Raw genomic sequence first — 144,179 nt, 5'->3', positions numbered from 1 at the left:
GTTGGTCAACACTTATTTCGGTTAAACAGGTGTCTTGTTTGCGTGTAAAGTTTCGTTTCTATCTCTGACTGAGATCCCTCTGATTGAGGTTTGTAGATAGTCATAAAAATAGCCTATAGGTGTATTCCCCCCCCCCCCCTTACACCTATTCGAGACCCCCCGGACCTAACAATATTATCTCCTCATATTCAAATGTTATGAATATATGATATATATTGTATATTGAAATAGCCTTTAAATGATTTAATAGGCAATAGATATATCAATTATACGAGTGTTCTCTACTGGGGACAATTCAAAAGGAACTTCAAGGTTAAGCGTGCTTGACTTAGAGCACAACTAAGAAGGGTGATGACCCACTGGGAAGTTCGCCTAAGGTATGAAATATTGTATAAATACGAAAATATTAGTGGAGATAAATAAATAGATAAATAAATAAATAAAATAAATAATTATATAATTAAAATAATTATTTAATTACCGACGGCAATATGCCGCCGGTAATTAGCGGCGGCACGAGCCCGCCGGTAATCTCCCAACATCGACGACCATCGGTGTGGTGGTGATCACCGGCGGCATCTCTACCGCCGCTGATTACCGGCGGTAATGTGCCGCCGGTAATCAGCGGCGACGAGAACCGCCGGTAAATGATCGGGAAACCACCTGAGTTTCCCGAGAAAATATACCGGCGGTAGGGCCGCCGCCAATCTCCGGCGGCTGAGCTTCGCCGCCGGCAATCTCATCTCCGACGAGATGATTACTGGCGGCAGAGTGCCGCCGGTAATGGAATCGCCGGCGGCTGCCCCTTTTGTACCGGCGGGAATTGCCGCCGGTAATCAGCTATTTTTTTGTAGTGAATAAAGTACCCGACAAAAGCTACTAATTAGTTACGGTTGAAGGAGGCGGCTGAAAGGGAAACCATGATGGACATTCAACGTACGTGAGGATAGCATTTTTACTGTTTTACCCTTCGACGTATTTCTCTTATAAATAATCAATCAATTGTGTTGTTAATTGATTTCATAAGCTTAAAGTTGCATTTTTCTTTAAGAAGGGAGAAAGCGCCTTTGCGGAAGGACTGATTTGTAAACTCGTGAAGGCGGAGGGATTTAAGTGCAAAGAAGAAGAGTTGTTAGATCTTTAGATCTTGGCCGTTGATCATGATCGAACGGTGGTGTTTTAATCTGATGGAGAGTTAGTTATAACTATCTATCGGAGGTCATCTTCTTCGCATGAGTGAGAATCCAGTCGCAGAGCTAAATTTTGAAGCTCAGTTTTTCGTTCGTGTATTCCAAGTTTGTTGTAAACGAGCGATTGATGGTGTGTGTTTTTTTTCCCTTGTAATTTCTCAGTTGGTGAATCAATAATATAGCTCCGTGTTCTTGGTCCCGTGGATGTAGGGTTTCAACCCGAACCACGTAATTTGTTGGTGTTGATTATTTTTCTCGTCGTTTTCTTTACAAGCGCCGTCTGTGGGAAGGGAAGATCCACAACAGACACAGGAATGTCGATGCCACGGATCGAGACCAAAAAATTCACGAGGAAAAATGATTTTAGTTTATGGCGCATAAAGATGCGCGCATTGCTTACACAGCAAGGTTTGGCGGCGGCTCTAAGACAGGATGATGAATCTTCGTCATCGGCTGCAAAGGATTCCGATTCAAAGGAGAAGATCGCGGCAGCTGCGGAGGCAGAACTCAAGAAAGTGGAGATGCGTGAGAGAACCCATAGCTTGATTATTCTATACCTTGGTGATAAGGTTTTGAGGAGGTGGCTAGGGAGAAATCTGTAGCGGCAGTCTGGGCAAAATTGGAGGCGATATATATGACAAAATCGCTTGCGAATCAGTTATTCTTGAAGCAGAGACTGTACTCCTACAGAATTTTGGATGGAAAATCCATTGATGATCAACTAGAGGCATTCAATAAGATCATTAATGATCTTGAGAATGTTGATGTGCGAATAGGAGATGAGGATCAAGCTATTATCCTGCTCAATGCTCTCCCAAGTTCATATGATCAACTCAAGGATGCGATGTTGTATGAGAGAGAAAGTGACATCACTGTGGAGGAGGTTCAATCTGCTTTGAAATCCAAGGAATTGCAGAAGGCATCATCAACATCATCTCACAAGAAAGAAGGTGTTGGTGAAGGTTTGACTGTAAAACAAAAGGGTGGAAAAACCAAGAAACCCAAGAAGGATTTCAAGAAGGGAAAACAAGAAAAGGGAAATAAGAACTCAAATGATGATGTTCAAACTTGGTATCACTGCAAGAAACCAGGCCATTGAAAAAGAGACTGCGATATTTAGAAAAGAAGCCAAAAACAGTCTAATGCTACTGGAAAGCAAGAGCCCAAATAGCAAGAGCAGTGTGACATTGCAGAGGCTTTAAATGTGATGCAAGATGATTTAGATGACCAATGGATACTAGATTCAGACTGCTCTTTCCACATGTGTCCAGTTCAAAGTTGGTTTACTGAGTTACATTATCAAAAAGAAGGGACAGTGGTTCTTGGAAATAATCAAACCTGTGAGATCAAAGGGAATGGGAGCATCGGGTTCAGATTACATGATGGCACCATCAGAACTTTAGTGGAAGTAAGATACATTCCCAGTTAAAAAAGGAATTTAATATCCATTGGATCTCTACAAACGAAGGGGTATGAATGGAGATCTGTAAAAGGTGGAATTGTTGTCACCAAAGACAACAAGGTTATTCTAAAGGGGATAAGGAGGAACGGGTTATATTATTTGGAAGCAAAAGCCATCAACAAAGAAAGATGAGTCAATCTTATGGAACAAAAGATTGGCTCATGTTGGGGAAAAGGGGCTCAATCAGTTCCTGCAACAGAATAAGATCAGCAATTCAATCCCATTCAAGGTGGACATGTGTGAGCAATGCATTTTAAGCAAAAGCAAGAGACTCCCATTTGAAACAAGTAAACATACATCTAAAGCTCCTCTAGATTATGTTTATTCTGATTTGTGGGGACCAACACAAACTGAGAGTCTTGGAAAGGGGAGATATTATATGTCTATAATGGATGATTTCTCAAGAAAATTATGGATTTTTATCTTGAAAGATAAAACTGAGGCTTTTGAGAAATTTAAGCTGTGGTGTAATGAGGTGGATACTGAAAAGGCAACCAAGGTAAAGTGTTTGAGGACTGATAATGGCTTGGAATTTGTGTCAAAAGAGTTCAATGATTTCTGCTCAAGCAAAGGAATTAAGAGACACAAGACAGTCCCAGGCACTCCACAACAAAATGGGGTTGTTGAGAGGATGAACAGGACTATCCTAGAAAGGATAAGATGTATGTTGTTTGATTTAGGGTTGCCCAAGAGATTTTGGGCAGAAGCTGCTGTTACTGCAGCCTATTTGATCAACAAATCTCCTTCATCTGCAATTGATTTCAAAATCCCAGATGAGCTGTGGTATGGTACCACATCCAACTATTCACACTTAAAAACTTTTGGGTGCAGAGCATATATACATGTCAAACAAGAAAAACTTGAACCAAGAGCCTTAAGATGTGTAATGTTGGGCTACCCTAAAGGTGTTAAGGGGTATAAGTTGTGGTGCACTGAACCTGGAATGGGGAGGGTGTATATCAGCAGAGATGTAGTTTTTGATGAAGCTCTCATGCCATATAAAGAAAGATCTGATTCAGAGAATGCAAGAAGGCAGAATGAAAGTGAAAATGATCTGATTCCTTTGGATGAGTCACTTGATAAAAACTCTGCAGATATTGAATCAGGTGGAGTTACTGAAGTCTCTCAACAAGTTACAGATAATGAAAATGTTGAGAGCAACTCTGATAATCTGGGATCATATCAACTAGCAAGGGATCGAGTAAGGAGATAGATCAATCCACCTCAGAGATACAATCAAGCTGAAATGATATATTTTGCCCTCAGCATTGCAGAGGAGCTGGAATATCAGGAGCCCAAGTCTTATGCAGAGGCCATGAGAGGACCAGAAAGAGAGCAGTGACTCTTAGCCATGAAGGAGGAGATGAATTCTCTTGAAAAAAATGGTACCTGGATACTAGTTTCAAAGCCATTGAACAAGAAACTAGTAAGTTGCAAATGGATTTTCAAGAAAAAAGTTGAGGTTATTGGGAAAGAGCAGACCAGGTATAAAGCAAGATTGGTGGCAAGAGGCTTTACTCAAAAGGAGGGAATTGATTATAATGAAGTTTTCTCAGCCGTGGTTAAGCATACTTCCATTAGAGTGATGCTGTCAGTTGTAGCCCAATTTGACATGGAGCTTCAACAGATGGATGTTAAAACCGCCTTCCTACATGGAGAATTAGAAGAAAAAATTCATATGGTTCAGCCAGAAGGGTTTATACATCCAGAAACAAGCAATAAGGTGTGTTTACTTCAGAAAAGTTTGTATGGCCTTAAACAAAGTTCAAGGCAATGGTACAAAAGATTTGATGAGCACATGGAATCAATGGGATTTGTAAAATCTGCATATGATAGCTATGTTTATTTGAAGAAAAGAAATGGAGTTACTGTATATTTGCTACTATATGTAGATGATATGGTAATAGCTAGCAAAGATAAGGCTGAAATAAAAATCATCAAAGATGGTTTGAATCAAGAGTTTGAGATGAAAGATCTTGGTACAGCAAAAAGGATTCTTGGAATGGATATTTTGAGAGACAGGAAAGTTGGAAAATTGTGGCTATGTCAAAAGGATTACATATTGAAAATGTTAAAAAAATTCAATATGCATGAGTCAAAGCCTGTTACAGTGCCCCTAGCTGTTCATCTTAAACTCTCAGATAACCAGAAGCCAAATATTGATGCAGAGAGACACCAAATGGGGAAAATACCTTACTCAAATTTGGTGGGAAGCTTGATGTATACAATGGTTTGCACTAGGCCAGATATTGCACAAGCAGTGAGTGTAATGAGTAGGTATATGGTGGATCCTGGGAGAGAGCATTGGGAAGCTCTCAAGAAAGTGCTGAGATATCTAAAAGGCAGTGCAGACAGAGCTGACTCTGATGGGATATACTGACTCTGATTATGCTGCTAATTTAGATAACAGGAGATCTCAGTCTGGTTACATCTTCACTCTATTGGGATCAGCTGTTAGTTGGAAGTCCTCACTACAATATGTAGTTGCATTATCAACCACTGAAGCAGCGTACATGACTGCAACAGAAGCTGTCAAAGAAGCTATGTGGCTTAAAGGTTTAGTACATGATTTTGGCATTGAGGAAGGTTCTGTAACTTCGAAGTGTGATAGCCAAAGTGCTTTGTATCTCATGAAACACCAAACATTTCATGAAAGATCAAAACACATTGACATCAGAATGCATTTCATAAGAGATGTGGCTGAAAAAGGATTGGTGAAGATGGAGAAAGTTGGAACAGAAGATAATGCAACTGATGCATTAACCAAGGCTCTACCTGTTGCAAAATTTGAGCATTGTCTTAAGTTAGTGAATATGCTGTTTAAAGTCTGATACAAGAAGTAAAGTGTTTCGGAGGGAGAACTGGAACTATTTGTTGCTGCCGATTATTGGCTTAGAAATCAGGTGGAGATTTGTTGTTAATTGATTTCATAAGCTTAAAGTCGCATTTTTCTTTAAGAAGGGAGAAAGCGCCTTTGCAGAAGGACTGATTTGTAAACTCGTGGAGGCGGACGAATTTAAGTGCAAAGAAGAAGAGTTGTTAGATCTTTAGATCTTGGCCGTTGATCATGATCGAACGGTGGTGTTTTAATTTGATGGAGAGTTAGTTATAATTATCTATCGGAGGTCATCTTCTTCGCATGAGTGAGAATCCAGTCGCAGAGCCAAATTTTGAAGCTTAGTTTTTCGTTCGTGTATTCCAAGTTTGTTGTAAACGAGCGATTGATGGTGTGTGTTTTTCCCTTGTAATTTCTCAGTTGGTGAATCAATAATATAGCTCTGTCGTTTCCAGATCAAGAAACCACGCAGCAAACAAAAAACAAGAGCTGAAACAAGCTCAAGAACTCTCAAGTTCCAACACTCAACCTCACACGCTTGTAGAGAAGAAATCAAAATACAAAACTTAAAGTAAAGAACTCAAGATTTACGTGGTTCGGCAATGTGCCTACATCCACGGACGATCAACCACAAATTCACTAGAAACCAGAGCAAGAAGCTACAAGATTACAACGAAGAAGAAGAAGAGAATCGCAGCTCTCAAGCCTATATTCAAGACTACTGCACTCAGATCTCTATCACTCTTTTCTGTAACTAATCACACAAACTTCTAACCCCTTCTACAAGGTTTACAAAGAGTATTTATACACTCCAAAAGATAAAGAGATCAGCTCATAAACTGATGAAGAAAACCTCCCGCTGCAGATGTGATTCTGTTAGTTTGTTACAAACTAACTCTGAAAACAGCTGCACTTAAGTCCTCCTACTTTCCTTATTTGCAAACTGACCCCTTCACATAAGGCAATTGTCATTCACTCCCTTAACAATTCTCCACCTTGAATGAGCAAGTGACTTCATCGTTGATCATCAACCAACACAACTACTTTACTGAGACAGATTGCTCTCAGCTTGAGAGCATACTCGGATTAGATCAAGGCAATACTTGAACATGCATTTAGGCAGAGCCTTGGTAAGCATATCTGCTGCATTATGCTCAGTACTCACATTCACAACCTTTACATTTCCTTTCTCCACAACATCTCTAACAAAATGCATCCTAACATCTATATGCTTCGAGCGTTCATGGAAAACTTGATGCTTCACAAGATGAATGGCACTTTGACTATCACAGAAAATACTTACTGAGCTCTGAGAGATCCCTAACTCTTGTATCATCCCTTTAAGCCAAATGCCCTCTTTCACAGCCTCAGTAACAGCCATGTATTCTGCCTCAGTTGTTGATAGAGCAACAACAGACTGAAGCATTGATTTCCAGCTGACTGCAGATTTGAATAGAGTAAATACATACCCCGTTTGAGACTTCCTGGTGTCAATGCTTGCAGCGTAATCTGAATCCACAAATCCACACAGAGCTTCTTCCTTACTAAGATCACACTGTTTAAACATGATCCCAACATCTAGAGTACCTTTAAGATATCTCAGTATGTACTTCAGTGCTTCCCAGTGAGCAGCTCCAGGATTTGCCATAAACCTGCTTGCCACACTTATTGAATGAGCTAAATCTGGTCTAGTGCAGACCATTGAATACATAATGCTTCCTACTAGATTTGAGTATGGTACTTTTTCCATCTCCAACTTTTCTCTTTCACTTTCAGGCCTTTGTTTATCCTCCAGTTTGATGTGCTGTGGAAGTGGAACTCCAATAGCTTTAGCTTCATGCATCCTGAACTTCTTAAGCACCTTACTGATATAATCAGTTTGTATGAGTATCAGCTCCTTCTTGCTTCTGTTTCTCTTAATATCCATGCCCAAGATTCTCCTAGCTTCACCCAAGTCTTTCATGTTAAATTCAGAGTTAAGAGCTCTCTTAACTTCACATATTTCCTTCAATGACTTGCTAGCAATTAGCATGTCATCCACATAAAGCAGTAGATACACATAACCTCCCAACTTTGACTCTTTCAAGTAAACACACCTATCATGCAGAGATCTTCTGAATCCAATACTGTACATGAAATCATCAAACCTTTTATTCCACTGTCTAGGACTCTGCTTGAGACAATATAGAGATCTCTGCAATAAACAGACTTGAGCTTCTTTTCCTTCAACTTCAAAACCTTCTGGTTGATCCATGTAGATAGTTTCTATCAGTTCTCCATTAAGAAAGGTTGTCTTTACATCCAACTAATGTAACTCCAAGTCAAATTGAGTTGTTAAGGCTAGTATCAACCTTATTGAACTGTGCTTGACAACAGGTGAGAAGATCTCATTGAAATCCACTCCTTCCCTCTGAGTAAAGCCCTTTGCTACTAATCTGGCCTTATACCTTACTGTTTCAACTCCATTAGTGACCTCAATCTTTCTCTTAAACACCCACTTGCACCCTACAGACCTCTGGGACTTAGGCTTTGGAACAAGCTTCCATGTCTTGTTCTTGATGAGTGACTGATATTCTTCATTCATAGCTTCAATCCAAAACTTGGATTCTTTACAAGTTACTGCTTCCTTGTAGTTCTTAGGCTCTTGATAGGTAATCTTTTCAGCCACTGTGAGTGCAAAAGATATCTGCTCAGCTTGAGCAAATCTTGCAGGGGGTTTGATACTCCTTCTGACTCTATCTCTAGCAAGCTGATATTGATCCAAGCTTTCTTCATCATTTTCTGATATCTCTGCTTCCTGATTTGTATCAGCTTCTAGCTTCATTTCCACCTGTTCAGGTGGACTCTTGAACCCTTCCTCAGACTTTGAATCCTCCACCTCAAAACCTGTATCAGAAGTTCCCCTTTTGAATGGCATAACATCTTCTTTAAAGACAACATCTCTACTGACCAAAGCTTTTCCTTTGCCTGGTTCAATGCACCACAATTTATATCCCTTCACTCCAGATGGATATCCAATCATAACACATTTGAGAGCCCGAGGCTCCAACTTATCTTGTCTGACATGCATATAGGCTAGACACCCAAACCTCCTTAAATTTGAGTAGTCTGCTGGTCTTCCTCTCCACATTTCCTCTGGAGTTTTAAACTCAATTGCTGAGGAGGGACACCTGTTTATGAGATAAGCAGCAGTAGAAACTGCTTCTCCCCAGAACCTAGCATGCATTCCTGAACTGAACAGCATACTCCTTACTCTTTCAAGAAGAGTCCTGTTCATTCTCTCTACTACCCCATTTTGTTGAGGATTCCCAGGAACTGATCTGTGCCTTTTTATGCCTTTAGCTTTGCAGAATTCTTGGAATCTTTCATTTATGAACTCCAATCCATTATCAGTTCTTAAGCATTTAAGCTTAGAACCTTTTTCTTTTTCTACTTCACTGCACCACTCAACAAACTTATCAAAGGCATCTGTTTTATTTTTAATAACATAGACCCATACCTTTCTAGAGTAGTCATCCACTAAAGACATAAAATAACTTCCTCCACCCACAGTGGTGGTTTTTGAGGGACCCCACAAGTCACAGTGAACATACTGCAAAGGATAAGTAGAAGTATGCTTTCCTACATGATATACTAGTTTTTTGCTTTTACTTAACATGCATGCTTCACAATCATTCAGTTTTTCATCATGCTGTACAGACAAGATTCCTTGTTTCTTTAATTCCATTAAGCCTTTTTCACTAACATGACCAAGCCTATCATGCCATAACATAATATCAGACTTAGAGACATTCTCAGTTTCACCAGTAATTGTACATGCTATAAGATGATATAGGCTATGCTTTTTAACTCCCTTCATGATTAATTTGGACCCTTTAAGAACATGCAGACTCTCCTTAGCAGATTTAAATTCATATCCTTTAGTTTGCAATAAGCCAAGAGAGATCAAGTTTCTTTTAAGGGATGGAATGTACCTCACATCAGTCAACAGTCTGATTGTTCCATCATGGAGTTTCAACTTAATTGATCCTATTCCTTTCACTGGACATACCTCATCATTGCCAAGAATGACAGATCCTTGATCTTCTTCCTGCAAAACATGAAACCAAGATTTAGTTGGACACATATGAAAGGAGCAGCCTGAATCAAGAATCCACTCATTTCCTATTTTTGAAGAAATGATATTTAAAGCTTCTGCTTCCTGATATTGCTCTGCAATATCTGCAGAATCTGCAGTGGAGTTCTTTTGAGCCTGCTTCTTCTTCCAGCTGAAGCAGTCCTTTCTGATGTGGCCTGGCTTCTGACAGAAATGACACTTCCTGGTCTCCTTTGTGTCATCTTCCTTTCCCTTTGATGGTTGTCCAGTCTTCTGCTTATCTTTCCAAGGCTTCTTGGACTTAGCTTTTGAGAATTTTCCTTTCACATTGAGGCTTTCACTTGGTGTTTCTTGTTTTGAATCAGCAGCCTTCTGCAATTCCTTCGACTTGATAGCATTCACCACCTCTTCCAAAGTGATGGAAGTTTCTCTCCCATAAACCATGGCATCCTTGAGATTGTCATATGATTTTGGCAAAGCATTCAGGAGCAGAATAGCTTTGTCTTCATCTACTAGACTGACTTCAATATCAGAAAGGTCATCAATGGCCTTATTGAAATCATCTAGTTGATCCAATATTGGCTTATCATCGGTTATCTTATATGAATACAGCCTCCTTTTCATATAGAGTCTATTTGCCAAAGATTTGGTCATGTATAGATTCTCAAGTTTATCCCAAACACCTGCTGCAGAATCTTCCTTAGCCACCTCTCTCAACACTTTGTCTCCAAGGCAAAGTATGATGGCACTGTGAGCTTTCTGCATTATTTCAAGTTGTTTATCTTTATCTTCTTCCTTGATCGCCTTCTTTGGATCCAGGGCTCCAAGCAGTCCTTGCTGAGTCAGGATTGCTCTCATCTTTAGTTTCCACAAGGCAAAATCGTTCTTGCCTGTGAACTTCTCTGTTTCAAACTTTGCAGTGGCCATCTCCAATCGATCTTCTTGAGAATCGATGTCTGGTGTATTGAATCTACTTCTCCGGTGATTGATCGTGTTCTTCGCTGTGCCTAGCGGTTCCCACAGACGGCGCCACTTGTCGTTTCCAGATCAAGAAACCACGCAGCAAACAAAAAACAAGAGCTGAAACAAGCTCAAGAACTCTCAAGTTCCAACACTCAACCTCACACGCTTGTAGAGAAGAAATCAAAATACAAAACTTAAAGTAAAGAACTCAAGATTTACGTGGTTCGGCAATGTGCCTACATCCACGGACGATCAACCACAAATTCACTAGAAACCAGAGCAAGAAGCTACAAGATTACAACGAAGAAGAAGAAGAGAATCGCAGCTCTCAAGCCTATATTCAAGACTACTGCACTCAGATCTCTATCACTCTTTTCTGTAACTAATCACACAAACTTCTAACCCCTTCTACAAGGTTTACAAAGAGTATTTATACACTCCAAAAGATAAAGAGATCAGCTCATAAACTGATGAAGAAAACCTCCCGCTGCAGATGTGATTCTGTTAGTTTGTTACAAACTAACTCTGAAAACAGCTGCACTTAAGTCCTCCTACTTTCCTTATTTGCAAACTGACCCCTTCACATAAGGCAATTGTCATTCACTCCCTTAACAAGCTCCGTGTTCTTGGTGCTGTGGATGTAGGATTTCAACCCGAACCACGTAATTAATTGGTGTTGATTGTTTTTCTCGTCGTTTTCTTTACAAATTGTATTTGTAAAGGTTACGCTATCTGAAATATCAAAACTAGCAATATTTTATTTGTAGTGTTCATCAAGATTCTGGTGTTATCTTCATTTACTCGAGTGATTTAGCTACTCAGGTTTATCCTTAAGTTATTTTAATTTATTTTATTGTGAATGTTTAATCCGTCTTCACCATAAACACATTTCATTTTTAATATTATGATTATTTTGTCCTCATTGATTCGGATCAGTCTGATGACTTGATCAAATTAGATTTATCCTATAGATTAATCATTAACACTATATATTTACTAATTACGATTTTATGCATTAATTAGTTTTAAGTATGTCAAATATATATTTTATATAATTTAATTTTATAAGGGGATTATGAATTTTAAATATGTGTTGGAGCCCACCCAAGATTTTATTAAACTTTGATAACTTTGTGAGTTATATAAATTCTTAAAGTGTTCAATCGTAATTGAGTAAAAGTAGCTTCATTTAATAATACGCTGCTTAATTTACCCCTCCTACTATCTAAGACCACCCAAAATTATTAAAGGTTAATTTAATTATAAATTTTTGGACTTTAAGAAAATTCTCCTTTTATATATCAACTTTAAAAATTTTAATTATTAATTTTTTCTCATGTTACGTATTCATCTATAATTTAATTTATAACTTTAAGAAAAATCTCCTTTCATACATCAACTTTATTTAAAAAATAATAATTATTAATTTTTACATATTCATCCATTTTCACTGTCAAACTTTGGACATAAAACGACTTTGTTTTAATCCAACTATACAACACGACGTCAGTTCTATTATTTCACATGGTCATATTTATGTCATGCAAGCATATTCATATAAAGCGAGTACATTTATGCCATGTCATAACGACAAAAAATGGGAGAATATACAAAATAAGAAAAAACTAATAGTTAAATAATTTTAATAAAAAATTTAAAATTCATATGAAAAATAAAATTTTATTAAAAATTAAATAATTTATATGCGATTCACTCAATTATAAAATATGAATTATAAACTTGGCAGTGATGTTTTTCCACTTTATGTGGTGATGTATTATTGTTATATTATATTGTTTGGTGTTGAGGTCCCACACGCAGAGCGTTCTCGTTTACGTGCGGTTCGCCTGCGCGCGGTGATATTTTCCCATAATTGAGTGGTGTTGAGGTCCCGCCTGCGTGCCGATTGCATAATTGATTGTATTCAGATACCTCTTGTAACTTCAAAAAAAAAAGTAGTATAAATTTAGCTTCTTTTTTAATTTTACTTAATTTTCGAAACAAAATACTCTAACTAGGCAAGTTCAAACAATACAAAAACTTAGTTGCTCCCTCCGTCCCGCGAATCTTGGGTCAATTCTTTTTGGCATGAGAATTAAGAAAATACTCCCTTTCATCCACTAATTCAAGGCCTACTTGCCTTTTTGGTCCGTCCACCAATTAATTTAAGGCCTATCTATTTTTAGTAAGTATTTATTCATATTTTAATCACAAAAGTACACTTTCTTCACTCAATTCATGCATGTATTTTTTGCTTTGACTTTAATAAAATGTGGATCCATTTCTTCACTCAACTAATAAAAATACATTTTTTCTTAAAACTAGTGTTTCATCTCCTAAACCTTGAATTAGTGGGCGGAGGGAGTAGTATTTAGCGAATGAGATTCAGTATACCATATTTTATGTCCAACTTCGTGTCCCACTTTCAATTTTACTTATTTTCTTATATATTTTTTCTTCAAATTCAATTTTATATGCTTTAGTTAAATTTTGTGATTATTAACTAGGGTTTATTTCATCAAATTAGGGTATATAATTATTTTTTATTATTTAATTTCAATTTTATTAGCTAATAATTGATTGATACACTCAAAGTCATGGTATATATTTTTTAAAAAATTTATTTTTTTGAAATAAAATTTAAGTATAATCCATAGTATTATAATAAATTTTATTTTATAAAAAATATTTTTAAAATAATAAATATAAGAATGAGATATATTGATACACATAAAATTGTGAGACACTGAATCTCATCCCAATATTTAGTGTGTTAAGTGTGGTAGGTGAAAAAAATGAAAATGTGAATAAAGATTTTTTTTTTGTCATATAAGGAAATGACTCAAGATGGGACATCCGAAAAAGGAAAGTGATTCAAGATTCGTGGGACGGAGGGAGTATTTGAAAACAAAAAATTAAAACAATACAATTATTAACCAAATAATAGTTTTTCAATAGTTCAGGTCTCGAATTAACATTAAATTTCACCAAAAAAATTAACATTAAATTTTCTTTGATTAATTAGCTGAAAACGTATCTTTCAATCCTCCATACATATATCCAATAAAATCCATTTTCTTACATAAAGTACGTTGAATATGTGAAGCACAAAGATGTGGGAAGATTTGTCCCCCAAATTGCTGCAGCGTCGTCAAAGGAAAGATGTTGAAAGGAAAAGGGAAAGGTCAATTTGGTGTTATACACGCACATCAATAAAGTTGAGAACAAGATCTTTCTTTAGGAATAATTCACCGTGTACCATACTAATGTAACTTATAGAATAAAAAAGGACACAACAAGAAATCTAAGTAAACAAACGAATAAATGGTAATCATAACTTCATAAATAGTAAGAGTTTGTGACTAACTTGTTAGTAAACAAAAGAATAAATGGTAATCATAACTTCAGGTTATTTAGACCATTGGTTCTTATCCCTAATTTTTTATCCGTTTGTTATTTCCATGTCAACTAAAATCCTAAGTTACTAGAGCATTCATATCGACTGACTCAATGAGTTGACTCGAATCAATCAAACTTATGAGTTAATCAATGCAAGAAGACGTGACTCGAGTTCTGACTCAATGGAACGAGCTCGACTCATTGATCACACAATTATATGACATGTAACTTACTAGTGCCTAACTAAAAAAATTGAAAATAGGTTGCTATGGTACACAACGATTCTTTCAGCTTTTTTTATATATATTTTTTCCTTTTTTCTTCTATAAGTCCTACACAATTTTCACACCAAAATTAATTTTATCTTCTTCATTCTCTTTCAACTTTCTCTAAATGTCTCTTAAATTTTCCAACAATCCCAATTACCTTTCTCTAAGTTGGTGCAGTGATCTTTCGGGCCATATTATCAATCGGACCTCTCGGCGGTGAACTTGGGCAAGGATACACAAGAAGGACATGGTTGGGCAGAGCCACAACCGCGGCCGACATCAAACAACAAGAAAATAACAAGTTTTCGATAATAAATAAATATACAGTCAAATATTAAACCATTAAACATGCAAAATCCTCACAACTAAGCATCAACGCAAATTAATCTCCCGCCAGACTGCGTGTATAGGTGAGATAGGTAAGGTCAGGGCTGATTTAGGAGCGAGTCGCGGATCTGGGCCGAATAATTCAAAATAATTATTGTTGTGATGAAATTAATAATCGACATGAAGAAAAGTAATATTTTTGAAATATTACCTTTCTTTATATCATTAATTACTTTTTGTTACAATAATAATTACTTGACCAAAACAAGTACATTATCGTCGTGGCCTTCGATTCACGCATGCGCTCGCCGCTGCTCTGCTAGTCAAGACTGGTTGAAAAGTATGAGTTATTCGAAGTAATTATTATTTTGATGAAAATTAATAATCGACATGAAGAAAAGTACTCTCTCCATCCCACTTGAGACGTCTTGTTTCTTTTCGGCAAAATATTATTTAGGAGCAAGTTAATTACAATATTAAGTGGTGTTGTGTAAAGTTAAAAATAGTGTGGGCCCAATAAAAAAGCATTTAATAAAGTTGGAAGTTAACTTTGCTTACAATCAGTAAGTTAATTACATACTTACTAGCCCTAATTTTTCCAAAAAATGAAACAAGACATTTGAAGTGGGACAACCTAAAAAGGAAAACAAGACACTTCAAGTGGGACGAATGGAGTAATATTTTTAAAACATTACCTTTCTTTATATCAATAATTAGTTTTTCTTATAACAATAATTACTTTTATGGTTAGCCCATAAAAGCAACACACGACCCAACCCATATTTTCTATACACTTGAGGTCTCACAGAAGACCAACTCAAGCATCAAATATGACACACTAAGAGGCAAAAATACATATTTTTCACTAGAGAACCCTAAGATAGCCAAAGATTTTCGTTATCTATTGCATGAGCTAAAAGTTAAGATCTGTTTCATAGGAAATGATCCGCAAGACGGTGCTACAGTTTGAGTTCAGTCTCCCACTTAAGATTTAACAGGTGAGTTATATTTGCGAAGTAAGTTTGAGTTAGTAAGCCCCCACTGTTTCAATGTTAAAGTAAATGAATTTTATTTATGAATGCATGCAAAAATTTTGCTCTTGGTTATTACATATTGAGCAGTCAGTTTCGCTCGAAAGAGTCGGGTTTGCCCGAAAGAGACAATTGACTCTAACTCTGACAAGGGATCAGGGCAGTGTATACAAGTGAAAGTCTAGGTGTGGTTGACTCGGATGGATCGCCCATGCCTAGCACCATGCAGGTAACACAAAAAACAGATAAAATACGTGTATTTCAAGAGCCCGGACTCACAGTTAAAGTATTTTTTTGATTTATAGTAATTGTTTTCATAAAGTGTTGCTATATTTTTTTTGAGGGGACATGGATTTCATTAAGAGAAAGTTCTTTAAAACAAATTTTAAACAAAAGGGCATTAACTTCACTGAGGGCATTAGTACTCACCTCAAATTTTTAACTTTTTTTCAAATTGATGAGGAGCCGGGTGTAGTGGAGGGCAAGTGATGGTGTTGATCAGAAGCGCTACGAGCAGGTCAAGGTCGTCCTTGACAAAAGAGTATTCTTGAATGGACTCATGTCTTCTGGCTGAGTTCACGGTTAGTTTCCCCCAGTTCAATTCAGTTATTTTAAATGCCCTATGTGTCACTTAAGAAATAAATTTTATTTTGTTGCATACATTGAACTATTTAGTTGCTCTCGAGCACTCAACTTCTTTTTATTTAAGTATCTAGATATGACCAGAGTCTTCATACTCCGTGTCAAATCGAATTTTCTTTGAACAATCGATCTGAATTTTAGGTTAATTATTTTCGCTAATTAACCTAGTTTATATTAACAAAATTAACGAGTTAATTATTTTCGCTAATTACCCTAGTTTAATAAAAAGTTGAGTATTTACTCAAAGATAAAAATACCCCAGTCCTCGTGTCAGCCCCCACTTACGGCGGGTCGTCACAATTGTTGATTTTTTTTTAACTAAAAAAAAATCAAGATATACTTCATTGATATTGTCTTTGTCTCACTCTAATAGGCTCATTTCTTTTGAGTACGGAGATTAAGATATTTACTTTTTTAAGTATTTTTTTGTTTTACTCAAAATGAAAAATGAGCCAATTCTAATGAGACATCCCAAAATGGAAAACGAGCAGGAGTACTAAATTAGAATTTATTCATTCCATTTAAGATTCATGAACTCTTAATTAGAATTTAATAATTATATTCGACCGATTATTTTTTTAAGCTCTAATTAAGATTAATTTGTCAAACCTCACATCAAATTTAAAAAATTTGATTAATAAAAATAAAATTAATAAATAAATGTAGTGGGGCCGGGCTGCATAGTTATGATGCGCATGCAAGAGTCTTGCACAAGACCACCACACACGGGAATACATCTTACATCTTACTTACAATTTACAAAAGCACCGAAACCTGATTGCATGAAAATTCTGTGACCTCTCCGTTTCCCTACAAAACTAGGTTTCATTAAATTAGGTTACAACACAAATCCTAATCCAAAACAGACTCCAACCCTCATGCACCTCTATAATTAATACTATCATCAACAACTACGAAATCTTGTTTGAAGAATGAAGATGTGGTTGTCTGAAGACAAATCCAAGCAGAAGCTCCGGAAGATAGAAGTGCCGAGAGGGTGTTTTCCGGTGGATGTGGTTGGGGACGCGGAGGCGAAAAGGGTCAGATACGTCGTCTCAATCGAATTGCTCAACACCGGGTGGTGCTTCGCGAGGTTGTTGGATGAGTACGAGGACGAAATCAGGATGTATGTGTTGGAAATCCTTGACATCATCTAATGATACGCAGCGGAAAAAACAATCAAGGAAAGGATCTAGATTTACAATTGATTCGTGTGTAGAGATTACAAACACACAACAGTTAGAATAACTTACTTGTTGTGTAGCAAACAATCCTGTAGCAATTCTTCTAGCAATCTTGCAGTTGAATCCACTACTATGGTATCCACGCATATTGCAGATTCGATGCAGGAACAATTCCCGATGCACAATTCAATCATCGAAAGCTAGGAAATCTCCGATTGAATTCTATAGTGCTCTAAGTGTTTTCTCTCTTGTGATTTTACGTATCTCACCTGTGTTCATCTCATAGACAAAAGAAATATATTCCTATTCTTATAGGAATAAGACACGCCTGTAAACCCTAGGTTAAACAGGCCGGGCTTTTCTTTTGTCTCCAATTAATTAATCCAATAGTCAAACTATTTACTAATTAATTAAAGCTTATTAGAATATATCAAATATATCCTAATCTATTCCATATATCTTTCAATCTCCCACTTAGACTAGCATTAGATTAAACACCAAGCACTATCTTCGCACCCTTAAGCGATCAACAATACACATAAAGTGTGACCCAATAGGCCTCCATTATCGTCGATAATCAAATTAAAGTCTACACAAAACTCCTAGACTGCGTTGTGTAGCGAACTCGATATATGAAGAACGTTTACGTGGATTATGTAAACAAAACCTTTATGCGAAGATATAGTAACATCCTTTCATTCACGAACCACTCGATATAGCCTAGAATTTGCCATTGTGTCTTTCTAATAGCTCTATCAATTTATCTCATCTTTATTAAATGACTCATATCGATCATGTTCAACCTTTTAAAGTTCGAACATATCAACTGCACTGGCCAGTGACTTAATGGTCAAGTAATATAGAGAAACTGAGTGTTCTTCTCAAAACGTTAATCGAGGAATGAATCTTATCTTGGCACAACTACCACCTTCCCTTATATCCCGATATACCCAACACAAGCCGTATCTACCCCTTTGGTTGGAGTGCAATACTTGGTAAAAGTATATCATTCAATAAGTAAGATAAGTATTGCCCTCAAGTCAAAGGACTGTCACAATCTCCACACACCAATAATCATAGACACCAAAACAAATGATACATTGGTAGGGTATGCCAATACTCTCTAAAGTATCCATGCATCTATCACGAGTATCTAATATCTCATAGTCGTGAGAACAACTGCATTATCTAAGAATGTGATACAGATCACATGCCAACTTATAACATATCATCAATATCCCAATCTTGATGATCCTTAGTTGGGGTTCTTTAAGAGTTATACTCTATTGCTAATCTCCCACTAAATTAGCAACCGTATTAACTCATGGGAACATTTAATTGAATGAAAACAAATAATCAAAGTAATCAATCAAATAAATGCATAATGCCATTAGTGACACCAAATGTCATAAATGTGATAAAGTAATAAGTCTCAACACAGATTATTTCTAGACATATTACTTTTACTCCCACTGACTAAAGCCAATCTCGAAGATATCCAATGCCTAAACACTCAAAGTGTTTGTTATGATTCATAATGCATAACAATCGGTCAAAAGGATTAGCTATGTCCTCTTATGTGGGAACTTGCTCTAACATAATCTCTTGTTTCTAATATCTCTTAAATCTACCAACGATGCTAAGCACACAAACTACACCTTGTGTAGTGAAAATCATGACATTCATGACCATCCTATTGCCCTAGCGTTAGGATCATCCTTTGTGAATTAAATCTCATTGTCATTAGAAGGACAATCCTTTCTTGACAAATAGATGACATATTCCATCGGTAGATGTCGTTTCGAACTTCTTCATGGAGTATCGCCTTAGCACCTTGTCTATGTAAGTGGATTTTGATAGCCTAACAATCTATTAACTCAAAACTCAATAGATCTGGATCCCAAGGATAGAATAGGCTTTACTCAAATCCTTCACCTTGAAGGAAATTAACAACTAGTCTTTCATGGATTGCATCATGAGTACAATAATTTTCATTTTCAATATGTCATACATAAATGATGATGAAAATTGTGTTCTCATTCTTGTGTTTCCTATAAACACCATACTTTCTTTGCTTTTGACCAAAATCAAATGATTTGATTTCTTTGTCAAAACATTTGTTCCATATTCTAGAAGCTTGTTTTAGTTCATAACAACAAGTAAAATCTCAATGGACTTGACTTTTGCAATTGGCGAAAATATTTCATCATAATCAATGCTCTCGCACTGATTATAATCTTTTGCCACTAACCTTGCCTTGCAGGTTTGCACATTATCATTAGCATCAATTAGGTATTACCCCAAATGATATCTTATTTATGGTCTAACCGGTCCATTCAGATTTTATGGCTTCTTGCCACTTCTAAGAATATATGACTATCATAGTTTTGCATAAATTCTAAGATCATTACCAGTTTCAAATTCTTTCTCGTATTGATCATAGACCAATAGATTAATTCTTTGACTGGTTTACGTTCTCTAGAACTTATACGACGTTGCATTTGTGCAGACTCTTCGTTATTCTGAACTTGAGAAAGTTGATCCGCTATATCATGATGAAGAATCTTCGACATCCAATGTCATATCTCCCCCTGTATTGAAGAATCTTGCATTTCAGCAAAATCTTCAATACTAGTCTTATTGGATGTAGATGACGCTTTAAGTAGTGCATCAATACCAATGAGATCATGAACAGCTCCCACTAAATCCTTGTTTAGACCATCTAACAAGTTTTTCTTCCTCCATGTTGACTTTGTGGCTCTCAAATCTTATTAAGATCTAAGTCATAACGATCTTGTTCCCTATAGACCAAGTCTTTTCAAGAAACATCGCAATCCTAAAACTGAGAACTTATATTTTCCAAGAAAATAATAGTATTCTCGTGTTTTCTTGGGATATCCCACAAAGTAACACTTCTCACTTTTGATTCCAACTAATCAGTGAGCATTTTCTCTACATATGTAGTGTAACCCAAGGTTCACATATGTGTAAAACTATGCTTCTTTCAATACCACATTCATATGATATTTACTCAACTAATTCAAGTGGAACTTAGTTCAGAATATAAGTAATAATAAACAAGGCATGGTCCCAAAGATACACCAGAAGTTTAGAGAAGCTCATTATGGATCAAACCATATCTAATGAAGTTCGATTTCTCATTTTGGATGTCAAACTCAAATGAGGTATCCCTAGAGGAGTCCATTGTGGATGGATTCCATATGACTTCAAGCAATCGACGAACACATGATGGCTTAAGTATTTCTTTCTCGATCTAATCTTAGAGATTAAATACTTCTCCAAGTTTTTTCTTGACTTCTAACTTAAACTCCATAGATTTCTCAAAGTTTCTGATTTGTGTTTCATAAGATACACATTTCCATACCTTAAGAAATTGTCTGTGAAAGTTGTGAAGTACGAAAATCCACTTTGTGCTTGAGTTGAAAACGGTCCACATATCACTATGTGAATCAACTCAAGTACTTCTTTAGCTTGTATTCTTGTCCTAGAAAGTGGCTCGTTGGTCATTTTAACCTTGAGATGTGATTTCACAAGCACTATAAGACTTTACGTCAAAAAGTGTGAGATAGTCTAACTTTCTCGATCTTGTTATTCATTTCTCATTAAGTGACCAAGCCTACATGCCAAAGTTAAGTCGGACTATTCGCATTGCTTGTGATAGTTTATTTTACACACTGAGGATATTTTTTTCGCATTGAGCAAATATAAAGTATTCTCAAGTGAAATATTTTCATCTCCATTAAGCAAAGTAGAATAAGTTCTATAAGCAAAATGGAAAGAAAAACTTCAATGTCTAACACGAGAATGGAAATTATATTCCTCGTAATTCCAAGAACAAAATAACAATCTAACATGTCCACAAACCCAAAGATAGATTAAATCCATAAGACCTTATGCATTTAGCAGCAACTATTGCTCAAAACAAATGCGTAAGTCAAATTTCCTTGGTCCCACTCTCCTGTTTTAGTTAGACAACACACATTTTAACAAATGTGTGAACTATAACTCGTATCTAATACACAGGAGCATGAGTTGTTAGTAGACATGTTCACCTCAATGATAAACATACCAAATCCTACTATCAAAACATCCAATGTTTTGAACATCAAGCAGTATCCCTTCCAATGCCCTTCATTTTATCTTTGGGTAACTTCTGCTTCTTATGGTTTCCACCTTAGGATGCAAAATTTAGTTCTTTTGATCCTTCTTCTACCTTTCCTTTCATTTTGGGTTAGAATTGGCAGAAGTATTAATCATAAGAACTTATTTGTCCTTAGTGGAAGACGATTCAAAATCGTTCTTAACATGTCATGAAACTCATGGCAGTGTCACTGTCCTATTGTTCATTTTGAATTCACTTATGAAGTTCACAAATGAGACAGATCATTACTGCAAGATTAAGTTGATTGAGACAAATATCGGATAGTCTCGTTCCAATCGTGGCCAACCTCTCAATTAACTCAATCTTTTCAAGACATCCATAGAGACCTTGTCTACTCCATGTAGATTAATCCTGAAGAGATCCATGAGTATCTTATACTTTATGGTCTTGGCTTCTAAAGCATTAACACTCTTCAGGTACATCAACATCTCAATCGAAACATGTGATCATGTTGTTTATGCAGTTCCAAACTCATAGACACAATCATAACATATTTAGCAGAAGTTACATCATCCATATGTTTCTTGTAACTTTCAATGTCAAACATTTTGAAAGTTTCTAAAGTCACATTCAGGATGATGTGGATTGATTTCTCTAAGACATAATCAATCCTGTCTAGCCTTAGCACCAAACGCAACTTGCGCAGTCAATCCAGAAAGTTTGACCTAGTCAATTTACCGTATCCAACAAACATAACAAAACAGTTGCAGATAAAACAGAGATAAAAGAAAGCAGTAAAAAAGAATCAAATCAAATAAGATCACATTTATTTTACTAATCAAACAAGGCATTTTTGTTTTGATTAGCTCCTACTAATTTTAACATATCTTATGCCCCCAACATAAAATACGGATTTATAATCAATATAAATCTTAGTGGTCCAAGATCCATGTCAATATTATGTAGCATCTACTTTGCTGATGACTACAATAATATCACTTAGTAGGCCTCTAAGTCAATTGCAACAACAATTTTGCAACTATTGGTTGATTAATCCAATTAATCTGCGTCCTTAAATCATTCTTGGTCGCTTTGCGTTCCAAAATAATTTAAGCAAGTCAACCCCATCACACGGTGCCAACCTATGAATGAGCCTTGGCCTTATCAATTTAGAGCATAAAATTTTATGTAAATACCCTTGGACGAAAAGGTTAGGGAACTCAAACAATTATGATGGACGACGCGTTTTGTGCTTACACAAAGACTTATATTTAGTGGGGATTTAGCATGTGATATTAATTTCTTATATTTAATATCCAATATTAAATAGCAAAACAATCCGCCTACCCAGGCATACGAAATGCGGACCACACGTATTGGGTGCTGCCTACCCATACATAGTAACGCGGACTACATATAGAGGGCGCCGCCTACCCAAGCATAAAAGCGGTCTCTCACTACTATAGTTAAAAAATAATAAGCATAAAATCAAATAGCAAGCTATCACAAAACAACATAGAATCTCTACGAATAAAATTTCTTAATCCAATTAAATTTTATTCTCCAATTAAAATATGGGTTAATCAGTTTGTATTAATTCCAAATTAATACAACATTATTATTTCAAAATAATAATTTCATATATTAATTCAAAATTAATATAAAAACTCATCAAATATTATTATTTCAAAAATAATAACAATCTATGAATTAAATCCAGTTAATGAATTAGTCAATTTATATAAATTCCAAATTATTATAAATATAGATTCAATATTATTATTTAAAATAATAATACTAAATCAAGATTCATTAATCTAATTAATAAATAGATTAATCATATTAATTCTAAATTAATATTATTAATATTATTATTTCAAAAATAATAATAAACAAGATTTATTAATCTAATTAATAAATTCCATTCTGAAATTGGGATTAATATTATTAATTCTAAATTAATAACATTTTTTTTTTAGTTTCAGCCCAACTATGGGGCCTTTAATAGAATTAAAAAACCAGGTCCAGCCCATTAAAATTGCAGCCCAGCAGTAGCTGCCCAACGAAGCCTAGCTAGGGCTTGCAAAGGATTTGCAGCAGCCGCTGCTTCTGGTTTCTCAGCCCGCCGCGGACACTCGAAGCTGCGACGCCGACGACGATCATCTCCATCTCAAGCCACCATGGCTCCGGTGACCAAGTCACGCCGGAACAAAGCTTCATCGTCGCGGTTCAAGACCACAAATGTCTTGTCGATGGAGAAATGTTCGCCGCATCTGCAACAACTTTCGGTGGTGCAGTCTCGCTCCCAGTGGCGGTATCGACGGTGGTGGGCTATCTGGCGCAGCACACAGGCATGCTCCGACTGCGCCACTGCACGGAAAACACCTGCGCATAGGAGGAGCTTGCAGCCGGCCACTCAGAGCGACCACAGATTATGCCACCGCCTAGCGGTGGTTGACGGTTGTGGTTTTCCGGCAATGATTTGAACCAGTTCGTTAAAACCATGTTGCCCAGCAAAATTTTAAAGACTAAATTCAACTCCACAACGTTTAATCCCAAATTCAAGATTCAAAACCAAGTTTCGAAATATGAAGAACATGTTGCCCAGCTACACAAGATCCCGTTTCAAAAATCTCAATTCGAAAACTGTCCAAGACAATTTCAAAAATAGATTTGGAGGATCAAATTTTAATTAACCCATGATTAATTAGAACATAATACTCCCTCCGTTCGCGAATTAAAGCCCCATTTGCCTCTAAATATTTGTCCGCGAATTAAAGCCCCATTTGCCTTTTTGTACCATTTTACCCTCCCTCTTTATTTAAAATTACTACCATTTGCCATTAATTATCTCATCTTATTTATTTAAAATCTAACATGATTTTTCGGTAGTTTCAAAACAACCACAAATTTGGGCCAATTTTCCTTGAAACAATGTCTGGGCCATTTTATGTTCTAGATTTTCGTGGTTCTTCATTTTGTTGATGTAGAGTATTAGATGAAACCCTACCTCTCTCTCTCGTCTTCACGAATCTATGAATCTCTTTGCACTCGAAATGCCTCGATTTAGCGATTCAGACACGGTTGTGCCAGAAACCGAATTCCCGACCTTCGATCTCTCTGAATTGGAGTCGCCGATGCCGGAATCCGAAGCGGCGACTTCGATCCTATGAATCTGCATCGTTCCTACCGGAATCTGAAGCGGCGGGCTTCCATCTCTCTGAATCGGAGTTGTTCTTGCCGGAATTCGAAGTGGCGGGGTTTGAAATCTCTGAATCGTAGCCCAGGCCACCATTGAAGCCCGGAATCCGTCTGCGAAGAAAGGAGTTGGGGCTCATGTCCTTGGGGGTGTATCCTTGGGGGCTCTGCATTTCTTTAGGGTTCTAATTTATGTATTGTTTGTCTGCTTCTAGTTGTTTTGTGAAGTGGGTATTCACTGAATTTTCAAAGCATGTGTTTTTTCTTACCTTTACCTCTCTCTCTCAACTGATCTTGGATGTAGTGTTCTTAGTTTTTTTTTTTTTGATGAAAATTGTTCACTTGGGGGGGGGGGTGGGCGTATGAATCTTGGATTTGTGGGATTTGATTTTTTTCACTGAATTTTCTTATTGTTCGAACAAAAATTGGGGGTGAGGCATAGGCATGGATTTTTTCACTTGGGGGGGTTTTTGGATTTGTCATTACTTCTATTCCCCTATTTGTATCAATAGTGACATTTGTTGCTTCATGAATTTAACAAGCATTTTGCCTGAGATGTGAAGACGGTGGCAGGAGGGAGAGAGCGAGAGATCAATGAGAAGAGAGAGTGAGGGCGAGGAAAAGAAGCATAAATCAATAAAGCAAAAGTATCTTTTAATTGTAGATTAGTAAAAGTAATTCATATCTTAATCACTACCCTTTTACTTCACCTACAACACCTTTTTCAGCTTTCTTAAACTCCGTGCCCAACTCCAAATGGCGCTTTAATTCGCGGACGGAGGGAGTATCAATTATAAATCGAGCTCCGGGCTCTGATACCACTGTTGGAAATCCTTGACATCATCTAATGATACGCAGCGGAAAAAACAGTCAAGGAAAGGATCTAGATTTACAATATTTACAATTGATTCGTGTGTAGAGATTACAAACACACAACAGTTAGAATAACTTACTTGTTGTGTAGCAAACAATCCTGTAGCAATTCTTCTAGCAATCCTGCAGTTGAATCCACTACTATGGTATCCACGCATATTGCAGATTCGATGCAGGAACAATTCCCGATGCACAATTCAATCATCGAAAGCTAGGAAATCTCCGATTGAATTCTATAGTGCTCTAAGTGTTTTCTCTCTTGTGATTTTACGTATCTCACCTGTGTTCATCTCATAGACAAAAGAAATATATTCATATTCTTATAGGAATAAGACACGCCTGTAAACCCTAGGTTAAACAGGCCGGGCTTTTCTTTTGTCTCCAATTAATTAATCCAATAGTCAAACTATTTACTAATTAATTAAAGCTTATTAGAATATATCAAATATATCCTAATCTAGTCCATATATATTTCAGTATGCGAGTGGGCCGATAACGGTGCCTTGCTCTGTTAGGAGCTTCGAAGAAGCCCTTTATCAAGATCGACTTAATTCAAGATTATCTATCAAGAATCGACAAGAAACCAGAAATGCAAGACATAGATTTACTACTTTGTTAATTTCTTGGCTGGTAGATGTAACGTACATAAAATTAAGGGTTCTTTTTTTTGGGTAAACAAAATTAAGGGTCTTCCTTTTGTATCTTGGAAGCTGGAAGATTCTTTATCAAGAATGTACATGGAATATCTATACTTTTTAGGGGGAATATTTATACTAATACGTGTTAATTATATGTTAAACCACAGGTGAGTTATTCTGAAATTATATTATAGTCCGAAACGGTTAAACCACAGGCATATCTTTACAGAGTCAGAGGATTTTTTAGGACAATAACTTATGTTGATTTGGAAATTAGGATAAAAATTTTCGAATTTGTAAAAATAGGACACTAATTTTTTTAGAGTAAAATAGGACACTAATTAATAAGCGTCGTAAAAATAGGATATTTCTGGACCGATAATTGGCCGAGAATTGTCCTGCGGGTGCAACACTTATTAATTAGTGTCCTATTTTACTCTAAAAAAATTAGTATCCTATTTTTACAAGTCCGAAAATTTTTGTCCTAATTTCCAAATCAACCTAAGTTATTGTCCTAAAAAATCCTCGAACTCTATCTTTACATGTATATATAGGATATAGTGGAGTTTGAACGTGTTATCCTTCATCTCAGATATACACACTTTACCATTAAACCGTACGAAAGGGACAATTTATGAATAACTTTGATTAATTTAGGATGAAAGGAAGGCAAAATCAACAACAAGATGTGGGCAATAGACCTCGGTTTTGTGATTTATCGAAAGGTTTATATAGGGCGACAAGTTAGGAGGTTTAATTAAACCTTAATTGTGATCACTAAAGCCAATTGTATTAAAATAAAGTTTTAATACAATTGAACTCTTCTTCAGCAATCAGGAATCTCCAGCAAGGGCTGGACAGGAAGCAGCTTTAGCTGAGGTTGGACAGAAACTGAACTCTTCTTCAGACTCTCCTACCGCATCCAATCCCTTTGCTGTGTTGGTTTCTCTAGAGTTGCAAGATGAACAGAGACAAGTTGGTGATGATGACATGGACAAGCCGCCTTCTGATGGAGGCCGTGTTTCAGATGCTTGCATCTCTCAGGACAGTCAGGGTAGAGAGGATATGGAGCAGCCTGGGTCAGATGACGAAAAGAGCCAAATAGAGGTAGTTGAGCAGGAACACGAGAGGACTTCTGCACCTCTGGTTGTTCAGCCGCTTGCTGTTAAGCCTGACAACAACGCTGTGCTAACTTTGCCTGGGACGACAGGACCCATTTCTCGTAGCCGAGGGCGTCCGAAAGGGGCTATCACCAAGAAGGGGAGAGTTTCTGATTCTTCTATCAAGCACCGGCTCCGTCGTATAATAAAAAATGGCATGTATTCGGATTTCCAAAACTCAGCAGGCCGTGATTCTTTGCCTGTGGAGTTCCTGAATAAAGTGAAGTATGCTCAGTCTGGAGGACCGATTCTGCAAACCTCTGTGATCAACTCCTCTAACTCTACCGATGCAGCCCATGCTATGTCGGTTGTGGCCTCTTCAAAAAAGAAGAAAAAATGGGGCGATATGTTGGACGATGAAGATGACGAAGTTTTAAACGAGGAAGACCCTCTTAAAATGTTCTCTTAGTCTTGGTTTCTTTTTTGGTTACCCGGGGTTTCTTGCGGGTGCTTCTACTTGTTTCCTTTTGTCTCTGGTCTCTCTTTTTTTTTTTTTTTTTTTTCAGCAGTATTAAAATAAAGTTTGAATAATCTGGATATTGATATTTATTACTTACAATGATTTGTTTGGTTGGCGCAACATTGCTATTAATGTTGTTTTCTTCTTCGATCCGCTTGAAAAGCTTGAAGCTGGAACTTTTGCATACTTTTTTACTTGAGAACTTGAGAGAAGAGACGAGAGGTCAAGATATGTGGAGTTGAAGCAATCACGAGTGAGACTCTGCAATTGTTTTACGATTTTAGCTTGTGGAATGATTTGTTCTACCTTAGTTTATAACTTTGTTAGTTTATATGTGTGTCTTGTAACCTTTGTCTTGGAGAAAAAGTAAACAAATGATGAATTTCTGAACTATTAACTAATCTAAACCTATTTTTCATTTTCATGTTCTCGGGTTTATTCTTTGCTTAATTGATTGATCACCTATTTTGCATGATTTATGCATTGATTTGATATCATGAGATCATTATTGATCCTTGAATACGAACATGTAACATACTTTTCAATATTAGCTCAGAGGACTTGAATAGTATTAGAGCTTTAATCTTAAAATCTGTGAGGAGTTGCATGTGGTCTTGTATGTAATCTATGGTTTGTTCGTTGCAAAGTAGGCTTAGACTTTATTGTGAATGTCTTAGGACGAATCGAATACGAGAATGATTAATCAATATGAATTTGTTTTATTTCCTGAATATGCTGAAATTGAAGCTCTAGGATATTTCATTCTCCTTTTTTGTTAGAGTGTTTATTTCATTTCATTTGTATGCTTTAGTATTGAAACCAACTCAAATTTTCATTAGTCTAGATAGAAAATTTTTGTGCACAATAATAGTCATTGTTGTTCTTAGTATGTGTGAAATACGACTTTAGTTGTTATAATCAATTACACCCGTATATCTCGTTTTATAGAATTCGGTAAAAACATAGACTCAACTTTTTTTAAAGTAAAAAGCTTTAAAACTAAAAATATATAAATTATTTGCGTGTATTAACCTAATGATAGTATGGTTAATGCTCAAGGCTAGGGGTCTTAGATTCGAGTCTATCTTTCATGGCATAGTTTTTACATTTATTTATTTACTTGTTAATTTATGTAAAAGAAAACAAAAAGAATATAAATTGGGGACATTTTGTAACTGACACAACTTTTTCCAAAATTGAGACGAGACGGATTTGAATTTTGCAGAGTCGCAATGGAAGCGCCTCCGTGAAAATGGCGGTGCATATTGGAATATCTAGCATAAGTGAAGAAAATCTCACGTGCCTAGTTTGTTAGCAAAATAGTTAGAGTTACCGGCGTTAGTTTAGTAGCAGTAGTTATCATTGTATTTGGTTTATAAATACAGCTACGTACATTCACTCTTGTAAATCAGTTTTTCATCATTCAATAAACAATGAGTTTTTCAGATTTTATATGAGCCTAGCTTATCTAATATGGCATCTAGAGCTTCTTTTTGAGGATCACACTCAATTTTTGCATTCTTAGTGAGTAGAATTGCAGCATCTCTCTTCTGAGTTGTGATTTCTCATCTTCTCTCCCGATCCTATCTGCTATGGCTATGGCCACTAATCTCAATCAAGCTTCCGCTCAATCTTCCTCTCTTCCAAATCTTCATCCTCTATTTCTTCGCTTAGATCGCACCAATTATGCGTTCTGGAGGATTCAAATTTTAAGCACGATTCGTGCCCACGGCTTAGAAGATCTCATCTCACCAACCGCTGCTCCACTGCTCAGCTCACTCCACGCACACCGCCTCGATCCAATCCGAAATACATGAATTGGATTTGCAAGGATCAATTCTTAGTTAGTTGGATGCTCTTCTCCATTGGTGAAACAATGCTTGGTCACGTAGTTTGGTGCAACTCTGCATCGGCAATCTGACATACTCTTGAACAGCTGTTCCAGTCACAATTCGTGCTCGAGTTCTTCAATTGAAGAAAATGTTGCACTCACAGAAAAAAGGATCTCATAGCATTGATGATTATTTTCTACGCATGCGTAGTTTTGCAGATTAATTGAGTGTTGCAGGTCATCCAATACCAGATGATGAACTAGGCGATTCAATTCTCAATGGCTGTGGACATGAGTTTGAGGCCATTGTAATCAATCTCATGCATCGATCTGATACTCCTTCCCTTCAGGAAATGCAATATGCATTGCAATCTCATGAAATCAGACTTCAGCAGACTTCTTATATGGTGGATCCTATGGCTAACTATGTGCAAAGAGGTCATGGCATCAGAGGTCGAGGCATGGTTGGCCGAACCTTCAAACCTTCTGGTAAATCACCTATAGTCAGTCAATTGTGCAGTAAGGCTGGTCATGTTGCTTTAAAATGTTTTAAAAGGTTTGATATTAATTTCACTGGTGCAGATACCTCAACCACGACTCCACAAGCTTATGTTACAGATTTGAATCAGCTTCCAAAATATGACTTTGATGAGGAAGAAGGTCTTTGGTATGTGGACAGTGGTGCCACCAATCATATCACCAATGATATGGCAAATCTCCAGCTTCACACACCATACATTGGGGTAGAAACTCTTACTGTTGTCAATGGTAAGTCTATTCCTATAGCATTTGTTGGTACAAACTTCATTCAAACCCCTACTTCTCAACCCTCTCTTCTTCTCAACAATATTCTATTTATGCCTTAAATAACCAAAAATCTTATCACTATATCTCAGTTTACTAAAGATAATGATGTCTTGTTTGAATTCCATGACACTTGCTGCCTTGTGAAGGACAAGAAGAGCCATCAAACACTGCTGAAAGGAACACTTCATAAAAGACTCTATCATATTGACTTGTCTCAGTTTCATTCTAGAACAGGTTCAAAAATTCCATCTGTTGTACCACCTGCCTTTGTTTCTTCCAGTACTTCTCCATCTCCATGTACTGCATCTACTTTACATATCAATAAAATGAATTTGTGGCACAAATGTTTAGGTCATCCAAATCTTCCTGTGTTAAAATCTGTTCTTAAAGGACTAAATGTATCAGTATCTGGATCTGCTCTTAACTTTTGCAATGCTTGCTGTATAGGGAAATTACATCAAAAACCACACCTCACTCAACCACTTAAAACCTCACAACCTTTTCAATTAATCCACTCTGATATTTGGGGGCCAGCCTACACTTCATCTACTCAAGGTTTCAAATACTACATTCACTTTATAGACTATAGAAGATATACATGGATATATCCTCTCACCCTAAAATCTGAAACTACCTTTATTTTCCAACAGTTCTTTCAAATGATAAAATGTCAGTATTCTACATCTATTATGGCTTTTCAATCAGACCGGGGTAGGGAGTATAGACCATTAGTTAACTACTTTAAGAAACTTGGGGTTCATTTTCAACATCCATGTCCTCATAATCACAATCAAAATGGAAAGGCAGAGCGAAAACATCAACATATAGTTGATTTAGGGTTAACATTGCTTAGTCAAACTTTTCTTCCCCTTCAATACTGGTGGTATGCATTTGAAACTGCTACATATATTATAAATCGACTTCCCTCTGCCATAATCACACACAAATCTCCATTTCAACTTCTGTTTAATAGAACTCCAGACTTATCTCTGCTGCATATATTTGGATGCTCATGTTACCCTTATCTCAGGCCTTATAACAATCATAAGCTCCAGTTTAGATCATCTAAATGTATTTTTCTAGGATATAGCACTCATCACAAAGGTTATAAAATGCGTAGGCACTAATGGTAGGCTCTATATTGCTGATACAATTAAGTTCACAGAGGAAGAATTTCCCTATCCTACACTCTTTCCTCTATCCACTTTCCAAAATGCTTCTACTGCTAGTCCAACTCAGGTTCCAGGTCCCTCTCTCACTCATATTTCAGCAACTCCAATCACTACAGTCAGTGAAACTTCTCCTCTTCCTTCTCCACTACATGACTCCAGCCTCTTTGATTCACCAACAACCTCCACTCCCAACAGTTCATATCCTAACTCTTCTCCACCTGCACTGGCTCAAGATGGTACTTCTTCTCCTGATCTCAGCCCTCAGTCATCCTCTCCCTCATCTCCATCCTCAGAATCTCTCCCTACTACTTCACATCCCATGGTCACTAGGTCTAAAAATGGAATATTCAAACCCAAATGCTACTTGGCAGTCTTAGACAGTCCACCCACATCTAAAACTATACCTGGCTTACCACTGTCTCTGGAAGAGGCTCTGTCTCATGATGGATGGTTTGAAGCTATGTCCAAAGAGTTTGATGCCATCATGGGTAAGGGTACTTGGGTGTTAACCCCTCTAGATCCGAGTCAAAAAGTTATTAGCAACAAATGGATATTTCGAGTTAAGCTCAATCCAGATTATACTCTTGATAAGCTAAAGGCTCGATTAGTTGCTCGAGGTTTTGAGCAAATGGCAGGGGTAGACTTTATGGAAACATTCAGTCCAGTAGTGAAAGCATCCAGAATCAGACTCATGTTTTCACTTGCTGCTACAAAGGGTTGGCCTATCCAACAAATAGATTTTTAAATGAAAAGTTATCAGACACCATTTATATTGCACAGCCGGTTGGTTTTGAAGATCCACAAAATCCACATTATGTCTGCAAACTTAAGAAAGCTATATATGGTCTCAAGCAAGCCCCTCGGGCTTGGTATGGAACACTCACAACAGAAATCTGCAATTTAGGCTTCACCAAGTCTAACTCAGACTTCTCTTTATTCTTCAAAAAGTCAGGGTCTGCTCTTACTCTTATTCTAGTTTATGTGGATGATATTCTTATTACAGGTGATAACTCTGATTTGGTGTCTTCGGTCATTAACCATCTGCATCACAAGTTTTCAGTCAAAAATCTGGATAGAGTTAATTACTTTCTGGGTATTGAAGTGGTACATAAAGATCAGTCTTATTACTTGTACCAACACAAGTACATTCATGAACTCCTCATCAAAACCAAAATGCTGGATAGCAAGCCATGTTCTACACTGATGACACCTGCTACAAAACTCTCAAAGGCAGAAGGAATACCATTTGAAGATCCAACTCTATACAGAAGCACAATTGGGGCGTTGCAATATCTTACTGTTACTCGCCCTGACATTGTCTATGTCGTCAACAAACTAAGCCAATTTTTGACCTCTCATACCACTCTGCATTGGAATGCGTGCAAAAGGTTACTCAGGTATCTCAAAGGCTCAGCTTCACTGCGCTTATCATTTAACCCTTCTTCTAGTTCTCAAATCATAGGTTACTCGGATGCAGATTGGGCGAGTTGTCTGGATGATCACCGTTCTATCGGCGGTCACTACATCTTTTTAGGTTCAAACCTTATTACATGGTCTGCCAAAAAGCAGGATGTCGTCTCCCGAAGCAGCACAGAATCCGAATACAGAAGCATGGCTTGTGCCACCACTGATATAGTCTGGTTACATGGCCTTTGCACTGAACTTGGTATTTCTTTGACATCCTCCCAGCAACTGTGGTGTGACAATATTAGTGCTCTTGCTCTAGCTGAAAATCCTGTGTTTCACGCCCGCACAAAGCATATAGAAGTTGATATTCATTACATTAGGGAAAAGATCAATGATAGCACTCTTATTGTTGGCTATGTTCCATCTGAAGACCAGATTGCAGACACTTTTACAAAGCCGCTTGCTGATACAAGGTTTTCTCTTCTGCGAACTAGGCTCAATTTGGTGGATTTTTCCCCTGGCTAGGATTCAGCAGGGGTGTATTGGAATATCTAGCATAAGTGAAGAAAATCTCACGTGCCTCACGTGCCGAGTTTGTTAGCAAAATAATTAGAGTTACCGGTGTTAGTTTATCAGCAGTTATCATTGTATTTGGTTTATAAATACAACTACATTCACTCTTGTAAATAAGTTTTTCATATATCATTCAATAAACCATGAGTTTTTCAAATTTTATATGAGCTTAGCTTATCTAATAGTGCAGCTACGTCATCGGCTGCTCAGTCCCAATTTCCCATCTCGAAAGGCCACCATTTTCTATCTCACTTGGCGCCTCCGTTTCCCAGAAGACTAACCCCTAACCTCTAAAAACTGGAGGCGGCCTCTGAAGCTTGGCTCGAACATCGAAAATCAAGGTGGTGGATTTCGTGAAGAGCAGCAACCGCCCCAAGGACTGAATTCGCCATAGTCTTCGCTTAATAACTCCTTGGTTCGCAAAAAGAAGCCAGGTTTTGAATTTATGTGTTCTTTCTTAGTTTGTATTTGTGATTTGGGATGGAATGTTAATTCAGTAATAGTTAGAGACACAAACTAAAATTAATCATATAACTATGATATCATTTGGTTGACAAGATACATATAGTATCAGAATTGATAATGAGGCTAAATATATAAGACAAAGAAGATAATAGTATTGAACTCCACCTACTCACAATTCATAGACACCCCATTTCTTTCCCACAAGCATACCAATGTCAAACTCAACTTGTCCAACATAATTCTCAATTTCTCATTTTGTATAATCATATATACACCGTATAGCATCTACAAATCTATTCAGTCTCAGGTAAAATTTCTCATGTAAATTTTATACTCTTGCTCCTTTTTTTTTTTACAAGTTCTTGCAAATTCCATGGGCCATGGCAACATTGGGAGTGGAAATTAAGTTTTGTACATATACAAGGAAATAATGAGGAAAATTTCACTAATCCTCTGCATTTGAGTCCTATCTATATCGGATTTGAACGTGTCACGGATAATTTCAATGTTTAATATTTTTTTAGAAAAGGCCTTCAAAGGTAGCACCTTAATTGTAAGTTGGACGATCTAGTTTTGAGATATGCACTAAATTTCGACGATAGATATAAAGAATACATATTTGATTCCTTTGATTGTTTTGGCGTTGCTTCTTGCTAAAATCCGTTACCTTTTTGTGTTTTAGAAACTTCAGCGTTGCTACTATCTATAATTCTATATTACTTAGTGATTCAATCTTTTTTTCCCCAATACTCACTCTTGGAGAGGTTTGGTTGCAGGTAATTAAGCTTTACATAATTCTTAGTATTGGCCTCGACTATACTTTGTTAGTGATTGTGTGGTGTCTATTTTATTACAATAATATTGTCGAATAAATTGAGAATTAGAAAGGAGAAATGTGACCATGCACAAAATTATGTGTCTAATATAATCAGAAACAAGTTATTTGCAGCTTATTTAGAAGTTACTATCATGTAACAAAATTATTTTGTATCTTGCTGGTGGACGTCGTATACCATCAAATAATTCCTGCAATTCTACCAAGAATTAAATGAGTATAGTAATAAGCAGGGTCCAACCACAGAAAACGGGTATATTGCAATCAATTTCCTAAAGATTAAATTGGTGTAACCACCACGCTTTAAATTGAGAGATAATAGTAATCAACTACGAAAGCAAATAAATTAACAAAAATTGCAAATAGAAATTAATCAAAGAAAAGTAACTCGACTCGAATAAATCCATACTAATTTAATAACTCCATTCATCGACACAAAGATAAATTAATCCCTATTAACCAACCAGTTATAGGATACCGTGAACGCAACGGACGTACCCTAATTCCTACTTACTGTGTCGATAGACAGCTGGAGACGCTAGACCTGCCTATTCCCCTTATTAAAATATAACCTAGCTGGAGACCCTAGACCTAAATTTAATATTCTAATAGCATTAAGATGAAGGAAGCCGATTTAGACAAATTACCCAAGAACGCAAGTAATAATTCATCTACCAATTTATCCCTACTACGAACGTGGTAGCTTTATTACTAATCAGCCCTATTCCAACAATTACGGATTGGAGGAACCAATTGGCTTTCATACAATTAAACCTAAGTTGGTCAGACTTAAATAAAATCAGAATTGTCGTTAAACACAAGGAATAAATCGAAATTAATAGGAATCAATTATATGAACAATTAGGTCTCACAAATATTAAATCAATACTTCATTATTTTCGCCGAATTAAGAAATTAGCTATTCATAATTAAACTAGAAACAATCAAATAAAATAAGATGAACATCAAACTAAGTAAATAAATTGAAATTAAAATTAAATAAGTCACCACAAATTCAAGAGCAAAAGTATCGCCAGCCAAGAATTGGTGATCCAAGCCACCAACTCCAAAAGCAAAAGTAAAACAAAATAAACGCTTAGTCTAGGGAATTAAAACGTGTGTTTCCAACTAACTAAACCCCTAATATATACTCCCTTCGTCCGTCAAAAGTGGACCACTTTGGCTGAGCACGGGATTTAATAAAATTAGTGATAATTTTGATGTAGTGGAGAATGGTCCTACCACTTTATGAGATGTGTGGTTGAAATTGAATTTGGGGTGATTTTTTTGTAAATAAAGAGTGTTTGTAAGGATAAAAGATTAAAGTGGATGGTTGGACCATTTCTGTATAAGGAAAGTGGTATACTCTTTGCGGATGCCCGATATAGTAAAAATGATTCACTTTTGGCGGACGGAGAGAGTATAATACTCCTAAGTTGGCGGCTAGGTAGAGAAAAACAAAATTTAAGCGATTAAATCCCTAAGTGGTCGTCCACTTAATGGGCTGATCGGCCTCCAACAAATAAGCCCAAAATAAATAAAAACAAGAGTTTAAGGCTTAATTAAATCTAAAACAAATAACTCCAAGCCCAATCTCTAATTATCTTCAAAATTCCACGATCACTTCATCAAATCTCGTCTTTCTCAATCTCTCGGCATTTGCCACCTTCCATTCACGAACCATGCCAATCCTGCACCAAAATACCAACAAACTTGGGCAATATCAAATAAAACACACGGTAAACAACACAAATCTAGACATCTAAATCACTTGCAAATTGGTTTGTTGATTGTGTAGATGGTCACTAGAAAAGTGACACTGTATCTATTTTTCTCTTGAATGATTGACTAATCATTTTCTCTTTCTGATTTTTCTTGGAAGAGCAAAGTGGTGACAATGTTAATTTGCGCATATTTTAGAGTTGTTTATGTCAAAGTTGGTGGAGCAAACAGCTGATAATGCACTCAAAAACGCGAATAGCATAAAGGATTTTGAGCTCAGCTTAAGAACTCTGCGGTAAAGTTTGAAGTCATTGAATGCTAAGGCATCTGATGTTGAGGAGGAAATCAAGAACGCAGAGCTCTCAGGTCGAAAGAAAAGGAAACGAGAAGTTGAGGAATGGTTGGGAGAAGTAAAATCCATTGAAAAAGAAGTTGTTGAGTTGGGGAGTCAAGTAGAATCACAAGGATTTATTATGAGATTGATGGATGGAGGAAAAATGGCAAAACTAAATGATCAAGTTTGCAAGCTTGTTGAGCAAAGTAGGAATTTCGGCCAACTTGTACTTGACGTTTGTGGAAGCAGGGGAGAGTCAATGTTGACAAATGGGATGGTTGGCAAAGTATTTCATGAGAATTTGAAAAGACTTGTGGAACTTTTGGAGAGCAGACAAGTTTCGAGCATTGGTGTTTATGGTATGGGTGGTGTGGGCAAAACAACACTGGCAAAGCACATTAACAACCGACTGCTGAAACAATCTGAAACACGCGTGATTTGGGTTAGAGTCTCTCAAGAATTTACTGTGGCGGGTTTACAAGACAAGATAGCAATGTAGACATAAGAGCAATGAGGCTGCATAGTGCTTTATCTCTGATGAAGGATTCAATACTCATATTAGATGATGTGTGGGAAGATATTTATATGTTGAAGGTGGGATGTTCTTTTCAGTTGATTGTTGTAGGCTGATTATGACAACTTGATCCTTAGAGGTGTGTCGTCAAATGCGTTGTCAGAAAATAATTCGAGTGGAGGAACTAGGCGAGGATGAGGCGTGGAGGTTGTTCAATGAAACACTGAGAAATGAGATAAAACTAGCTGCTCAAGTGGAAAAAATTGCAAAATCTGTGGTAAAACTGTGTCATGGTCTGCCCCTAGGAATTATTACCGTGACCGGAAGCATGAGGGGTGAGAAGAACTTAAAGAACATGTCGTGGGGCAAGAAGATGGCATGGGAAACAACAATGAGGTTTATAAAGTATTGAAATATAGTTTTGATCGGTTAAAGAGGAATCATGATAGTGATCAGCAAAATGTGTTCAATATTTTTCAGCTTTGTTTCCTTTATTGCTCGTTATACCCTGAAGAATACGAAATACGTAGAGAGCATTTGGTTAGGAAATCATCTCGGAGGGGCTGGTGGATCATAGAAAGAGTAGAAGATTCCATACTGGATAAATTAGTGAATGTGTGCTTATTGGAAAGCTGTGTTAATTATGATGGTGACGAATGCGTGAAGATGCATGATCTTGTAAGAGGTATGGCATTGAAGATCGGGATGGTACGATCTGGGGACTACTCTTTGAAGGAAATCCCCGACGAAGAAGAATAGGAGATGGAATTTCTCCCAATTGTCCTAACCTCTCAACATTGCTCTTATGGGGAAACCAATTGGATTTTATCTCGAATTCATTCTTTTGTAAAATGCAAGGGCTACACACTCTTGATTTGTGCAGAACTCATATAACAAAGCTGCCAAACTCCATTTGTGATATCTCCTTGAGAAATGTTACAAGCTTGAAAATGTGCCATATTTGGGAAAGCTGAAGGCGCTGAGGGAGTTGAACCTCTCGAATACAAATATGAAGCAAGTGCCTCAAGGAATTTCTCAATCTCAAATTCCTCTCAGTGGAAGCAGACAGATTGGAGATGCTACCAAGAGGACTCTTGCTCAAACTCGAGCATCTTCAGCGTGTGGAATTTCCGTTTCATATACAAGTACCCAAGGAAGAAATCAAGAATCTGAAACAGCTGGAGGAGTTCAGTGGAGCAATGAAAAATGTGAATGATTTTAACTGTGTTTTATTAGAAGTCGGGTGCATCATACTTGCTACCGGATATATACAAGTAGGACTGCACGGTACTCTAATGTTGGTGGAGCGTTTCTTCCCTGTTTCTCGCTACATAACGGAACAAGATTTGGGGATGGTACAATTATGTCAATGAGTTGAGCTTGTGTGAGTGCAACCTCAAAGATGAGAAAGTATTGGGGCAAGGGGTAGTACACCTAACAATAAGGGAATGTGAGGGTTTGAGCATCTGCCTTCTAGATGATTTTCCACAAATAAATAATCCAAGATCCCTCAAGAGGTTGACAATTTCAAGATGTGAAGGATGTTAGAATATTAGTTTATTAGTTTAATATCATGTATTACTTAAAGGTGTAGAGAAGACTTTCAGTACATAGTTTTTGAATACAATGGTTTGGTCATTCACTTTTCTCCTCAAAATCTCAAGCTAACATGGTATCAGAGCGAGAAACTTTCAGCCGGAATTGGATCTCACCTCCTACGCAGTGAGAAGCGCCACCGTCCGACGACCCGACGGCCGAAAAATCGGCCGTGGAAGCCGCGCGTGTAGCCCACACGCGCCTCCGAGTTCCAGCGACGCCGTCGCCTTCCGCCGGCGCGTGACGGCGCGTCCGGAACTGGACGGAGCTCCGGTCGACGCCATTCGACTCGTCTCGTCCTTCTCCTTCGATTTATGTACCTGTTTGTGGAATTCCGGATCCGACAGAATATTTGGTATTTTCTTGAAAATTGCTTCGATATTTGATTTTGTTGGTTGGTGATTGGCATTGTTGTTGGTGATCTTGCTTGGTGTTTTGTTGAAGATTTGTTGGTTTTGGGATTGTCTGTTCTTATTTGGTTTTGAAACTTGTTTGGTGGTGTTATTTGCTACTTGTTTCATCATTATGACTTCCGAAAGAGACGACTCGCTTCAGTCTATTAATGTTCGTTTGAATGGAAAAAATTATTCTTATTGGAGTTATGTCATGAAGAATTTTTTGATGATCATTTATTGATGATCATACTCGATATTGTTGGGTTTATCTTATGAAACATCGTTCTGATTTTCTAGGAATTTATCAAGCTTTTCGTGCTCTGGTTGGCAAACTCTCAATGCTCGTCGCAGCGACATCTTGAGTTTGAGGGAGGGTGTTAGAATATTAGTTTATTAGTTTAATATCATGTATTACTTAAAGGTGTAGAGAAGACTTTCAGTACATAGTTTTTGAATACAATGGTTTGGTCATTCACTTTTCTCCTCAATCGGTTTACAATGTGTGCCAGACACATAACCCCATAATTTTTTACCTCTCAAAAAATTCTTCATGACATAATTCCAATAAGAATAATTTTTTCCATTCAAACGAACATTAATAGACTGAAGCGAGTCGTCTCTTTCGGAAGTCATAATGATGAAACAAGTAGCAAATAACACCACCAAACAAGTTTCAAAACCAAATAAGAACAGACAATCCCAAAACCAACAAATCTTCAACAAAACACCAAGCAAGATCACCAACAACAATGCCAATCACCAACCAACAAAATGGTGTGGCAGAAAGAAAGCATCGTCACATTGTTGAAACAGCCCGCTCTCTACTTTTGTCTGCCTCTGTTCCCAATGAGTTTTGGGGAGAGGCTACTCTTACCTCTGTTTACTTGATAAATAGGATCCCATACTGCAAAAGAAGTTTGGGAACACTTGGGGAAACTTTACACTCAGTCTAATTTTGCAAGACAATATCAATTGGAAATGGATATTCGTTCTCTCAATCAGAGGGACATGAGTATTCAGGAATTCTATACTTCCATGTCAGATTTGTGGGATCAGTTGGCTCTCACTGAGTCTATACAACTTAAGGCTTTTGCTCCCTACATTGCTCGGAGAGAAGAACAACGCTTGGTTCAATTTTTGATGGCTCTTCGTGATGATTTTGAGGGCTTGCGTGGCAACATTCTACATCGCAATCCCCTGCCCTCTGTGGATTCTGTTGTTAGTGAACTTCTTGCTGAGGAAATTCGACATAAGTCAGGAACAGTTAAAGGCACCAATCCAGCACTCACTCAATCTGTATTGGCTGCTCACTCTCGTCCTCAACAAAGAAGCCATGGAAGACCTCCGAGCTATTATCAGAATAAGAATCCAATCTCTGATACGAGCATTTGCAACTACTGCAAGCAACCTGGTCATTGGAAGGCTCAGTGCCCTGAATTGGCAAACAAGTCACACACTACAGCTGGTCGTCCTCCTCCTACTTTTGGCCAGAATCAATCTTATAGACATCCCAAACCTCCTCACACTGCTGCTGCCACATCTGAATCTACACAGATAGATTCTGGAAATGATCTCTTTGAGAAGTTTCAAAAGTTCATCAACTCTCAACCTCATGCTATGACTGCTGCAGCAGGTTTGTCGACCTCAGGTTCCACAGGTACATCTTCTTCTTCTGCTTGGGTTTTAGATTCTGGAGCTACCAACCATATGTCTCCCAATGCAGATACTTTTGCTTCCATTAGTCCATCACATTCCATATCTGTTGCCACAGCTGATGGAACTCATATATCATCTTCTGGAATTGGTCATGTTATCTCACATAATATTTCTCTTCCACATGTTTATCATATTCCTAAACTTGCCTTGAATTTAGCCTCTGTTAGTAAAATTTGTGATAAATATTCTGCTGCTGTCACATTTCTTCCTGATTCTTGTCATATTCAGGATCTACATTCTCGGAGGGAGATTGGGACAGGCCATAGGCAGGGCGGACTATACATTTTGGATCATCTTCGACCCCCAGGAGTTGCTGCCTCTAGTATTGACTTGTCCAATTTTCATTTGAATTCGTCATCTTCTAGTTTTTATTTATGGCATTCTCGTCTTGGACATGTTTCTTCTTCTCGTTTAAACTATATGGCTAATAATGGATCCTTAGGGTCCATCAAGAGTCATGATATATCTTCTTGTAGTGGTTGTAAACTTGCAAAATTTATTGATGATCATACTTATTGATGATATAGACTTACAAAAGGGGGGTCAAGATATTATGTCTCATTTATTGATGATCATACTCGATATTGTTGGGTTTATCTTATGAAACATCGTTCTGATTTTCTAGGAATTTATCAAGCTTTTCGTGCTCTGGTTGGCAAACTCTCAATGCTCGTCATAATATTCTAACAAAGGAGTGGAGTGGATTCTGAGTAATGAGCAAGGATCAGCAATATATCATATCTCAAAGACTCTTGAAAGAATTGAGGTGGAGGAGTTGGAGGATTTGAAAGGGGTGATCAAGAGAGGGGTAATAGGAGCTGTGTTTTCCTCTCTTAGATGGCTAAGGATTGTGAATTGTAATAAGATGAGGAAGCTTGGGTTACATCAAGCTCCTAACCTTAAAGAAATTAGTATTCGGGGTTGTGGAGAAATAGAAGAGATATTCGAGGATGAAGGAAGAAGTTTGGAAACACTCCACAAATTTAAGAGGCTATTGTTACATGATCTGCCGCGACTGAAGAGCGTATGCAAGGCAACGATAACGTGCAACGCTATCAAAGAAATCCACATAAAAGAGTGCCCAAGATTGACGAAGAAACTGCCTGTGCATTTGGATGATCCTCCACCACCCACCCTAAAGCAGATATTTGTAGAGAGAGAATGGTGGGAGTCATTGGAGTGGGACAATCCCAACCTCCCTCAACTCCTGCGACCTTTGGTTAGGTTCAGATGAAGTGAGTGTAGTCGTTTCAATGTAAGAATAATGCACATTACTTCATTTTTAGGATTAGTTAACTTTGTGTTTCTTCCATTTTCTACATTAGTTACTTCATTAACTTTTTTTTCCCACATCTGAAAAGAACGAAAAAAAAAACTACTTCTTCCTTGCTCTTCTCAATTTACTTCCAACAACATCAACACAATGTATTTAAGATCATGGACGTCTAAATACACAAACTTTATGCTCATTTTGATTTTTTTTTTCACGAACTTTGACTCATTTTTTTTTTCCACGAACTTTGAGAATTGTCAAAAAATAAACGAACTTTGGCTCATTTTATTTTTTTTCCACAGAATATATTGTTATAAAAAAATGATTCAAATATTTCTTTTATAATTAACTAGCTAGCTTAATTAATTTAATTAATGATAAATGACAATTATTCAGAGTGACACAATTTTTTTTTAAATATATTTTGTAATCAAAACGATATTGTTTTGAAAAAAAATTAAATAAAAGATTTATTTGGATAATTTTTTATAATAATATATTTTATGGGAAAGAATAAAATGAGCCAAAATTGTGTATCTTTTGATAATTCTCAAAGTTCGCAAAAAAAATAGGGTTAAGTATCAAATTCCCCCTATCGATGGCGTCCCTATCGCGTACAGGACCTTATATTCAGGATAAGCGTTGTTTGCTACCTTAACGTGGCAAAATCGAACCAATTTTCCCCCCGCGTGTTAAAACGCCGTTAGAAAAATTATTTTTTTCTTAATTTGTAATTAAGATGGCCCCCATATCTCCTTCTCTCTCTCAGTTCCGGCAGGGGGCATTTTCTATCGGTCATTCTCTTCTCCCCGACGAGCAGCTCGACACAGCTCAGTCACCGCCGCTGCTCCATCGCCTCGGCGAGAAGTGCCGCCACCAGTCACCTTCTTCTCCCCGACTCGACCCCAGACGCTTCGTGAAGTCTCCTTCCTTGGTGACGGCAAGACGTCGTCGCCTCCCTCTCTCATTTCGGCGACTGCAGTGGCCAGCGGAGTCAGCCATTGTCCAAAGCCCCATCTCTCTCTCTTTCTCTCCTCTGGCTTCGACGGACAGCAGTAGCTAGGCGCCGGTGGCGCCGCCGTGCACTAACCTCCATTGAAGCCAGATGAGAGAGAGAGGGGAGGGAGGGGGTGCGGTATGGTGGCTCCTCCCGCTACTGCCAGGTCAAGGACACAGAGGAGAGAGAAGACGGTGTGAGATAGGGAGGCAGGGGCTAGGACATGGCGGTCGGCGGTAGCTTGGAGCTACTGTCCGACCGAACGAAGGGAGAGGGAGACCAGGGCGAGAGGCGGAGATACCCTTCGTTGCTGCTCGCTGGAATTGAGAGATGAGGTGACGGCTAGTTGCGCGGCGGCCTTCTCCGCCGCAGAATGTGAATCGTTGCCAGAAAACACAACGATAGGGGTCTTGACTATAGGGTCCTTTATGATTAAAAAAAAAAAAAAAAAAATTCTAACGGCGTTTTAACGGTGTTAAAACACGGGCGGAGGGGGGGAGAGCAATTCGTTCGATTTTGCCACGTTGAGATAATAAACAACGCTTATCCTGACTATATGGTCCTATATGCGATAGGGACGTCATCGATAGGGGGAATTTGGTACTAATTCAAGGATGTTTTTTTATAGCTATATATTAACACTTAGGCTGCGTTTACTTTGATGGATAAATTTATCCATGGAAAATGATGGATAACAAAAAATTATGCCTTGAAATGTCTATTTTCTTTTCTAATATTTGACACAAAAGAGATGTTCACAATTTTTCCTTCCTTATTTTCACTTCAATAATGAATAATATTATCATTGAGAGATAATATTATCCACCATTGAAGTGAAAATAAGGAAGAAAAAATTGTGAACATCTCTTTTGTGTCAAATATTGGAAAAGAAAATAGACATTTCAAGGTATAATTTTTTGTTATCCATCATTTTCCATGCATAAATTTATGCATCAAAGTAAATGCACCCTTAGTTAAAAAGCAGTTTAATGGAGTATGTAAAGTTGATGGACATGCTCAAATTTTTTGCATCATACTAGAATCTAGTGTTTCACAATTTTGTGTGTATCATCGTGTTCCACTATTATATCTATTATTTTAATGATATTAAATAAAATTTACTCCCTCCGTCCACCAATTAAAGTCCCATTTAAGGGCGGGCACGAAGACTAAGAAAGCTGAAAAATGTGTTGTGGGTGAAATATAAGGGTAGTTGACTAAAGTGATAAAGTAGTTGATCTAAGTGTTAAAGGTGTTGTGTGGTGGGTCCACTAGTGATAAAGTGTAATAATATAGAATATAAAAATGATAAAGTTGTTGTAAGGTGGATCCATTAGTGGCAAATGGTAGTAAATATAGGAAAAGAAGAAGAGTAAAAGAGTACAAAAAGCACAATAGGACTTTAATTGGTGGACAAAAATTTAAGTGCAAGGAGGGTTTTAATTCGTGGACGAAGGGAGTATTATAATATTATGAATCATACTAAAGTTTTATTTGCAAAAATTCAAATTTAGCAAAATTATATACCACCCATAACTTTAGATTTATCAGTCCAATAATAATAATCAAGAGTGAAATTAAATGTTAAAAATAATTATACCCTAATAAAATGAAATGGATTCTAGTTAATACTTATAAAATTAAATTTAAAACATATAAAATTAAAATTAAAGAAAATAATATATAGAAAATAATGAAAACTGAAAGTAGGGCACTGAATGTTCATGAAAGATAGAAAGATAGATAAATAAATAAATAATTTTGTTAAAAATTCATATAAAATCATAAATCTTGATCAATGTTAATATTTTTAATAATTTTATTTAGGCTTACTAAATATCGTATATAAATTAACTGAAGATTTTATGATCATTTTAGACAAAAATATGTAATTATATATTTCATTAAATAAATATGTAAGTGAATATTGTATATACGCTCTGAAAAATATTTTATGATTGTTTTAGACAAAAATATGTAATTACATGTTTCATTAAATATACCGATGACTAAATTATTAAAATATGCTTTTATAAAAGACGAAAAATAAGGAAAAACACCTAAAAAACCCTGGAGCGCACAACAGAGCAAACTCAGGGCCGAGCCTCATTAAAACCTTGCCATGGAAAACCCAAAGGGAAAAACCATCGCAAGGAAAAAGAGTACTCATCTAAGAAGCAAAACAACCAAAACGAGAACGCAGCGAGGAAAAACTTCGGGAACTCCGGCCTAACCATTGCCCCTAAGATCATCCGAACCCCGCTAACCCCAAAGAAACAACAACGAAAGAAGCATCCAACGAAGCTCAAGACAACAAACCTCCTGAGCAAGGAAAAAGAATAGAAACGCTCATCGCCAACTCTACCATGACAGTTCAACTGGCGACCAAAAAAGCTCAACATCGAAGGCAAAAAGCAGCCAACACGGAGACCCCAACAGAACGCAAACAACATGACTCCAGAGTTAAGCGCACCCAGAATCTAAAAAAAGCCATGGCGCGCTCCAACCTCAAACACCGAAACACTCACGGCCAAAAGGTGTCGCCGCACCAGCAGCAGCGAACACACCCGCCAACAGTTTGTCCAAAAACCGGAGCAAGCAGCCACACAAAAGAGAGATAAAAACTTACAGCGAACATGGTTATACACCGCTAAATCTCGTACCACAGCGTCACGAATAAGATCAACCCCATAATTCCACCAACCTTTCGGCGTGTGGGGGCTAGCCATAATATCTGCTGGGACATTTGTCATGAACCTAATTAATTTAGGGGGCAAAGAAGTAGAAAAAGCGGGACGGGAAATAGAGGAAGTCGCCGGAAACGGCGATGAAGAAGGTTGGGAATTTGGTACGGCGGTGAAGGAGGCTGGAAATTTGGGGAAGGAAGACGAAAGCTTAACTGTTGGTGGGAATGGAGCTGAGTTTGAGATAGGTCTGGGCAGGGAGGTCGATGGCCCAAAGGCCAAATGTGGCTGAGGAGGCCCACGGCCCAGAAAGAGTTTTGGGAGGCACTTGGTTTCTTTGGTGCTATCCTTTTATCTTTTATTATAGTTGGTGTATTTGTTTTGTTTAGCTTTTTAATATTGGGTCCACTTTCCTTAGTTTGGGGAGCATATATATTGTACGTGCATGGGTTGAGAAAACCCTAAGAAATGAATTATCTTTCATCTTCTATCTTACCTTTTTCCTCCTATCTTCTTTAATATCTATCAACACACAATCTCCTTCATTTTGTATTGAAAATCCCAGAAAAATTACAAGTAATAGTACAGGCTATTACATTGGTATATCAGAGCCTAGGTTCTGTTGCTTTCATAAGCAAAGATCCTAGTGGAAATGGCAGATGGCACACGCGTTAAGGAGCTGCAGGATTCACATAAGAAATTGGAGCAGCAGCTGATTGCTGAATCCAAAAGCAGATCAGCATTAGAAAATCAAATCAATGAGCAATTCAAGGTTTTGGATCAGAAAATTGACACAAAATATGATCAGTTAGCAAAATCCATGGGGGAGCTTAAATCGCTCATGATGGGGTTTAACAACAACAAGGAACCTATGGGATCATCTCTGTTGGGACCATCCCCATTCACATCCAGGAAAGAGGGTAGCTCAAATTCTAGACCTACTCCTTTCACTCTTGGGTCCAAATTCTGGATATAATAATCATAGAGTTGATTTTCCTAAATTTGATGGCACTAACCCAAGAGCTTGGATTATTAAATGCAATACCTATTTCAAACTCTCTGCTGCTATGAGTAATGAAAACATCGTGTAGTTAGCTGTGCACAATTTTGAGGGCAAGGCACTGAGTTGGATACAAAATATTGGCTGTGAAAATTTGTTTAACATTGGTTGGCAGCAGTTCATGGAGGAAATAGCTCTTAAATTTGATGATTTGAATGAAGGAAAAATGGTTATAGAGTTCAAAAATCTCAAACAATCAGGCAGCTATGATGAGTATGTGGAGAAGTTTGAAGAACTTAGGGCCTGTTTGTTACTCAGCAATAGCATGAATTATTCCGAGGAATATTTTGTGGCAAGTTTCATCAGTGGTCTTTCTGAGGAGATGCAGGGATTTATGTTATTATTTAAGCCTAAGACACTGCATGAGGCTGTTGAGACAGGGAAGCAGCAGCTACTTACCTTGGAGGCCCTGTCTAAGAGGGTTAGGCCACCTTCCAAACCCTTTTCAGGTCAGAGTAACAACTATAAAAGGCCTGATGATGCCCTGCTGCATAAGTCAAATACTCCCAGCAATCCCAAAACCTCTATCGAACTTCTGACTAGTGCTGAAATGGCTGCCAGAAAAGAGAAGGGATTGTGTTACAATTGTGATGAGAAATATGTGTTTGGTCATAAATGCAAGCACAAGGTCTTGTATATGACTATGGATGATGAGCAAGAGCTGGCTCATCTCCAACAGACAGATGAGGAAGTAGAGTTAACTTATGAGAATGATGGGCAACTGGATGAGGTCCACATGACAATGGAGTCACTGTTGGGTCATCATAACTCTACTACAATGAGGGTTATAGGTGAGTTTGAAGGAAGATAACTGAGGATCCTCTTAGACACTGGGAGCACCCTCAGCTTCTTAAGGGGAGGTGTAGCAAAAGAGTTAAATGTTCCTCTTGAGAAAGATAAACCAATCTTGGTCAAGGGTGCTACTGGACATAAATTGATAAGTCACTGGAGGGCTCATGACTTTACATGGACAATTCAAGGCCATAAGTTCACATTCTCACCCAGAATATTGAAAAATGAGGGGTATGACATGATCTTAGGGAGTGACTGGTTGAAATATTCCACCCCTATTAGCTTGGACTATGAGAATATGACTTTTACTGTTTATACTGGGGGAAAAAAGGTCAAGCTGAGAGCAATTACTAACCAAACACAATTTCAAATGCTTTCTGTTCATAACTTATTTCACCTAATACACCACAACTTAGGTGAAGTGGCAGAGATGTACCTGATTCAGCACCAAACCAGTGAGCTCACGACCCCAGATAGTTCAGCTATCTCTGAGTTGTTGGAGGAGTACAAGGATGTGTTTGAGGAGCCTCAGGGTTTGCCACCTATCAGAGGAACCGAGCATCAGATTGTGCTTAAGGCTGGGAGTGAGCCTAAACACCAATATCCTTACAGAACCACACACAAGAACAAGGATGAAATAGAAAAAATTGTGAAAGAATTGTTAGAGGCAGGCATAATTCAGTACAGCAGGAGCCCATTTGCATCTCCAGCTATTCTAGTTAAAAAGAAGGATGGCTCGTGGCGCATGTGCATAGATTACAGGTATCTAAACTCCTTCACAGTCAAGCATGACTATCCTATTCCCTTAATTGATGAACTACTGGATGAGCTACATGGTGCATGTTATTTTTCAAAATTGGATTTGAGGTCAGGGTATTTCCAAATACTTATGAAAGAAGAAGACAGGTATCTAACTGCTTTCAGAACTCACCATAGGCACTTTGAGTTCTTGGTGATGCCCTTTGGGGTCTGCAATGCTCCTGCTACCTTGCAATCTTTGATGAATCAGGTCTTCCAACAATATCTGAGGAACAGTGTGTTAGTATTTTTTGATGATATCTTGGTTTATAGTAAAAGCTGGAATGATCATTTGGTCCATTTGAGAGCAGTATTAGAGGTTTTGAGAACTAACACCCTCTTTGCTAAAATGAGTAAATGTCAGTTTGGAGTGCAAAACATTGAGTATTTGGGGCATATCATTTCAAGGGAAGGAGGCTACTGATCCTCAAAAGGTATCCTGAATGGCCTACTCCTAAGAATGTTAAGCAGTTGAGAGGCTTCTTAGGGTTAACGGGTTATTCTAGGAAGTTTGTCAGGAATTATGGGCTGATCAGCCGACCCCTCACTAAGTTATTAAAGAAAGACAATTTCAAGTGGGGTGAAGAGACCAATAAAGCTTTTGAAGAACTTAAAATTGCTATGGTGTCTGCTCCAGTTTTGGCATTACCCGATTTTACCCAACCTTTCATTCTAGAGACTGATGCTAGTGGAATTGGGGTGGGAGCTGTATTAATGCAGGGCAATAAACCTATAGCATTTCTGAGTAAAGCCCTCTGTCCTAAGAATCAACTCTTATCAGTTTATGAAAGGTAGTTCTTGGCATTTATTATAGCAGTGCAAAGGTGGAGATCTTACTCACAGGGGCATAAGTTCTTCATTAGGACTGATCAACAGGCTCTTAAGCATTTTTTGGACCAGAAAATTATGAATCCTGTACAACAGAAGTGGATAACAAAGCTGTTAGGGTTGGATTATGAAATTCAGTACAAAAAGGGGGTTGAGAACAAGGCAGCCTATGCCCTATCTAGATACCCTCTAGTTGATGTGGAATGTCAGTCCCTTACTACAGTTACACCATTGTGGATGCAAAGGGTGGGTGAAGCATAGCTATAATGGTGATGCTTACTTCTCCCAGGTGCTACTTTATAAGCCTATTGACCCAGCTTCTTATGCTGAGTACACTGTGGTCTCAGGAATTATACAATACAAGGGAAGAGTGGTTGTGGGTTCTGGTGATGGTTTAAGGCAGACTATTCTGGCAGAGGTACACAATACACCGTTTGGGGGGCATTCTGGAGTCTGGGGTACTTATGTCAGACTCAAGTCCTTTTTCTTCTGGCCGCACATGAAGAAAGATGTGGAAGAGCTGGTGCAACAGTGTGATATTTGTCAAAGAAATAAGTCTGAGCATGTTCCCTACCCAGGGTTATTACAGCCACTCCCTATACCAGACAAATATTGGACTCATATTACCATGGACTTTATCGAGGGTCTTCCTAAGTCTTTGGGAAAGGATGTTATCATGGTGCTAATTGACAGACTCAGCAAATATGCACATTTTCTGGCCTTATCTCATCCTTTTACTGCTCAAACCGTGGCCAAGCTATTCTTGGATAATGTCTATAAGCTCCATGCACTACAAAAAAACGCATAAATAGCGATGAAAAATAGCGACGGCGGCGTCGCCGCCGAAAATTACCGACGGCACGGTGGCGGCAAAAACGGCGACCCGCCTTTTGCCTATTACCGGCGCATTACCGACGGCAAAATAGCCGCCGCTAATTAGCGGCGGTTTCGCCGTCGCTAATTTAAATATATATTAATTTAAATATATATTATTTATTACCGACGGCAATTGCCGTCGCTATTTACCGATGGCATCCGGCCGCCGCAAATCACCACCGCCGGTGAGATCCGGCCGCCGTCCAGTGGAAATTACCGACGGCGGTGGCGTCGCCGCTAATTACCGACGGCAAATGTAAATTACCAAGGGCAAATGCCGTCGGTAATTAAATTTTTTTTTTTACCTTTTTTTATTTTTTTTATTTGTTTTTCATTTATCATCTAATAAGTTGGTCAAAGATAATAATACAAAAATATTAAAATTAAATATATATTGAAATACAAGTGAAAATTTAAACATTGATTATTACTAATCTAAGATTATTACTAAGAATTCAAGTTTTTTAGTAAGAAACTTATAATTATAACTTAAGAGTGTTAATTTGATTAGTGATTCACTCATCAATCATCACTAATCTAATATTATTACTAACAATTCAAGATTCTTAGTAAGAATCTTATTGTTGGGAACCTTGTGGAATATCCTAATCCTTGTCTTGATGATACCAAAATTCATAGGTCGTAATTGTAATAGACTAGAATTGTTTTGAACTCAAGTGTTAGAGTTCGTTTCTAGTTTAGTATGCGGTTCTGAAGACTGAAGACTGAAGGACGAAGGACTGAAGACTGAAGACTGAAGGACGAAGGACTGAAGACTGGAGACTGAAGATACCAACTGAAGTATCAGTTGAAGAATCAGTTTGGAACTGATTACTTAATGCGTGCCATAGACTGATACTAAAGTCAAGTATCGGTTGAACATTCTTCCTCGGACTGATCTTCCAACGTTCAAAGGAAGCCACGTACTCACAAGAGTACAGCCGCATTAAATGCAGAGATCTGAGGATCTTATCTCTGTAGAGGTCATTCCTATTTAGTGGTCACTTTATCAGAGACGTCACATCTCCTGTCCCTCAAGAGAGCCGTTTCCACCAGACAAGGAACCTCGAAGATTGAAGCCTCAGCCCAAATTCGAATTGCTCTCCAACGGAAGAGATCTTGAGGACGTTCTACGCCAACGGATCTATTCAAGAGTTCTCCTACAAATAGCGCTCGAGGATCACTTCAACCTTCACCGATTCAACAACATAAGCTGAAGCTCTGCCGAAATTGCTACTCAGTCTAAAGCTTAACCTCCCCAAAGCTTGAATCGAAGAAGAGAATTCCAAAGCCAAAATCAGTCACTGCTGATTACATACATTCTCTTAGACCTTAGGAAAACTTCTGTTTACCCAGAAGCCAAGGTCAAACTTGCTACAAAGAACTTGTTCTTTGCAGTATAGTTGGCACTCGTTCAAACCTTCTTTCCAAAAGAAAGATTTGAGTGTTTTGAGTGATTCGGAGTTCAGGAGGGTTTTCTGACTCTGAGAGTCTTAGCGCGGGTTGTGCTAAGCAAGAGAAATCCGACACGAGTGAAGTGTAGGTACTGAAGAAGGGTTTTCTTCAGTGGTACGGTTGTGTGCACCCGACAAGCACAGGGTTTGGTTTGCAGTGCACCTATTAAGCACTTACGGAGTGGATTGTTGGTCTGATCAACCGACCGTAGAAGTAGGAAAGGGTTTGTCCGAACCACGTACAAGTCTCTGTGTTGTTTACAGCTTTCAGTTTTACATTCCTACTTGTGTTGTTTCAATTGATAAACTGAATACTGATTAACGGCAAAGAGAAACCTAAGACCGACAACATGCTCAACCGAGGCTATTGCGAAACTAAGTTTAATTTCCGCTGCGTATGATATCAGTCTGACTGATCTATCCTTTGATAGTCAGGAAGAGTGTTATTATCTCTATTTTAGCAAACTCGACTGAAGCCCATAAGTGCATCAGTTAAGTTCCAGTGACTTAACTGATAACTCCTTACTAAAGAGCTTTCAGTATCAGTCGTCAACCCTGTTTGGTCAAAACTGTTTTCAGTCAACAGGTGTCTTTGTTTGCATGTAAAGTTTCGTTTAGATCTCTATCTTGAGATCCCTCTGATTGAGGAATTTGTAAAAATAGCCCATAGGTGTATTCCCCCCCTATACACCTATTCGAGACCCCTGGGACCTAACAATTGGTATCAGAGCAGGTTGTTCGCAAGAACATTCTGTATCTGATTAGGTTCTAACTGAACTAGATCCTAATGGGGGTATTTTGTTTTTGATCAAAATCTTTTCTCTAAGCTTCCTCTTTAGAGTGCTTGCTCCGTGTTCTCTTCTTGTTTTCTGTGTGCTTCTCCTTGCCTTCCCTCAAATGTACAGGAACAAGAAAGACTCCTCCAGCGACTATGTCCACACATACTTTCGAGGAGTCAACGGACTAGAGATTGGGACGTTGGATTCTGACCAAGACGACAGATTCATCTTTCCAGAAGAAAATTAGAGTCTAACCCACTCTCAATCAGAAGGAACGAGCAGATATGATCAAACTCGGCTAGAGTATCAACACCTAAGAATGAGATTTGAAAATCTCCTTAGGGAGCACAGACAGATCATCAGAGAGATCGATCATGTGCAAGATGCTCGAAGGTTCGTCATGCGTTACTTCATTTCAGATGAAGACGAAGCTGACAGAAGAGATGTTCAAGAGCGCAGACTGATCAACAGACTGAGACTGCTTCAGTCTAAAAAATAAGAACTTCTGCTACGTTTCGAGGAAACAGAGACAGAATTCAAAAGGACGTCAGAAGTCTTTGAAGAAGTGATTCATGAAGAAACACTTCAGTTCAGAAAAATGATGAAACGAGAAAGGAACGTGCAGCAACAGTCGACAGATTAGTAACCGAAGGAGAACCAGTCATACATTCCAGGGAGAACTTGCACTTCAGTCAACAACTAATCTAGTGATAGTCACTGTGTAAGCTTCTCTCAACACACTCACTTGTACTTATGATTGATTCTCTCTATCTTTTTCGACTGAAATGTGTTTAATCTGACGTGTCATTGTATTTACACTTTAATTCCTTTTAATTGACACGTGTAAACTTCGTTCAAAAATGGGTGACACACGATCACACGATCCCGCCCTTTTTACTAACAAGCGGATTGATCCACGTGCCACGTCTCTATTTGCACGGATTTCAAAAGTTTATTGAAACCGCCTTGAGCACGATCTTTCACATTCTCTACAAAAACGTTTCATCTTCGCAAAAGGATTTACTCAATCTCAGAGAAATCTTTTGTGCAAAAACTCTTTGAGTGTGCTATCTCTTCCTGGTATCTCTTCAAGGCTAACAGTTAAAATCCACAGTTCAATCTCTGTGAGAACCAATTTACAGATTTTTGCAAAAATCTTCTTCACTTCAAATTCCACATGGCAAAATAAGCATCTCAACAAGTTGTATGTTACGAATCCATTGTAACATCTGAGGGACTCCAGAATCTTGCCGAGTTCAACAAGATTAATGAAATCTTGGAACGCCATGGATGGACGAAGTTCATTCAATGCTCAACGGAGTTTCTTCTCGACAAGTCGACCATCAGAGAATTCTATGACAACATCAAGATTGATGAGTCAACTGGTGATCTCAGAATAGAAATCACTGTTTTCACCGATGAGAACTTCTCAGGTTCCACGAAGGTCTCCATCAACATCTCACAAGCTGCAAGGGAAGTGTTCAACCTCCCAACTGATGGACCCGCACCATTCTTCACCGGTGACGAAGCCACAAATCTCATGAGAGATGCGCTGATGAGTAATGCTCCTGCCGACCTCAACATCACAAATATTTTGAGCATATCAAGAATACATCCTCATCTCAGACCAATCGCCAAAATGATCAAGAAATGCTGGTTTGGCACTCTTGGATCTCCTGGTCATCTCTCGAGACCACACAAACTGGTGCTGATTGCCCTGATCCAGAAAGGCCCATTCAACTAGGAGAAGGCCTATCCTCAAATCCTTGCTGAAGAAAGGAAGGAATCTCACTCCACCAAGCATCTTCGTCAGGGAACCAGAGTTTCATCATTGATTCTTCACAGTGTGAAATAAACTCGTTGCTTCTAGAAGAACACCACCCAAGTGTCTTCCACCATTTATCTGTTCGAAGGACAGAAAAGCTCAAATAAAGAGAACGTCAGTCTGACAGCTGAAACCCTTTTATCCACTACGGAGCCTCGCTACAAAACTCGAGGCTCAATCAAAAGAAGCCGTGACAGTTCACCATCTCCAGTCAAGATCTTTCTTGACAATCCTCAAGTCTTCCAAAGCGGATCCTGAAGAAGCTACACAAAAAGCTTCAGAAGAAGTGCGGATTCCAAGCACTGAAACATCTCAGCAACAGTCTCCCACTGCTCCTCCACAAGATGAAGGAAATCTACAGCCGAATGAGACACGAGCAACTGACAACAGAGGAACTGATACAGAAGAACCTCCTCTCAGAGGATTCTTCCACTTCTGCCTAGAAGGATTCAACAAGAAAGCGAAGTTTAATAAGCCTGCTGACATCAATGCTGCATCCTCATCCTCTAACAATCAAACTGCTATTCTCATAGACTTTGTGATACAACTGGCCCAACATTGTGTCACAACCACCTTTCCCTCAATCATTGCAACCCTGAATCCCGTTGAGTTCCAGGATCTTGTCGACTACTTCTTCTTCATCTTTGTCAAAACCTTGCCCAAATCTCAATACAAGGAGATTGATGAAGTTCTCACTGAAGAGGAACTGGAAGCCTTAGAGAACAGCGTCTTTGAAAAATTCAAAGTCACTAATCTCTGGGATACTACCTGATTTCCAGAGGTCTTCTCAAGGAAGATGATGCTGAGGACACTGAAGTCCACCGTGAGTCTCCACCGCGTCAGACTGCTCCCGCCGATGCAAGAGGTGAAGAAACAGCTGCTGAAGATCAAACACCTGCAAGACCTCTCAACGATGAGGAAACTCAAATGCTTTATTAAAGACTGATCATTCAAGATGAATCAACTTATGAGTTGAATGTCAAAATGGCTATTCTTGAATCAACAGTCATGCATCTTCAACAGCAACTGGAAATGCAGAATAAGTACAGCGGTGTTCCTGAGTCCGATGACAAAGACAAACGAGAAGAAGACAATAAAGGAAAAGGGAAAATGACTGAAGAATCAAAAGGAAGTCCTCCAAGGAAACCAAGCAAGAAGCTCCGCATAAACTAAGGACAAGGGAAGATCCAGGAATGTCATCTGAACAGAAAATTCTCATTTTGTAAATGATGTTCTTAGGTTGTCTTTGTTCATTCTGTCTTGCTTTGTTCTTCTACACCTTCATGCAACTTTGTCTTTAAATGAATTCGAAACTGATTTACTTGTGCTATTCTTGCTCAATTGTTGTTCCTTGTGCCTAAATGTTTAAGTTGATAATGATTTATCCAATTTAGGGGGAACTCTGGTTGAGTATCATCAGTTTTTTACTGTTTTCCTAACTGATTGTTGGGAACTTGTGTTTATCAGTTTATATATCCTTGACTGATAAAGAAAATTAGGACTTGTGTAGCATAATGATTAACTGGCGACTTTGTATTAGGTTTCAGACTTTTAATTTCTGAACACCTCTTCTTGGGCATTTCTTTTCAAATCATTGCATGCATTGTACGCCGCCTATTTTCAGCAAGAGATCATGTCTAATATTCCATATCAGTTTAGATCTCTTATTTTAAGGTATTCCTCTGACGGGCATTAATTACGGACGTCAAAATTCATTAAACCTGACTTGGCGCGCAGATTTCAAACTGCCCACGTCTTTTCAATTGCCCTAGGAAATTGTTCATCTTCCACGATCACACTTCCTTCATTACACTCACTCCTCCATCATCCATTACTTTTGCACTCTCTCTAATTCCAAAATCCACAGCACTCTACTGTGAGATTACTCTCTGCAAAATTTCTCTTCTTCACAGATTTCAAACTTGAAATGGCCAAGACTAACATCAAGAAGAACGACAACAAGAAGGAGGCTCTGATCGAGAAAGAAGTCAGATACGAACAGTCCGTGCACAAGGACTCCTTCGAGAAGAAGCCTGAATACGCGAAAGTTTTGACAATTCTCAACCAGCACGGTGAAGGGTTGTATACTGAAAGCAAGACTTTATGCTTGTATACATTGATTCATTTGTTCACTGTGATTCTTCTATCTGAAATATTGTTATTGCATAATCCTATTATAGTCCAATTTATCTCATACTATAGATTATATGGTGTGTTGTAGATCACAGAAGATCATATAATTGGAAAAAGTTGAGATATAAATTGAGTTCACAATCGAGGCAACTATGGACGAGTTGCTGGTTTAGATTGTAGCATAAATGGACAAATAGTTTGTCTTGGCTATTTATTTATGCTAGTACCTTCGTGTATTGAACAGGATCACAATGAGATGAATTCTTATATTCTGACTAATTAAGAATCAAGATCTCGGTGACTTAAATAGTCTTAACCTTAGTTGGATTAATCGGTGTGAATAATAGATTGACTATTGCTTTGATTTATCATGGGTGAGAGTTCTCTTGAAGCTCAATATACTCGATACTTTGGGTGATACCAATTATTATTTGACATGCGATTATATTGCAATAAGGATCCGTGTCCTGCTAATAACAGGATGATAATATCCTCTTGAGGAACTTAATAAGTTTATCGTATTAAACCCTGCAGGTGGAATTAGTTCCGATACGATAATAAGTTTAAGTGGTAGCACACGAGATGTTGTTTATAATCAAACGACTAATTAATTAATTAATTGATCGTCAGAGGAATTAATTAATTAATGGATATTGGATATCTTAAACACGGGGATTAATTAAGTCTAATACTAGCCCCGACTCACCTAAAGAATAAAGAGGTAATTCAGTATTAATTTTCTAGTGGAATAAATTAATACTTGTGTCTCGATTTTATTCTGGGCTGAATAAGAAAATTGAGCACTGGGAGGCCAAACTTTATTCAAGCTAGTAGATCCCCGCTTAGCCCAATAAAGGCTTCACTCCATATGGGGCGTCCATCCATCTCTTTCTCACTTAAGCCTTTGGGCTTTGTTTTAGTTTAATTAGATGATGGGCTTATTATTTAGGGTTTTAATACCCAGTATAAATAATAGGTACGGCCCTAATTCTAATTACTTGTGACATTACGTGAGATAAAAAAGAGAGAAATCTGTGAGAGCACAGAAAGTGAGAAGCGGCGCGTTTCCCTAGGAAAATGAGAGGACTTGAAGATCGTTGCCACCCAACGTCAAGTCTTGCCGTGGGAACAAGTTGGAAGATCAACACTGGAGTCGATCATTGCCGGATTTGCAAGTAAGATTCTATCCTCTTGCTATAGGCACATGGTTTTGTATGTATTCGTTTGATATCCGAAATGGATCACGGGCACGTGAATCATATGTCAAAATATGGTTCCTTCACACGGATGGACCAAATTCGTCACCAGTGAAGCGAAATACCGACTGGATGATCTAGTCAGAGAATTCTATAAGAATCTCAAATTCAACAACTCCGGAGAGCTCATCTCGAAAATCAGCGTCTACACCGCGACAGATTGTGTTGAAGAGACTCTCAACGTCTCTAAGATTGTCAGAAAACTGTTCAAACTCCCAAACAGTAGAACTTCTTTCTCCAGTCTGACTGAGGAGGAAGCTAACAAGACTCTCAAGTCTGCTCTGAAGGATGAATCTGAATCGACGGAAAGCCAAGTCACACTTTCCCACCTTCATCCTGAGTATGCCATGCTGGGCAAGATCATCCAGAAATGCTGGATAGGTGCAACCGGAACCCCCGACAAAGCTTCTCAACCCAGAAGAATGTTATGGCAGCTCTTTTGAAGAACGAATCCTTCAACTGGGAAGAAGCTTATCTGAAGCTTCTCTACAACGAAGCTCACAACACAAGGCCTGCGACAATGGTTCGACAAGGGAACAGGGTTTCCCAGATTATCATCCGAGGAACAAAGAAGTATAGCTTTGTGCAATGGCCAAAGATGATTGATTTCACAGACAGTCTTCGTCTCTTTAAACCTGCAAAAAGAGAACCCAAACCTTCTCCGAAGACGAAGGTAATCAATATCTCCTCCCCACAATCATCTGGATCTGACGCCCCTGAATCCCCTCCATCAAATCCTCCTGCTCACATGAATGTGCCCTGCCGATCCCGTTCCACCCTCCCTCAAAAATCCTCCAGAAAGCCCATCTCACCAAAATCCAAAGGCAAAGCTGTCTTGGAAATTACCCCTGAACCAGTCTCTACTGGTCTTTCAGAGAAAATTCCAGAAGTCGTTGAACTACAATCAGAAGCTCAACGAGATGCTACAAATCACCTTCAACGTCTCCTTGGTGATTTTGATACATCACGAGAAGTCTATCAGAATCTACACAGACTTCTTACGTATACGTTTCTGAAGACAACACCCTATCCTCGGATCAACAGTCTTCACAGCAATCAAGCCGAAGACTCATTCGAAATGGAAGAGGCATCCTTGATCAGCCTCTTTCAAATTGAGAAAGTTTGGGATGTAATTTATGGCTTTGACAGATTTGCCATGAATTATCTGAATTCTTTCAACCAGTCAAGATATCCCAATGATGATGCTGGCACTTCGAAGGCATCTGAAGAGCCCTTCATCTTTGAACAAGTAGCTGATTTACTCAGCTCATCACCACATTGCCAGGATCCCCAAGAAGCTCCAGCATACGACTCTGCTCCACCGGCGAAATCTGCAGCTGATCCTGCCGCTTCTGAACAACTGATGACTGATCCGATCAGTCAGTTGAAATTGGTCTCAACTCCTCCATCAACCTCAGTTGAAGACAATCAACCCGGTGTCATTGAAATAGATGCACCTCTCTGCTCTTCGCCCACAGCAGAACTGAAATCAGCTGACAATGCTGATCCCTCATCCTCTGAAGGACGAGTCGAGGACATCACCAAGTCTCCTCAGCTTTCATCACCACCCCTCTTGAACACTGATGAGCCTACACTATTCGAAGGCATTTCTATCAGTCAAGAGCGAACGAGTTCTCAGCTCCCTGCTGAAGAAGAAGTTGAATGCCCTGCACTTCTGAGCAACGCCAAGGCATCCACTTCAAAAGCTCCCGTTAATGCTCAACAAGCACAGATCTCTTCTGCTAATCCAGATATTCTGATAGAACACGTTGAGCTTCCTCTCCCAACAGGACCTGTTCTATTCGATTCAGACAAAGACACTGATGAGCTCCTTACACTCTGGAAACACAATCGACCGCGCAAGAATCAGTTTCTGATTCCCGAAGATGTAGAAGATCCGATCGCTATCCAGCTCGAGCACATCTCCAATCAACAGCATGAAATCGAGTCACTTCATCATGAACTCGAACGTCAGAACATCTACGGAGAAAAGTTTATAAGGAAACTCAAAGAAATTCAGCAAGAGGCAACGAACGACATGATTCATCATGCCAATCTGATACATAAGCTCAAAATCGACTTGCTAAATGAGGAGATTGCTCTTATCAATTTCAAGAAGGAAATGATTGATCCAGACGAACGTCTTCCCAAAATCAAGAAGGACCACAATGACTTGTGTAACCTCTTTCTTGAAACAGAGATCAAGACGAAGACGCAACTTCATGAGTTCAAAACTCGGGTTGACAAATTGGAACTCGAATTTTTGCAAACGTTCATGCCTTCAACTGAAGTCAGACTGCTTGTTGCAGAAACAATGCACCCTATCCTGACTCGCCTTGCAGCAGTTGAACAGCAACTCCAACGTCCTCAAGAGTCCCCTGACTCTGCCCTTCTTCTGAAGATGTTTAATGATCTTCAAGAGCTGAAAAGCCGACTCCTTCCCGATGATGCCAAAAATGGGGAAGAGGATATGAAGAAGCAGCGCGACCGAAGGGAAGAGGATTGGATTCCTCCATCCTTGAAGAAGGACTTTGACTTTGCCAAGGCTGATGATCTGATCTCAAAGCTTGCTCCTACTACTGCCTCAGTTGATCTAAACAAAAAAAGAGCCAAAGAAAGCTCATCAAATGAGCCAAAGGTCAAGAAGACGAAACTCGATTTCGCATCAAGCCTGCTGGAAGGTCAAAGGCTCCAGCACTACTTCAGTAAAGGACTGATGGTATCATACTTGGACAAGTTTGAGCGTCAAGACAAATGGATACCATCTGAGTTAAATGACTGGTGGGAGAAGACAAAGGAATGCTACACCAAGTGGATGGTTTTCGTCAACATCCAAGGTGATAGAGACTACCGAAATGATGCCTGGAAATATATCCTGTTGCAGCAGCCAGAACGAGATTTGGTCTTAAAAATGCAAGAAGCTCAAAGAAGACTCGAAACGGGCATTCCTGATCCTATGAAGAAGATTGTGGCTCCACCAAGGATCAAGAATGGAGTCAACAGAGACAAAATCAAGATAGAGTTCAGAGCCATCTGCAAGATCTGGAATATGAATCCAGACTCCCATGCAGCCAAAGAAATCAGGGAAGCAGTCTTCAAGTTGTATAATCAGAAACCTTGAGTCTTTTGGTTGTCTTCTGTCTTTCAGTGTTGTTCTTTTCTGTTCAAAATTGTAACTTAGATTGATGTATTATCAGTCTTTCATTAATGAAAAGAACTTCTTTTTTATCTCAACCTGAAGACAATGACTCTTTGTCCAGGCTCTGATTATGTTTTTCTGTCTTCTCCTGTTCTGTTTTAGAACTGTTTCGTTCTTAACTCTAAGTACAAGTTTTTAGGTTCTATTGTTAAGGGGGAACTGTTTTCACCCCAGTTTTAGAACTTGTGCTGTGAGTTCAGTCTTTTTTTGTTGTATAGAACTGCTGTATGGTTTTGGCATCATCAAAAAGGGGAAAATTATTGGGAACCTTGTGGAATATCCTAATCCCTATTTTGATGACACTAAAATTCATAGGTCGTAATTGTAATAGACTAGAATTGTTTTGAACTCAAGTGTTAGAGTTCGTTTCTAGTTTAGTATGCGGTTCTGAAAACTGAAGACTGAAGATACCAACTGAAGTATCAGTTGAAGAATCAGTTTGGAACTGATTACTTAATGCGTGCCACAGACTGATACTAAAGTCAAGTATCAGTTGAACATTCTTCCTCGGACTGATCTTCCAACGTTCAAAGGAAGCCACGTACTCACAAGAGTACAGCCGCATTAAATGTAGAGATCTCAGGATCTTATCTCTGCAGAGGTCATTCCTATTTGGTGGTCACTTTATCAAAGACGTCACATCTCCTGTCCCTCAAGAGAGCCGTTTCCACCAGACAAGGAACCTCGAAGATTGAAGCCTCAGCCCAAATTTGAATTGCTCTCCAACGGAAGAGATCTTGAGGACGTTCTACGCCAACGGATCTATTCAAGAGTTCTCCTACAAATAGCGCTCGAGGATCACTTCAACCTTCACCGATTCAACAACATAAGCTGAAGCTCTGCCGAAATTGCTACTCAGCCTAAAGCTTAACCTCCCCAAAGCTTGAATCGAAGAAGAGAATTCCAAAGCCAAAATCAGTCACTGCTGATTACATACATTCTCTTAGACCTTAGGAAAACCTCTGTTTACCCAGAAGCCAAGGTCAAACTTGCTACAAAGAACTTGTTCTTTGCAGTATAGTTGGCACTCGTTCAAACCTTCTTTCCAAAAGAAAGATTTGAGTGTTTTGAGTGATTCGGAGTTCAGGAGGGTTTTCTGACTCTGAGAGTCTTAGCGCGGGTTGTGCTAAGCAAGAGAAATCCGACACGAGTGAAGTGTGGGTACTGAAGAAGGGTTTTCTTCAGTGGTACGGTTGTGTGCACCCGGCAAGTACACGGTTTGGTTTGCAGTGCACCTGTTAAGCACTTGCGGAGTGGATTGTTGGTCTGATCAATCGACCGTGGATGTAGGAAAGGGTTTTTCCGAACCACGTAAAAGTCTCTGTGTTGTTTACAGCTTTCAGTTTTACATTCCTACTTGTGTTGTTTCAATTGATAAACTGAATACTGATTAACGGCAAAGAGAAACCTAAGACCAACAACGTGCTCAACCGAGGCTATTGCGAAACTAAGTTTAATTTCCGCTGCGTATGATATCAGTTTGACTGATCTATCATTTGATAGTCAGGAAGAGTGTTATCATCTCTGTTTTAGCAAACTCGACTGAAGCCCATAAGTGCATCAGTTAAGTTCCAGTGACTTAACTGATAACTCCTTACTGAAGAGCATTCAGTATCAGTCGTCAACCCTGTTTGGTCAAAACTGTTTTCAGTCAACAGGTGTCTTTGTTTGCATGTAAAGCTTCGTTTAGATCTCTATCTTAAGATCCCTTTGATTGAGGAATTTGTAAAAATATCCCATAGGTGTATTCTCCCCCCCCCCATACACCTATTCGAGACCCTCGGGACCTAACACTTATAATTATAACGTAAGAATGTTAATTTGATTAGTGATTCACTCATCAATGATCACTAATCTAATATTATTACTAAGAATTCAAGATTCTTAGTAAGAATCCTATAATTATAAAATAATAATGTTAATTTGATTAGTGATTCACTCATCAATCATCACTAATCTAATATTATTACTAAGAATTCAATATTCTTAGTAAGAATCTTATAATTATAACGTAAGAATGTTAATTTGATTAGTGATTCACTCATCAATCATCACTAATATAATATTATTACTAAGAATTCAAGATTCATATTAATAATATTGTAAGGGTTAAAGTACATATTCACCCCTGAAGTCGACACCCCTAGAGCATTGGGCTCCCCAGACTCGGTCGTGGCGCGTTGACCTCCCTGAACTCTCGGAAAAAGGGTGCAAATACACCCCTGAACTCTCGAAAAAAGGGTGCAAATAAACCCCTCCGTAAAATAACGGAGGGGTGTATTTGCACCCTTTTTCCGAGAGTTCAGGGAGGTCAACGCGCCACGACCGAGTCTGGGGAGCCCAATGCTCTAGCGGTGTCGACTTCAGGGGTGAATATGTACTTTAACACATATTGTAATTATAACTTAAGAATGTTAATTTGATTAGTGATTCACTCATCAATCATCACTAATCTAATATTATTACTAAGAATTCAAGATTCTTAGTAAGAATCTTATAATTATAACTTAATAATGTTAATTTTATTAGTGATTCACTCATCAATCATCACTAATCTAATATTATTACTAAGAATTTAAGATTCTTAGTAACAAACTTATAATTATAACTTAAGAATGTTAATTTGATTAGTGATTCACTCATCACTCATCACTAATATAATATTTTTACTAAGAATTGAAGATTCTTATTAATAATCTTATAATTATAACGTAAGAATGTTAATTTGATTAGTGATTCACTTATCAACCATTACTAATCTAATATTATTACTAAGAATTGAAGATTTTTAGTAAGAAACTTATAATTATAACTTAAGAATGTTAATTTGATTAGTGATTCACTCATCACTTATCACTCATCACTAATCTAAGATAATATTCCTAGTAAGAATTCAACATTCTTACTAGATTGATAAAATACTTATGGTGTATAAACTAGATTGATAAAATAAAATAAAAAAATAAATAAATAAATTATTGAAAATTAATAATAAATTAATAAATAAATATTTTTCCGACATAAAAATAGATAACGGAAACGAGCCAAATCCGTAATTAACAACATTTTTTGTATATCATCTCGACATATTCTAAGGTTATGAATATATATGATATTGTATATTGAAGTAGACTGTAAATGAATTAATAGATACTATATATATATCAATAATACGAGTGTTCTGTACTGTTGACCATTCGTAAAGAACTTCAAGGTTAAGTGTGTTTGACTTAGAGCACAACTAAGATGGGTGACCGACTGGAAAGTTCGTCTAAATTATGCAATACTGTATAAATACGGAAATAAATTGTGGATATACAATAAAATAAATAAATAAATAAATAAAATAAAATAAATAAATTAAAAAATATTACCGAGGGCAAAATGTCGTCGGTAATTAGCGACGGCATATTGCCTCGGTAATACCTTGGCCAACTCCGGCGTGTGCGCCACCGCCGTCCGGTGGAAATTACCGACGGCTATCGCACCGCCGCTAATTACCGACGGCAATTTTCCGGCAACTCTCCGCCGTTCAACGGCGAAAATGCTGGCGGCGGCGCCTCCGTTAATTGCGCCGACGAGCCGATTAGCGACGGAAAGTTGCTGACGGCGCCGCCGTCGGTAGCATTTTTCACTGGCGGCCGTGCCTTATAATGCCGTCGGTAATCGTGCATTTTTTTGTAGTGATGGGCCTCCTGTCAGTATTGTCTCTGATAGAGACAAGGTTTTCACCAGCCAATATTGGAGGGAGCTTTTTAAAGCAATGGAAACTAAATTGGATATGACCACTGCGTATCATCCACAATCAGATGGTCAGTCGGAGAGGGTTAATCACTGTTTGGAAGGTTATTTATGGTGTATGGCTGGAGCTACTCCTAAAAAGTGGGTAAAGTGGTTATCTTTAGCCGAATACTGGTACAACACTAGCTACCACAGTGGCTTGAAATGCTCACCCTATCAGGCTCTCTATGGAATTCCACCACCACACACTGGTCTAAAGGCGTACTTGAGTTCTCCTAATCAAGAAGTGAAAGAATGGGTCTAACAACGGCAGGACATGGTCAATATATTAAAAAAAAATCTGATCTTGGCCCAGGAAAGAATGGCTTCTTATGCTAATAATCACAGAAGTGAGAGAAGTTTTGATGTTGGCGATTTTGTTTACCTTAAGCTGCAACCGTATAGGCAGAACTCCGTAATGCTCCGGAAGAACTTGAAGCTCGCCGCGAAATATTATGGAACCTACAGAGTTCAAGAGAAAATTGGTGAGGTCGCTTACAGACTCCAGCTGCCGGATTCTTCAAAAATTCACCCAGTCTTTCACGTTTCATTGCTTAAAAAATGCTTGGGTAAACACATCATACCTTCTACTGAGCTTCCAGTAGTTGATGTGGACGGCCATTTCAAGGTGGTGCCTTTCTCTATTCTTGACTACCGCTCCCTTGTTTGTGACGGGAAGGAGATCCGTCAGGGCCTTGTGCAGTGGACGACGAGTAGTGCCGAGACAGCAGAGTGGATAGATCTGAAGATCCTTCGCCGGAAATTTGATGTTGTCCATCCTTGCGGTCAAAGATCTGAAAAATAGGGGAGTATTGTCATGAACCTAATTAATTTAGGGGGCAAAGAAGTAGAAGAAGCGAGACGGGAAATAGAGGATGTCGTCGGAAACGGCGGTGAAGAAGGCTGGGAATTTGGGGAAGGAAGACGAAAGCTTAACTGTTGGTGGGAATGGAGCTGAGTTTGAGATAGGTCTGGGCAGGGAGGTCGACAGTCCAAAGGCCAAATGTGGCTGAGGAGGCCCACGGCCCAGAAAGAATTTTGGGAGGCACTTGGTTTCTTTGGTGCTATCCTTTTATCTTTTATAATAGTTGGTGTATTTGTTTTGTTTAGCTTTTTAATATTGGGCCTGATTTATGCTTAATTTACTCTATTTTTAAGGGTTTGTATGTGCATGTTTTAAGATAATCTTCTGGAAATTGGTGCATTTATGGTGTATTTTATGCTTTGCAGGAGATTTAGGCTTTCGAGATAGAAGAATGTAGTTTTGGAGAATTTTGGATGAATTTGGCATTTTCTAGGTGTTCTGGTCTCCAGAGCAGAGGAACCGAAGTCTCCAGAGCAGAGAAATGATCATTCCTCTGGAGTCAGAGAAATCGCCATTTCTCTGGAGTCAGCGAAATCAAGAAGCCAGTGTAGCGAAGTCATCACCAGAGGAGTCAATAGCCAGAGCAGAGGGGAGAAAAGTCCATTACAACGGAATCGAGGAGTCAGAGAAATCACCGCTCTGCTGGCGAGGCCAGAGAAATCTCCATTCCGCTGGCAACCCATTCCTCTGGCGCAAGCAGAGAAATCGTCATTTCTCTGGCGCGACCCGTTACCCTGGTGACATCCATTCCTCTGGCGAGAGTTGTGAATTCAGCGAGAGTAGGAGTATTTTCCGGAGTGCGCATCCAGCTGGAAAGTTGCCTTTTTTTACACGATTCTATTACCTTTAGAATTCTACTTTGCATGGCAACTTCCATGGTGATTCGAAGGAAATCTGAAGCTTATAAATAGGTCCTCTTTTGACCTATTGGCGGACAAGACCCCCGAACCCTAGCATTCATATTTTCAGTTTTATAGCTTTAGAATTTTATTGCTTTTCAGTTTTCAAGGCTTGGATCAAGATTGAAGATTCAAGTCGCTACAATCGTTTTTATTCGGTTTTTATATAATTCAGTTTTTACAATTGCGTTCTTTTTAATTATGTTTATGTTTTATTTTACTATGTCTGGCTAGTTTCCTTTAGCTGATTCTAGGGTTTGTAAATAGTTGATTGAATTTATGTGATTTATTTGTTAATACCTTTGTGCCTTCCAGTTTATGATTCATAATTCCTGGTGCTTAAATTCTTGTGAATTATTTGGCCAATAGTTTGCATGTTTAGCTATTCGGTTTGAGACCTAGCGGAGATAACTGTTTAGCGGATTCAGGAATGTATGATATGATTTTAACCTTGAGACCTAGCGGAGATAGGTGGATCATAGGGAGCTATTCTTAGGAGCTATTGGGAGTTAGTAGATTTTCTTGAGACCTAACGGAGATAGATAATTTACTAATCTACGATCGTTGCTGCTCTAGCGAGAGTAATTGATTAATTAAGTGATCTCTCATCATAACTGGATTAAATTGGTACATAGGATTAATAGATTTATTGCATAGATTTAGTTAATAAATTTACTACCCTAGGATCAGTTGTCTTTTATATTTGATTTTTCCTACGATCTTTTAATTATTGTTATTTGCGTTTTAGTTTAAGTTAATTAAACTTTCCTTCTTTCGTTTGCCTGAATATTACTAGAGTTTAATTAGGATTACTTAGAGTGATTCGCTATAATAGTCCCTGTGGATACGATACTCGGTTACTGATTATTTGCTACAATTGCATCGTGTTAGTTGCGATATTTGTTGCTAAAAAATTAGTGATCAGGGCCCACTTTCCTTAGTTTGGGGAGTATATATATTGTACATGCATGGGTTGAGAAAACCCTAAGAAATGAATTATCTCTCATCTTCTATCTTACCTCGTTCCTCCTATCTTCTTTAATATCTATCAACACACAATCTCCTTTATTTTGTATTGAAAATCCCAGAAAAATTACAAGTAATAATACAGGCTATTACAACATTCCCTTCTCTAAAGATATGCGAGACTCACCGATGACTAAATATTATACATATATTAATTGAACATTTGATGGTCATATAAGATAATGTTAAGCTATAATTTCATTTTAAATAAGAACTACACGGTAAAAACTATGAAAATGTGATAAATTATATGAATATAAAAAATTCTAATACAAAAATATATGTATGACCTAGAGTAGATGAAATGACTAAAAAAAATTAGAAACAAAAAATTATTTTCAAAAATAGTAAGATAATTTTTGGCGAAAAAATATAACGTGCTATTTTCAAAAGTGGTTGTGCTTATATATATATATATATATATACTCCCTCCGTCCCATAAGCTTAGGCTGATTGGGATTTTCACAAAGATTAAGAAAAATCATTGGAAATGAAAATATATAAGTAAATTTCCTAGTATGTCCATATTTATTATATAATGATGTATTAAAGTGGGAGTAAATTAAAGAATTAAATAGGGATATAATAGTAAATGAGTAAAAAAATATTACTTTTTATGGAAACAAGCCTATATAAATGGGACATTCAAAAAATGAAAACAAGCCTAAGCTTATGGGACGGAGGGAGTATATATATACATTAGATAATTTAGTTACGTGTTTGATAACCAAAATTAAAAACACTGGATTAGATGAGGGGGTGTTTGGTAGATGTGTTAAGGTTCGAGAAAGGGGCGTGAAACTACATTGTTGTCCTCTTTCATTTTCTGAACTAAAGCACCCATTATCTTCTTGATTTTCCATCACAAACCCAGCAATGCACGCCAACAGAGTGAAAAAAAATTACATAGGATTTTTACAATATATAAATATAATATGGAGAAATTTCAAAAATTATTAACATAGCCCCATAAATAGACGATTCACAATATCCGTATGCCAAGCTGTAGCTACAAACTGCCAAGTATAAAAAACAACAAAAATTGCGAATAAAAGTATTACTGCCTTCGTCCACGAATTAAAACACTATTTGCATTTAAATTTTTGTCCATCAATTGAAGCTCTATTGTATTTTTTGTACTTTTTTACTTTTCTTTTTTTCCTATATTTACTACCACTTGTCACTAATGGATCCATCTTATAATAATTTTATCATTTTTATATTTTATATTTATTACACTTTATCACTAGTGGACCCACTACACAACACCTTTAACACTTTAGTCAAATTACTTTTATCACTTTAGTCAACTACCCTTATATTTCACTCACAACACCTTTATTAGCTTTCTTAGTTTCTGTGCCGAACATGAAATGGAGTTTTAATTCGTGGACGAAGGGAGTACTTAATAGCAAGACCAAGTTGTGCTAAACTGTTGAAATAGAAATATTATTAAAAAAAGGAAAAAAGATTCGTCTAGAGGCAAAAACAAAAAAAAGGCGAAAACACCCGCAAGAAACCACGGGTGACCGAAAAACAAACAAACCAAGACTATGAGAAAATATTTAGAGGGTCTTCCTCGTCCAAAGAATCTTCGTCATCCAACATATCTCCCATCTTTTAGAAACCACAACCGACATAGATCGAGGTGCGTTGAAAGAATAACAAATTAAAATTTTTTGCAGAATCGCACCTCCAGCCTGAGCATGTTGCACTTTATTCAAGAACTCCACCGGCGACGAAATGTCAAGAACTGCGCCTACACCTTGTAAAACGGCACTAGCAGCATGGCCCGTTGTTTCTCTGGTTTTACTCATATCTGAAGACATACCATTCTTGATTATACGTCGGAGCCGGTGCTTTATAAAGGAATCAGAAACCCTCCCCTTCTTGGTAGCACCCTTTGGACGCCCTCGCCCGCGAGTTAAGGGGGGATCCTCCATCATTGCCTTTCATGGCGTCACAATCAAAGCTAGATTTGGACTGCTATAGTGCGTCAGGGTGACGTTAGCAATCTGCATATCAAGTACAGTAGAAGCCAAGTTTGAAACTGGACAATCAATCGCCGAAGGAGGCATCCCATCCAATGTCTCATTCCGACTCGGCTCAGAAGCAACCGCCGATTGCAGGACCTGATGCCTCGCGGTGGTAGGAGAACATGGCGTGACAATATCCCTATCATCTCCCTCAGTCGCCAGAATGGCGAAGGGATTAAAAGTCACAGCGCCACCAACTTGAGCCGAATGCAAACTATTAGGGGATTTAGGCTCCCCTTCCTCGGTAGCATCTTTGGTAATGCCAGTATCGGGATGCGCGACATCAACAATATTTTTGGAGGGAATTTCACGCCAGACAATCGAGCATCCCCTAGGCTGCCTGCCCCAAGTTGTGCTAAACAAGAACAAGAATTTAAGCTGGTTAGCTAAATAACACCGGCAATTCATATACACCAAAAAACACATGTACCAACCTACCAAGCCAACTGGAGGAGCTTTCCTATTACAATTCCAATCAACTCTAACATCAAGGCCATAAATACAATTCCAAACACCATTTTCAGATCATTTCGAAGCTGTTTCGGGAATGGCCTTGCATGTTCTTGGATGTGCTCGAAGTATGGACCAAAGATTGATGAAGTTGCAACCTGACTAGATTTGGGGCAACAGCAGGCGAAGACACACCTATCACCGTCTCTCCCTCCGTGAAAACCGGCGTCGACAGTCAACCAAATGCCACCGCCGTCGTTATCCCTAATTTCCTTCTCGATCCCCTCTCTTATTCTGTGAGCACATAAAATACCCACACACCGGCCAACCGCCATCGCTTGAACCCTAGCCCCAAAATCTAGGCATTGACGTCGCCGCGTCCCTCTACTTTTGACTAAAACTAACACCAACAGGGGTTGCCGCCCGAGTTCTCCCTCTGCGTCGGATGGTCAATAGCATCGAACTACCGTCGGCGACGCCGCAATAGTCAACACCCTCCTGACTCGACGCTGTGTTTCAAAAATCAAAGAATAAATGTCTATGCTTCAAATTTGAAAACAAAGGTTAATTTTGGAAATCTGAATTCTAATAAGAAACACTGTAGTAACCAAGTAAACTAGTATGACTATATTTTGGGACAGAAGATCTCATTTGAGGTGGGGGGACCTTGGGGGCGATATCCATTTTCCTATTGAGACAGTAAAAAATGGAACATGCCGCCGCTAAACTTGGGCTTCCAACATTATTAATACTGCCTACCAAACGACTGATGTTGCCGAGTTGGTATTTAATTAGGTCATATATAAACTACCAAACACGCACTAATAAATAAGATTTATTATAATATTATGAATCACACTAAAATTTTACTTATAGAAATTAAAATTTAGAAAAATTATATACTACTATAACTTTGGATTTATCGGTCCAATAATAATCAAGAGTGAGATTAAATGTTAAAAATAATTATACCCTAACTAAATGAAATAGATTCTAATTTATAGTTATAAAATTAAATTTAAAACATACTATAAAATTAAAACTAAAGAAAATAATATATGAAAAAATATACTCCATCTGTCCACGAAATGAACTCTCACTTGCCCTTAAATATTTGTACATGAAATAAACTCTTATTCTATTTTTTGGATAACTATACCCTCTGACTTTTTCTATATTTATTACCTTTTACTCCCGCCGTCCCATTGATCTTGTCCCGTATTCATTTTTTGTTTGTCCCACCGATCTTGTCTCATTTCTATAAATAGTTACAATTAACGACTAAACAATAAGAATTCTTAATTACCTTCTTTCTCCTACTTTATCACTTTATTACATTCTCTCTCTCTTACTTTATCACCTTCCATCTCCTATTTTATCAATTTTATACTTTATTACCTTAAAACACTATTCATACTCTCCTTAATAATCGTGTCAAAACCAAATGGGACAAACCCAATGGGACGGGGAGAGTACTATTCATGGGTCATACCCACAACACCTTTATCACTTTTATATTCTATATTTAGTACTCCCTCCGTCCCACGAATCTTGACACGTTTCCATTTTGGGTAATAATCATTATCTTCTCTCTCCTACTTTATTACATTTATTATCTTCTCTATTCTACTTTATTACTTTTATTACCTTCTCTCTCGTACTTTATCACTTTTATACTTTATTAATTACACACTTAAAATACTAATCTACAACTTCTTAATTCCCGTGCCGAAACCAAACGTGTCAAGATTCGTGGGACGGAGGGAGTATCTTTTACTACTTATGATCCCATCCTATAATACTTTTATCACTTTTATATTTTATATGTACTATTCTTTATTATTCACAGGCCCACTTTATAATATTTTTTTATCATTTTTGTTAATTATCATTTTATTTCACTCATAATATTTTTAACAATTTTCTTAATTTTCGCGCCATGTGAGTTTATTTAATGGACAGAGAGAAGAGGAAGTAGTAGAAAATTGAAAGTGGGGCAGTGTTTTGTTTTTTAGAAACCGAAAGTGGGGCACTTAATTGGCTACTATAATTATTAGATTTATCCAACATTAGATCCTTTTATTATGTGTTGTGTGGCAGTCCTGTTTTCACTGTCCTACGGTTAAAACTTAACTTGGATGCCCTTGGTTTTTTTGAGCTCATGCAAAAAGTTTAACAGTTTTTTTTTTTTTTTTTCCAATTTCCTTTCTCCTATCATTTCTGTAGCAGCTATTGCACGATTGTCTGAAGTTGAGTAATTTCAAAAAGAAGAGAAATCATAAAAATGTCCAAGTCATCAGCGAAGCCCCCGACATTCGTGACCGCCGCCGTGGTGGCAGAAGACTACGCCGACAGCCCCGTCCACTACGCGGTGGCCACAGGCGATCACGCCACCCTAACGAAGATCGTGGCCTCCCTGCCCAAACTCCACGCGGCCAACACCATCCACACCGAACCCGAATCCATCGCGGAGGAGCGCCTCGCCGATCAAATCTCCGCCGTCCTCGACCGCCGCGACAACCCCCTCAAGGAGACCCCGCTCCACGTCGCCGTCCGCCTGAACGACGTGAAAGCCGCTCGCATCCTGGCCGCCGCGGGGGCCAAAATCTCCCTCCATAACTCCTCCGGGTGGGACGCCCTCCAGGAGGCCCTCCTCCGGCGCTGCCGCGAGATCGCCCCGATCCTCGTCCACCACGGCCACCTCTACACCCAATACACGTGGCGGCGGCGGCTCCCGCGCATCGTGGGCGGGCTCCGCCGCATGCGCGACTTCTACATGGAGATCTCGTTCCACTTCGAGAGCTCCATCATCCCCTTCATCGACCGCGTGGCCCCCTCCGACACCTACCGCATCTGGAAGCGCGCCGGGAACCTCCGCACCGACGCCACCCTCGCCGGCTTCGACGGGCTCAACTTCAAGCGCCGCAACAACAGCTACCTCTTCCTGAACGACGTGGACCGCCCCGACGTGCCGCGGGGATGCCTCCTGGTGGTGAAGCACGACAAGAAGCAGGTCCTCGTGGCCGAGTACGACAAGAAGATCGGAACGCCGCTCAGCAAGGAGCAGATCGCAAAGGATTGCAACGCCACCAGCGTCTCCCGCCCCAGCGTCGACGTCTCCAAGGCGCAGCTCGTCGCCTGCAAGAACTGGCGACGCCAGGATAGGGCCGAGAACGTCGGGAAGTGGAAGTCTAGGGTTTACGAGATGCACAACGTGGTGCTCACGCTGCGCGAGTGCAAGCTGCCGGCGGCCGGGGAGCCGCCAGGTGAGGAATCGCAGAAGGCGCAGGAGCCTGCGTTCAAGAAGAATCTGCGGCCGATGCTGTGGCTCACGGAGCAATTCCCGTTGGAGACGGAGGAGCTGCACCGCTTGTTGGATATTCTGTCCAAGAAGCTTACCGCCGTTAAACGGATGAGGGAGGTGCTGCTCACCACCTTCCCGCCTAGGACTTTTCCGGTCAAGGTAATAAATCCCCTTAATTAAATTTCACTTGTCATTTTTTTTTAATAAACTCTAAAAATTAATTGGAGATTGATAATTAACTAATAAAAATAATTATTTTGTAACTAATTTTACTTTTAAGAAAAATATTTTTTTTACTTTTTTCTTATTTTTGTGACTAGTTGGAATATAAAAAAAGAAATCACTATTTTGATATATTAACTCAAGGGTCAAAATTTAAAATACCCACCTTCATAACTTATCTATAAAAAATACCCACTTTCACAAAACACATATCAACCATACCCAACTCATAATTAATGACAAAACTACCCTTCAACAAATCCTCTACAAATCCATCATTAAACCATTTCATGTTCAAATTAAAACTAGTCTAAAAAGACATAATCAGGCCCAACATGCTTCCGTAACACTTCGAAATAATTCTTAAATTTAACCAACATTATACCTTTGTCGACTGGTCTTCTTCAGGAGTCAGTTCTGTTGCATTTTACGGCTCGTCTACCTACCCGGCACGCACCAACCACACACTCGCAAGAGATGGTTGCAACCCTTCTCCTTCACTAAGTGCCGACTCAATACTTTGTTGGAAAAATAAAGAAAATATTTTTACTCAATCGGAATAGTTGGACAAAAACTAAGCGTTTATAGAGGAATTATATAATAATTAATTTATTTCATAAATCTTCCTCAAGGGAGGAGACTAACTTGTTTAGCTACTCATAGTAGCTAATACTTGTGTACATAAAAATAAAAAGGAAACTAAAACTAAAACGAAAAACTTTGAAAACAAAAATTAAAATTACAAAGATAAATTTTTCTAGAGAGAGAAAGTGGTGTGTGAAAATGTGTTGTGATTTTCGGATGCCTTCTTCTTTCCAGAGCTTGTGTTTATATAGAGGTTTGAACCCCTCTATTATTGCTCGGTTGTTGGCCTCGGATTCTTTCTTCGTGGCCAGCTTTCTTGAATGTGACCTCCACTTTCTTTTGTCGGCCAATATTACCGACACTTGGTTAGTGCCATCACATGGTGCTGGACCCTTGCTTTATCGCTTTGTGATAATGCTGGTAGGGGCCGGCTACTTTTCCCTTCCACTCACGTTTGTCCTGGAGCGTTTGGTGAGTGGTCCTCCTGTCATTCCACCCACTTTTGTCGTTTCTTTTGTGGGTGCGATCCTTGCTGTGAATCACATGATTCACTTTGCTTTGTCGGCCACCTTACTTTTTTGGTGCCCGAGGTGTCCTTCCCTTTGGAGTCTGATGCTCATCATGTTCATCAGACCGGAACCTCCTTCTGTCAGGCTTCGGGTAGAATCCTTTGCCGAATTCTGGCTCCTTCTGCGATGAACATTGATCGCAGACTTTCTCAATCCAATGGCCCAGATGAGCCATATTGCAAAATTTGCGACGAGTCTCCTGGCTCCCCGCTATCTTGTTTTCCCACAACATTTGTCGTTTCTTCTCGAAAGATTTTTCGGCAAAAGGGGTCGTAGTTCCCGTCATTGTGTTAACCAGGAACGTTCCCAGATCCGAACTTTGGTAGAACTTGAATCTGGACTTCATTTTGTCCATCTCTGTGAGACAGACCCATAGGCCCCATGCTCGTCTAGTGGAGATTTGGTCCTCCTTGTATGTTGAGACGATTGCGGCCTGGAAATCGGGAACTTTGATTCGGTTCAGGGCTCCCGTGTCAGGTCTCCGAAGCTTGATGAAGTGGAAAGCTTCACGGATTCCTTTTTCAACTGGCTCTGGCGCTGCACTGAAAAAGTACAATTCCAGAACATCTCCCCGTTTGAGGGACTCGTTGTTCTCCCATGCATCAAACACCGTTTTCTGGATCCATTTGGGTAGACCCTTGATCTCGGTAAAGGCTGGGGAGGTGGTATAAACTGAGGCCAACGCCCCAAACTCATACCATTCTTTGACGTCGTTTGGATTGGCTCCTGGAGTCGTCCAAACCCGAGGGTATTTTCCTGCAACATCAACCCGGCAATTTCCCGGATTAATGCCCTTCCTTGTGAGAAGTTTCTCCCACCTGTCTTGATACATCTGCCAAGAAGGAGAAATTTCAATAAAATCAGTATCAACCTTAATTTGGCCTGTCATTGGCCTAAGATTGATCTCTTCCTCTTTTACCCCAGAGGTGGAGGGTTGACATGTTGATTCAGGGTGTGACCCCTTAACAACATCTTTTCCTCGAGGGTCCGGCTGTGAAACCATCGCCTCAGGACTTGTGCTAGGGGTACTTGAATCCCCTGCTACAGGTAATCCGCCCTGTACGGAAAGCATTGCTTTAATCCGATCTTCTCGGATAACGCGCAAGAGCGGCTTGTTGAGTACTTCCTGAATATTGAACATCTTCATGAAGCAAGCATCAATTTGGTTGGATACTTGGGCTTCGTCAGCCGCTTGTATCTTTCCCGCTTGTTTGGTGTGTAGAACACACTTTTGCCATTCTTATTGTAGCAGCTCTAGACTTTCAAATAGCTGCGCCTGTTTTGCCTCGATGGCCTCCACTTCAGGGAGCTCCATCCCTTGTAAGGAAATCTGCAAGAACATTCTGATCAGATTTCAAAATGACAATATCATAATCATAATATTGGCATTCTGCTTGCCATCTAAGCAATCTAGCCTTTTTAGGTTTAGATTCTATCTTTTTTGTTAAGAAAGCTTTAACGTTAGTGTTATCTACTTTCAAAACGAATTTTTTAGCAAGTAAGAAAAGCGGCCATTTTTTAAACGCCTTTCGCACTGCAAAGAATTCTTTCTCGTTGATGTGCCATCGCACAGCTTCGTTGTCGGAGAAAAGACCGCTACAGTATCTGCAAGGTTCTTCTCCATAAGGGGTGATCTTTGTGAGCACAGTTGCCCACCAGAAATCACTCGCGTCGGTGTAGAGGACCAATTCATCCTCGTCTTGTGGTATTGAAAGTTTCGGGAGATTTTTACAAATCTCTTTCAACTTCTTCATACCCTCCCGATGCTCCTCCTTCCATATGAATGGAACATCTTTCTTCAGTAGTGGACTGAAGACTTTTCTCTGTTCTACAAGGTTTTTGATAAACATCCCTGCAAAATTGACAACTCCGAGAAAACTTTGGAGCTGCTTCTTCTCCTTGAGATCCTCTGGGAAATTCTGGACTTTTTCTACAATATGTTCTTGTAGAATTATTCCAGATTCATCGATCTCAATTCCCAGAAACTCCATCTTCTGGGTGGCTATGACTGCCTTCTTTTCAGACAGCACTAGTCCTTCTTGTTGACAAACATCCGCAAAGATCTCCAGATGCCTGACATGTTCATGAATGTTTTTTGATGCAATAAGAATGTCATCAATTTAAACAAACATAAACGAAGAATAATCTTTGAAGAGATTATCCATCTTTCTTTGGAATATCTGAGGCGCGTTGGCTAGCCCCATTGGCATGACATTCCAGACATAATGTCTTTGTGGAGTTGAGAAGGCTGTAAACTTCTTACTCCCTTCCTCCATGCGAATCTGGTAAAAGCCTGATTTGCAATCGAACTTTGAGAATACCCTTGCACTTCTGATGCAGTTGATGAGGTGTTCTCTACTTGGGATGAAGTATCCGTCAAACTCAAGAATGTCATTAATTCCTTTATAATTAATGACCAATCTTGGCTTTCCTCGCTTGATCTCCCCATGATTTCTCACCAGAAATCCAGGACTGCTGTAAGGCGACTTCCCTGGTTCGATCAGCTTCAAATCAAAGTGTTCCTTGATTATGCTCCTCATATCCTGTTGATCTTGAGTGTTCATCAGGATAGGTCTGAACCTTACAAACTCATGCTCCTTTCCAGTTTTAACTTTCAAGGTAGCTTTGAGCAGGTTCTTGTCCCACCATGCCAAAGGATTCTCATGGTAACACTTCTGAATCCTCCTTTTGACGTCGGCAATGGACACCTGTTCTTCTTCCTTGATATCTTGGTGTGATATCAGGGACACTTTGAGGATTTGAATTTCTTCCTCGGAGAGATCTGGGAATCCCTCAGTTCTGCATTTGAGCAAAACTTCTCCGAATCTCCTTTGATCCTTCATTTGGGGTCTCCGGAGTCTGCCATCATCACCACGCTTGCTGCGGAATTTGATTGGCATTGAGCGATGAAAAGCTCCATTGAGCCTTTGCACAATGATCTTGTGATCACAATTGGTTGTGAACACTAGCCTCCTGGCTTCATTGTCTTGTATATACCGCTTGAAGTTTTGCAGAAAATTATTTCCGAATAATATATCTGCTCCGGTATCATGGAAATAAATTGGTGGAGTCTTGACCTTGTACCAAGGTGTCTGACCTGCTCCGCCGATCAATATTTCCGTTTGTTTTACTCCCTTTGATAGAAGCAATATCTTTTTGGAGAAATCCCTTCCTGCAATTCGAGGCAGTTCTTCTTCAACTTCTGCTGGAAAGACTCCTCGTTTTGCTGTACAGATTCCTGCTCCTGAATCCACATAAGCAGCAAAATATTCTGCTTTGTATTTCTCGTATAACATCCCTACAGAGATGTATATTGAGAATGGACTTGTCATTGGATCATCACTCTTTGGCGTCCAATTGTAATCTCCATTCCTCCTGACTTCCATGACCATGGTTTATATTTGTTAAGGAAATCTCGTCCTAAGATCAGGACATCTGCTTCTTGTCCGGCTTGGCCTTCGGTTTGGATTTCAAAACCTCCAACCTCCAGAGTTCCGATGTATCGGTTGTCGCCTGGATTTGCCAAATAATACAACGAACTACAAGGAAACTTGTTTTCCCTGTTTGTTGTATCAAATCTTGTGGAAACTTGTCTCCATCCTTCGGGACATTTGAGCTTGATTCTCATGTCCAGAACTGGTGTTTCCTGAATCGCCCTTCTCTCATACGAATGAGAAAAACTTCTTGTTATAGGCCCTGAAGATAGCCTATTTCCTTGGAATGATAACCTTGGTGCTCCCAATCTGAGACTCTGGGTATGGCTGAGCACCTGCTTGTCTCCAATATCGATGTCGATTTCTCCGATCTGAGGAATCTCCACTCGTTTTGGATTGACTGCCTTGGCAACCTCCTTGAATATTTCTGGAATTTCAATAAATTCTTTTCCCAGAAATAACTCCGTGTGATGGGAATTTGATAAGGCATACGAGACTTGATAAGTCAGTGAGTATGGCCTATTTCCTCCCGTCATAAGCTCCTTCTTTTTGTAGTCCTGATAGAGGGTCAGGGCTCGGCTGAAGGATGAATCCTGTAGATTATAAGCGATCTGTGGGTAGAACTCGGTTATAATCCTCTTGGCATAGAGATTGCCCGAGAATGCTCCAAGAACTGATGCTCTAGCATCTCTAATTCTTTTGTCGCAAAGTGCGACGTCAATTAGTTGGTCTGTCCCTGGGGAGAGGGACGATTTGATTACCAACTGAATTGCTCCAATATGAATCCATTTCATCGTGCTTGCGACTTCTGGCTTCATTTTCTTAAGATCCTGCATAATATCTTCGGCTGGAACCAGCTGGATCTCCACTTGATTACTTGTAATCTCAATTGGAAGCGCCATTTCTCGGTTTGTGACACCAAAAAAGACATGATGCTTCCTCTTGGATGGAATCAAGCTATTTAAAACTCGATTCAATCTTCCATTGGAAAACCCTTGGTAGGTCTGTACCTCTCCAGTTTCCCTATTGAGTTTCTTCACGAGCTTCTTCACCACTTCTTCCTGTGGAATCAGAAAATGGCTAGTGAATCCATTCTGATCCTCCTTCTGGATGTGGTGGACCTCGTGTTCTTCTTTAATCTGACTCGTCTCCGGTTGATCCATCGGTCATCTCCGAATCTTCAGAACTAAAGACTTCTTCTTGCTCATATATGCTCTCATCAGAGGATATATCTTCAAACTGATACACGGGTATCAGATTCTGGTAAAAGATAGCATCTTCGATATCCTGTGTGGATTCGAATATTTTTATCCCTTTCTTCTCGTTGTCGGGGCAATTGGTAGAGATATGCCCCTTTGCACCGCACGACCAGCAGTTGCAATCCTTGAAACTTTCATTTGCTTTGGCTTGAGTACGCCTGAAAGTTTTTCTCGCCGGGATTCTCTTTTGATTTGAGAATCGGTTTCTTGATGGTCCACTCCGTTGGCCTGATTTGTAGGAGCGTGCCTTCTGTCGGGTCCACATAGTTCTTGGCTTCCAAGAACTTCTTCTGGACTTTCTTTCATAGGGTTGGTACCTATGTTTCTTTCGGCTCTTCCTTTGATATAGCAATTCAGCACCAATCTCTGTTGGAAGATCAATGTTGTCGCACATCAATGGAGATTTCTTATTGAGTCTCCTCAATCTCTTGAGATTCCTCTGGTCCGCTGCCTTCTGGCACCATTCGGACAGCTTCTTGTGGACATAAGACATCCTCCTTGACGCGCTATCAAGTGGATATCCTCCTGGTGAAACATACTCATTGATGAGCATCTCCCTCCATGGACTTGGAAACTTTGGGAAGAAAAGGTCCATGGCCTTCTGATCTTCAACATCCCCCATATGGACATATAGGGTGTATAGGCGCAGAAATTCATCGAGAGCTTTTGGCTCTAGCACCATTAATCTTAGATTGTAAAGTGCCTGTTGATATTTCTTGCGCTTCTCCTCTGCGGATCCTTCGGAAAAACCCATTCCCAAGAAATGGATTTTAATCTGTTTAGTAGTCTCCTTAATGATTTCATACATTGACGGATTACTAAACAACTCCTCCCATGTCATGGCAAATTCTTTTTTGTCGTAATCAATTGTGGCAATCACGACTTTTAATGATGAAGCCCATTCGTCGATGAGACCCTCCCATTCTTTGAAACTGGCTTCGTCGAGGTTGAGAATCAATCCATATGGATGGACTGGTTCCAGTGTGACCTTTCCTACAGGAGTATCCTGCATCTGTGGCCTCCGTCGTCTGGTTCGTTGGAACTGGCCTGCATCGTCTTGAGCTGACCCCTTCTTCGACGGTTCTCCTTCTTGAGGCTCGGTTTTGGGAACCTCATCTCCTTGGTTCATCTTTAGATCAACCATATTGAGGTTAGCAAAAGATTCTACTAACTCTTGTAGATCTTCTAATCCGATTCTGTCAAGGCTATTCATGATATTTGCCTTTCATGATTCGGATTATATCCTTCGGCTGCAACTCCTTGGGTGTTGCATCAAATAGAGATAGATGCGTTGGGTCTTTGGACCATTGATTCCGAATTTTTCCGGAACATGGTTTTCGCCGTTCGATCTCCTCCACTCTTTTATGGATATCACGCAAGAGGGTTAGTATTTCCTCTTGTTTGAGTGATATTTTGCTCATCTCCATCGGTAGCTCATACAGCTTGTTGCCGTAATACTCCACCGTTTTTTGAATCTCCCGCAAGTTGACATTCTCGGAAGAGTCTGGCTCGATCTTGTGGTAGCTTGGATAAGCTACTCCCGCCTTGTTTTTTGGTTCCATCAAATATGATATTGTTGATGGAGGTTGGTTCTGGCTCGTCGGTTTGCTGCTTTGGCCGCAGCATTCTCTATTAGGGCATCGAGATGCCCTCGAAAGTCCGTAATGATCTCACAAACCGTTTCCTCGTCTTCGGTAATGTTGAGCATAAGTGCTCTCCAACACCATCGTAATTCACCCATTAGGTGACTAGCTTCTCTTTCCAAAATTTGGAAATATATCCTGTAAACAAGATATCTCGGACATTCGTCCGGATCCATTCCAATTTAATGCCCACATAGGTTAATCCCAAAGGTTAATCATAAAATAAATTAAAAATAATATAATTCCTCTATAAAAATCCGCTCTGATACCATTTTGAGAAGCGCGGGATCAATTTGAACAAGAATCAATTAAATCGTTTTTTGCTTAACAGTACGTGGCGTTGTCTCACAGTCCAGACCCAGATTACAGAGTAACCTATCGGGCACGAGGAAAGTTTCCAGCCGATATACCAGTCAAGCTTAATTAGGCAAAAGATGGAAGATAAAGAGAAATTAAATATAAGGGTTATGAAGTGGGTATTTTTCATAGATGTTTTATATAGGTGGGTAGATTTGATAGATGTATTATAAAAGTGGGTATTAAAAACCATTTGCCCTTAACTCAATTGCTAATTTATTGTATTTGAATTACTAATATTCTGGGTTTGGGTTTGTGAAATCAGATATCGATACCTGTGGTTCCGACAGTGAGAGTGGTGATAACATTCACGAAATTCATAGAGCTACAAGCGGCTGAGGAAGATTTCCACACTCCGCCGTCAAGTCCAGGGCATGACGACGACGATGATTACAGCAGTGACGTGGTGTTCTCATCACCGTCGTCCAAGAAAGAGAGCAGTAGTAGTAGTGGCGGCGCTGACCAAATGGATCCCTTTGAGATTCCAAGTGGGTATACTTGGATGAAAGCTTATTGAGAGACAAACTGTACTTGTTATTGAGAGACAAACAATTATTTTTATGATTTTATCATTACTAATATAATAATTTACTATCAGTTTTCAGTAAAACATTGACTATATTTTGTGCATACTATATGATTAACATACTTTTCCTAGTCGCAATTAATCATATTTTTTTTCATAATTTATAACTAAGATGCTTATGAGGTAAATATTAAAATAATCATTTTACTTAAATTAAAATTAATTATAATCATAAAATAATAATATATTAATTATAAACACTATTACCAAAATATCCTTTTATTACTTTAAATTAGAATTTACTAGTATTTTAAAATTTTGAAAATTTGAATTTTAAATTACAAAACTAAAATCTAAAAAAGAAAATCAATCCAAGCCCAATTCGCCTTAACCACCCAGTCCTCGACCTCCATCTGCAACCAAACCTCGCGTCGTTGCTGCTGCTTGAATTGCCACAGACGGAACCCACATGCATCGCTGCTGTAGACACTAAGAGCAACTCCAATGGTGGTGTCTTAGAGGGGTGTCTTAGGAGTGGACCCCACCTAAGACACACCCCTCTCCAATGCATTGTGTCTTAGGTGGGTGCTTAAATCATCATTTCCACAAAATTCATATTTCTACACTTTTATTTTAAAATTTTCAATTTCATTAAAAATAAAATTAAACATTACAATAATTAAAATAAAATTAAAGACATAATTAAAATACGATAATAAAATACAAATTACAATAATTTTCTAGAGCTCAATCAGACCAAAACGAGACCAAATGTGCTCCTTCAAGTCCAATTTTAAAATAAAATCCCCAATTCTACAATTTAATTTTAAAATTTCAAATTTTTATTAAAAATAAAATTCAAACATTACAATAAAAAAATATTACATAATTTAAATAATAAAAAATACATAAAGAAAATATAGGATTTTAAAAATTGAAATATTCAATATAATATTAGGATTTTAAAAGAAAAAAAATAAAAATTAAAATTAAAATCAAAATCAAAATCAAAAAAGAAAATTTTAAAAGCCCTACCCCACCCAGCCGACATCCCCTCTTCTTCCCCAACCCACCCTCTTTTTTTCTCATCTTTCCCCATAGTTGCACTGCTTCGTTTCCTTTCTTTCTTTCTTTTTTCGCACTCTTCATTTTTTTTATTAAATCGACGCGTGTAGCGCACGATTTCGCCAAAATCTGCCAACGACCCGCGTCTTGCCTTCATCCCGGCTTCGATGTGCCCCGGATCTCCAACGCGGCTGCCCCTCCTTCGTCCCGAATCGACACGGCATCTCTAGCGCGGAGGCTGGAATGCCGGATCATGCCGAGGAGGAAGACACACTGGTCGTTGGCATGCCGTGCAAGTGCATGCTCAGTGGTTTGCAAGGTGTCGGGCATGATGGAGGGGAAGGGCGAGCGTGTCCAAGGGACGTGCGATTAAATAAAAACAAAATTCAAAATTCAGTTTTTTTTCTTAAATTTTTTTTGACGGTTTTCCCTTTTTTTAAAAAATAAAAAATAAGAAAATGGACGCGGGGGAGGGGGGATGGGTTTAACGGCTATATTATTTTTCTTCTTTTTTTCCCTTTCATACATGTATATATACTACTATTTTCATCATCAAATTTATACTCCTACAATCCTCAAATTTCATTCACTTCTTTTTCCCTTGAAATTTCTCACATAAAATTTTTCTTTCTCAAATTTATTTTCAAGCAGTGGATTGCGAAGTTGATGATTATTTAACTAAACACGCCAGAGGCTCGGGTGTCTCTACTTCCCAAGCCTCCAATATTTTGGCTTCCGCAGTCTTCCAAAGCCAGCAACGCTACCACCCGTCAATGAAGCCGAAGAGGCGAAGCCTAAGTCTTCAAAGCCCCGCACCGGGTACATGAGCGCTGAGGCGGAGCTCATCTGCATGTTGTGGGCCCACAACCCTGTTTTGGGAACGTCCAATATTGGGGAGCTATCGCCGATAAGTTCAATGCTCTCAAACCAGAGGGAGCTTCTGTTTGTGAAAATAGGCTCATCAAATCCCACTTCCAACGCGTTCAAAATGACGTTAAAGTGTGGGAGTTTTTTTCATGACAAATGCAAGGCGACTTGGGGCAGCGGGATGAGCGACGAGCAGATCACCGAACAGGCCCAAGAGAAGTACGAGGTGAACCATGGGCAAAGTTTCAAGCATATCAAAGCTTGGATTGTCTTGCGCAACTATCAAATGTTCACATCACAGGCCAATGATGTACACTCATCGAAGAAGTCGAAGGGCTCCGAAGGGCGGGCAACAACAACTTCTTCGGAGCCAAGTATCACGACGAGGGCCCAAGCTAGAAAGCGGCGAAGCGAAATAAAGGCAAGAGGAAAAATGTGGAATCCTCTTCGGAGAAGTCGTCGTACTACGAGGCACTTGAAAAAGTCTTCTACAACATGAAGGAACATTCCATCCAAACCAGTAGCATCGCTGAAGCAAAATCCAAAGCTACCGACGCCAAAAAAATGGCGACCGAGGTGAAAATGGAGGAGCTCTCAATTGGCATGGCACAACAACATGATTCAAGGCTCAAGTGTAGAGAATTCATATAATTTAGGTTTTTCAATTTATCGTAATTTTTTTAGTTATTTAAATTATGTAATTTTATTTTAATTATTTTAATTATGAAAATTTTATTTTAATGTAATGTTCAATTTAATTTCAAAGGAAATTTCAATTTTAAAATAGAATAGAAGAAATGAGATTAAATGGAAATGAAGATTTTAGCTCCTCTTATAGCGCCTCCCGTTGGAGATGCTCTAACTATCTGCATCATCAATTTTCACACCAACCATTGGCATAATTTTTCTTTACTTCCACAGAAGCAGAATTCGGGGGAAGGGGGTGCGAGATGGGATGGGGGAAAGGGGCGGCGGTCCGAGATGGGTACAATGTGGTCCCGAACTTTCAACAAAACTCTCACGTTTTTTTTAGAAGAATTAATCGTAAACTTTGATTCTTTATAATTGATGGATGTGATTCACATCCATCAATTATAAAGAATCAAAGTTTACGATTAATTCTTCTAAAAAAAACGTGAGAGTTTTGTTGAAACACATATATATTAATGTAAAATTTTCTAATTAGGATATATATGATGTAGAATTTAATGGAATAATAACATATGACATCCTCACATGAATAAAAACTTACCGAATTTGCTTGATCCATTAAATAAGGATTTATTAATGTAAAATATTAAAGTAAGAGAATGTATTAAAATAAAAATATCATTCCCTCCGTCTCATTATTTTTTTTGATAAAATTCCGTCGTAATATTTTCTTATTAAAACATCTACTTTAATAGGTCACTTTCAAAAACGGAAAATCAATACATATAAAATTTGAGATTATGTTGCATACAAATTTTGCATGGTTCTAAAATAGAAAAAACTTAATAATCTTTATTTATTAATCTCATTATAGTCTAAAATTGCTTAATTAATACTTCCTCCATCCACGAAATAGAGTTTTATTTGAGGGCGGACATAAGTTTAAGAAAATTGTTAAAGTCGGTATAAGTGGAGAAAAAGTAAATTTGTAGGGGTTGTGTTAAAGTAGGTGTGAGTGGAGTAAAAGTAGGTTTAAAAAAGTTGTTAATGAGGTGGATTCTCTAATGGAAAAATAAAGTAAATACACAAGTTCATAAAAGGTACTATAATTGTACAAAAATTGAAACATGTCTTTATTTCGTGGAAAAAAAAGGGATAAGTACGACTCTTTTTCGTGGACTGATGGAGTATCAGTTCAGCCTTGTGCAGCTCATTTATATTAAAGAAGAGATCATGAACTTTTGTCTGTTACTCCTTTCGTCCCTAAAAATTGTGACCCAAAAGAGATGACACATGTTTTGAGAAAAAAATGTTGTAGTTGTATTTGAGAGGAGATTGGGTCGCACACCTTTTTTGTAAATAGTGAGAGTGAAAGTTTGTGGGGTCATTTCAAAATAAGGAAATGTCACAATTTTCAGGGACATGCCGATATGGTAATAAAGTCACAGTTATTATTTATTTCAGAAACTAATCATTCAAGATTGCTCAGCATGTCCATGCTAATTGTTGGGACACAAAAAAAAAAATATATCCAACCTCCTGATTTTGATGATACCAAAACTATTAGAAAGCCTCTCTAGACTGATATTCTCTTTATGAATTTAAGTGTTTTAGTCTTCTCTAGTTTAGACTGAAGCGGCAAAGACTGAAGACCAGTGTCTGAAGACACCTGACTGAAGAATGAAGGATGTTGACTGAAGTAGAAGACTGAAGATACATGAATCAGCAAAGCCGACTGAAAGAATGACACAGAAGTCTAATTGACAAAACGCAGACTGATATTTTAGAATGCATCAGTCCGTTCCTCAAGAAGCTAAAGAAGTCAACCGCTATACAAGGTGCAATTAATGCTAAGGACAGAAGCATTAAATGTCGAAGATAGGAGATCATTCTTCTTGACACAAAGCCTCTCTTGCTGTGTCACATCGGCCTGCAACACCATCTCCAAGAAAGAAGACTTTACTTCTTTCAGACTCAAGGAGATAGAAGATTGAAGACTTGAGCCCAAATTCAAAGTTGACTCACAATGGCAAAAATCTGAAGACAATCTCCACTAACATATCTATTCAAGAATTTGCCTATAAATAGGCTTAACGTTCAAGCTCAATCAACACCGATTCAAGCACACTCTGCTGAACCTCTACCAAATCCGCAAGTCAGCCTACTCATACTTATCCATAGTTTGAATCGAAGAAGAGAATACACCAAGCCAAAAATCAATTTTCTGATTACGTACATATATTCTCTTAGAACCTGGAGGCAAGCCTTTGTAAATCTTAAGCCTAGATGTCAATTACAGAGAGCCTGTTCTCCGTAATTTAGTTGGTAGTACAAACTCTCATTTCAAACGAACGAAAAGAGTATTTAAGAGATAGAGTTGTAGACCGTTGTCTAAACTCGAATAGTTCTTAGCCCCCGTAAGCAAGACAAATGAAGTCTTAGCAAATCTGCGAGATTGAGAAAAGAGACGAAAAGTCCAACCTAGTGTGTTGGCACTGAAACGGTCAAGATAACTTAGCCTCCGTAAGGCACTGAAACGGTTAAGATAACTTAGCCCCCGTTATAAGCACCAAAATGTTGTTTTATCCTTAGTATCAGTCATGATAACTTCAGTTTATAAAAGTGAGTTTTTCAGAAGAAGCTTTATAAGTTTTAAAAGTCAAAATTAGCCTTCTGGTTTATTCCTCCCCCACCCCCCACCCCCCTTCCGTAACCCTCATGGACCCAACACTAATCATGTATACCCTTGTTTCCAACTCTGTCTTTTAGAATAACATGATTTTGGTTTTCAGGTTGGATTTGTGACAGCTATATACTTTACTTGTTTTCTTATAAGTGCCTCGTGGTAAGTTGTTAGATTGACCTTCGGTTTCCATTTCATATAAACTGAGAATCTAATGTGCATCGTTGTGTATTAATGTGTCTCCATGAAACAGAAAACTTTAGTGCAACCGCCAAATTCAATCCACCTGCTTAGTCTTTATATTCATTTTCATGTAATAATGTTCATCATATATAAACACATCGATTTATGATATTTGTATAGTTTATTATGGTCTATTACCAAGATTTTCAGGTACCCTGACCATACTTTTTCCCTTCTCAAACAACGACCTAAGTTCGCCTTTATTTATTGTGGTGGTAATTTCTCCTAACTTGTTTTTCTATTTGAATGTTGTCTCTCTTATTGCAAGTAGTGCTTTCGGCTTTCTATTCAGATGCATCGCTGGACGTCATGTACCATCCAGTTTTGAATTTGATCTATTACATGGTATCAAAGTTTCTCCAAAATGGTTTTATTTCCGACTGCTGTCGTGCCAATTTCGGCTGCTATTGTGTCATTTTCGGCACCAACGTAAGAAAAAACCGGTCACCGGATAATTTTGAGACAAAAATGAAAAGTTATGTATTTAAAAGTATATTTTTTAAATTAGGAGCAAAAATCAATTCCGAGAAAACGTTATGAATTTATAGGCAATTAACCCTAAAATTAATTAAATTTGAAACTTATCTGCAGAATATAATTACAGCATACCAATTAGCGTGTAATATGGTAGGGATACAGTTACTACATATAAACAATTTACCAATGTAACCTTATATTAATATAAAAAGGGTTAAGGTACAAATGCCCCCCTAAACAAGACACCCCTAGAGCATATCCCTCCCCATTCTCGATGTTGGCCCAAATAAACCCCCAGAGTCAATAGAAAGGGTACATATAAACCCATCCTCTTAACGGAAATCTAACGCCGTTCATAGAAATTTTAATTTTTTTTTATTTTCTCGGCCTCGCCGCCGCTGCAGCGCCTCCACTTTCGCCGCCGGAGTTGCTCGCCATCCCGCCTTCCCTGGCCACCCTCTCAAAATCATTCCCTAATTTCCTCACCGGGCCTTTCTTCGCCGTCCCCTAATTTCCTCACCGGGCCTTTCTTCGCCGCCGCCACCTCCTCTTCCCCATCCTTGTCCAGCAATCCGACCACCCGACGCCGCTTAATCGCCACCGGAGCGCGCGGCGGGGAGAGGGTTTTATCGATCTCGCTTCAGATCTCGTCCTCCTCATGGCGAGAGGCGGCCAATTTTTTGACGAATTTATTCGGAATTGGGGATCTCTTGAAGATATGTTCCCGCTGCGCGCGTAGCCTCTTGACGTCCACCCTCTCGTTGTTGAATTTCACATTGGTGTAGAAGCACGGGCGCGGCAGGCTGCCGCTGTAGAACTTTCTCGGACCTAATACCACAACCATATCGTCTTCGCTTTCCCTTACTCTTTCTCTCTCTCTCTCTCTCTCTCTCTGTTGATGCGTGACGTCTGGAAATGTCACAATCCTTCTCCGGTGTGGCACTAAACGCTGCGGCGACAGGAATCGGAAGAAGGCGGCGGCGGCTGCTGCAAACCAGTTGCAGGTGGGCCCCACGAGAAAAAAAAAATAAAAAAAAAATATGTGAACGGCGTTAAATTGCCGTTAAGAGGCTGGGTTTAAATGTACCCTTTCTATTGACTCTGGGGGTTTATTTGGGCCAACATCGAGAATGGGGAGGGATATGCGCTAGGGGTGTCTTGTTTAGGGGGGCATTTGTACCTTAACCCATATAAAAATAAGAAACAGTTTCAAAAAAATAAAAATAAAAATACACCCTCCGCCCACGAAACAAGTACCTACTTGATGCTCGGCACAGAAACTAATTAAGAAAACTGAAAAAGGTGTTGTGAAAGACTAAAAAGCTGAAAAAGGTGTTGTGAAAGACTAAAAGGGTAGTGTTGATGACTTGTGCTTATTTTCATTAATTTTTCATTAGCATAAAGGCATTTAACATTAGTTTTATTCATTTACTTATTTTATTTTTAATTTAATTTTAGTATTCCTTTATTTTCTTTATTTATTTTCTTTCTTTCTTTCTTTCATTCTTTCTTTATTTCTTTATTTTCTTTATTCCTTTTTTTTAGTCTAAATATATATTTTATGAATTATGTAGACGTACATTTAAGAAATGCACCATAATTAATAAACTGAAAATTCAAAAGTCACAAAATAAATAAACTGGACGTGAATTACATGATGAGTCGATATTCCAATAATGATTTAGTACTAAGGTATCAAGCATCTAAAGTAGATTCAATTAAAAAGTTACTAAGGTAAAGTGTAGTAATTTTAAAAGTAAGAGAGAATATATATGTCAAAAAAGTAGAGTAAATACTTATTTGATGGACAAAAATTTAAGAAATAATGTAGTCAAATGGCCATAATGAAGATTGAAAATCAAATTTTGGCCTCTAATCTTCAAACCATAAAATCTGGTCATTAGTTAGGCTGTATGCCTAATATACCCTTTTACTCGGCCGTTGGGATGATTGCGCGACCGCTGGAAGCTTATGGGTGAGTAGCGCGCTCGCGGGGAAAAATCAGCGCCCGCTGCACGTATGGGACTTATGGGACAAGATCATTTTATTACTTGGTTTTATTTTGGATTTCCGTTGGCACTTATGACACTAATAGTTAGTGCCATAAGTGTCAAAAGGATAATTTTAAACACTTTCATTTAGGGTTTAGATGTTCCATTTAGGGTTTAGATTATCCATTTATGATTTCTTGATTCTATTACTGTTGTTTCTGTATTTGTGTTGCACGTATGACACTTATGGCACTATTAGTGCCATAAGTGCCAAAAGGACAATTTTACTTGGTTTTATTTTGGATTTTCGTTAACACTGTTGGCACTATTAGTGCAATAAGTGCCAACGGAAATCCAAAATAAAACCAAGTAAAATCTTGGCACTTATAACACTATTAGTGCCATAAGTGCCTAACCCGACCCGGCACGCGACCCACGTGCCTGATCCGACCCGGTCCGCCTCATTAAGGGTAAAAACATCCAAAATCAATAAAAATGGCCAAATTATATGTTTTTCAATGTGTGGCCATAAATTGTGTTTTATACTTCATTTTGACTACTTCAAAATTTTACTTAAAATTTAATGGCTAATTGTTTCGTGGACGAAGGGAATATAAAAATAAGACAATACATAAATAAATTGTCCATGAGATCTTAAAATAAACGCTTCAGATTTATTATGAATTTTCAAGACATATGTCCATCCATTATCACTAGATCATCTCCTATATATAATACAATATAATATAATATAATATAATATAATATAATATAATACCATAATATATTTGAGTCGTGTTTTATTTATGTTGCACAATATATAGAAGAATCATTAATTAATTAATTAATTGATTCTAATTTCTTAATTCATCATTGAATGAGAAAATAAATACTAAGTTAAATTTAGAGATTTAATAAAAGCATGAAATACAGAATTTAGAAAAATAAGAATAAAAATATGAGATTGTCACATTAGGATTTAGGATTAAAGTGGTGAGGTATTGTGTTTTGCTATTATATGTTATTCTCTTCGTTACATAACAAGTATATTTTTTCTAAGAAAGGAAAATGAACCCCACAATTTTTTGCTTTTTTAACTTTTAATCATTTTTACATAAATCCTATTATTCTCATAAAATAAAAATGGCTTCCACCAATTTTTATCTTGTTACTCTTTAATAATACAGATCTAAATTTTTTGTGCCAAAAGAAAAATAGATTCTTATTATACGACAAAATGAATAATATATCGTTTATATTTCTTAATTATCTATTGTACTAAAAAATATAAAATTCTAGCTCCTCCGTTAACTAATTTGTTTTCGAAACAGTTAAGAATTCGTGACTTCAAGCCTCAAAATCATGATTTTAATACCTAATTGAACATATAGTTTATAATTTTTAATTTCAAGTTTTAGCTAGCAATTGCATCCCATACAAAATATGAGAAAATATTTTTAAATTTATATTTTTTTATAAAACTAATACTAATTCAATTATCATACTTATATATATATAATAAAAAGATTAATTTAACAGAATATATTTGAAATGAATATTGAACAAATAAAAAAATAAAGAAGAATTTACAATTATAATTTGATATTATAAAAAGTAAAAAAAAATAAGTGAAAAAATAAAAATATACTAATAAAAAAGAATAAAAAATAGATTTATTAAAAAAAGATGAGAGAGGAGAGATAATTTTTAAAAATTTTAAAATTTAAACAAATATAACTTTTACATATTAAATAAAATATTTATATAAAATATATCAAATTAAAGCTCTTATATATCATGATCTTTAATTTGATATGCATATTAAATATTTTATATATTCAAATTTCATAATTTTGGAAAGAAATAAAACAAAAATAAGAAGTTAAAGAAAAAGAAAATAAAAACAAAAAATTGTCACTCAATTTTGAAATTGATTTGAAATTGAAAATTATTTTTCAATACTCCCTCCGTCCATAAGAAATAGTCAATTTTTATCATTTTGTGATGTCCACAAAAATTAGTCAATTTTTAATTTTGAAAATTATCTATCACATGGTGAGCCATATTGTCCACCCATAAGAAAATCAATTATCATTATAAACAGTACTCCTATGCAAGTATTTTTTTCTCCACTCACAATACAATAATCATTTTTATTAATACTCATGTCATCCATCTTTAGAACTATTTTGGTGGACGGACTAAGTATAGTATAGATTATATCACTTCGAATCTTATATTTTCACTTTCAGTCTTTTGATTTCTCAAAGAAGAGAGTTTTATAAATTAATTATTTTATTAGTTACTAGCATTTGTATCCCGTGCAATACACGAGAAAATATTTTTAATTTTTATATTTATATAAAATTAATACTAATTCAGTTATTATACTTATAAATATAATAAAAATTAATTTTAATTGAATATTGAAAAATAAAAAAGAATTCACAATTATGAAATTTGATATTATGAAAAACAAAAACAAAAAAATAAGTTAAAAAAATTAAAAATAAAAAACTAATTAAAAAGAATTAATATATATATATATATATATATATATATATATATATTCAAAAAAGATGAGAGATGAGAGAGAAATTTATAAAATTTTAATAGTTAAACAAATTTAATTTTTTACATTTTAAATCAAATATTTTCATAAAATATACTCCCTCTGTACGCGATATCGTTTCCACATTATGCACGGCGCGAGTTTTAAGAAAAGTGGTGAATAGTAGTAGATAGCAGCGGATGTTGTAGTGAGTGGAGTTTGAGTCCCACTATTGTTGTGAGTGAAAATTTGTGGACCCTACTTCTATAAATGAAAGTGGAAACGATATCGCAGACGGACCGAAATAACAAATGTGGAAATGATATCGCGGACGAATGGAGTATCATATTAAAACTCTTATTGTGATCTTTAATTTGATACACATATTAAATATTTTATAATTAATTGAATTTCATAATTTTGAAAAGAAATGTAACAACAAATAAGAAGCTAAAAAAATATGAAAAAAAATATATATAATTTAAACATAAACCTTCAATTTTATTGTAACTATAAAATTGCCATTTAATTTTAAACTTAATTAGAAAATGATTTCAAATTGGAAAATATAGTATAGATTACTCCCATTTAGTTAATTTTAAATATAAAAGCATACGATTAAGTATTAACTGATTTCCCCACCCCCCAACAAAGGGCGTAAGGGCGCCACCATGCTCCGCCGTTAAACTGAAGGCCTATGGATTTTGCTCGGAGCCGACTTGGATTGCTTTAATTTCCACAAGGTAACTACTGTTTCCACAAAATTTTATTCATTGACTAATTCCAAGGGGAATGAGTGAATCATCATTAGTTTTCATAAAATTGCTGAAGCTCTTCCACAAAATCAGGTGAATATAGCTAAGCAATTAACATCTGGTTGATGATAATGATGAAAAAAGAATGTTTTCGTTGGCACAAAAATGCTGGATTCTTCCTTACCAAAGAGTGAATTCATGATGTTCGACAAAATGCTTAGCCGAAATGTATTTCAGTATACATCACACTACGAATAGTACCTTGTAAAGAGAGAGCGCTTTAAAATAGCTTACTTGGATCTCATTGGGAAAATCGAAAGTCTGATTTTCTGCAATTCTGCATTTGCTTCTTTCATGTTAATTCTATCCATAGGAGAGTCCGCAGAGCATTTCAAAGCCAATTCAAGTATTGATGATACACTCAGCAGATTCTTGTCAGTCTGTTCTTCCTCGAAATTCATTAATAAGTTAACATCTATCACTTTATCCGGCATCTTCGGAAGTGAGAGTTCAACCCATCTCTTTAAGCTCAAATCTCCGCCAAACATATCGTCACTGGGCCTTTTTCTTGTAAAAGTTTCGAGCAACATCACTCCGTAGCTGTACACATCACACATTGTCGAAACTAGCCCTTCCAAACCGTACTCTGGAACAACAAAATCAAGATGTAGTAAGGAAGGCATAGTTTAGTTGTAGAAAATGAAATGCAATCAATATATGTACACAAACTTCACCTGGAGCAATGTAACCCAAGGTTCCTAAGGTGTTGGTTAAGGCAAAGCTATCCCCATTGCACAATAACTTTGCTATCCCAAAATCTCTTACGTGGGCAACCATGTCTTCATCTAACAACACATTACTAGGCTTCAAGTCGCTGTGAACAATGGGTGTTGAATAACCATAGTGAAGATACTCCATAGCACTTGCAACATCAATCATTATGTTTAATCTTTCCAACACATTCAAGCAATAGTTGTGGGAATATAACCATTTCTCAAGGTTTCCGTTTGGCATATATTCTAGTACTAATGCCTTGAATTCTTCATTGGAGCAACTGCTTATGACACTAGTCAGATTCCTATGTCGAATGTTACGCAGTATCTCACATTCAACATCAAATCTTTTTAATATACCTTCTAGTTGCATATTAAACACCTTGACAGCGACAACCTTCCCATTGTTTAAAAGTCCTTTGTAAACAGAGCAAGAACTCCCGGTTCCAAGTAGATTGCTTTCATTGAATTGTTCGGTTCCATGCACAAGTTCATAATAAGAAATTCTTCCAAACACAGTGGGTACCAACTCTTCAACTCTCCTAGTTTGATTATCATTTCTTTTGTACCTAACAAAGATAAAGGCCAAAGAAACTACTATAATCAAAGCCACAACCCCTACACCAATAAATGAAGCTAGTTTCACCTTCTTCCTCTTTAATCTAGGATTAGAAACTGCAGGGCAGATTGGGACATGGAACCTTGGAATTCCACATAATGCCTCATTACCTTTAAAAGAATCCATGGTGAAGTTTATGAAAGAACCACCATTAGGAATTTCTCCACTTAAAGTATTGAAAGAGACATTCAAGTAGTCGAGGTGTTGAAGTGCTTCCAAAGACTTTGGAATTGAACCAGAGAGGTTGTTGTAGGACAAATCAAGAGATACCAAACTGATCATGCTTTCCACAGACAAAGGAATGAAACCTTCAAGTCTATTATTTGCCAAAGACAAATTAACCAAATTCTGTAACATTCCAATAGTGCTTGGGATAGACCCTGACAACTGATTCATTGCTAGATTTATATAGATTGCTGCTCCTAAGTTACTTATCTCTGGAGGTAAGAAACCACTCAGTGAATTAGACGACAAGTCAAGATCCGTCAAATCTTTAAGGCCCCATAAGCTTGACGGTATGCTTGAGCTGAACATGTTGGAGTCCAAAAAAATAAGCCTTAAAGAAGAGATGTTTCCCAAACATTTAGGAATTGGACCTGAGAAATGATTTTGGCTAATATTTAAAAAATTCAAGGTGTATAAATCACAAATAGCCTGTGGAATGGAGCCTCCCAACATGTTATCATCTAGAGATAAGCCTTGAAGCTCATTCAAATGTTTGATAGTAAGTGGGATATTACCGGATAACTCATTGTCAGATAATTCCAATCTCACCAAACTGCTTAAATTACCTATTTCTACTGGAATGCTGCCACTGAATTTGCAGCTGCCGGCATAGAATCCTTGGAGCGAATAAGATAAATTCCCAATAGCAGCTGGAATGATGCCATACAGAGGATTATCAGAAATTAACAAACGAGTTAGGAACCTGCAATTTGTCAATGAAGTAATGAAGCTCAATACTGAAGAAGACGGTGCCTGGGTAAGATTATTGCTGAACAGTTCAAGACTTTGGAGAAGTCTTAGGTTGCCGAGATCACTAGGTATATAACCACTAAATTTGTTTGCAGAAAGTGAGAGGATTGTGAGTTGGGAACAATTAGAGATAGAGTTTGGTATTGCTCCGCTGATGGAATTTCCGCCAAGAAAAAGTTGTTCGAGGAAGGGAGAGCCATGGCATAAATTGGATGGAAGAACGCCTGGCAGAGCATTGAAAGAAAGTGAAAGCATTCGAATATTTGAAATGTTAAAAAGCTCATGAGGAATCGAACCACTTAAGGTGTTTGACTCTAATAGTAGTTCCTCCAGTTGATAAAGTTGGCCAACTTCTGTGGGAATATGCCCTGTGAAAGAATAGATAAATTAGATGAGAATGTCACATTTTAAGGATTTAAAAGGTATTTTAATTCCGGATATTCAATGTTGTTGGAGGATAGCATCCCCATTTCCAAATTGTAGGTAAAAGATACGTACAGACGAGTAGGGTGACAAAACTGAACCTATAAAGCAACTGCATTGAATTCGACACACGGCAAATATCACAAATTACTTATAGGTTCAGTGCAATAGTATAGTTCTTACAATAAAAAGTTTTAATATGTACCTTACTCTACACAAATGTAAGTAAATATATACAAAATATCTGGCGTCGTATAACATGAAAATTAATGGGTTTTACCTGTCAAGTAGTTTTCGTGGAGTTGTAAGCTTGTAAGCATTGTAAGATTCCGGACATCCTTTGAAAGGTTCCCAGTGAATTTGTTGCGCCATAGTATTAAGGTTTGAATAGAAGACATATTCATGAAAATGCTAAAATCAACCGAGCCTGCAATTTGATTTCTTTCAACACCAAAATCAACCAAGCTCTGAAGATTGCCAATCTCATGTGGTAGTGTACCTGTATAAAAATATTATGAGGATGGAAGAGTATTCCAACTTCCCTCAAACTTTATTTTCATGAAGCTCGGAAATGAAGCATACCGTTCAAACTGTTAGCACCGAGATACAGACGTTGAAGAGATGTTAAGTAGCCGATTTCTGCAGGTATCTGCCCACTGAAAGAGTTGTAAGAGAGCGACAAACTCTTTAGTTGTGGACATTGGGAAAAATTTGTTGGAATGGGACCGCTCAGCTGATTTTCAGAGAGCAGAATCCGATCAAGTAATGGAAGATTAGGGCACATGTCTGTTGGAAGTCTTCCACTCAGTTCATTGCCTGTCAATGCTAAAGATACAAGGCTTGATATGTTGAATACGGCTGATGGTATAGCACCGGAGAGGCGATTGAATTGAACCACCAGATTTCGTAGACTTTTCAGTCTCCCCAACTCTTTTGGAATTTCTCCACTTAGAGAATTGGAAGTTAAGTCGAGAAATTGTAGGTTTGTTAGGTTTGAGAGGGATTTCGGGATGGAACCAATGAAGCTGTTGTTGCGTAAACTCAAGTACTCTAGTTTCGGGAAACGACCAAAGAGTGGAGGGATGTCTCCGGTGAAGTTGTTGAGCCGGAGAGATATGAACTTCAAACGGCGAAGGAGAGACAGCTCTTGAGGCAAGTCTCCATGGAAATGGTTGCTGGTGAGGTCGAGGGAGACGAGGAAGGAGAGGTGTCCGAGCTGTGGTGGAATGGTGCCGGAGAGAGCCATGTTGGAGAGATTCAACGCAGCTACTCTTTGGTGGCGCAAGCTGCATGAGACGCCAATCCAGCTGCAGACGGAGCTTGAGTTGGTCCAGTTTGTTGAAAGCATGAGAGGAGGGTCGGAGGTGATGTGGGCTTTGAGAGAAAGAAGCGCAGCTTCATCAGAGGCAAGGCTCATAGATGGTATGGCTAGACATGGAGGCGTTTGAAAGGTTACGGTGAGGAATGTAGATGCAAAAATGAAATAAAATATTTTATTCATTGCTGCAAATTGATGTGGGTGTTGGTGGGTATGATAAGATTAAAGTCCCTAATAACTGCTATATAATCATATGCAAAAATGCTGTAGTAGTTTTTCTCCATGGCTGCAATTAAATTGGAGCTGTGGGGAATGGGGATTCTATTTACTAGTATGATAATAACAGCAAGAATAAATAATTTACACAGATATTTTAAGGCTACCGACCTTCACTTTTAGATGATGCGTCTATGCCACAAGTCTTTCCATGAGACAAGTCAAAAAAGCTTTAGATAGAAAACAACAGCAAAAGGAAGTGGTGGGTCTAGATGCGAAGTGTGGTGGATTGTTGTGTAGAAATTTGGAGTCTGTTTCATACGGAAAAACGTTACCTATCATACGGCAAAACGTTACCTATTAGGGTGCGTTCACAAACAAAAATATATGTTTTTAAATATATATATATATAGGGTTGCGCTAAAATAAGATTCAATCTTATACTATAAAATAAGACTCAATCTCAACTCTTGATCTCAATTATATAAACGGCCAAATCATGTTTTAGATGTGTTAGCCGATTTATATTAGGAGGTTAACAAGGTAAATACATTTCCATTAACTAATATGAATCCCATGATTTATGGGATCACGTTTTCCATATCTTCATGATGGCTTAACTTTGCACCGTTATTATCTCAGAGAAGTAATCTAGAGTTTTCTGCACAAACATTGCATCGCCCAGATCAATACTAATGCTTTAGAATTAATTTTCTGTATATTTGTTTTTTGAATTGCATGTTTTTTAGTGCACGAATGTATACGAAATAATTCATGCAGTGACTATGAAATATTCATTAACAATATGAAAATCCTTAGCATAAACTAACAATTTTATTCATTCACAAATTTCTTTTGCAAGTATAGTTCGTATAAGTTATTATATATTAATATGTTGTTATTATGTCTTACATATGTGGTTCACACATATACACATAGTTATTCATGCAGGGAGTATAGAAACACAAGACCAATATAGATTTAGAATGTGCAATGTTCATACTCAAATATACAAATATTCATACCACTGTTATAAACATTCATACAACATTGCTAGATTGGGCATTTTGCAAGTTTTTTCCTCGATTGTTGCTTGAATCATTTTCCACACCACCACCAACATAATAAACACCAGAATAATTATTCATACATAAACCACACAAAATGCACACAAAAAGATAAAAATCAGAATGGATTTTTTTGTTTTGATTCAGAAGATATGTGCGATTTTTGATTTGACACAATAAATTAAAATTCAAATTTTACTTGATAAACATAAAAATATTCGTTCATTTTTTAGTTGGGATTCATTCAATACTCAAATGGCGTCACTCCCTTCCATATTCCAAGAGGTAATCATTGCAAATATTTAATTTCCTAAAAATTTACGCTTAAGAATCAGAAGAGATTGAAACGCAGATTTGGAAGGTCAAACAACGTTGAAAAAGATATGGCAATAATACCCTTAAGTTGCTTACGTTAATGAATAATCGATTATTTTATATGAATTATATAACCCATCAAATATTGCAATCCAATCGTCCATCATCTTGATTATACGGTTGATATTAAGTCTTAAATTATAGATTAAGAGAAGTCCATTGAATAGCACTACCCTATATATATATATATATATTTTTTTTTTTCATATTTACACAAAAGAAGTTCATCATTTTTCCTTTCCTTATTAACACCTGTAAATATAGTTTTTTTTATTTATTTAAAAAACAATAAAAAGAAAGAAAAGATTAATAATGATTCTCTATTTTATCTAGTGATGATTCGAACCCCTAACATAATGGTTGGAGGGGAATCGTTTTATCACCGAGTTGTGCTCTATTGTCATATTTAAATATAGAGTTAATTGGTTGAAAATTCATAAGCTATTAGTGAATTTTGATTTTTTTTTTAATATATGAAAGTGTGATGTAAATATATAAATTTTAGTTTATTGCAGAATGACTATACACGAGAAATGAGAATAACGAATAATTCAATATATATCTACTAATAATCTGTTTGTAATGCACAAATAGTGTATTTAGTTAATATGAGGAAATTTGTCCCTTTCAGAATTTGAACCCAAATTTAAACCACTAGGCTTGTTCATATATTTATATTGAATTATTCGTAATTTTTTTTTTTTTTTGATTGGGCAAAGTCATATTAGATGTTAGCACCTTATCTCTCCATTCACCAAAATCCACCTTATATCTCCAATCTCCAATTCGCTCCCAAGAGGGATCGAACCCAGGTCACTTCACTTAAGTGAGGACCCGGTGGCCAGTGGGCTAAGCCCCCTGGTTGAATTATTCGTAAATTTATACTGACTTATTCATTATTTTCCTTTTGTACGATATATTTGAATAAATTAATATTAGTCATAGAATTTGAATGTATGATGTTTAATGTCTCTCTCTCTCTCTCTCTCTCTATATATATATATATATATATATATATATATATATATATGGGAAGGCTAAAATAAAAATCAAAGTTAGACTATAAAATAGGAACCATTTTCAGCCCTTGGATCATCAAGATCTACGGTTAATTCATCACCTTGTTGGAATAATTCATGATCCTGAGTTCGAATCTCATATGTAGCAAAAAATTTAATTTTCGTAATTCATACATTTTAATTAGTTTATAGTTTATAGTTTATAGTTTAAGATGAGTTTTCTGAATAGCCCTCTCCTATATATATATATATATATATATATATATATATATATAGGGTCCCTATTCATTAGGTAAAAGTCTCAACGGCCTTTTCACACCCCTTTACTAAGAGATATATATAGGGATGAGTTCCTGTAGTACCATGTCTTAATGTAATACCGTAGTACCCAATCTTGACCACGCATTTGGACATGTGGCGCATCAAGATTGTGACACGTGGCAAGAAGCTTCTAAGGCATTCCAAGGCAAAATCTGTAGAGGGGTAAAATCGGAATATATTTTTCGAATATTAAAAATAAAAAAATAAAAAAAATGAATATATATATATATATATATATATATATATATATTTGTTGATTCTTTTTAGATTTTCTGGGAAAACATGTTTTTCATGCATAAAGTTTCACATAAAAATATATAATAGAACACACACAAATTTGTTTAATACGAATAGGGCTGTAAACGAGCCAAACTACTCGTGAGCTATTCGACGTTCGACTCGATAAAAACCCGTTCGGTAATTTAATGAACAACTCGTTTAGCTAAACAAGCCAAGCTTGAGCATGACGATGCTCGGCTCGTTAACTCGTGAACAAGCTCGTTAAGTGATTTATCTTAAAAATATAAGATTATTCATTAAATGTACTATATTTTATACTATATGTAGTAATATTTGGATTAAGTATCTAATTAACATCGTTTATTTACAAGAAAATAGTAAATATATTATATTTTTGTGAATAAAATAACTTATATATTTGAAAATTAACTTATGTATTAGGAAAATAACTAAAATTTTAAATAAAAGTTTAAATTTAAAAAGCTCGATTAAGCTCGGCATTGTATTCGACTCGATTAAAGCTCGATCGATAATTAATTAAACAGCTCGATTAGCTAAACGAGCCAAGCTTGAACAAGACACTATTCGGCTTGGTTCGGCTCGATTACACCTCTAAATATGAATAGCAGATTGACAACACATTTGTGTTGCACTTATTAAAATAACTTAGTGAACATTGAACTTTTTTTTATGAATAAACATTTATTTGAAATAAACTTTGTATCATTCTAAATATTCTAAGTTGTAGATTCATCAAATTGTGAAATTAAGTTCAATGTAAATATATAATACATTCATTAATTAAGTTCGTTAAAATTATCTATTATGCTCGAAACAATATACAATTGTGTTCAAACAATCGTATTCAAAATTATCTATTATGAACATACATGTCAGAATCCATAAAAGCTTTTCCTGTTTAGATGTAATATTCAATGAATTGCTAGAACAAGCGTGATAATAAGATGAGAAACGTATTTGAATGAAAAGTGGAATGGCTGAAGGAATGTATCTTGATATGAAATCTTCCAAATCTAAGATCTCATTGGAACGCTCTCATTGGAGCGCTCCAATGAGACACCCTGAGACACGATCTCGTGCGTTTATTTCATCAATCCTATGACTGATATTGTATATTGAGGAAATTTTTTTTTTCTCAAGGTTCGAATCCTGGAGGGAGCGAAATATTTTAAATTTCGCTATTCATCAGTATATATGTCTTGTTCATTGATATATAAGTCTTGTTCATCAGTTTATGTGTCTTATTCATTACCATTTTTTAAAATTTTGTTATTTATCAGTATATATTGCCTTGTGGCCCTTATTCGTCAGTATATATGTCTTATTCATTGTTCTCAGTGTCTCACGAAAAATAGGGGGTCTCACTGGAGCACGCCCCCATATATATTAAGTTGAGAAAACGAACGACCCATGTTCATCAAAATATATTGAACATATCAGTAATTTTATTGAACATCATCAAAATCCGTTGAACATATACAACATTTTTGGGGGTTTGGGGTTCGACCCCCTATATGTTCAACATAAAAATTTGTTAAACATGGCGTGAATAAATGCTAAGATCAATGAATGAGATTACTTCTCATTTCTCACTACATTTACACTTTCTCATTGTAAGATCAAATGAGAATGGACCAAATGTGGTAAGAATTTGGAGAATGATTGCATAAGCCAGTATATATGTTGCATAAAATGCTTGTAATTTGCATAAGCTGCTTGTAATGACTGCATAACGAAATTCAATTAATTAGATAAAATTTTCGCTCCCTCCAGGATTCGAACCAGGTGAAAGTTTTATTTAGTATTATACTGCAACTTATGCAAAGCTATTTACTGATTTATGCAATCATTCTCATTTTCACGAAAGCTAGCATTCTCAGTATTTTATTATTAATGTTATTATTGTGTGCATTCCATTTCATATATATATATTTTTGAATTAGAATTACAAGAGACATCTGAATATAATCAATTATGCAATCCGTACGCAAGCGGGATTGAACCCAAGACCTCGCACAAAGAAGAGTCTTTGACTGTCTCAACTTTGTCACTAAAGCAAACTAGCATTCTCAGTATAATTCATCCCTATATATATTAGAGTATAAACACTTCTTAATATATAAATTACGAACTAGTTAAAATAGATAAATTCTATGTAGAACACGTCAGAATTCTGTGTAAATTTCTTAATTGCAAAAAATATAATTTTCGCTATCTATGAGATTCGAACTCAGGACCATGAGATCATCCAACAAGATGATGAATCAACAGTAGATATTGATGATCTAAAGGCTGAAAATAATTCATATTTTATATTTTAAAAAGTGTTTTTTTTAGCCTCCTTATATATATATATATATATATATATATATATATATATAGGGTCAAGTTAAACAAAGAATGACTCTATGTATAGAGAATAAAGAAGAGATCTCATCCTTTAAAACCACTTCATCCTACGGTTATAATTAAATCTGTTAAGCCACATTTAACTACAATATAAATTGAACAAAATTGACTTTTAGTTACGATAAGGGCATGTTGGTAACTTTGAAAATAAGTAAAAAAGGAAGCATCCCAAATTCTCTCCACATTTACCGCAGCATATCTTCTCCCCATCTACTACCTATTCTTTCTCTCTCTCTCTCTCTCTCTCTCTCTCTCTCTCTCTCTTGTTCCAATCCCTCAGATGTATCGTTAAAAAAAGAATTGGTTGATATCTACAGATTTTCGATAATATTTTCTCTGCTTTCCGATCGTTAATTTATTTTACCGGTTATATCGAAGTTCTTGGTCGACGATTTTGCTTGAAGACAAGATTTGGGCTGAAATCGAACAGGTAATGCGATTTCTTTTCTGTTTTTTTGTTCAATTTTTATTTTTTTGGGGTTTTAGGGGTTTTGAATCTAATTTTTGCTGGGTTTTTGAAATTATGTTCAAAATTTTTTGTTGGCTGTGTATCTTTAGTTTTTTCCTCTGATTTTGACTTCTGAATTTGTTATATTGTATAGGAAAATTGTGTCCTGTCGATTCTGGAATGGGGAAAGAGAACGATTCAGATAGTATTGGTGTTTGTTCGAAATATTTCTTGATTTGTTCGTAAATGTGTAAATTTAAGTTAAATTTTTCTAACTTATGTTCCGAAGGGATTTGTCGGCGCCGACGTCGTTGTTAGGAGCCACTAGCGGCGGGCTCTGCGGGTCGTAAATTGGCTGGTGGAACGGCCAGGCGCAGTTGCCGGGGCACTGAGTCTTCGAGTTCCCCACACAAATGTAGGCGAATTTATGATTTTTTCCCTTGAGGCGGTGGATTTGGAGCCGTGAGTTCCACAGTGGTTCTGGCAAAATCAGTGATTTCCCGGAGATCAAGCTACTTTGAATGAGCTTCAATCGAAACCAATTTTCCTTTGTTTCTGTTCATTTAGATATTGTGTTCTTTTCATTTATAAATTGTGTTATGTTCATTTATGTTCTCGGCGAATCGCTTTTATTTTCGTTTCTGTTATGAAATCTGCTTTTTTTTTTTTTCGTTTTTTTAACATAAAATATTTTGAACATGCTTTAAAAATTTACGAACATCTAAATAAACTATTTGAATTTCTCTTATTAACATAAAATATTTAACATAAAGCATTTCGAACAAGCTTAATAAAATTACGAACATCTAAACAAAAATATTCGAATATTTTTTACTGATATAAAATATTTAACATTTGAACTTTTTGAGCAGGCCGAAAATAATTACGAACACATTAATAATATATTCGAATGGGGAAGGGGCTGAATAAATTGGAGAGAGAAAGAAATGTGAAAGTTTCATATAATTTGCAGAGATTAGCGTGAATGATATATTGAAAATATCAGATATGACGAAATTAAAATAAAAATAAGAAGATATGGCAGTATAAGATATTACCAAAAATTAAAAAGATAAATTAGGATATGTTAATCTTAATTCATGATATTAATATAATTGTCCAATTACAAATATATCCTTTGCGCTATAATTATGGAATAAAATCAGCATAAAATTTGAACCCTTGGATTGACAGAGTTGGATGCTCCAGATTAATTCTCTATTCTCTACATATTTATCATTCTCTGTTTAACCTCTCTCTCTCTCTCTATATATATATATATATATATATATATATATATATGTTAGTGCTCCAATGAGATCCCCTATATGTGATGAGATCTTAGATTGATTTGTGGTTGCTGATTTTCTGTATCTTATGACTGATATTTACCTAGAGGGTGAAGTTTTTTTACAAGGGTTTGAATTCTGAAGCGAGCGAAAATATTACCAATTTTTTTAATATGGTTATTCATCAGTATATACTGCCTTATTCAACACTATTTATTTATATATAGGGTCAAGTTAAACAGAGAATTATTATATATTTTATTTTGAACAGATCTATACATTTTACGAATAGATCAATATAACTAACGAACAACCGTATTTGGTAAAAAAAGAGAAAAACTCGCCACCAGCAGGATTCGAACCTGGGGCAAATTATTGTTCATGCGGTAAATTGATTTGTTCATCAAATTATTGTGAGGCATGGATGGATCAATTTCATGACTTCCTCGCCTCCCTTCTTCTTGGATCATCACACCATCATGGAGTTCTATGACTCATTGGCTATCGACGAAGCCACTGGTGACTACCTTGCTAGAGTCACCATGTACACCTATGTCGATTTCACCACTGCAGAGACAATCACCATCAACGTCTTTGCTGCAGTAAGAGAACTCTTTCGCCTCCCCGCCGATGGTTCTCTCCCTAACCTCGCCGACGACATCGCCAACGACATCCTCTTGGAAGCCATCAAGGACAAGTCTGAGGTCAAGGGCTAAATGGTTTTCAAGATAGATGGGACTCTCTAGTTGAGCACGTTCCACCCCGCCTACAAGGCCCTGGCCAAAATCATCAAGGGTTGTTGGTTCGGGACAACTGGCTCGCCGGATCAACAGTCATAACCTCAGAAGGTTGTTATGGCTGCCCTCATGCAAGATAGCAAGTTCAACTAGGAAAATGCTTTTCTCCAAGTTCTTGTTGAGGAGAAAAGTCAGCCACACTCTCAAAAGCTTCTGAGGCAGGGGAGTTGTATATCTTCCATCATCATTGAAGGCATAAAGCCTAAGTGCTGCTACTGGAAGAACACCATGGAGGTCACCGACAAAAATCGCCTCTTCAAGCGGGCCGAAAGCTCATCTCGTGCAAGTAGTGCACCGCATCCAACATCAGCGGCGACTGAGGTTCCATCGCCGTCCGCTGGTGCCACCCGCCAAGCACGCTCTTCTAGATCCAGACATGATTCCGGAAAATCTACAGTACATGTCCTCACGACAGCCACTACTTTTATAGCTCCTACTAATGAACCTTCCTTAATTCAAGCATCTTCAGGCCTTGAATCTGAGGTTCCTAACAACCAACCTGCTGAACAATCTTGTCGTTTGCTTCAATCTCCTGAGGCTCAGCAACTTGGATCCCCTCACACCCATTTTCTTTCACCAACGCAAGATATTCCCATCCATCATCCTCCTTTTCATCCTCCTCAAGCCTCACACCCATCTCCAGATCACTCTACTCCTCCTCATTCTCCTCGAACTCTACATCAATCTGCTTAAACTCCTCTCTCACCTATGATTGCTGATATGCCCCTTCATCGCAGAATCTATCAACACTGCTCTGAAACACTTATTTCAATTGTTTCACCTTCCGACTTTTCCATTCCATCCACTTCAGGGTCCAATGAACCTCACCCTGAGGAACTTAGGACCTCATTCCTAAGACGTGCCCAATTCTTTGTCCAAACACATATTCCTAACCTCAGCCCCGATAAATATCCAGAACAATACCAAGATATGGTGGACCTCATCTTCTACACCTACATCAAAACTACTCCTCGGGCCTACATCAAAGCTGCTGTTGGATTTGTATACTGAAAGCAAAAACTTTTATGCTTGTATACAATGATTCATGAGCTTACTATCTAATCTCATATTTGAATTGTTCATAATTGCATATGTATGTCCAATTATCTCTATATAAATAGATTATATGGTGTGTTGTACATCACAGAAGACTATTTGGAATAACCTTATGAGATATAACATTGATCACAGCCGAGACGACTCTAGGACGAGTTGTTGGTTTAGGTTGCTGTATAGATGGAAGTAGTTTGTCTTGGCTACTTGTCTATACTGGTACGTGTAAACGTATTGATAGGATTACAGTGAGATGTATTCTTCTGTCTGACCTAAGTGAAGAATCAAGATCTCGGTGACTTAATGAGACCTAAATCCTAATAAGATTTCAGGTATATATATATAAATTTGTGTATCACTTTAACTTACTATGGGTGAGAGTTATATATTAAGTTGAGACTCTGTATCTTGGGTGATAGCAATTTATATATGACATTTGGTAATCTGTATTAGGTGACCGTATCTGGTATAAGATGATAACATCCCCTTAAGGAGCTCAAAAGGTTAATTTATTGCATTAAACCCTATAGGTTGATTAAGTTCAGGTGCAATAATAAGGTTGAGTGGTACTACTTAAGGATTAATAAGAAATTAATTAATATAAGCTGTCAGAAGCTTTAATTAATTAATGGATGTTGGATATCTTAAATATGGGGTTCGATAAGTCTAAATACAAGCCTCAACTCATCATCGACAATAAAGGGGTAAGTCAATATTGATTCTCTAGTGGAATGAATTAATATTTATGAATTAATTGTGATCTGGACTGATAATAAGAATTAATTCATTTGAGGCCCATCTTTATTCCTTATATTTGATCCCTGGGCTAGTCCAAAGACTCCTGAGCCCAGTAGGAGAAAAATAGCTCAACTAATAAGTTTGGCCCATATCATGTATATATAATTATAAATACACAGCAGCTCTCACAGAAATAAGATTCACGTAATTTCATATTACAAAAATTAGGATTTCTGTGAGAGTTGAGCGGCGCCTGTTGAGTGGGTGTTTTCTCCGGGGAATCCTCGAAGATCTTCATCCATCCGATGTCAAGGATTGAGCGGGATATAGTCCAGATGATCAGAGCTGGAGTCAGAATTTCGCAGGAAATTAAGTTCTGACAGTCTTCGAAGAACTACCATAACTTTCTGTATTGAACTCGGATTAACGCAAAACAGGTGGCCACAGAAAGCTCTTTCGAGGTCGAAGAAATCGTATTTCTCGGCAAAATATGATTAGAGAACGTTTGAGGCTTCAAACGAAGGGCTGAAGTTGGCTGACCTGTTCAGCGACGAATTGATGAATTCTTAGAAATTCTTCAGGTATTTCTGAACTCCTCGGTGCAGTATTTAAATTAATAGGAGCATGCTAGGTTTAATCGATGTATGGTGAATTAAGATAATCCAAGAAACGATCCTCGGACAAATCGAATATTAATTAAGTTTAATATTCCTACAATTGGTATTAGAGTCCGAATTAGTTTTCTTGGGTCTGTCGGATAATTCACGTTCGATTAATATGTGCATATTTTTTTTTATCTGTTGTTGTTCTTCGTGGCTTGTTGATTCGTGGGATACGTCGTGTTGATATTATAATCGTTTTTTCACCACGAGAAAATCCGTGGTTAGATTAGCTCTTCGATTTGTTTTTGTTGTTTCTTTGTAATCTCTAAATCTGAGTAACGAGACGGAGAACACGAAGCAAGGCACGAGGAACAAATTCAGATTTAGCTTCTCCGGCGAAGAACCGCCATGTCTGGCGAGTGACAGTAGCGTCCAACGTGATAGAGCAAGACTCGATCGGATCTGTTCTCAGGCGTTGCGCAGCCGTTGTTTACCTTTGTTGCTCTCAGCGTCGGACGTTGGGTACGCTCTGGCGTCCCTTACCGTCTTGACTGCCGGAGGTATGAGCAATAGAGGAAGGCGGCAAGCAGTTTAGACGCGGCGGCTGTGCAAACCGGTGAAGGTGGCGATGCTACGTGGACGTCGTATACCACCAAATAATTCCTGTGGAATTACCAAAATAAATTAGTATAATGGTAAGCAGGGTCCATCCCACAGAGCAGTTAAAAATCATTCAAATCCCTAAATCTATAAAAACGGTGATGCCACCACGCCTTAATTTTGAGAAAATTAATTAACTAAGAAAGCAAATTAAATCAAATAAAATAACTCGAGAAATTAATCAATAAAAGGTAACTCGGCTCGAATAAATCCACACTAATTCAAAGCTCTGATCATCGACGCAAAGATTAATTAATTCCTATCAACCAACCAGTTATAGGATACCGTGAAACGCAACGGACGTACCCCAATTCCTACTTACTATGTCGATAAACAGCTGGAGACGTCAGACCTGCTTATTTTCCTTATTAAAATATTACCAAGCTGGAGACGCCAAACCTAGATTTAATATTCTAATAGCATTAAGATGAAAGAACCCAGTTTAGATCAATTATCCTAGATACGCTAGTAATAATTAATCTACCAATTAATTCCTACTACGAACACGGTAGTTTTATCACTAATCAGCCATATTCCAACAATTACGGATTGGAGGTACTAATTGACTGTAATCCAATTAAACCTAAGTTGATCAGACTTAAATAAAATCGGAATTATCTTTAAACCCTAGGAATAAATCGAAATCAATAGGAATCAATTTAAAACAAATTAGGTCTCACAGATTAATAAATTAATGCTTCATTATTCTCGCCGAATTAAAGAATTAGCTACTCATAATTAAATTAAGAACAATCAAACAAATAAAGATGAACATAAAAACAATCGAAAAACAAAAATACATAACCAAATAAAAGAAATAAAAAAAATCAATTGATACGAAATACTCCTAATCAAACTGCTTGCTTCGTCTGCCGCCAATAGATCCGTGTTCTTCAATGACCAAAAGTAAAAACAAATGTATTCTTCCTAGTCTAATAAAATAAGCCGCCAATCTCCACTCCCAAAGATTAAAAGTTATATTCCCTAATCTCCCTACCTCTCTAAATAAACCTACTGCCCGTCCCACTATATCTTGTTTAATGGGCTGTATAAATCAAATTCTTAGCCCATCTAACAAATCTCGCCAACTAATGCTTAATTATAAAATATATTATTATATAATAATAATAATAATCTTATAATTTTACATCAAACTTCTCTTCTTTCTTGAAATTCTTTCATCCACAAGATCATCTTCAAATTTCGCTCAATTCCTACATCCAAAATATCACAAACCATGTAAAATCATATAAAACCATGGCAAAACACACACCAAACTAAGTAGCTAAAATACACACATCAAATCCCCTCACACTTAGATCATACTTGTCCTCAAGTATGACGTGAAAGAAGAATTTAATGGTGAAAATTAGCCACTAGAGACAACTTCCCTCCTTCGACACGACACAAAAGACTCCAAAATAAAATAACTAACAAGCAAACGGAAAGGTAAACAAAATGAAGACACTAAACAACGACAAACTCAACTAAAAACAACAGCCAAGTAATCATCAAAACACCTGTAACAGAACATACTGCCAAGTCGAACCATGCAACTCACAATCAACTCTCAACTCTCGAATCAAGAAAGAAGGATATAAAACATGTGTTTTCATTGTCAATTCAGTCCAAATCAAGCAACAACGAGCTCCTCTCAAGGTTCACTCTTCTCTCAAGAATTCATTGGAAATTCACACACAAAAAAGAAAATCCACTTAGTCGTGATATGTCATGGTCACATAGTAATTCACTACTAGAAAAACGCTCATAGATAACGGATTTTATCCGTTATCTATGAGCAAAAAAACCGTTGTGTATAGTGGTGTTATCTATTCTATACATCATACACAACGGTTTCAAAACCGTTATGTATAGTAGCATAGATAACGGTACGATGCGTCATACATAACAGTAAGCATTCGTTATCTATAAAGGTTATACATAACAGTTTTTCACCGTTATGTATTATGATTTTTCCGTTATGTATTAATTTTTTTTTTTATCATAGTTAACAGTTTTTTGCACTTTTTATAACTGTTTTAACCGTTATCTTTGATAGAATACATAACGGTTTTTTGCACTTTTTATAACGATTTTTTGCACTTTTTATAACGATTTTTGCAGTTTTTATAACGATTTTAACCGTTATCTTTGATTAGAATACATAACGATTTTTTACACCTTTTATAACAGTTTTTTGCATTTTTTATAATTGTAGTATATTTTTAAATTTTGCAATTTTTATAAAACGACAAAATGATAAAATCAACAATAACAATATTATATATCATCCAAAATATTCATACATTATTATACAAATGAACCAAATATCAAGTATACATCATCATTGCATATTCCGATTCAAAATTGAAAATACCAACTACCTTATAGCTAAAACAAAAATCTACCATACAATATTTCTAGCACCAAGTCCTCAAGAACTAGTTAATCAACCTGCTATGATTCTCCGGTTGTCTTTTGACCTCAAGCCATCCCAAGCTACCATAAATTCATTACGCATTCTTCTAGTTGCCTCATGCTCAAAAGCATCGCCACGGGCGCCAAGTATGCTGTGAACCTGCACTCGGCACATGGCGAAAGATAGTAATGAAGCCAAAGCAGGAATGTCTAAGTTGCACTAAGCTACTGGACAAATTATTATGCACAAGATAATAATGAAACCAAAGCATGATTATTGCCCTTTGTATATCATCTTATGCTATGGACAAATTATTATCCAACCCATCATCTCAATTATGCCCGGTTGTCTTAACATGTATGTCTAGATTTCAGGAACAAGTGTCATCGCTAAGCAACAGCTCTCAGTTCAAAACACATACAATTATAAAAGATCAACCTTATTGAAAAAAATAAAATATACAAAGCTTAATTCTGTGCATGAGTCAAAATAAAGCAACTGGCTAACCTTGAACCCATTTTCATGAGTGCATGGGGGGTAGGAGGTTCTGAGTCATGAGGTCTACCTTCCCCATTTCTCTCCTACAACAGAAAATAATAAAAAAAAAGGATCAAACTAATGTTAACAGATAGCTCTGAAAATGTACACTTTAGGAAATGGAGCAGGACTACACAACCAAGCAAAATCATGACATGATAGCACATATGCAACCTAACAAATGATATAATGCTTTTCGTTTAGAAGAAAGCAGCACGAGGATTGGTAAGTATACAAACTAAAAGAATATATATTTTAACAAGGCATTCATGATCTCATCTTAATCTTTTAAGGAACCAGAGTGGTTAACTCAAAGTAGAGAATACATGCAACAGATTAATATTGGAAATCAGGATTTTCAGGAACATGCTCTCATAGCTGAGAGATAAGAAACTAATAATCTCCTTCATAAATTAACATTATAAAAAGAAATGAAGATGTAACTACTTAAGGATGAGTCATTGATCTCTTTGATATTTTTCCAATCTGAATAACATGCAGAGCAAAATTAATCTCAAACAGGAGAAACCTCATTATGAGTAGTGCATGTGATCTGAACACTACAAATAGAATCAGAAATAATTCATTCGGATCCAGACAGTTCAGCAGATTTCAAGATTTAACTGCAGAGAAGGTCGTAGACAAACAAAAAACTAGTTAAGGTAAACATGTTTACCATGTCATTAGAGGGAATGCTACCATTAGGAGCAGCGACCCTCCAAGCTATTGTAGCCGCCAGCCGCAGCACATTGAAAGCTGACTAGACTAAATCAAACACAACTATAATCTATTAGTGAACTTCGTTTGATAGCAAAAATTTACATAATTAATTAAGATGAACTTAAGTAATGACAAGAGGAAGAGGAATATGAGATGGAACTGTAAGACTCACGATTTTCCAGCACCACTCGTTTCCATAACCACTGTAGCTTTGCCTGTCCAATGTTGGTAGCATCATATAATTACTAACATTATCAAAAATAGATGACTAATCAACTCATTGATTTCAATTATGTATACCTTTATTAAATGTCATCTGATATACCTTTAAAATGCATATATAAGATCTCTCTTTCCCATCAAAAAGCTGCTGTCAAATAATCATTCATATTCAAACAACTTTGAGACACCTAACATGACTTAGTCACACATAAACCTCTATGTTAAAAGGGGCAGCACGCATCTTAGGCTTCAAATCCCGTCTGAAATGGCTGTGGATTCACCTTTCTCGGCCTTCCCCTAGGCCTGCTAGTCTTGGAGATGCTCGGGGGGTGGGGGAGGGGGGGTTGATGGGGGGCTTCAGCTTTTTGAGTTTTCTTCCACCAACTGTTTGTGTACCTGTTTCTGAAGCAAGCAATAAACTAAGTGCCATAAAACTTCACCATTCCTTCAAATGCAAACTTTTATGACCAAGCAAGAAAATACTACAACTCAAAACCACAAATAAGATCACCCAACTGAGCAAACTGAATACCGAGACAAATATTGTTCATCAAATCCTTATAACTCCCAGCAACCTCAATTCAATTTAGTGTCTCTTCAAGGATAATATTGCTGATAAATTCATATTCCTAGTTACAAAGACTAATCTGTAAGCAGAATCTAGTTAACACAAACTTCACAAATTGAACCCTAAAACCACAAAATACCATCACACAAAACTCCATTAGCACCATTCTACAACACCACACATTTTAAAACACGCACAAAATAAAACAAAGAGGAATTGAGAGTAGACCTTGAAACTATTCTCTACTACACAGAATAGGAAATGGCGAGAGAGAGAGAGAGAACTGATCTCCACCCACTCTTGCTGATAAAACTACAATATCAGCACAAGACATAATTGCAAGGCACTCCTGCTCGAGTCTCGACTTAATAGCGTCAATCTGTTTAAATCCTTTTATAGATCAATTTAGGGGAGCCTCTTTCTAGATTTGAGCCCTAATTTAGCAAAAAATCAAGTCCTGATTTGAACAACAAAAAAATGAAGAAACAAACTTCCCTGAACGCGAATCAAGAAGGTGGAGGAGGGGTAGGGCTCGCGCCGGGAGACAGCGCGATTGAGATTAGAGCTGGGGCTGCGCGGCAGTGTCTGGAAACTGACGGTGGTGACAGGAAAAAGGGCGAAGGTGGCTGGGCGGCGGGAGATGGTGGCAGGAGGTGTTTGGCGCTGCTGGTATGGTGTGAATCGCGCCGGCTGGTGGCTTTTCTTCGATGTTCGTGATAGGAACGATGGTGGCGCACGAAGCCGCCTTGTGTAGATGCCAGGAGATGGGGAAGGGCGGCGGTTCTGTAGTGGGTCGCGGTGGTGTTGCGCTGCGACGAAGGCGGCTGGGCTGGTGCTGTGGTGGTCGGACAGGTGGTGCGGCCGGAAGAGGGAGCTCAGCGGCGGATTGGGTGGAGTGGAATGGGGGAAACTAAGTTGGAGGGAATTTTTGTGTATTAGGTAATTAGGGTTTTAATTTTATATAATATTATTAAAATTAATAATAAATATAAAAATTTAATACATAACAGTTTTGAGGCATTCATATATAACGGTTAAAATAACCGTTATAAAAAGATGCTCATAGATAACGGTCGACTTAACGATTTTGTAATACCGTTATGTATGCAACTAATAGATAACGCATAAAGATAACGAATTAATTCAAACCGTTATGTATTCGTATAGACAACACTACATAGATAACGGATTTTTGTCAAACCGTTATCTATTCTTAAAAGTGCGCTCATAGATAACAGTTTTTACAAAAAACCGTTATGTATGCACTGTTATGTATGTAAACTTTTGTAGTAGTGTAATTCAAGAAGGTCTTTTCTCATTTGGTATAATGGGGCTAAGGACTATTCATGATTTTGGAAAGATCCTAGGGGTCCTAAGCTTAAACATTGAAGATCAAAGTATGCATATCTGACTCATCCAAAAACACCTAGCGGATGGACTCGAATTTATACGAGGTCGTCCTAGGGCAGTAAGGTGACTCAAGTCGTCTCACACGGAAGGCTTAGCAGGGCTTCAATTGTGCTACTCACAGAAAACAGGAAATAAACCTAAACACTCTAATCAGAAGTTTTGGGTCTGACATTCACTCTCCGATTAACTAATGTGTAATTAAAATAAAGCATATAAACTAACTAGGCCAAAGATAGGAAGCAGATTAAGAGCGCAGGAAACTAATAAACCTAGGGTTCTAAACTAGCAATCTAGAAAGCAATAGTTAATTCAACAATCATAAACAATGATTATCTAGGCGAGATAAAAGAACAAATAATTCATCAAATGAACTCGAAGCAACAATAATCTACGCAAAGAAAGTAAACTAGCATTTAATCCTATAGAAAACATAAATTGAGTTCTTACAGCGAGTACGATCCAAATCTTCAATCCAATGTAATGAGAACTAACATAATCTTTAATCCAAAAAGCCAAAAGATGTTTGTTGATGTTTGAACTACTCTAAAACTAGGAAAACAAAGGTAAATTCGCCTAAGGGGCTGCTGGGGTCGAGAATGGGGTAAAAACCCTAAAAATGGGCTTTTAAGAGGAAGAATCGTAACTGCCGAAAAATGCCAGGGACGGCGGCTGCCGTGGGACGGCGGCGCCGTGGGCTACTGTTTAGCCCTATTTTGTGATGAATTTGTGGGTGTTTACATCTTGTATTGACTTTTATTTTGGTCTCTTTCACTCAAGAGTTGATTGATTTGAGCTGTTGTGGTAATTTTGTTGTCTTAGGATTTTATGCTCAAATTGATTGATATGTGGACAAAAATAAAGTCAGGATTTAGTTGAATGGTCTGAAGAAGAATCGAAGTTCATCTCGATACGAGTTCGTAGGCGAAACCGGATCTAAAATCCGACTTGAAACGAGGGAGAACGGACCAAAACAAAAATGCTGCGCATTGCAGTGGCCGGCGCCCGCCGGGAGGCGGCGCCCGCCGTGTCCATTCTGCGAAGGGCATAGGCGGCGGCGCCGCCGGGCGGCGGCCGCCGCCCGGGCGGCCATGGCCGCCTGCGCGGTCTGCCAGTTACGTTTTTTAGGGTTTAAAACCCATTTTTTAGGGTTTTGGGCGCCCATTCTCGACCCATCCAGCCTCCAACTGCATTTTCACTTTATTTTCTTAGAGTTTTGGTAGGGAGAAACATATTAGAAACTCTCGGATTACGCTAGATCGTCGTTTCCTTTAATCAATTGTAAGTTCTATCTATTGATTTACCGAATTCTATAAGCTTTCTTGGGAGTTCTTTTCCTAGATAATTGAACACGTTTACTTCATGATATTTAGTATTGATTTATGCTTTGTTAATCTTATTGCCTAGTTAGTTTAGTTAGATCGTTGGTTGATTTGTTTCCGTAATTCTCCGTTGAATTTGTGTTGCTTTTCTTTACAAGTTCTTTAGGATTAATGATGGCTAATGCTTTCCCTTAGTTGAATGCTTGTTCTTTTATCTCGCCTAGATAATCGTTGCCTATGGTTGTTGATTTTATTATTGCTTTCTTGATTGCTAGTTTAGAACCCTAGGTTATTGGCTTTCCTGCGTTCTTAATCTGCTTCCTATCTTTCGCCTAGATAGATTTATATGCTTTCTGTTGATTCTGCATTAGATAATTTACAAGTTTTATTTAATTACGCCTAGATTTAAAGAGAGAGTGTCAGACCCAATCTACCCGATTAGAGTGTTTAGGTTTCCTTTCTGTTTCCTGTGAGTAGCACAATTGAAGCCCTGCTAAGCCTTCCTTGAGAGACGACTTGAGTCACCTTACCGCCCTAGGACGACCTCGTATAAATTCGAGTCCATCCGCTAGGTGTTTTTGGATGAGTCAAATTTTGGCGCCGTTGCCGGGGAAGGCTTTAGGCATTTGATTGTGTTGCATTATTTTTCGTGTTATTTTGTTTCTTTATTTTGACTTGGTTATTTTCTCCCTCCGGTGCGTTTGATTTGGTTTGCTAGTGTTGTGTATGCAAGGTCGTCGTAGCTTGAAGAGAAAGCTAGTGCCTTACTTTGACAACATTCACCGACCTCGTGAGGTCCTTTCAAGCCTGGAGGAGGAGTCCGAGTCCAGTTCGAGAAACCTTGTGGAATCACAGAGAACTGCTTCCAATCCCATCCTGGAAGCCGTTGAGGAGACGCTTTCAGAGCACTCTGAAGGAGAAGAAGAAGAAGAAGCTCGGCCCAATCCTGACCAAGAAGTAATGGCGGAGCAGAATGTCCAGTACATGGGAGATTTTTCCAGGCCAGTTATTGGGACCACTAGCACTTCTGCGATAGTGCTTCCCACGGCGGTCCGGAATTATAATCTGAAGCCCAATTATTCAAACCTGCTGCCGCTCTTTTATGGGATGCCCAGTGAGGACGCCTTGCAGTTCATCCGTGATTTCTGCACCCAAGTGCAGACCTTCCCACTGCTGGAACTCACCGAGGATCAGTTGAGACTCAAGTGCTTACCCTACGCACTCAAGGACCGGGCGAGAACGTGGTTACTGTCCCTGCCGCCGAACTCCATCACCACATGGGGAGAGGCAAGTGAGAAGTTCATGCTCAAGTACTACCCTAATCACAAGACTCAAGAGATTAGGAGCCAAATAATGAACTTCATGCAAGGAGCTGACGAGCCTTTCCACGAGGCTTGGGAGAGATTCCAAGAGCTCCTCCGCCAGTGCCCACAGCACCAGTTAGCACCCGTAATGTTGATGCAGTTCTTCTATGACGGATTGATTCAGACGGCACAGTTTATGGTGGATAGTACAGCAGGGGGCAACATTGCCCGGAAGACAGCTGATGAGCTCAAGGAGATTTTTAACACACTTGCAGCGAGTTCTCAACAGAAATCAGCTAGAGGAAGGAGGGTTGAAGCCAATGCAGTAGCTCCCAACAATGAGCTTCAGAAGCAAGTAGCAGAATTGATGAGGCAAGTTCAGCACCTCAAGATGAACCAGGCAGAAGCCCCACCAGTTCACGCGCCACCAGCAGAAGGATGTGGAATATGTGGCGATTTTGGTCATGGAACCAACGCGTGCCATCGCATGGGGGGATTCACACCTGAAGGAGAAGCAGAGGTCTATGCTGCTCAGAGCTATCCGGGGAGGCCTCAATTTGAACAGAGGCCTATCTTTAATCAAGGGCAACAAAGCTCCAATTCGGGTTGGAGAGCTCAGCAGCAGAACTACACTCAAGCTTATCAGCAGCAGCAGCCCCCGCAGTATCAGCAGTATCAACAGTTCCCTATGCAACAAGGGAATTTTCAGCAGCAGCAGCAATACCAGAATGCCTCCCAACAGTGTCAGAAGCAGGCTCAACCGCAGAAGCCGTCTCTCGAGGACACCATGCAGTCCTTCATGGAGATGACCAAACAGAACATGGAGTCTCAGAGTGCTACCATCAAGCGCCTCGAGACTACAGTTGGGCAACTTACAGGAGCCCTAAATCAGCTGCAGCAAGAACAGCCAACTGGGAAGTTCCTAAACCAGGACAAACAGCCGCGTCAAGCTCATGCCGTGGCGGTAATCAAGGAAACTACCCCAATAACCACGGGGAAATGGAGAAGCAGAACCGTGCAAGCAATCAAGGCAACCCAATGCCCCAGTGAGCCACTGCCACCTGTCACTGTTGCACCAGACCAACCACCACCCAAGCAAGGAGATCCAGGTAGCTTTATCGTTGATATTAGCTTAGGAGGGGTTGAAAAGGTCTTGGGAATGCTTGATTTGGGCGCGGCAGTCAATTTGATGCCGCTTGATATTTTTGAGAGGTTGAGAAATAAAGAGCTGAAATGCACGAACATTAAGATAGAACTAGCTGACGGCTCCATTAGCAGCCCACGAGGCCTTGTCGAGGATGTTGAGGTAGTCGTGAGGGGGATTAGTGTTTTAGCTGACTTTGTTGTACTTGATGTGGGAAAAGGGATTAGAGGCGAGAATGGGCATCTCGTGCTACTTGGCCGACCCTTTATGGCTACCACCCATACTCGCATCGATGTGGGTACGGGAACTGTAAGTATGGTAGGGGCAGGTAGAGCGGTAACATTCTCAGTTTTTGATAAAAAACCTACTACCCCCACTTCCTTAATTCAAATCTGCTCTTATGTTGAAATATTTGATGCTTTGGATGAGGATTGTATTGTGCAGGAATTCCTTAATAAGTTTCAGGAGGAGGACGAGATTGTGGAGGAATTCCTTGCTACCTTGCAGGATGAAGCTGACGTTGAGCAGGAATCTCTGGATAAGATGCACGAGGAAGGTGATATTGAGCAAGGCTTTCTGTGTGCCTTGCTCCTAGAAGAGAAGCTTGATGAGGTTGGGTCATTCAATCTCGTGGGATGTGTGGATAGAGGGCCATCCCAGGATACGAGCATGGAGGACTCATTTGGAGGACCCGCAGCTGCAATTCAAGAAGATGTGTTTACAAGGGCGCTAAGGCAGCTGGAGCTTCAATCGGATTTTGGTTAAGGGGTTCTCTTAGTCGGGCTGGCGACTTAAAAACTAGCGCTGCATGGGAGGCAACCCATGTTTTCTTGCTTTTTCTTGTTTCGTTTTTCTTTCGTTTTGTTTGTGTTGTGTTTTGTTGCTTCTGCTGTTTGGTGCAGGTTGTTGCGTTGGAGACTGCTTGTTCTATGGATGAGAGAGAGGCAGACATCGTGGGACACTACAGACTCACCACTGGATCGGTATTTAGGGAAGTTTCCTCTTTCACCTCTCTTTTTGTTTGCACTGAGGACAGTGCCAGATTTTAAGTGTGTGGGGGGTGTTTGTTGGTAGTTGTGAATCCTGTGGGTGTCTTTTTGTTGTGTTCTTGGGCTTTCTTGTGTGGGGCGAATGGTCCCCTTGTCTTGATTTCATGTTTGTTTTAAAGTACACATCGCATGTTGATGGTGGTTCACTAGCGATTCTGGTTTGTGATTTGTGTTGATTGTTGTCCTTGTCTCTTGTGATAGATATGTTCCCAGTGTGGTGTAATTAGTTTAATGTTTGGATGCAACACCCTGATGAGCAACTCTTGACGTGATTTGTCCGGTAGATGCTAGGGGGAGTGTTTTCATTGCAATTTCCTAATATCTTTCTCTGTGTTGAAATGTTTGGTTGGTTGTTGAGTACTTGATAGCTCTGGGTCTCTGCTCCTCTAATAGTATCGTTATGAGCATGGGAAACCACACGAGAATGTTTTGGACCACCTCCAAAAATGTCAATCTCGTGAAATATGGCCTATCTATTAAGAGCAAAAATAACTTGACCCCAGAAAAGAGAGTGAAATGTGAAAAGATGAAAGAATGTGAAAAAGGAACGAGATATGATTATAAAGGAAATTGCATTAGGAAATTCACCCCTAGCGGAGAATTGGGTCTGATCGGATTGAGTTGTATCATCTTGTTGTTGCATTTTAAACCTTAGCTTTGAACACTTGATTGGGAACATAGATATCTAGAAAGACTTGGATTTGTTGGTGTTTTGCTTGGTGAGTAGAATCGCTTGTGGATTTCCATTTGATGTTGTGATTGTTGCTTGAGGACAAGCAAGGAATTAAGTGTGGGGGGGTTGTTTAGCCCTATTTTGTGATGAATTTGTGGGTGTTTACATCTTGTATTGACTTTTATTTTGGTCTCTTTCACTCAAGAGTTGATTGATTTGAGCTGTTGTGGTAATTTTGTTGTCTTAGGATTTTATGCTCAAATTGATTGATATGTGGACAAAAATAAAGTCAGGATTTAGTTGAATGGTCTGAAGAAGAATCGAAGTTCATCTCGATACGAGTTCGTAGGCGAAACCGGATCTAAAATCCGACTTGAAACGAGGGAGAACGGACCAAAACAAAAATGCTGCGCATTGCAGTGGCCGGCGCCCGCCGGGAGGCGGCGCCCGCCGTGTCCATTCTGCGAAGGGCATAGGCGGCGGCGCCGCCGGGCGGCGGCCGCCGCCCGGGCGGCCATGGCCGCCTGCGCGGTCTGCCAGTTACGTTTTTTAGGGTTTAAAACCCATTTTTTAGGGTTTTGGGCGCCCATTCTCGACCCATCCAGCCTCCAACTGCATTTTCACTTTATTTTCTTAGAGTTTTGGTAGGGAGAAACATATTAGAAACTCTCGGATTACGCTAGATCGTCGTTTCCTTTAATCAATTGTAAGTTCTATCTATTGATTTACCGAATTCTATAAGCTTTCTTGGGAGTTCTTTTCCTAGATAATTGAACACGTTTACTTCATGATATTTAGTATTGATTTATGCTTTGTTAATCTTATTGCCTAGTTAGTTTAGTTAGATCGTTGGTTGATTTGTTTCCGTAATTCTCCGTTGAATTTGTGTTGCTTTTCTTTACAAGTTCTTTAGGATTAATGATGGCTAATGCTTTCCCTTAGTTGAATGCTTGTTCTTTTATCTCGCCTAGATAATCGTTGCCTATGGTTGTTGATTTTATTATTGCTTTCTTGATTGCTAGTTTAGAACCCTAGGTTATTGGCTTTCCTGCGTTCTTAATCTGCTTCCTATCTTTCGCCTAGATAGATTTATATGCTTTCTGTTGATTCTGCATTAGATAATTTACAAGTTTTATTTAATTACGCCTAGATTTAAAGAGAGAGTGTCAGACCCAATCTACCCGATTAGAGTGTTTAGGTTTCCTTTCTGTTTCCTGTGAGTAGCACAATTGAAGCCCTGCTAAGCCTTCCTTGAGAGACGACTTGAGTCACCTTACCGCCCTAGGACGACCTCGTATAAATTCGAGTCCATCCGCTAGGTGTTTTTGGATGAGTCAGCTACCTTCGCTGATTTTCTCCAAAAGATGCACGGCGGGCGCCGTGGACGGCGGCCACCGTGAGACGGCGGCGGCCGTGAGCTTTGATTCCAAAACTTGCTCCCGACGATGCCAAAAAGCTTGACAACTCCTTATTCCTGCACACGACAGTAGCACACCCAAATAGTCATCGAACACGTGAAAAATAGAGCAAAAAGATACGAAACATGCTGAAATGCACAGCAGAGAAACTCGCAAATACTACCCAAAAACGAGGTAAACAACCCCCCCACACTTAAATCCTTGCTTGTCCTCAAGCAACAATCACAACATCGACAGAAAATCCACAAGCGATTCTTCTCACCAAGCAAAACACCAACCAATCCAAGTCTTCCAAGATATCAATGTCCCCAATCAGGTGTTCAAAGTTAAGGTTTAAAATGCAACAACAAGATGATACCACTCAATCCGATCAGACCCAATTCTCCGCTAGGGGTGAATTTCCTAATGCAATTTTCTTTATAATCATATCTCGTTCCTTTTTCACATTCTTTCATTTTTTCACATTTCACTCTTTTTTTTTTGGGTCAAGTTATTTTCGCTCTTAATAGATGGGCCGTAAATCACGAGATTAACACTTTTGGAGGTGATTCAAAATATTCTCGCGTGGTTTCCCATGCTCATAATGATGCCATTAGGGGAGCAGAGACCCAGAGCTATCAAAAACTCAACAACCAACCAAACATTTCCACTCAGAGATAGATATTAGGATATTGCACTGAAAACACTTCCCCTAGCATCTACCGGACAAATCACGTCAAGAGTTGCTCATCAGGGTGTTGCATCTAAACCTTAAACTAATTACACCACATTGGGAACAAATCAATCATAAGAGACAAGGACAACAAACAACACGAATCACAACCCATAATCGCTAGTGAACCACCATCAACATGCGAGGTGCACTTAAAAACAAACAAGAAAACAAGACAAGGGGACCATTCGCCCCACACAAGAAAGCCCAAGAACACAACAAAAAGACACCCACAGGATTCACAACTACCAACAAACACCCCCCCACACTTAAAATCTGGCACTGTCCTCAGTGCAAACAAAAAGAGGGGTGAAAGAGGAAACTTCCCTAAATACCGATCCAAGTGGTGAGTCTGTAGTATCCCATGATATATGCCAAGCTCTCATCTATAAAACAAATAGTCCCCGATGCACCAACCTGCACCAAACAACAGAAACAACAGAAACACACACTCAAACAAAACGAAAGAAAAACGAAAACAAGAAAAACATGGGTTGCCTCCCATGCAGCGCTAGTTTTTAAGTCGCCAGCCCGACTAAGAAGATCCCTTAACCAAAATTCGATTCAAACTTCAGCTGCCTTAGCGCCCTTGTAAACACATCTTCTTGAATTGTAGCTGCGGGTCCTCCAAATGAGTGCTCCATGCTCATATCCTGGGATGGCCCTCTATCCACACATCCAACGAGATTGAGCGACCCAACCTCATCAAGCTTCTCTTCCAGTAGCAAGGCACACAGAAGGCCTTGCTCTATATCATCTTCCTCTTGCAGCTTATCCAGAAATTCCTGCTCAATGTCAGCCTCATCCTGCAAGTTAGCAAGGAATTCCTCCACAATCTTGTCCTCCTCCTGTAACTTATAAAGAAAATCCTGCACAATACAGTCCTCATCCAAAACATCAAAAGTCTCAACATAAGAGCAGTTTTACAATAAGAGAGTACGAGTAGGAGATTTCTTATCAAAAACGAAGAAAGTTACAGACCTTCCTGCCCCCGCCATACTCAAATTTCCAGTACTCACGTCAATACGAGTATGGGTGGTGGCCATAAAAGGTCGGCCAAGCAAAAGAAGATGCCCATTCTCTCCTCTAATCCCCTTTCCTACATCAAGTACAACAAAATCAGCTAAAACACTAATCCCCCTCACAACCACCTCAACATCCTCAACAATGCCTCGTGGGCTGCTAATGGAGCCGTCAGCTAGCTCTATCTTAATATTCGTGCATTTCAGCTCTTTATTTCCCAACTTCTCAAAAATATCAAGCGGCATCAAATTGACTGCCGCACCCAAATCAAGCATTCCTAAAACCTTTTCAACCCCACCTAAGCTAATATAAAAAATAAAGCTACCTGGATCTCCTTGCTTGGGTGGTGGTTGGTCTGGTGCAACAGTGACAAGTGGCAGTGGCTCACTGGGCATTGGGTAGCCTTGATTGCTTACACGGTTTTACTTCTCCATTTCCCTGTGGTTATTGGGGCATTTTTCTTGATTATCGCCACGGCATGAGCTTGATGAGGCTGTTTGTCCTGGTCTGGGAACTTCCAAGTTGGCTATTGTTGCTGCAGCTGATTCAAGGCTCCTGTTAGTTGCCCAACTGTAGTCTCGAGGCGCTTGATGGTAGCACTCTGAGCCTCCATCGCCTGTTTGCTAGCTTGCATGAAAGCTTGCATCTGATCTTCAAATAAGGGGCCTGGAGGTTAGTGCTGCTGAGGTGGGTAGAGTTGCTGCGGGGGTTGCTGTTGCTGATATGGTTGAGGGTAATGCTGCTGCTGAGGGAATGAGGACTGTTGTTGAGATGGGTAGAACTGCTGCTGGTTCTGATACCCCAATTACTGTGAAGGCCGGGGGAACTGGTTGCCTTGGTTTGATCCCGACCCTTGGCCCGGAGCTTGGTTCCTCCATCCCGAATTCTGCTCATTTCTCCAACCCGAATTGGAGCTTTGTTGCCCTTGACTAAGGATGGGCCTCTGTTCAAATTGAGGCCTCCCCGGATAGCCCTGAGCAGCATTGACCTCTGCTCCTCCTTCAGGTGTGAATTCCCCCATTCGATGGCACGCATTGATTCCATGGCCAAATTCGCCACATATGCCACAGCCTTCTGTTGATGGTGCGCGAGCGGGTGGAGCCTCCACCTGGTTCATCGTGAGGTGCTGTACTTGCCTCATCAAGTCCGCTACAAGCTCATTGTTTGGAGCTACTGCATTCGCTTCAACCCTATTTCCTATGACCGACTTTTGTTGAGAACTTGCGGCAAGTGTGTTGAAAATCTCCTTGAGCTCATCAGCTGTCTTCCGGGCAATGTTGCCCCCTGCTGTACTGTCCACCATAAACTGTGCCGTCTGAATCAATCCGTCATAGAAGAACTGTATCAACATGACGGGTGCTAACTGGTGCTGTGGGCACTGGCGGAGGAGCTCTTGGAATCTCTCCCAAGCCTTGTGGAGAGGCTCGTCTGCTCCTTGCATGAAGTTCCTTATTTGGGTCCTAATCTCTTGAGTCTTATGATTAGGGTAGTACTTGAGCATGAACTTCTCACACGCCTCTCCCCATGTGGTGATGGAGTTCGGCGGCAGGGACAGTAACCACGTTCTAGCCCGGTCCTTGAGTGCATAAGGTAAGCACTTGAGTCTCAACTGATCCTCGGAGAGTTCCAGCAGTGGGAAGGTCTGCACTTGAGTGCAGAAGTCACGGACGAACTGTAAGGCGTCCTCACTCGGCATCCCATGAAAGAGCGGCAACAGGTTTGAATCGTTGGGCTTCAGATTGTAATTCCGGACTGCTGTGGGGAGCACTATCGCCGAAGTGCTAGTGTTCCCAATAACCGGCCTGGAAAAGTCTCCCATGTACTGTACATTATGCTCCGCCATGGCTTCTTGGTCAGGATTAGGCCGAGCTTCTTCTTCTCCTTCAGAGTGCAATGAAAGTGTATCCTCAACGGCTTCCAGAATAAGGTTGGAAGCGATTCTCTCTTCACGGTCTTCCTCTCGAGACTGTGATTCCTCAAGGTTTCTCGAACTGGACTCGGACTCCTCCTCCAGGCTTAAAAGGATCTCACGAGGTCGATGTATGTTGTCGTAGTAAGGTGCAAGCTTTCTCTTCAAGCTCTTGCGTCCTTGCATACACAACACGAACAAACAAATCAAACGCACCGGAGGGAGAAAATAACCGAGTTAAAAGAAAGAAACAAAATAAACACTGAAAACAAATGCAACACAATCAAATGCCTAAAGCCTTCCCCGGCAACGGCGCCAAAATTTGACTCATCCAAAAACACCTAGCGGATGGACTCGAATTTATACGAGGTCGTCCTAGGGCAGTAAGGTGACTCAAGTCGTCTCACACGAAAGGCTTAGCAGGGCTTCAATTGTGCTACTCATAGAAAATAGGAAATAAACCTAAACACTCTAATCAGAAGTTTTGGGTCTGACATTCACTCTCCGATTAACTAATGCGTAATTAAAATAAAGCATATAAACTAACTAGGCCAAAGATAGGAAGCAGATTAAGAACGCAGGAAACTAATAAACCTAGGGTTCTAAACTAGCAATCTAGAAAGCAATAGTTAATTCAACAATCATAAACAAAGATTATCTAGGCGAGATAAAAGAACAAACAATTCATCAAATGAACTCGAAGCAACAATAATCTACGCAAAGAAAGTAAACTAGCATTCAATCCTATAGAAAACATAAACTGAGTTCTTACAGCGAGTACGATCCAAATCTTCAATCCAATGTAATGAGAACTAACATAATCTTTAATCCACAAAGCCAAAAGATGTTTGTTGATGTTTGAACTACTCTAAAACTAGGAAAACAAAGGTAAATTCGCCTAAGGGGCTGCTGGGGTCGAGAATGGGGTAAAAACCCTAAAAATAGGCTTTTAAGAGGAAGAATCGTAACTGCCGAAAAATGCCAGGGACGGCGGCCGCCGTGGGACGGCGGCGCCGTGGGCTACCTTCGCTGATCTTCTCCAAAAGATGCACGGCGGGCGCCGTGAGACGGCGGCCGCCGTGAGCTTTGATTCCAAAACTTGCTCCCGACGATGCCAAAAAGCTTGACAACTCCTTATTCCTGTACACGACAGTAGCACACCCAAATAGTCATCGAGCACGTGAAAAATAGAGCAAAAAGATACGAAACATGATCAAATGCACAGCAGAGAAACTCGCAAATACTACCCAAAAACGAGGTAAACAATATCTAATCCAAATCATCATCCACAATTCAAGTCTATAGAGAAAGAAAGCAACCAAACTTCGGGGGGGGGGGGGGGGGGAACTCCACAAGTAACAATGATACTACATGCTCACTCAAACTGGTGCAACATCTTTTTTTTTTCTTTTCTTTTTTCGATTTTTTTTTATTCAAATTTTTTTTTCTGCACCTTTCCTTTTTTATATTCTCAATCAACATGCAATCATCATCTACAAATCGTCTCCCAAAACTGCTCCCATCCCAAGAACTCAACTGATCAATGCCACTGTTTGGCCAAACGGATCACAGATCCTTATCACTTTACACAAAACAGCAGTTTGGGAAAACGGCACATAAGAACACAGCTTAACTTCCTCTAGTAATCAATGGAATGAAGTTCAAAATTAGACATGCATCACTAGGCCAAAGAGAGAGTCCAAAACAGGCCTTAGGCTTAATTATTTAGTGACTAATAAGAAAGAACATGGTCAAGGCTTCAAAGGGCTCACTAGGGGTTGATGCATAGGTAGGAAATCAAAAGCAGGCCAAAAGGGCTACCCTAGTGCCTTCTATCATGCATCACCAATGACTCACAACATATCACAACTTCATGAACGACAAACCACTCATAAAAAATTTAGTAGAGGGTGCTCTACTCTAATAAGCTCAATTCTCACTTATATGTGGCTTTTTATTCATTGTTGCTCTTATTTGTCATTCCAAATTTCATCCAATAAAAACACAAAATTTTCAATCTCAAAATCTCTAATCTCAAGTATCAAATCTCAAGTTCATCACATAACTCAACCGGGCAGCATGCTTATCACTAATACTTCAATAATCACAAGGCTCACAACACACAAAACGACATAAAACGGACTCAACAGAACTCAAACTCAAAGATGCCCCCCTCACACTTAGATTTTGCTTGTCCTCAAGCAAACAAAACAAAACATAAGCAAAGGAGCACACGAAACAAACAACTAAAAGATAAAGACAAAGGAAACACAAACACACGAAACAAAGCAAGATAAGGAAGGAAGTCACCGTGTGCGCTGCCGCTTCAACTCCTGCCGAATCGTGGCGGTCAAATTCGTGATGCTTTCCTGTAGTGCGGTCACATTCCCGTCGATCTGTATTTTTTTTAACTGAAACGTAACAAAAAAAATTAAAACTAAGAAAGGGAAACTAAGTAACTTAAAAAAAACTAAACGAAAAACGAGAATTAAATAAAAGAAGAATAAAATGGAAAATTAAAAGAGAAGAAAGTCGGGTTGCCTCCCGATAAGCGTCATTATTTAACGTCGTTGGCTCGACTGCTCAAGTGCTCAAAACGTGTCCGGAAGCAGCAGCGAAACAGACTTCGCTAGAACCAAAGAAGAGGCATCATAGTACGGCTTCAAACGTTGTCCGTTCACGATGAATATCTTAGCCGTGTCTAAACTGCGAATCTCAAACGCCCCGTCTGGGCAAATAGACTGTATCACGAAGGGGCCAATCCACTTCGTCTTCAATTTTCCGGTCATCAACCGCAGCTTTGACTGGAACAAAAGTACCTTTTGGCCGACTGTAAATGTCTTTCCTTGCAAGTACTTGTCGTGCCACATCTTGGTGCGATCCTTATACCACATCGCGGCGTCATAAGCTTCAAGACGAAGCTCCTCCACACACTTATCTTTTAAGTCGGGTGGTTCCACATCAAAATACAGACTTCTGTCGCGTGGCTTCCGTTTGGGCAAACAGTCCGTATGTCCAGAACCTGCGAGTTTCGGGTCAACATGAAGAAATTTGTCCTGCACAGATTTAGTCTCAAGATGTTCTTGGACAAAAGGGTCAGTAACATTAGTGGCACAAACAGTTTTAACAGCATGGGGACTTTTCATGGTATCATCAATGTTGAAAATAAACTTTTCTCCATGATAATCCAAACAAATAGTACCACTATAAACATCAATGATTGCCCTAGTGGTCCTTAAGAAAGGACGACCTAACAGAACACCAGCTGACTCCTTCGACTGCATACCACTCATTTTCACCACATAGAAATCAGCAGGATAAACAAAATTATTCACTTTCCCAAGGACATTTTCAAGCAAACCTTCAGGGTGCACACATGATCCATCGGCTAACTGAATCACAACTTTAGTATCTACCAACTTCACACCATTTAAACTATTATAAACAGCTAAAGGCATGACATTAATAGAAGCTCCTAGATCACACATAGCATGCTCAATCTTAGTATCACCGATGTAACATGGCAGAGAAAACATACCTGGATCCTTGCATTTGGGCGGCAACTCTTTTCGTATCACTGCTGACACGTTCTCGCCCATCACAATCTTTCCAGATTTCTTAGACTTTCCATCGATGAAGTTCTTCAAAAACTTGCTCAGATGAGGGAGTTTGAGTGCTTGGAGGAAAGGAAGATAAATCTCCAACTTTCCAAATATCTTCATGAAATCCATTAGCTCTTCCTTCGGTTTCTTCTTTGCTAACCTCCTAGGAAAGGGAACGGGTATCTCGATCTCGGGATCATGTAGACTCAAAGGTTTATGAACCTTAGACTGCTCACCCTCAACCAATTTGTGTTCTACTTCTTTTCCTTTCTGCACAGCTGCCAGGTCACCATTCTGTTTGGCCAAACCGGACTGATCTGCATTCTGGATTGCAGAATCCACCTTGCCTCCAGAATTTTTGAATTTTTGCAATTGAGATTCAACTCCAGAGACCTTGCTCGAACATCCACTTGAATTCTGGCTTGTGGGCTCACTCAACTCCTTGCTACTCCTCAAAGTGATCATACTAACGTTCTCCCTCGGATTCAATTGGACTTGAGATGGTAACTTGCCTTGATGGCCCTTAAGTTGATTCACGGACGTTGCAAGCTGAGACACTTGACGAGCCAACCCTTCGATCTGAACCCTTTGCTCTGCTTGAGACTGTTGGAGTTTTAGCACCGCTTCATTGGTTGTTTGCAAATTATTTTGCAACAATTGTTGTGAGCCAATCAACTCTCTCATCATCTCTTCAAGAGCTTTTCCTTGATTTTCTTGTGGAGGTGGTGGTGCTTGTTGGAATCCTCTTTGATGAGGCGGTCTATAGCTTTGCTGCTGCTGCTGCACTTGATTGCTTTGGTCTCTCCAACGAAAATTAGGGTGATCTCTCCACGGCGCATTGTAGTTGCTCGAGTAGGGGTCCTGTTTGGGCAAAGGGGGCAGTGGATCAGAACAGCTGTAAAAGTTGTGAGACGAGTTCACTTGGGCTTGAAGATCTTCGTCGCCCCCAGCGCATTGCAAACTTGTATAGCCAAAGTTACCACACGCTCCACATGGTTTTTTTGTCGGTTGTCCAACAATTGCCACCTTCTCCACCACAGTACTTAATATTCTTTCCATCCTCCCCATTCTTTCTTCGAACTTGTCCTCAAAGTTAGAGGAACTTGCCTGTGCAACTTTCTTGAGCAATTGAATACGTGGCTCCTCATACTCTCTCGTTGCCTCCACCAAGTGTTAAATCAACTTCTTAGCTTCGCTCACAGTATTTTGAGAAAATGCTCCTCCACTTGATGAATTCACCAGATTTTTGGTATCTACCGTCATCCCTTAATAGAAATACTGCAGCAAATCCCCTTCTGAAAACTTATGGTTTGGACAGCTATCCACCAACCTCCTGAATCGAGTCCAGTATGTGCTTAGTGACTCATCGTACTCCTGCTTCACTCCACTAATTTCCTTCTTTAGCGCATTCGTCTTGGTGGGAGGGAAAAAATGCTTAAGGAATAGCTTTTTCATCTCGACCCATGAAGTGATAGAATAGGGTGGAAGACTCGCGAACCAAGAGTTCGCCTCTGCTGTCATGGTGAAGGGAAAGGCAGCTAGTCTGAAGTGTTCCTCCGTTACTCCAGTAGGGCACTTTTGCACTTTACAGATCTTGATGAATTCGCTCAAGAAATTGTACGGATCTTCTCCCTTCTTGCCATAGTACTTCGGGAGAACATTAAGCAGCCCAAGCTTAATCTCAATACCGGTAGCAGCTGCCGGCATTTGAATTGGGGTGGGCGGGTCATCGGCCTCGTGGCTAGAGAGGTCGCACAGCCTAGGATCGTTGACGGCCATGTCGTCTCTGGTGCCTTCGTCAGAACTCGAATAAACTGCCTCCTCACAAACTGTTTCTGCCTCTGATTCTGGTTCTGTTTGGGCAAACAGAGCCTCGTCAGCAGCGACAGCACTGGGTTTCGCCTCGACGAACTATTTTGTTCAAACGGACAGGTCAGGTTGCGAATCCAGCAGCTCCAGTAGCTTCCTTGCCTTAGCCTCTTTCCTTAGTTTCTTTGCGGTTTTCTCGATCTCACAATCGTAGAAGAGGTTCGGCTTAAAAGATATGCTCATAAACAAAAGAAAATATAAAAAGAAAAATAGATTAAAAGGGAAAAGAATTCAATTAACACCGCTCCCCGGCAACGGCGCCAATTTGGTGGACGTCGTATACCACCAAATAATTCCTGCAGAATTACCAAAATAAATTAGTATAATGGTAAGCAGGGTCGATCCCACAGAGAACATTTAAAAATCATTCAAATCCCTAAATCTATAAAAACGGTGATGCCACCACGCCTTAATTTTGAGAAAATTAATTAACTAAGAAAGCAAATTAAATCAAATAAAATAACTCGAGAAATTAATCAATAAAAGGTAACTCGGCTCGAATAAATCCACACTAATTCAAAGCTCTGATCATCGACGCAAAGATTAATTAATCCCTATCAACCAACCAATTATAGGATACCGTGAAACGCAACGGACGTACCCCAATTCCTACTTACTATGTCGATAAACAGCTGGAGACGTCTGACCTGCTTATTTCCCTTATTAAAATATAAACTAGCTGGAGACGTCAGACCTAGATTTAATATTCTAATAGCATTAAGATCACGGAACCCAGTTTAGATCAATTATCCTAGATACGCTAGTAATAATTAATCTACCAATTAATTCCTACTACGAACACGGTAGTTTTATCACTAATCAGCCCTATTCCAACAATTACGGATTGGAGGTACTAATTGACTGTAATCCAATTAAACCTAAGTTGATCAGGCTTAAATAAAATCGGAATTATCTTTAAACCCTAGGAATAAATCGAAATCAATAGGAATCAATTTAAAACCAATTAGGTCTCACAGATTAATAAATTAATGCTTCATTATTCTCGCCGAATTAAAGAATTAGATACTCATAATTAAATTAATAACAATCAAATAAATAAAGATGAACATAAAAACAATCGAAAAACAAAAATACATAACCAAATAAAAGAAATAAAAAAATCAATTGATACGAAATACTCCTAATCAAACTGCTTGCTTCGTCTGCCGCCAATAGATCCGTGTTCTTCAATGACCAAAAGTAAAAACAAATGTATTCTTCCTAGTCTAATAAAATACGCCGCCAATCTCCACTCCCAAAGATTAAAAGTTATATTCCCTAATCTCCCTACCTCTCTAAATAAACCTACTGCCCGTCCCACTATATCTTGTTTAATGGGCCAAAGTAGTATAAATCAAATTCTTAGCCCATCTAACAAATCTCGCCGACTAATGCTTAATTATAAAATATAATAATAATAATAATAATAATAATAATAATAATAATAATAATAATAATAATAATAATAATAATAATCTTATAATTTTACATCAAACTTCTCTTCTTTCTTGAAATTCTTTCATCCACAAGATCATCTTCAAATTTCGCTCAATTCCTACATCCAAAATATCACAAACCATGTAAAATCATATAAAACCATGGCAAAACACACACCAAACTAAGTAGTTAAAATACACACATCAAGAGAGCAGCAGCAAATCTCCACTGAGGCCGTGCAACGCAGGCAGAAGGCGGTGGAGCAACGTACATCTGTTCAAACCGGGTCAGGAACATGGATTCACAGGTCGGGCTTGGCGAAGCGAATCCGGGTCTGACGCGGGTCTGGGCTGCTGGACAGGGTAGGAGCTGCTGGAGCGGATCTGGGTCGCAAATTGCTTCTGGGCCAGATTTTGGGCCTGCATTTAGGCCTGCTTGCAGTAGTTTTTGGGCCGAGTTTATTGGCTCTTTTGCAGGCCATTTTGGGGCTGTTTCAGCTCAAGTTTTATTTATTTTCTTTTCTTTTTTTAATAGATTAGAAAGGAATTCCACGAATGGGCGACAAAGATTTTATTATTATTATTATTATTATTATTATTCTTCGAATATCATGGATGTTTAAATTTGTGCAAGAGCATGTAGTGGATGTTTAAGTGCTTTGAATATCACTTTTATAGCATATCCTTCATTTGTTAATATTTGTTTATTAACTGCGCTTAGATGAGCATGCTAGGTTTTATCACATTTATTAAGCATGTTTTAGAATTTCTGTGAGCATGTTTTACATGTTGAGTTCTAAAAAAGCATGTTTAGAATTATGTGATATCTTGCATGATCAAACCTTTTGAAAGAAAAAGACTAAGCAGTTTTATAATTTTATAATTGATTAAAAATTATTTAGATTTCCACAAACTGTCTAAAGATAAAGTGTTTGACAATGTGAATAAACATCCACACTGCGCGTCTTACTTCACATTTGTTTTTCACGAGTTTGTCAAGTTGAGACTGCTAAATAAACATTTAATACATTTAAGTAGTAGGAGTTATGCGGTAAACGTCTACACTGCGTGGCTTACTCATATAATATTTTCACGAGTACTTTAGAAGATGGAATTAAATAAGATAACTAAGAAATTAAATTGAATGCAGCATGGTCCTAGTGAGTATGTCAATTTTGAGAATTTAATTTTCATAGTTAGATTGTGGTTATTACTAATTTTTATTCTTAAAATTATATTGACCTCCACAAGCGATTTCTAGACAAAGTGATCGGCAATGTGAGTAAACGTCCACACAGCGTGGCTTACTTCACATTTATTTTTCATAAGTTTGTTAAGTAGAGACTTCTAAATAAAACATTTAACTCATTTAAGTAGTGGAAGTTATGCGGTAAACGTCTACACCGCGTGGCTTACTCGTAATTTTACACAAGTACTTTAGAAGATGATATTAAATAAGATAACCGAGAAATTAAATTGAAAGCGGCATGGTCCTTGACCACCTAGAAGAAAAATTTTACATAAGAAGTCGCCATTGTGCCAAGCATCATAGGCAACACGAACAATGAAGTTCGTTTCATTCTCCGTGTTGGAAACTTAATAAAAAATCATAATCCTAGTTTTGATGATACCAAAATCAATAGGTTTATCTTGTAATAGACTAGAACTGTTCGAACTCAAGTGTTAGAGTTTTTCTTCTAGTTTTGTAGCTGTTCTGAAGACTGAAGACTGAAGACTGAAGAACGAACGACTGAAGACTGAAGATGCCGACTGATGTGACGATTAAGGCAAAGTCAAATACTGATATTTGACTTATCAGTCGAAGAATCAGTTTCGACTGATTACTTAATGCGCACCAAGTGGATTCAGAAACATTCTTCCTCGGACTGAACCTCTAAAGTTCAAAGAAAGCCACGTACTCCAGAAGTACAGCCGCATTAAATGCAGAAATCTCAGGATCGTCCTTTATCTGCAGAGGCCATTCCTTTTGGTGATTACCTTTTCAGAGATGTCCTATCTCCTGCTCCTCAAAGTAGTCGTTCTCACCAAACAAAGAACGTCGAAGATTGAAGCCTCAGCCCAAGTTCAAATTACTCTCTAACGGAAGAAATCTTGAAGACCATCTCCGCCAACGGATCTATTCAAGACGTCTCCTATAAATTGCACTCGAGGATCACTTCAATCTTCACCGATTCAACAACATAAGTTGAAACGCTGCCGAATTCGTTACTCAGCAAAACCAAGCCTCCCCAAAGTTTGAATCGAAGAAGAAAATCTCAAAACCAAAAATCAGCCACTGCTGATTACATACATTCTCTTAGAACTTAGGCAAATATTGTATATCCAAAGCCTAGGTAAAACTTACTGCAGAGAATCTGTTCTTTGTGGTTTAGTTGGCAAGTTTTCAAATCTATTTTCAACGGACCGAATTGAGAGTTTGTGTCGAAAAGGAGTTCAGGCCAGTGTCCTGTCTTCTTGAGATCTTATTGCCCAGTGTGTGCTAGGAGTGAGAAATCCAACCCAGTGTGTTGGTACTGAAGATAGGCTCTTCAGTTGTTCCGGTTTGTTGTGCACCCGTAAGCACACGTTCGGTTTGCTGTGCACCCGTAAGCACATGCCCAGTGAAGTTGTCGGTCTGATCAACTGACCGTGGATGTAGGAACTATTTTCCGAACCACGTAAAAATCTCTGTGTTATTTACAGCTTTCAGTATTTACCTTCTTACTTGTGTTCTTACTTTTTAAACTGAAAACTGATTAATAGCAAAGAGAAACTTAACTACTGACAACGTGATTAATATCACAGGCTATTTCGAAACAAAAGTTTTCCGATGCGTGTGTTATTAGTCTAACTGATCTATCTTCAGATAGACAGTAAGATTCATAACATCTCTCTGTTTAACAAACTCGACTGAAGCCTTACGTGTATCAGTTAAAGTCTTTGACTTAACTGATAACTCTTTACTGAAGAGTATTCAGTATCAGTCGTCAACCTTGTTTTGATAAAACTCTTTTCACCAAAAAGGTTGAGTCAGTTTGTATTTAAAGTTTATTTTTTGAAAAATAACCTATAGGTGTATTCTCCTCCCCCCATACACCTATTCGAGACCCTCCGGACCTAACACTCCGCCGGTGTGGGCGGTTCGTTGTCCGTTAAGTAGCCCGTGTACGCTAATATTGTGAGGTAGGAGAACATCTTTTAACACAAACTCTTGAAGTTGCTGCCACAGAACTTCGGTGGCTTGTCGATGATGGTTGTCGCCTTGGGAGGCTGTGTTGGCACCGACACCGATATTTGACCATAGCCCATCATGTTGGGGTCCAACGGTTGATCCGTACATCGACCCAATGGAACCACTTGAAGTGGAACCAAACGTTGATCCAAACGGAGCTGGACCAAAAATACCCGAAACTTCCATCTCCTCCAACGTTCGTTTGGTTAGAACCAAACGTGAAATTGGAGTAGGGCCTCCAAAAGACCCACCGACAAAGGCAGAAGAGATGGCATTCATTGCAGCGGCGACATTGGTGGCAGTAGTGACATTAGTGGTGGCAACCACAGATGAGTTGATTGCATTGGCAGAGCGACAGCATCAGCAACAACGGCAACAACAACCTCGATGAAGCTGGCAGGAGCCGTCAACATTTCGAACAAAGAATATTAGGTTACAAAAATTTTAGATTTAATTAGAAAGTCCAAAATTGATCTCCTCATTGAAATAACAAGCTTATCTCGTCTTGTGATTGTTGGAAATAAAGCTTACAGGTAATTATAAATGAAATAGAAAATGTAGAAGATTAGAATTACAATGAAACAAAAACTAAAATTAGATTACAGAAAAGAAACCAATGGAACAGTAGAGCCTAGTCGATGAACATTCTCTATCCGCAAGACGAGATACGCCTTGGTAATGCTCACGCTTTGGCGTGTCGTCTCCAAAAATGAAATGACTTCGTCTCGTGGGTAGCAACACGCAGACCAACGAGCTCTGGCGAATTGGAACGAGGCGAGACAGAGTTCAGAACTATATGAATGTAGAGATCGAGTGCTTGGAATGCTTGAATTTCAGTATGGGATGATGCATGGAGTGGTTGTCCTATTTATAAGCACAGTCCACTTATGGGGGAGCCTGCCCATTAAAGGTTGATTCAAAGCCCACCATTTGAATTATGTCATGTAACTCCCTCCCGTCCCATAATGACGGGTGTTACATGTTGTGGAGCAGTTTCTGTTGGGAGGCCAATGCCGCTACGTGGACGGGTCCCCGTGTGCATTTACGGGCCTTACGGATTGGGCCTCGATCCTTTTGGACCGAAATAATCGGCGATCCAAAATAACAAGTATGCTGGAGGCTAAGGTCTGACCGGCCCAAAGACCAGCCCAAAGACTAATTGCCAAGATCCGGGTTCAAGTTCACAGCAGAGGCCGGGGCCAGGGGACTGGGTGCTGGGTGCCGCGGCTGGGCGGGCAGATGCGGCGACGCACGTGTGGGCTTTGCAACCCATCACCTGCGCACACAGTTTTCTTACATGTACTGATGTAATAACTTATACTCCCTCCGTCCCCCAAAATTATGCATAGTTGACTCCAGTACGGGTTTTAATAAAAAGTTGTTGTAGTAATGATAGTGGAGAAAGGGTCCCATATTGAGGGTATTGTTAAGTAAATTATGAGTAAATAGTGTAAGTTAAAAATGGTGGTACAATTGTAAGAATTATATGTGGTGTAGTGTCCAAAAATAGGGTATGCATAATTTTAGGAGACGTACCAAAAAGGAAATATATGCATAATTTTGGGGGACGGATGGAGTATAATAGATGAAGGACGGGGGGAGTATAATAGATTAATTAGTCTTAACTAATCAATGTGGGTTAAGCATTAAGAGCATCTGTAGTAGGGGGCTTGGGAGCCGGTGCGTACCAGGCTCGGCCGAGCCCCCCTCCAATACCGCTCCCAGCAGGTGCGCTTCAAGCTCCCTTCTCCGCATTCGGTGCGGACAGTATAAATAATGAATCTACATTTAGTTAAAAATTAAAATTTTAAGTTTTAAACGATTTTTATATAAAGAAATTCAATTGAAAATAGTAAAAAAATTATTTAAAGGGCAATGCACGCGCCCTTCCAAAATAATAGCAGAACATGTCTACGTTTCTGTGACATGCAACAATTTTTTTTTAAGAAAAATGACCATCATCGCAACTACCGCATCACTTCCGAGAAAGGTAAAAAGTCAAAAGTATATTTATCATGTTTTGATTTTTTTTAAGGTGAAGTTAGATTTTTAGTTCTCATGTCATTGAGATTACTTGTCTAGATGGTTAGAGCACACAAAACTTGTAGGAAGAGTACAGCGGTGCCAACATGTGTACAAAAGTTGGGACGACGATTCTTTTCGTATCAGTGGGAAAGTAGTTGTGTAGTCCTATTTTCTAATGATTAAATGGGTATTTAGGTGTGTTACAGGTTAATATTTTGGTCTCGTTTACTTAAGAGTTGATTGATATGAGCTTATTTACAAATTTTGTAATCTCGAGATTTTATGCTCGAATTAATTAATAAGTAGACAAAAATAGAGTTGAATGGTCTAAAGAATAATTGAAGCTCACCTTGATACCAGTTCATGGGCGAAAACAGATCTAAAATCGAACTTGAAACGAGAGAGAATGGATGAAAACAAATTTGTTACGCAGAATAGGACTGGCCCGTGATCGCCCCGCGCCTGCGCCCTGAAGCCCGCGACCGCAGCCTTACCTTTCGGCGCAATTCTCGCCCTCTTTATATATATATGTTCAGCCGGCCATCTCTTTTCAGACACGAGACCTAGCCGACACATTATAGACGAGAGACGCTCTTATTTCTTAATTCCAGTTCTAAAAGCAAGGGAGAGCAGAACATTATTTGAAGAATTTCCATTACTTTATGTTAACTAGAATAGATGCTAGAAGAAATAATTTATTCGGGGGATAATAAGAGTTCGAAATCAGCCCTTAAAATGAGAAGACAATTTCTCCTTTTCTTTCTATTGGATTGGTAGAGATGAACTTTTGATTCATGCATTGGTTCTATCAATTGAGCAATTTAGTAAGTGTCTAAGTTTCTTAGTTTCAATTGCCGCAAGTATTCTGTTGCAATTAAATTTGCCGCAAGTATTCTGTTGCATTAATTTAATTGCTTTTGTTTTTGCTTTCTATTCTATTATTGATTATTGATTTTTGTTATTTTGCAAGTCCATTTGCTTGTCATTTTCGTTTAATGATAAGATTATTGTAAACTTATATAGATTATTTAATTTAGAATTAGCTTTTCCAATTGGGTATCAATTTCAATTGTTGGATAATTTGTTTTCGATTTAGATATATCGTCTTAGTTAATTAAAATTATTATTATTGATTTAGTTATCACTAGTATTTGCCCCCGTGCGATGCACGGAATTTTTTTGTATATGTTATAAATATTAAATTAATTATAATAATTACAAATATTCAAAAAAGTTATAAATTAAATACTCCTTTGGTCCCATCGAGCTTGAGTCGTATTCATTTTTGGGTTGTCCCACCGAGCTTGAGTCGTTTTCCTTTTTGACAAAAATTATGTAATTTAAAACACTAATTAACAAAACTAATTGCATCCTTATTTTTCTTTAATCATCTCAAATAACCCTTATTTCTCAAAAAATCAAAATATTTTTTGCAGCCATACTTAAATAATTAAATTTTTATATTTCAAATAATTTAAAATAATTGAATAATTTTATTATTTTAAATAAACTTCAGATTTAATTAATTTAAATTTTATATTTAAATAATTTAAAATAATTAATTATATAAATAACTACTTAACCATAAATTTACAAACATACTTACATAACTAAACAATAGTTCCTTAATTCTCGTGTCCAAAAATAACTCCTCAAGCTCGGCGGGACAGAGGGAGTACATTTTTATAAATAAAATATTTATAGTAGAATATATGATAAAATGTATAGTTTTCACAACGCTTATGAAGTTTAACATGTTTTATATTTTGTAAGGTACTTTCATATAATTAACATTAAAGAATAACAAAAATAAAAATAATATTATATAAATATTGGATCTATAAATTCTGAAAGACTTCTTTATATACAACATTGGTTGTAGTCGTACCGATACCACTATCCTTATCAGAAATGAAGATTTTCAAACTACTACAACTACGAACTCTTGAAATAGCAATACTGGCCATGTGTAAAAATAGATTTTGGCAAAAATAAACCAACATGTAAAAGAGATTGATCATATTTTTGTTCATAGTCATTGCCTATAAAATAATAAGAGGAAATTGACGTTGTTGAAACTTAAAAGGCAATCTTGCATCCTCCTATAAATCCCACATTATTTGACTCACTTAAACTAAATTATTATCAATAAAAAATTATTAAAACATAAAATTAAAATAAAATTATAATTTTCTTATTTTTTTTCACAATATCATTTTTTATTATTGTAAATTTTTTTTCTTATATTAAACTCAACTATATTTAGATAAATTATGTATTTTTAATTATATTTATAATTTTTATAGTATAATAATTGAATTGGTATGAACTTTAATTGAATATTATGATGCATCCCACATTTATCAACTTTATATACATAGTATTGTGTGTTGATTATTTATCTTATAAAAAATCGATGTAGTACATAGTAAATCAGATTTTATAGTGTATAGTTATAGAATTAGACTTTTAATCAGTAAATAAATATTGTATATGAGAAATGGGTGGACGTTTATTTTAATCTTATTTTATAATGGGATAACATAATTTATTTGCTGAATTATTTTGTTTGACCGTGCATGTATGGGTGGGTTAATGGATTGAGATTATTGTTTTAATTTTATTTTAAATTTTAATAATTGTTTTTTTTTTGGAATTAGTTAATGCACGTGGTGAGAGATAATGGGATGTGATTGTGTTGAGATTTATTTCTAACCTTTATATCATACATATTTTCAAAATTGCCATTCAAATCAATTTCAAATTGATTTGAAATCAATTTCTAATTGAAAACTGCTGTTTTAATATAGTATAGATTTCGTGTTGAGTTTAGTTGATTAAACTAGTAGCTTTTAGAACCCTGGTTTAGAACCTTAGATTTATATGCTTAGATTTATTTGCTATTATTTATTGTTTCATATAATTCTCGTCTAGGTAATTTTACATGCTTTTTTTAATTTCGCATTAGTTTATTGGATGAGGAGTGTTAAATCCAATCTTTATTTCTAGTGTTTAGGAATTTACTACTTTTTGTGTGTAACACGAGTGAACTCTATGCTTAGCCTTCCTTGAGAATACGGCTTGGGTTAGCTTACTTCACTAAAATGGCCTCGTACGATTGCGAGCCAATTCAATAGGTGTTTTGAGTTGAATCGGTAACGACGGTGTGAGAAGAAAATTTGTGAGCCATGTTGAAACTGTGGGATGACTACGTCTCAGAGGGAGGAGTATCGAGTGACATGGATGCGATGAACAAGGTGGTAAGAATGATTGACCCTCGACTGAAATACTTTGCTTTGGAAGCATTTGAAGTTAGTTTTAATCACTTCGAGGGATGCATCAAAAAGACCTCTTTTAAGCGATACATACTCGTTAGCAACTTGAGAACCATTTTTCATGGGACGAATGCATGGAAAAAAGTCAAGGCTCCAATCCCATCTATAGCAAGCAACCCTACAAAGAGCCGTCAGTTTGGGAATTGATGGTGTTTACTAGTTTTTTTTTAAACATTGCGTTATTTATTATTAATTTTTTTAGACCATTACATTGTTGGACCTCGTTTTAAATGGGTTTTTTTTTTTGGGGGGGGGGGGCATGATGAGCCCATGTTTGTGCTCGTTTTTCGTGTCTGTTTTAGGTCTAGTTAGAGTCTTTTTCCTTTGTTTTGCTAGAGTTTGTCGCCTGGGAGGGCATAGTTCCAGGGCAGGCCCGTTCTTTGGGCAGAAGGTGCTTTTAAGGCATAATGCTACTGCATTCCGCAAAAGAGGCATGAGTTTGAAGCAGAGGAGTTTGGGACACTCGAAAGCTTGTTTTGAAGACCAAAAGTTTGAGAAGCAGGAAGTTGGGCAAACCGACCCTTTGCCCATAAGTACCGCGCAGGATCCAGTTGCATCGGAAGAAGGTTCTGGGCATAATGCAACTTCGGTTCGAGGAAGAAATATGAGCACAGCTACAGAGCCAATTGAAGATTGAAGCAGCATGTTACAAAAGCTTAGATGAAGTTTGGAGTTGCTCAAGGCAAAATCGACCCTTTGCCCATAAGTACCGCGCAGGACCCAGTTGCATGAGAAGATGATCGTGGGCAGAAGGTACAGACGGGGCAGAGAAGAAGAGTGCATGAGACAAATTCGTGTTGAGGGCAAAGGCACAATCTGATCAGAAGATGTAGATAAGGAAAGAAATCCAAAAACCTTATCCCTTGAGGTTTGGATAAGGAAAGAATCAGCCTCCAGATCTGGATGCAATCTCTGGCAGAAGGAGCCCTAATTCCAGCCCACTCCTTTTGGGCCCAGCCTGCGTAGCCCTAACTTATGCCTATAAATACCACATAGCTGTGAACCATTCAAGGAGGAGAGTAGTAAGGGAGGCACGAATTTTGAGAGACCATTGCTGTAGTTTTACTTTCCATAGTTAGGTAGGAGTAGTCGCCCCTTATGGGCATAGTAGTTTAGTTTTCTGTTCATGTTTTCTGCGGCACTTTTGGCCGTAAGTACCCTTTCCCTTAAGTAAGTTTCTATTTCAGTTTTTACTTTATGTTTTTCTTTATGTCTTTTGCCTTTGTTATTTATTTTATGTTTGGCTAAGTTTTATATTCTGATTTAGGCGAGATGATCTAAGCATGAACACTTAACTCGAGAGGTCTAATATGGGCATAACAACTGTATGAGCATATTCCCGATACACTAGGTTTGATTCCAATAAGGTTGTAACAACTTGGTTAATTAATTGATCACTAGTTAACTGGGGAGTTTTGGCCACAAGTAAACTTTGGGCAAAAGGGCGAGACACCATCGACCTCCAAAATAGTACAACAAGTGTTGGAGCCGTGACTGCGGTGAAATATCTGCGTAAGAGTCAAGTGGGTCTATCTAAATCTTAAAGCATTCTGGGCAAAGCACAACTAGCGATAGGCCATCGCAGAGAGCGTGGATGTTGCCCGGGGTAGTTGATTTCCATTAACTAAACCTTCTAAGGGATCATAAACTGAAAGGATAGATTGGGCGAGGGGTTTTTTGCGTGCGTGATGAGTGACAATAGGGGCGCAACAATTCTTATGCCTATAACCACTGGTATGCGAGTATAGTAATTTATATTTGCACCGATGATCGAGTGCCTAGTTCATGTTTAGTGATTCGAACCCAAGTCAGGATTGTTTTGTTATTTGATTCATTTACCTTTGTTATTTCATTTTAGGTTGGAAACCCTGTTCTGCCCATAAGCACATTGTGGTCAGAACCCTTCAGAATACAAACCCTTTTTAGTGACACCCTTGCAGGAGGTTACTGCTCAGTTCCCTGTGGATTCGACTCTGGACTTACCACTAGCTAGTCTAGTTGTGGGCACAGGATATTTTATTTGCGCGAAGCTCAAACGACGGTTTCGTCAGGGCATTTCCTATATCCTCGAAATTTATTTAGATGGTTAGAGTTTACCAAACTGCTAGAATTAGTTGCAGAAGTCGTGCTCCATGAAAAGTTTTTGCTAGGAAAACTACCACTCGCGAATGGAAACTATTGAACAAATTCAAAAAATGAAGATGAGATATTAAAATTGGATTGGAAGTACACCTGTTGATGATCTTGAACCTGTGGAGGAAAATAAAAGCTACTAATTGCACCCTGAATCTTTGTTCTGCCGCATACAAAATTCATGCCATTCTGCGTGAAATATTGCATTGGACTGCATTACAAGTCATGGATAACTTTGATCATGCCTACTCTATTGGACTTTGAGTAGAAGAATTTCTTTATTTCTTTGAGAAAATACGTCCACGACCCGGGCAACATTGTGAATCACGTTGACCTAGAGTTTGATAAGGAATGTTCATGTGATAAGAAATAAAGAAATCCCTCTAGTCAAAGTCCAATAGAGTAGTCATGATCATAGTTATCTATGGCCTCTAGTGCAGTTCAATGCAATATTTCAGGCAGAATGACATGAATTTTGTCTACGGCAGAACAAGTATTCGGGGTGCAATTAGAAGCTTTCATTTTCCTCCACAGTTTCAAAATCATCAATAGTTGTATTTCCAGTCCAATGTTAATATCGCATCTCCAATTTTCGAATTTAATCAACAGTTTCCATTCCTGAGTGGTGGTTCTCCTAGCCAAAAAAGTTCGTGGAGCCCGGCCTCTGCAACTGATCATAGCAGTTTGGTAAACTCTAACCATCTAAATAAATTTTGAGGACATAAAAAAAGGGTTAATAGCCAGAAAATACACGAAGTTTGCCCGAATTTATATTTTACACATCACCTTAAAAAATAGCCCCATAATACACCGGCTTTTGATTTTATCATAAATTGCACACGGCGAGAATTCCGGCTATAATTAAAGTTGACTGGCAACGACGTGGCAGTGCGTGTGGCATTTTTAATGATGTGGCAATACGCATGGCATGAAAATTAAAAATAATGTAACATTTTTGTTACATGTGGCATAAGAGAGAGAGAAATTGACAAAATCAAAAGCCCTAATTAATCCTTCTCTTCACCATTAATCCTCCAGCCCTCCGGTGTCTTCTGCAGCGAGCAGCGGAGGTGGTCGAGGGCGAGGTCGCCGCAGCCGCGACCGGTGGAGGCTAGTTTCTCGACTCCCTTGTGGTATGGCTTATCAAGCTCTGTAGGTAGAACGAAACAGAGGCTCTATAGATGCATAGTGTGAAGGAATTTAATGGTGTGAGATTGATCAAACTTTTTTAGACGATCATTGGTGAAGAAAGAGGTGAAAATGGAAGGCGAAATTGGGACTGAGTATTTGCAGATCTGGGGATTTCTTCCCCTTCTGTGAGTATCAAGCGGTGGCGGTGGCGATGGA

At 38.3% G+C, this 144,179-nt stretch overlaps 3 protein-coding genes and 2 long non-coding RNA genes across 6 annotated transcripts; 4 read left to right on the top strand and 1 right to left on the bottom strand.

The window, feature by feature from the left end:
* Positions 1–46,824: 46,824 nt before the first annotated feature.
* LOC131007990 (uncharacterized) lies at positions 46,825–55,523 on the top strand. The gene is made up of 9 exons (XM_057934897.1): positions 46,825–47,092; positions 47,268–48,023; positions 48,099–49,141; positions 49,231–49,613; positions 49,686–49,896; positions 49,940–50,422; positions 54,003–54,464; positions 54,823–55,329; positions 55,377–55,523. Exons 1-9 carry the CDS (start codon positions 46,825–46,827, stop codon positions 55,521–55,523), a joined length of 4,260 nt encoding a protein of 1,419 aa, XP_057790880.1.
* A 16,697-nt stretch (positions 55,524–72,220) lies between these two features.
* LOC131011166 (uncharacterized) lies at positions 72,221–82,211 on the top strand. Its single transcript, XM_057938964.1, has 2 exons — positions 72,221–73,691; positions 81,867–82,211. The coding sequence occupies exons 1-2, from the start codon at positions 72,513–72,515 to the stop codon at positions 82,116–82,118; spliced, it is 1,431 nt and encodes a 476-aa protein (XP_057794947.1). The 5' UTR covers positions 72,221–72,512; the 3' UTR covers positions 82,119–82,211.
* Positions 82,212–93,181: 10,970 nt separating this feature from the next.
* Positions 93,182–93,893, top strand: LOC131011174 (uncharacterized). Of its 2 annotated transcripts, none has more exons than XR_009096776.1 (2): positions 93,182–93,398; positions 93,784–93,893. It is a non-coding gene; the product is annotated as an uncharacterized LOC131011174 (long non-coding RNA). The 2 variants fall into 2 exon arrangements; XR_009096775.1 differs by lacking the exon at positions 93,784–93,893 and adding an exon at positions 93,504–93,743.
* On the bottom strand, positions 93,559–98,260 carry LOC131011173 (probable LRR receptor-like serine/threonine-protein kinase At3g47570). Its single transcript, XM_057938972.1, has 4 exons — positions 96,783–98,260; positions 96,481–96,699; positions 94,145–96,145; positions 93,559–94,056 (listed from the first exon to the last, which is right to left on the bottom strand). The coding sequence occupies exons 1-4, from the start codon at positions 97,699–97,701 to the stop codon at positions 93,701–93,703; spliced, it is 3,495 nt and encodes a 1,164-aa protein (XP_057794955.1). The 5' UTR covers positions 97,702–98,260; the 3' UTR covers positions 93,559–93,700.
* A 4,998-nt stretch (positions 98,261–103,258) lies between these two features.
* On the top strand, positions 103,259–104,244 carry LOC131011172 (uncharacterized). Its single transcript, XR_009096774.1, has 2 exons — positions 103,259–103,616; positions 103,789–104,244. It is a non-coding gene; the product is annotated as an uncharacterized LOC131011172 (long non-coding RNA).
* Positions 104,245–144,179: the final 39,935 nt, after the last annotated feature.

This window comes from Salvia miltiorrhiza, chromosome 2 (assembly GCF_028751815.1).
Source record: "Salvia miltiorrhiza cultivar Shanhuang (shh) chromosome 2, IMPLAD_Smil_shh, whole genome shotgun sequence".
Lineage (NCBI taxonomy): Eukaryota > Viridiplantae > Streptophyta > Magnoliopsida > Lamiales > Lamiaceae > Salvia > Salvia miltiorrhiza.
Note: the sequence above shows the minus strand (reverse complement) of the source record. Positions and strands in the feature narration are given on the sequence as shown.

Bases quoted from the DNA above. Each gene is read 5' to 3' on its own strand.
- LOC131007990 (XM_057934897.1), top strand. From the start codon at position 46,825: ATGGCAGATGGCACACGCGTTAAGGAGCTGCAGGATTCACATAAGAAA. The intron at 49,614-49,685 runs GTAGTTCTTGGC...GTTCTTCATTAG, and splicing joins CTCTTATCAGTTTATGAAAG to GACTGATCAACAGGCTCTTA. The intron at 49,897-49,939 runs GTGGGTGAAGCA...TACTTCTCCCAG, and splicing joins CACCATTGTGGATGCAAAGG to GTGCTACTTTATAAGCCTAT.
- LOC131011173 (XM_057938972.1), bottom strand. From the start codon at position 97,701: ATGAATAAAATATTTTATTTCATTTTTGCATCTACATTCCTCACCGTA. The intron at 96,700-96,782 runs GTATGCTTCATT...ATTTTTATACAG, and splicing joins CGGTGCTAACAGTTTGAACG to GTACACTACCACATGAGATT. The intron at 96,146-96,480 runs GTAAAACCCATT...ATTCTTTCACAG, and splicing joins CCACGAAAACTACTTGACAG to GGCATATTCCCACAGAAGTT.
- LOC131011166 (XM_057938964.1), top strand. From the start codon at position 72,513: ATGTCCAAGTCATCAGCGAAGCCCCCGACATTCGTGACCGCCGCCGTG. The intron at 73,692-81,866 runs GTAATAAATCCC...TTGTGAAATCAG, and splicing joins CTAGGACTTTTCCGGTCAAG to ATATCGATACCTGTGGTTCC.